This window comes from Quercus lobata, chromosome 5, assembly GCF_001633185.2.
Source record: "Quercus lobata isolate SW786 chromosome 5, ValleyOak3.0 Primary Assembly, whole genome shotgun sequence".
Lineage (NCBI taxonomy): Eukaryota > Viridiplantae > Streptophyta > Magnoliopsida > Fagales > Fagaceae > Quercus > Quercus lobata.
The window spans coordinates 20,692,848-20,837,026 of NC_044908.1; the positions used below are offsets into that span (position 1 = coordinate 20,692,848).

General features: G+C 37.7%; 4 protein-coding genes, 3 long non-coding RNA genes and 4 pseudogenes across 9 annotated transcripts; 6 read left to right on the forward strand and 5 right to left on the reverse strand.

Moving 5' to 3' along the window:
• The first annotated feature begins 12,087 nt into the window (after positions 1 to 12,087).
• Positions 12,088 to 12,576, forward strand: LOC115990142. The gene has a single exon (XM_031113999.1). It carries the CDS (start codon positions 12,088 to 12,090, stop codon positions 12,574 to 12,576), a length of 489 nt encoding a protein of 162 aa, XP_030969859.1.
• Positions 12,577 to 34,876: 22,300 nt separating this feature from the next.
• LOC115990143 lies at positions 34,877 to 52,798 on the reverse strand (annotated as a pseudogene).
• A 1,031-nt stretch (positions 52,799 to 53,829) lies between these two features.
• Positions 53,830 to 55,062, forward strand: LOC115992628. The gene is made up of 2 exons (XR_004092578.1): positions 53,830 to 54,059; positions 54,374 to 55,062. It is a non-coding gene; the product is annotated as an uncharacterized LOC115992628 (long non-coding RNA).
• A 1,046-nt stretch (positions 55,063 to 56,108) lies between these two features.
• LOC115993149 lies at positions 56,109 to 58,863 on the reverse strand (annotated as a pseudogene).
• A 3,993-nt stretch (positions 58,864 to 62,856) lies between these two features.
• On the forward strand, positions 62,857 to 63,336 carry LOC115990144. The gene has a single exon (XM_031114000.1). It carries the CDS (start codon positions 62,857 to 62,859, stop codon positions 63,334 to 63,336), a length of 480 nt encoding a protein of 159 aa, XP_030969860.1.
• Positions 63,337 to 71,913: 8,577 nt separating this feature from the next.
• Positions 71,914 to 76,953, reverse strand: LOC115989503 (ankyrin repeat-containing protein At2g01680-like). 2 transcript variants are annotated; one of them, XM_031113196.1, is made up of 4 exons: positions 76,347 to 76,953; positions 75,543 to 75,958; positions 73,880 to 74,336; positions 71,914 to 73,780 (listed from the first exon to the last, which is right to left on the reverse strand). In XM_031113196.1, exons 1-4 carry the CDS (start codon positions 76,795 to 76,797, stop codon positions 73,281 to 73,283), a joined length of 1,824 nt encoding a protein of 607 aa, XP_030969056.1. In that variant the 5' UTR covers positions 76,798 to 76,953; the 3' UTR covers positions 71,914 to 73,280. The 2 variants fall into 2 exon arrangements, with proteins under 2 accessions (XP_030969056.1, XP_030969055.1); XM_031113195.1 differs by having other exon boundaries at positions 71,914 to 74,336.
• Positions 76,954 to 77,154: 201 nt separating this feature from the next.
• Positions 77,155 to 80,443, forward strand: LOC115988900. Its single transcript, XR_004091696.1, has 3 exons — positions 77,155 to 77,260; positions 77,778 to 79,989; positions 80,158 to 80,443. It is a non-coding gene; the product is annotated as an uncharacterized LOC115988900 (long non-coding RNA).
• Positions 80,444 to 80,651: 208 nt separating this feature from the next.
• On the reverse strand, positions 80,652 to 83,203 carry LOC115990145 (annotated as a pseudogene). The gene is made up of 3 exons (XR_004092147.1): positions 83,177 to 83,203; positions 82,599 to 83,000; positions 80,652 to 82,174 (listed from the first exon to the last, which is right to left on the reverse strand). The product of XR_004092147.1 is annotated as an ankyrin repeat-containing protein ITN1-like (transcript).
• A 4,072-nt stretch (positions 83,204 to 87,275) lies between these two features.
• LOC115990146 lies at positions 87,276 to 88,721 on the forward strand. The gene is made up of 3 exons (XM_031114001.1): positions 87,276 to 87,546; positions 87,607 to 88,030; positions 88,109 to 88,721. Exons 1-3 carry the CDS (start codon positions 87,276 to 87,278, stop codon positions 88,719 to 88,721), a joined length of 1,308 nt encoding a protein of 435 aa, XP_030969861.1.
• Positions 88,722 to 106,951: 18,230 nt separating this feature from the next.
• LOC115992489 lies at positions 106,952 to 109,964 on the forward strand. The gene is made up of 3 exons (XR_004092534.1): positions 106,952 to 106,977; positions 107,148 to 107,356; positions 109,890 to 109,964. It is a non-coding gene; the product is annotated as an uncharacterized LOC115992489 (long non-coding RNA).
• On the reverse strand, positions 107,651 to 110,449 carry LOC115992488 (annotated as a pseudogene).
• Positions 110,450 to 144,179: the final 33,730 nt, after the last annotated feature.

The following is a 144,179-nucleotide window of genomic DNA, read 5'->3' on the forward strand; positions in this document are numbered from 1 at the left end:
AGGAAGCTGTTGGGGATGAGGATTCGGAACAAGGTTGGGCCCCCAATACAAGTTGTGATCCATAATCATTGGGAAACTTCTAAGACTTTTAAGGCATTGTCTTGTCGGTCTTGATATTTTATAGTTTAAGTTGATGATCCATAAGAGTAAGCCCCACGGCTTTCCCAATCCTTTTCAAGCTTCTAGATAAAAGTATGACAGTCGTTTATTGTCAATAAATAGAGTTCCATTTTTGTTGTTCGAGTGTCATGAAGGGGTGTCAAATCATTGATTAAGGGAGTTATTTTTTTTTGGGTGGGGGGACACTTAACCTAAAAGGCTTATACTATACTAATAACCTATTATTTTCATCATTATTCAATGTAAAACTTTACTCATACGTGTACACCCAACGATCTCACCCTCACATGTGAGTTTTTATCTTTCTGTGGGTCATGAACAAGTCCTACTCGCTCCCCCTTATCTTATAGACTTTTTCCTCATCAACATGTCATCCATGGGCCTTTCATATGCCATCCATGAAAATCACATGTCAACCTCGCACACATATCCATGGAAACCCCACACGTCCATCTCCATGGGAATCTCGTGCCACACCATTATTTAGCACCATTATCAACACTCATTTGTTGGGTCTTTTCTAGATTGTTTATGTGGGCTTTATGGGCTTGCCTTGAGCGATATACTGTCCACACCCGGATTGTGAAAGGGACCCGTCCCTCCTCCATTTGTGAAAGGGCTCTAAGTACACATACCCTGTCCCCGCTCCAACGGTGAAAGGGAAATCAATGACCTTAACCTCTTTGCCTGCATACCACCATGAGCTTTGATACTACTTGCTAGGGAGATAACACCTTAGGGAACCTCTTTGAGTATTAATATAACATATAAAGACACACTTAGCCCAAAAATCTTAAGTCGGTTATGAGCTCAACTATATTATATAAACCACTCATTTTTCTCATTATTATTATTATTATTTGCTGAGTTTTTTCTTATTATTATTTAATATAAGATTTCACTCACATATGTACACCTAACATGAGTGCACAACTTGCACAAACAAGTGAAGAGAAAAAGAAAATAATTTTTTTTTATTAATTTTTGGTAGAGAAAGATTATAGATATTGAACTTGTCTCTATCTTGTTGTTAATTGGCCAAATGATGCCGTATTTGAAACTCCATTATAAGTCATCCTCAAAACGACAGCCAATCAAAAGTGTCAAAGTATTTTAATAAACAATTGCTTTTGTACGTGACACCATAAACATCTATCAGAGTGATAATTTTCTCCTATTTACTATACTAAGCATTTTATGTTGTTTTTTTGAGAAAGTTAATTACTTAATTGTTATAGTTCATAAAAATAAAAAAATAAAATAAAAATAAAAATAAAATAACTTAATTAATGTGTGGCTTTTAGGTCTCCTCTTTAGTTAGGCTTATAAATAGCACATCCATTAGAATTCTTCTCATCGGTCCCAAACCTCCTTTGATAATTAGAGATGGAGCGACGGGGTAGAGTAAGACTGGATCATGGGTGCTCAGCTCCTGCCCCACAAGGCCATAAGGCAGTTGCCCTACCTTGCCCCGTCCAGCCTTGCAAGACCCCACTCTATGTTAACCTGCCCAACCATGCCTTGCCCTACATTAATTATAATAATATAAAATTATACTTAAAATTGCAATTAAATTTATCACATAAAATGGTTTGGCCGGTTGTGAAAGTTCAAAAAAAACGTGTACAAAACACCTTTGAACGTTTAGACCCCCAAATTACAACTTAACCAATTCAAGCAATATGTCAAACAACTAGTGTGCGGAAACTTAACATATGCTATAATACGAAATTGGTTAAATCCTATCTAAGCCATAACAAAATAAAACCACAGCAGATAATAAAAAGGCAAAGATAGAGAGGAAGGAAGATGCAAACACAAAGACAACACGCGATGTGTTATCGAAGAGGAAACCGAAGCCCTCGGCGTAAAACCTCTCCGCCGCCCTCCAAGCGGTAAACAATCCACTAGAAAATACAGTTGGGATACAAGGACAGCAATAGACCCTCCAAGCCTAATCTACCCAGTGCACCTAAGCCCTCCAAGTTTCTTGCTCCAACGAGGTTGCGCCGAACCTTTTTCTTTTCTAGCTTCCCGGATTCCGCTACTAGACCGTAGCATCAACCAATGAAGATTGGTTCCTTCCTAACTGCTTCCTAGAAATCCAAACAGCAGTCTCACAATGATGATGATGGTGAGAACCTGGTTTGGTATAATGCCTCTCAAGGATTTGACAATGGAGAGGAAGAGAGTTGAGGAATTTGAAGAGTCTCTAAGGTATAGATTGTGTGTGAATCAATCTTGTTTTTCTTTAGGGTTTCTCTCTCAAAATTCTCTCTGGAAGCTCTCTTTCAATCGTGGGTAATAGGGTATTTATACTGGAGTGGGAGAGGAATGTGAAACGTCAGGTTTTACAAAACAGGGGTGGCTCGCGGCTTGACCTCGCGGCTTGACTAAGTCGCGAGATCCAGTCGCGAGATAACCGTATGGCCAGTTGTCCTGTTTGTCCTGTAGTGCTCCAGCTAGCATGACTGTTCATCTTCCAGCATGCTTGGCACGTGTGCTACTTCTGGCGGCTTGCAGCCGCGAGTCACCCGCGAGTCCTAGCCGCGAGTCACCCGCGAGTCCTAGCCGCGAGTCTCTATTTTTGCACACTCTTGAGCAAACTTCACTCTATCTCACTCACTACCCTTACATCAAACCCACCTAAATACAGGGTTACTAAATGCTGAATTACAAGCAAATTTGGCACGGAATAAAGCCAATTAGATGGTTGAATAAATTCAACCTTACAATCTCCCCCTTTGGCTATTCCGTGACAAAACCCTAAAACAGACTCTAGACTTAACATGTGAGTTGGGAACAGTTGAACAAAACTCACTCACACCTAACTCTAGAAGCTGTGAAGCACTTGAATCATATGAACACAATACTCCTGAAACACAACAATACACCATGATCATTGTAAGCAGAAAATTATAAATGCATATGAAACAGGCAATATGTGATCAAGCAAAGATGGAGTTAAGAAACAAATCATGGCTTGATCAACCAAGTGAACACCACAAGGTAGTGATCACAGTGCTCATTCATACTTGGAATGAACACAAGGACACACAAGTTAACAAGCACAAGGCAAGACACTTGTATGTACAACACTCAACCAATGCATAACACACAAGGTATATGCATCTAGGAACAATCCTACAAGGGCACAAGAGTGACAGTACATAGACCAAAATGCGGAACATTTAGATTAAAGTACTGATAACAACATAGCATAAAGGCTGCACTAAGCAAGGTACAAACCATAAAGCCTACAAACTATGCATAAAACATAAACCCTAAAAGCTTACAAAAGCACATGGGTACAAACACAAAACATCCTGAATAACATCATCAAAATATATTAAAGTTTAAACCAAGAGTATAGGTTAAGAGTTAGAAACAGCTATACACCAAAACACAGTGTATCAAACCCATAAAAACATTAAACAGTACCCAACAAACATAAACCTAAAACCATAAGTTTAGAGGATAAGACTAAAAACAACAGTATGACAAAAGTATGTGTGTACTCCCCCTATCACTATGCACACTTCCCTTTGAACTTTTCTCCCCCTTACTGAATGCTCTCCCCCTTTTTGTCACGAATAGCTAAAGGCTCTCGTCCAACTTTCGTTGAATATCATCTAGCTGATTCTCCATAGTCTCGAGACGCATTTGGACATGGTTGTTTGTGGAGTAGAGAAGTGCCACAAGCTCATCAACGCGTTTCTGAATATGCTCAAGTACACTGCCGACTCTATTAGTATGAGGAGCAGTCTGTGCTTGCGGAATACGAGCCGGTGAAGTTTCAGGAACAGCACGTGATGTAGATGTGGTATGTGCAGGTGTCTCTGAGTCAGGGGCAGATGGAGTAACCGGAGAGATGTGAGCACTCCTTGGTGATTTAGAGGAATGACTTCTGCTAGCTTGAAGAGTGAACAAGGAAATGGGACGTTGACGAGTCAACATTTTTCCATCTGCAGGAGGAATAATGCCTTCACGAAGAATGAGCTTGATGATGAGATTGGAAAATGGAATGACTCCTCGAGCTGCAGATCGACACGCGGTCTTCCTCAAGGTGTAGTAGATGTGAGCACATATATCAATGGGGGCTCCTGTAATAAGGTCACAAAGAAACAGAGCTCTCCCAAGATTGATGAATGTAGTGTTGGACAGTGGGTAGAGATTGGTGAACATGATCAACTTTAGTGTGGTCAGCTCAGGTGCAAACTTTGCGGTGCTGATGGAGGTTCCTGCACTGGATACTTCATGATCGTATCCTAGGATTTGTAAAATTTCTCCAACTTCTGGATTTCGTTCATCGTAAGGAGTTATATTCACATTCTGAGGTCTGGTGATGCCGAGAAGATCTGCGATGGAGTCTGGGGTAACACTAAAATCTGTTCCTCTGACCCAGAAAATGAGTTCAGGTCCAAGATCAGTTGCATTGGAGAAGCATTCTTTGACCAGCTCATCCATTGGATCATCAAAGTTCCCGAACAAGTTTGCCCAATCTCGTTTCTCAAAGATTCGAGGGATGAAAGTGGTCCCTAAGGTGTTGAACTCTACCACCCGTTCCACTATAGTGGTTGACTTGTCAAACACGTTTGAGTAGACGTGTGAGTTAAGCGGAAGTCTGAACCTATCCTCATTGGGATCTTGAGATGCCTGAGATGATAGACGAGTCCTTTTAGCAACTAGTGTTGCTGGTTCGTCAGCAACAATGTCTTTACCCCTGGAAGATCGACGAGACATCTGCAAGAGAACAGGCCCACAGCAAAGAACCAAACAACAATACCACACAAGATAAATGTCAACATGATTCAGTGTAAACAAAATTTCAATATATAAACACAAACTGAAGATAGTGTAGACCCAACCAAACTCCCAACAATACAAAGAAACACAAAATAACAGGTGCATCAAAATGGTGATAGTGCACAAAGACATAGAGAGACAACACACCTGACAAAACTGTCAATGAGACAGGTTATCATGACCATGATATGCAAACAGATACAGCATTCGAACATTTAGAGCAGATAACATAAAACACTCCACCAGAGATATGAGCAAGGGAAAATATTTCAACATGAAGAAACCAATCATTCATACTAGAGCACATGGTTGAGAGACATACATTATGTTATCATAAAAACTCAGTAACCAATACCGAACACCAACATCAATACTCAAGCAAGTGAAATGAGTAAGTCAAATAGACACCAAACCCATTTAAGAAAAGATTTTCAGACTCAATAATAGGCAAATATCAGAACAATGAAAATCACATTGTGACCGCTCAACATGAAAACAAATGAGAACAATATCGAACAAGACACGCCATACCCATTACACAAGATAGAAGTATTTCGAACACAATATCAATCCAAACAGTAGCAAAAATATCCAGGAAAAGGGAAAATGAGATAGAGAAAGCAAAAACCCATACCTTTTCTTGATGATTTGGATAAGAAATGAAGCACCAATGAGGTTTGAAAATGGATTCACAGAGTGTTTGGAAAGGAGAAAGTTTAGAGAGAAGATGAACAGTCACAAAAGTTCGAGGGAAAAACTGAAAAGAGGTTTAAAAACTGCTCCTGTTTCTGCCAAACACGCGATTTTCGCGACTTGATTAAGTTGCCACACAGTCGCCAGCTCAAGCCGCCAAAGCACTCAAGAACAAAAATTTGAAAAATTTTTCTAAGTGTTTTTCGCGACTGGAAGGTCTACCCGCGAGTGAGTCGCGAGCTGAGCCGCGAAAATCTCTAAGTGAACCTCGCGACTGGACCTTCCACTCGCGAACAAGTCGCCAAAAATGACCAGCGAAGATGCGACTGAGGCTCGCGACTTGACATACCCGCGACTGAGCCGCCAAAACAGGGCAAAACTGGATTTTTGAAATTTTCAGATTTTTCAAACAAAATACTTTCCAAAAACACCTAAAATACTCAAAAATCTTTTTGTACTTGAATTAACACAGATTGAGCATGTGAAAACATATTTCATCAAGTACAATCACACAAATGAATATGGCATTTATTGAACATAAACTTGTGTGTTGTGTGTGGATATCAACAATGAGATAGTCCTTCATCTAATGTGAAGCTTCAATGATCAATTCAACCAAGGCATACACAATTAGCCCTAGATCATGTGACCCATCTCAATTATAGAAATATGTATATATGACTTCCCACAAAACTTGATAACATGATTTGGAGCTTTACATTTGACTCCACTTTCAATCATAACATTTGATCTTTTTGATCTTTTGAGTCAATCACCTCTCATTGTGAGAGTGATATTTGATATTTCACTTTAATGAATAAGCCTTTGGCTTTTTGAATAAACATTCACTTTAATATAAGGTCGCTTACCCTTTTTCCTAGTCAAATACTAGAATGTGCGACAGGCTTTTGCAGCTCAATATCTCTTTTCATTTGGAGATTTACATTTGGTGAGCTCTTTTTAGCAAAACAAAAATAAAGAGTGGGAAGATATATAGACATAAGTCTATACAAGTCTCAAGATCAACATAACCATTCACTAATCATTCATGACAAGTTTGAAAATCTATTTACAACAATCACATAGATTTCAAGATTTTTCCCACAGTGATATAAGTGCATGAAAACAAGCAATGCTCGAAAATGCACAAAGCCATTAGCACAAAAGTACAAGGCAAAACAAGTTTTGAGACAAAACTCAACAAAATCAATCAAGCCTTTTGATTTTCTAATTTTTATGTGATTTTTGGATTTTTGACACAAGAGACAAAAAGATTGATAAGACAAAAAAATATTCACAAGTAGACAAGCAAACAACCAACATAAAAAACAGCAAGCAAACCAAACAAACATTGTCACAAAGCATAGGAAGTATTAATGCATGGACATGTTTTAATGCTTATACATGAGTACCCTTATTCACCCACACGTCACTTGCGTTTGGGGTGATTTTCTTATAGGATTGGGTACGGGAGTTAGGGCTTTCAAACCTTCGTGAGAAGCTTTCCAAGCAGTTGGTGAATGCACCAATCATCTTCATCACGTTCATCATTCCGGGATCACCATTCTGATCTCTAGATTTATCTCCAGCCCAAATTCTTCTATCATTTCTAGGTCCTCCTGACCTTTGAGGAGTTGCACTATTCTTTGCTCTCAGCTTTTGGCAATTTGATCGAGTATGCCCTTAAAGTCCGCAATAGTGGCACACATAAGTTCCTCTAGGACCTCTTTGTGGTCGTGGACGTGACTTGGCACGAGATTCAGACCTGCCCACAGACTGATTACGAGGATTTAACATCCGTTGGTTCACCAAATTCTTCTTCTCCTCCACCTCGAGCTTCTCACCAGTAAGGTTAGCTACAACTGGATCTTTGGCCTTTACAAACTTCACTTCTTTAGTGACATTTCCAGATGAACTACCTCCTCCGGTATATCCCAATCCGGATTTGTCTGAAAAGCTCTTTTGAGATGAGATAACATCATCTAGCTTCTTGGTGGTGACCCTCTCTACTTTAGCATTTGCTTGCACAACCTCACTCTCAAGAAATCTTACTTTTGTGTAAGCTTCGGACAACTCACCATTCAGTGTTTCTATCTCACATTTGGCCTCCCTATATCGGATTAGGAGACTTTTGTAGTCCTCCTCAGCTTTCTTCATTTTTCTCACAGCAGCCTTGGCCACCCTTGTGTACTCCCCCGACTTCTCCAAAAGTGAGTTATAATTCTCCTGAAGATTTGCTGTGCTTCCATCTTCTTCAGCATCCGATTCTTCAACAATTCCTAGTGATTCATCATCACTATGTTCTCCAAGGTCTCGTACAAGCAGATTCAACTCATCTGAAGACTCAACATGAGCAATAGTCATAAAAGCCGAATAGTTCCCCTCTCCATCACAGCTCTCTTCAGATTCTGAGTCAGACGAATCCGAGTCACTCAAGGTCGTGGCATACACTTTACCTTTCGATTTCAAATAATTCGGACATTCCTTCTTAAAGTGTCCATGCCCGTTACATTCGAAACAAGTGACACCTTGTGTAGGTTGGGATTCTTTTCCATCTTTCCTTTTGAATTCCCTTTTCTCCCTTCCAGAACTTTGGAATTTTCTTTTATCATCAAATTTGCCATTATTTTTGAATTTCAAAAACTTTTTGAAATTTTTGACAAGGTATGCAACATCTTTGTCAACCACATCTTCTCCCGATGAGTCTTGATCTTCCACCTTCTCATTAATGGTCTTTAGAGTAAGAGATTTACTCTTCCGTTGATTGGGCAGCGACATCTCATAAGTCTGCAGAGAACCAACCAGCTCCTGCACTTTGATGTCATCGAGGTCCTTGCTCTCTTCAATTGCTGTCACTTTAGCTTGAAAACTTTCCGGCAATGATCGAAGGATCTTCCTTACAATCTTTGAGTCCTCCGTTTTCTCCCCCAAGTTGAACTTGCTGACAACCACTTCATTTAACTTCCCATAGAAAGAGTCAAAAGACTCATCCTCACTCATTTTGAGCTCCTCAAACCGAGTGGTCAGCATTTGTAACTTGGTGTCTTTCACTTTCTTCGTGCCTTCATAGGTAGTTTCCAAAATCTCCCATGCTTCTTTGGCCACGGTAATATGAGAAATCCTGTGAAATTCATCTGGAGACACACCACAGAAAATAGCATTGAGTGCTTTACTGTTAGCATTAGATGCAGCAAGTGCTGCCTTATCCCATGTGGATTTAGCTGCCTCTGGTTTGGTCCAACCAATCTCAACAGCATCCCAAACGGATTCATCAATAGAACACAGAAAAGCTCTCATGCGAACCTTCCAAAAAGCATAATTACTACCATCAAAATATGGAGGTGCATTTAGGGATTGAGACCTATCCATCTCAAAAGGGAGTCAAGGATCATACAATGGTAATGAAACCAATAGCAGTGTACCCGCTCTGATACCAATTGAAAGTTCAAAAAAAACGTGTACAAAACACCTTTGAACGTTTAGACCCTCAAATTACAACTTAACCAATTCAAGCAATATGTCAAACAACTAGTGTGCGGAAACTTAACATATGCTATAATACGAAATTGGTTAAATCCTATCTAAGCCATAACAAAATAAAACCACAGCAGATAATAAAAAGGCAAAGATAGAGAGGAAGGAAGATGCAAACACAAAGACAACACGCGATGTGTTATCGAAGAGGAAACCGAAGCCCTCGGCGTAAAACCTCTCCGCCGCCCTCCAAGCGGTAAACAATCCACTAGAAAATACAGTTGGGATACAAGGACAGCAATAGACCCTCCAAGCCTAATCTACTCAGTGCACCTAAGCCCTCCAAGCTTCTTGCTCCAACGAGGTTGCGCCGAACCTTTTTCTTTTCTAGCTTCCCGGATTCCGCTACTAGACCGTAGCATCAACCAATGAAGATTGGTTCCTTCCTAACTGCTTCCCAGAAATCCAAACAGCAGTCTCACAATGATGATGATGGTGAGAACCTGGTTTGGTATAATGCCTCTCAAGGATTTGACAATGGAGAGGAAGAGAGTTGAGGAATTTGAAGAGTCTCTAAGGTATAGATTGTGTGTGAATCAATCTTGTTTTTCTTTAGGGTTTCTCTCTCAAAATTCTCTCTGGAAGCTCTCTTTCAATTGTGGGTAATAGGGGTATTTATACTGAAGTGGGAGAGGAATGTGAAACATTAGGTTTTACAAAACAGGGGTGGCTCGCGGCTTGACCTCGCGGCTTGACTAAGTCGCGAGATCCAGTCGCGAGATAACCGTATGGCCAGTTGTCCTGTTTTGTCCTGTAGTGCTCCAGCTAGCATGACTGTTCATCTTCCAGCATGCTTGGCATGTGTGCTGCTTCTGGCGGCTTGCAGCCGTGAGTCACCCAAGAGTCACCCGCGAGTCCCAGCCGCGAGTCTCTGTTTTCTTGCACACTCTTGAGCAAACTTCACTCTATCTCATTCACTACCCTTACATCAAACCCACCTAAATACAGGGTTACTAAATGCTGAATTACAAGCAAATTTGGCACGGAATAAAGCCAATTAGATGGTTGAATAAATTCAACCTTACAAGTTGTGACTAGCCATTGTAACTCCTTTAAGGACCTATTGTGGAGCTTATTGATGGCGGATCAATAGAAATGAGCTGGTAGCTAAGGTGGTTACATGCACTTGGGCTTTATGGCACAACAGAAATGAGGTTAGACTTGTGGGAGCAAGGAAGACCGGTAAGGTTATGTTGCAGTGGGCATTGCAGTACCTGGAGGAGTATTATGCAGCTATGGAGTTAACCCAATCACCCTCGGTTCCAGTTGTCCAGGGACTAACATGGACTTCTCCACCCAATCCTTCCTTCAAAATCAATGTGGATGGCGCAACATTCTCAGAGCTAGGAGTAGTAGGGATCGGGGTTGTTGTAAGAGATGCTCAGGGTCAGGTTGCAACGATGCTAAGCAGAAAATTCAATGCCCCTTTAAGGGCAATTGAGAAGGAAGTGAAGGCTATAGAGGTTGGGATGCAGTTTGCTAAGGACACTGGTATTCAGGTTTCATTCTGGAAAGCGATTCCTTGTCTTTATTTCATGCTTTAACTAGACTATCTCCATCTCCCTCTTCAATGGATTCTGTGGTGCAGGGATTGCTAGAGTTTTGCAGTGAATTTCGAAAGTTTTCCTTTTCCCATGTACGCTGTCAGGGTAATAGACCATCTCATCTTTTAGCTAAACATGTTGTACGGCACCTAACGCCCAAGTTCATATTGGGCCTTGGACCATGAATCAATGATATGGGCCAAAGATCCAACCTTCACATCAACAAGACCCCTGGCCTAAACCCACGAATAGCTACCAATGTGAACTGAGTGTTATTCGGACACTTAGAAGGCAGATTGCGTACACTCTGCTCACAGGATGCTTGGGAAACCATTTCTGGGCACTATGCACATGCTCGGTCACATTGCCTGGATACATTGCCGTTTAAGTGCCCGGCAGAACCTTAGGAAACTCCGCTGCCGAACACATTAACTGAAGTGGGAACCATTTCCAAAGCCACTCGTACCTAAAAATCCATTTAAGCCCATTGACATTGGACCCTTCTTTGCACTAAGGGGGAAAATAATGATGATCACCCCATTAACAAAGGCTATAAATAGGAGAAATGAATGGATAGTTGGGGGATGCAATTCTGGGGAAAGAAAAAAGTAAGGGAGATAGAGAGGAGATAACATTGAGAAAGAGGGAGAAAAGTGATTGCATTGGGTCCCTTAGCCTAGGACAACCCAAGGTAAGATACCCAGACCCACCATATAAGTAAATTGTGAGCCCAAATAGTGGTTTGGCCCAGCAAGCCCGTCTTTGGAGCTTACAATTGGCGCCTACTGTGGGGCTCTCCTACAACGCTGTAGTTCTAGAGGGACTCAAACTTGGGGACAATGTCTGAAAGGCGTTCGGGAGACCATGCGGGAACCGTGTCTGTAGGGTCCTCTCGGGGGTCAAGTTGGCGAGAGCGCAGATAGAAAGAACGAGAAGATAGGAGGCATGACCAACTAGAAGTGATGTCCGACACGGGAGAGGGGTCGTACCAAACCCAACGGATGGTTTCTGGGGCTACAGGATGAAGGTAGAGGGAGGAACAGGATGAAGAGCTCGAACGGCTCCGCATACTAGTCAGGGGTTTGGAGCTAGAGGTAAGAGGTAGGCGCCGGGGAGGAGACATAAATGACCGACAACAGGGGGACGGGATTGGGGGAAATAGATATGAAAAGGGATCCAATCAGTCTGGACCTCGACTGCGGCGAAGTCGTTTGCATTCTCGGGAATCCCATCGATACCGAGACCGTTCGCACTTGAGAGAGGGTCTCGACAAAATAGGAATCGGTCTCCCTCCCGGGAATCGGGGCAACGCCGAGACCGTTCACATTCTCGAGAAAACCAAGTAAGGGACTCACTCTCCCCGGAAGAGAGGCGACCCCGGAATGCTGCTATGGACGCCATGAGTCGCGCTCTGCGAAAAGCAGCTCGGTCCCCGTTTTTGAATGAAATCGAGCGAGCCGAAATGCCAAACAAGTTTGCCCGCCCACCGTTCAACTACTATGACGGGAAAACTGATCCGGTAGAACATGTCAGTCATTATATTCAAATGATGTCTTTGCATACTCATAATGATGTGCTCATGTGCAAGGTATTTCCCTCGAGTTTGGGACCGACCGCATTGAGGTGGTTTAATGGGTTACGGAAAGAATCCATACGTAGTTTCTCCGAGTTGATTCAAGAGTTCGGAGTCCAGTTTGTGATGTGCAGCCAAGTACCTCAACCAGTAGACGCGCTCCTCCTAATGAAAATGAGGGCGAGAGAAACCCTCCGTAGTTACGCCAGCCGATATTGGGAGTTATACAACAAGATTGGTGGAGATAACGAAAGGGTGGCGATAAGCACATTTAGGATGGGGTTGCCCGAGGATTCAGGGCTATGAGAGTCATTAACCAAAAAGCCGCTCGAAGGCATGCGGCAGCTTATGAGACGCATCGAGGAGTACAAATGATTGGAAGATGACCGGCTACAGAGCAAAGGCAAAGCGCTAATGATGACTCGTCCCCGGCAGGCAGGTTTCCCGTTTAGGCCTCGTGGGGATCTGGCAATTCAAGAACCAGCCACACAAATGGGAGAAGTGAACATGATGTTTAAGGAACCAGTACACAGGATTCTTGACCGGATCAAACACGAGCCGTATTTTCGATGGCCGAACAAGATGGGAGGGGACCCATCCAGAAGGAATCAGAGTCTGTACTACACTTATCACCGAGATAAGGGTCACACCACCGAATAGTGTCGGGTATTAAAGGACCATCTCGAGTAGCTAGTCAAGGCCGGGCACTTAAAGGATTTCGTGCTAGACTCGGGGGACAAAGTCGTAGGGCAAGATACCCGGCAAAGGGGAAACCCTTTCCCACCTCCTGTGGGAGTAATTGAAGTAATCTATGTTGCGTCGAAGAAGCTCATTGTAGGGAGGAGTAAAAGAGTGTTGACAGTAGTACCGGTAGAAGGCAACCCGGGTATACAGTCGCCGGGTAAGAAGATGAAGTTTGCACGGGAGCCAGTATCGTTTGACAATGACGATTTAAAGGGGACGATTCAGCCACATGATGACGCGTTAGTGGTCACGGCCCGAATAAACAGCTTCTTAGTAAAAAGGGTGATGATAGACTAGGGAAGCGAGGCCGAAGTGATGTACCCCGATCTATTCAAGGGACTCGGACTAAGGAAGGAGGACCTCATAAAGCACACTTCACCTTTGGTTGGGTTTGATGGCAAAGTAGTGATTCCTGAGGGGCAAATCTCTCTCCCCGTGATTATGGGAGGGAAAGAGGTATCTGTAACGTTTACAATAGTAAGTTCATTTTCCCCGTATACTGCTATCCTGGGAAGACCATGGATCCACTCAATGAGGGCCATCCCATCAACACTACATGTAAAGATTAAATTTCCAACCGAGCGGGGTGTTATTGTAATAAAAGGAGACCAGCAAGCGACCAGACATTGCCTTACTGCCGTAGTGAACTGGAAGCAGGGGAATTAGGCTAGTCAGGGAGAAATCACCAGGCAACTGGTTGGAGACATGGAGGCTGGGCAGCCCAAACAGGGGCGTGTTGAACAGGAGGATGTGTCCCTATAAGGCCTGTTATAGCAATTAAAGGATCCCTGAGAAGGGATGGAGGCTGGCTGCGCTGAGGAGTTAGTAAAGGTAAAAATACTGCCGGACACTAATAAATATTTTCAAGCTGGAACAAGCATGAGTTGCGAGGAAAGAGTCCAAGTATTTCTATTTCTGGTTCAAAACTTAGATGTTTTCGCTTGGGATCCTTATGAAGTTCCCGGGGTCGATCCCGGGTTTATTGTCCACAAACTTAATGTGGACCCTTCATATCCCCCGAAGAAGCAGAAGCCAAGAAGGTCGGCCAAAGACCACGATGAGGCAGTAAGACAGGAGGTAGAGAAGCTGAAGGAGGCAGGAGCCATAAAGGAGACCTTTTTCCCGAAATGGCTGGCAAATACCGTGGTTGTTCGGAAGAAGAACGGCAAATGGAGGATTTGTGTGGATTTCACAGATCTGAACTGAGCATGCCCAAAGGACCCATTCCCCATGCCAAAGATTGACCAATTAGTGGACGCCACTTACGGGCACCCTAGGATGAGCTTCCTGGATGTCTTCCAAGGGTACCATCAGATTGCCTTAGCTGGTGAAGACCAGGAGAAAACGGCGTTCATATCCCCCGATACTAATTATCATTACACCGTGATGCCTTTTGGGCTAAAGAATGCCAGGGCAACATACCAACGGATGATGACGAGGATGTTTCGGGATAAAATTGGGCATACGGTCGAAGTGTATATCGTCGACATGGTGGTAAAAAGCAATCAAGAGGTCCGGCATGTAGAGGATCTCCGGGGAGTGTTCGAGGTGCTGCGAAAGCACAGATTGCGTCTTAACGCAGAAAAATGCGCCTTTAGAGTGAAGGCTGGCAAATTTTGACGTACTTGATCACCAACAAGGAGATAAAGGTCAATCCCGACCAAATAGAAGTCATGAAGCGTCTCCGATCACCGAGCAACCCGAAAGAAGTACAGGTATTGACCGGGATGCTGGTCGCTCTCAACCGGTTCATCTCAAAATTTTCCAATCACTGCCGTCCTTTTTATCAGCTTTTGAAGAAGTGGAAGGGGTTTCGGTGGGATGATGAATGTGAAAAGGCTTTCTAGGACCTTAAGGAGTACTTAGTGCGAGCACCAATGTTAAGTGCACCAGAACCTAGAGAGGAATTATTCATGTACCTTTCGGTATCCGAACATGCTGTAAGTGCTGTGCTTTTAAGGGACCAAGGAGTACAACAGCCCATGTATTATATCAGCAAGACTCTAGTCGACACCGAGACCAGGTATTTGCCCTTGGAAAAATTGGTGTTGGCCCTAATGCATGCTACCAGGAAATTGCCACAGTACTTCCAGGCTCATACCATATATGTGCTGACTAAACATCCCTTACAGTCATTATTGAAAAGATCTGATCTCACGGGACGAATAGCTAAATGGGGGACACGACTCGGGGCATTCGACGTGAGGTATAAGCCGAGAAGTGCAGTAAAGAGGTAGGTATTAGCAGATTTTGTCGCAGAATTCTCTCCTAAAGGGGAAATGGTCTATCAGGTAGAGCACCGCCCGTGGAAGGTACATGTGGATGGGGCTTCCAGCGCTAAAGGGGCCGAAGCCATGGTAGTCATAATCACCCCGAAGGGAATTCTCTTGGAGCATTCGTTCAGGTTGGGGTTTAATGCCTCTAACAATGAGGCAAAGTATGAAGCTTTGCTTGCCGAACTGAGGGCAGTTTCACGGTTAGAGGCCCAGGATGTGGAGATTTATTTAGATTCAAGACTCATAGTCAACCAGGCATAGGGGAATTTTGAGGCTCGAGATCCTCAGATGAAAGTATACTTAGACTTGATGAAGCAGGTCATGGATGGCTTTTGTACGGTGAAGGTGATTCAAGTGGCCCGAGCACAGAACAGACATGCTGACTCTCTCGCCACTCTGGCATTGTCAATTGCCAAGGATATTCCCCAGCTTATCAGAGTGGAACTCATCCCCAGGCCCAACATTAAGGTGGCAGGAAATGAGGGGGCTGCGAGAGTCGAAGTCACAGCAGTCACAACGCTTGGACCGAGCTAGATGGACCCTATCATAGATTTCTTGGTCGATGACCGGATTCCGGACAATGAGAAGGAGGCCAACAAGGTCCGCAGGGTGGCTGCCCGGTACTGGTTGTCTGGAGACTGGAAACTCTATCGTAGGTCATTCAGAGGGCCATATTTGTCATGCTTACACCCGGAGAAAGTAGGCCAGCTCCTGATCGAGTTGCATGAAGGGGTATGCGGCAGCCATGTAGGGGGACAGTCACTAGCACACCGAGCAATGACTCAGGGATTCTGGTGGCCCCAGATGCAGAAGGACGTTGCAGAATACGTTCGAAAGTGTGAACAGTGTCAGAAGCACGCCCCTCAGATACACCGGCTTGCCGGGCATTTGAACCCGATTAGTAGTCCTTGATTCGTGTTGGTAGCCGTTGATTACTTCACCAAATGGGCGGAGGCAGAGGCTTTAGCCAATATCCGGGACGTAAATGTGAAGAAATTCGTATAGAAGAACATAATCACCAGGTTCAGGGTCCCGGACTCCCTTATATCGGACAACGGATTGCAGTTTGACAATCGAAGTTTTCGCAAATTTTGCAGCAATATCGGCATCAGGAACAAGTACTCTACTCCGGCGTATCCCCAGGGCAATGGCCAGGCGAAGGCCGTGAACAAGGTGATCGTGAACGGCTTGAAGTGAAGGCTGGAAGAAGTGAAAGGCAACTGGGCTGAAGAATTACCAAATGTTTTGTGGGCATACCGGATAACTTCTCGAAGATCCACGGGTGAAACCCCATTCTCTCTCACTTACGGGGCTTAAGCCGTGATATCAATCGAGGTCAACCTATGTAGCGCACGGGTCTCAGAATTAAATACGAAACAGAACGAAGGTCAGCTAACGCGGTGCCTAGATTTACTTGAAGAATACCAAGAAGTAGCAACCATAAGGCTAGCAGAGTATCAACAAAAGCTTGCCCGGCGCTACAATCAAGGTGTAAGGGTGAGAGAATTTAGCACCGGAGACCTGGTACTAAGAAAGGCAGTAGGAAGCATGCGAGATACAAATACCGGGAAGCTTGCCCAAACTTGGGAAGGACCGTACAGAGTTACAGCTATTGCAAGCGTGGGGGCATATTATCTTGAAGACATGAACGAAGTACCATTGCCCCGACCTTGGAATGCTTATAATCTCAAGAAGTTTTATTATTGACCGTCCATGCATGAAAAAATGTGTATTGTACTGACTCATATGATAAAGATGAAACTAGTTTGTTCTTGCTAGGCAAATTCTTGTTGTTCACTATGTCTGGTTGATGGACAAAGGGGAAGCTTAGGAAATTCAAGCAGCTCAAAAATACTTCTAAGGACAGAAGCTTGCTTCTTAGTTCGATTCCTATCATCGAGCAAGTGGAAACCTTACTAAAATATTTTTAAGGATAGAAGCCTGCTTCTCGGTTTGATTCCTAGCACCGAGCAGGTGAAAACCTTACTAAAATACTTCTAAGGACAGAAGCCTGCTTCTCAGTTCGATTCCTATCACCGAGCAGGTGGAAACCTTACTAAAATACTTCTAAGGATAGAAGCCTGCTTCTCGGTTCTATTCCTATCACCGAGCAGGAGGAAAACTTACTAAAATATTTTTAAGGACAGAAGCCAGCTTCTCGGGTCGATTTTATCACCGAGCAGGTGGAAACCTTACTAAAATACTTCTAAGGACAGAAGCCTGCTTCTCGGTTTGATTCCTATCACCGAGCAGGTGGAAACCTTACTAAAATACTTCTAAGGACAAAAGCCTGCTTCTCGATTCAATTCTATCACCGAGCAGGTGGAAACCTTACTAAAACATTTCTAAGATTATAAGCCTGCTTCTCGGTTCAATCCCCATCACCGAGTAGGCAGAAAACTTGCTCGGAATTCCAGAAAACACAATCCAACTTCCCGGTTCAACCCCTATCAACCAACAAGGGAAAGCCATGCATACATTTGCAGAAACTTTGAAATAAACATAAGAAAGGGAAAATATACATGCATCATCACAATTGATCGGTAAATAACGCAAATTTGAAATCAAGCATGATAAATCAATCTTGTCATCACCAAAACCCGGTGATATTGGGATTCAAAGACCGAGCAAACTGTTTAAAACCAGGAAATAATTGTCTAGTCGCCACAGCCCGGCGACTTGGAAAAACCAACGCGAAATTAAATAAAAACTATAAGAATAAAAGTGAATAGAAGAAATGTAAAGCAGGTTCGGCAATTAAGACGAAAGTTCCACGGGCTGCGTCTCGGAGGTCATTTCGACGGAGTGGTGCTCGGGCACGGGGGGCTGGGAATGGGCATCTTCGCCTTGAGGGCCTTCAATGGTAGGGTTACTGGTTACTTCTGCCCCGATCATCTCCACGTGGGCATCAATCTGCTTCACCAGCTCCCTCAAACTATCCGTCTCCTCCTCTTCGTTTGGATCGGCTGGGTTTTGAGCGGTAGGGATAGAGGCTGGAACGGGGATCTAATTAGGGTCCCTAAGAGGGGAGTCCTCGGGCACCCTAGGGCCTGTAGAGCAGCCATCCAGCCCTCCTAGAAAGATAGTTACCGAGCTTGCATAACCACCGGCTCCACGCTCTTCTCGGCAACGACAAACCCCTTATCGTACCACTTACTCTCACAAGTTTCAAGGGCCGCCCGCAGATCAGCAGCCTCTTCAGATAGAGTGGAGTTCAAGCTTACTGTTTTGGCCAGCTTCACTTCTGTCTCATTCTGCCGCGCCACCAGCTCCGCCAATTTCTTCTTTGTCGAATCCCGGGATTTCTCTGCAACAGCTCTCTTCTCGGCAAATTCGGCAATTTTTGTTTTCTCCTTAGCCGCTTTCACAACCTCTTCCTTACCGGCTTTCTCCCGATCAACCTTCTTGGTAAGATCCTTCACCCTTTCATTTAGTATATGGGCTAGTTGGGCGGCCTGTTAAAGACAATGTTATTCATGCACGGCAACTTGAGGTTACAACGAACATAAAAAATATAAGGACATGCACAGAAGGAAAATGACAATAATAAGAGTGCAAAGGAAGAGGACTTACCACGATGGTGTGTCATTGGAGTCTTCTCCCCATGGACTCATCGGTCCCATTAGTAAATGCACTCACATCTTCGGGCAAGAGGAGACCATGGACCAAGCTTTGGGCAACACAGCCCCCTTCACCCTTTTCCCATGCCCGGATGCTTGCGCTAGCCGGGAGGGGCATGCCGTCCAGCTCGTACGTTGGTTGCCATGGCTACACCGGTCTGGAGGATGAGGCCACATATGTTCCAACCTGGGCCGACGGCTCCTGAATTGTGATACCCCAAGAAGGCTGAAGGGGAGTTTGGATTCGACCCTCTCCCGGGCCGGTGGAGGATTGATCGGTAAGCCTTTGCCTCTTTCGTTGCCGACCGAGAGTAAGGGGAGGCGGGGGATGAGCGGGAGGAGATGGGATGCGCCCTTGGGGTGGAGACTACTACTGAATGACCTGGCTTGCCCCAGGGATGAAACGGCTGACAGTCAAGGTCCTTCTGGTCACTATGTCTTCAGAAGCGGAATGGGTCCTGGACGAGTCACTAGACTCCGCAACTTCTTCCGCGGCTACTTAAACTGGATTCGCGGGTTCGGCTGGTACGGCTTCACGCTGAACGGCCTCGTGAGCGCGTTCCTGAAGATGCTTGGATGCTACTTCGGCCGATTCATCCCTTATAGGCGCGAGTTCGTCTGAACAGGTATACCGCGGGCCGAGGTTACGGGCTTCTCCTACAGTGATGCTGGGGGGGAGGAAGTTCACGTGCCGAACATCTATATAAGAAAGGAGTGGGCTATCTACAATGAGGGCTTGGCCGAAAGGTTGCCAAATGGAGTATACCGGGTCTACGCCGAGGATGAGGTGAGAAGCACGAAGTTGCCCGTCCCGGTGAACGAAGATCTCGGACCTTAGCACAAAATTTAGGTCCCGGAAGTGAACTGTTCTGATATCCTGAGTGAACACTGAACCATTTGCAGCAAAAAGAAAACGAATCAAGGTTAGAGTAAATAAAGTATTTACAATTTTAGGAAACATGAGGAATTGAAGGTTAGGACAAACCAACTTCGCGCTATGACAAAGGGGGAGGAATGTCACCGGCAAACCAATTGCCGCGCACCCGAACAAATTCCCCAGCAGAATTCCTATTAGAGTCCGGCAGACAAGAAAACAGTCGTACCCTGTTATCTCTAGTCTTTAAGTAATAGTTTGATTTCTTCTTTCCACAAAGGCTGTACATGTGGTTTATGTCATGATGGTCTAATTGCAAGCCAAATGTTTGGTTCAGCTTACCCACACAACTCATTACTCGGTAAAAGTTGGGGGCAAGTTGGTCGGCACTCAGCCTGTAGTATCTAAGGGTGTTAAGTAGAAGCGGGTCTATGGGAAACCTGACCCCGCCTTTTAGGACGGACATTAATGGGAAAAAGGCCGTGCCTGCCCCTCTATGGAGGGCGATTTCACTTTCGTGACAATAAGCCAACTCCATATCATCAGGGACGCTAAAGGCTTGCCTAAAGGCGGCTAAGGGAGCTCCGGCGTTCAAGAGATAAGCAAAACCCATCCTATGACTAGAAATTAATGAGGCGCTCTAGGGAAGGAAATGAAAATAAAGGAAAGGGGAAGAAAACTTACTTCTAGCTCTAAGGGAGAGGAGGATTCTGGGTTAGTGGACTGGTGCGCAGGAGAATGCTCAGCAGAGAGAAGTTTCGAAGTGACAGAGAGTGAAAAGTGAGAAAATGGATTAAGATGGGTTATTTATAGGAGCCAAGGAAGGCATCAATTGGTGTGCAATGAGTAACATTAGTTAGCATTAATGAAGTAAAAAGGGAGTGACCTTAGAGATGCCCAAAGTAATCCACACGCGCGCCTCGGTTTGGGAACCGCCAGGTAATAATGATGGCAGAGCTGCAGGATCTAAAGCGACGCGTCTTTTAAGAAGCACATTTATGGACCACTGTAACCCCCCAAGCACATCCACTGGACTTCTCGGGCAAAACACTGCCTCTCTGACTCCTTGATTCGTCCCTGGGGGCCGAGGACAAATCAAGGGGGGGCTATTGTACGACACCTAATGCCCAAGTTCATATTGGGCCTTGGACCATGAATCAATGATATGAGCCAAAGATCCAACCTTCACATCAACAAAAACCCCGGCCCAAACCCACGAATAGCTACCAATGTGAACTGAGTGTTATCTGGACACTTAGAAGGCGGATTGCGTACGCTCTGCTCACAGGATGCTCGGGAAACCATTTCCAGGCACTATGCACATGCTCGGTCACATTGCCCGGATACATTGCCGTTTAAGTGCCTGGCAGAACCTTAGGAAACTCCGCTGCCGAACACATTCACTGAAGTGGGAACCATTTCCAAAGCCACTCGTACCTAAAAATCCACTTAAGCCCATTGACATTGGAACCTTCTTTGTACTAAAGGGGAAAATAATGATGATCACCCCATTAACAAAGGCTATAAATAGGAGAAATGAATGGATAGTTGGGGGATGTAATTCTGGGGAAAGAAAAGAGTAAGGGAGATAGAGAGGAGATAACATTGAGAAAGAGGGAGAAAAGTGATTGCATTGGGTCCCTTAGCCTAGGACAACCCAAGGTAGGATACCTAGACCCACCATATAAGTAAATTGTAAGCCCAAATAGTGGTTTGGCCCAGCAAGCCCATCTTTGGAGCTTACACATGCCAAGGGCAAAGTTGATTTCTCTACCTAGATGGAAGAGAATCCTTATTTCTAAGAACAAGTTCTTCTCTATGATGTATAATCTCTTGCTATTGCTTAATAAAAGTTTGTTGTTTTCCCATAAAAAAAAATAAAAAATAAAAAATAAAAACCTTGTTTCTCAAATAAAAAATCACAATAACTTTATAAACAAATTTATGAGACTGAAATTCCCTCTCTCCTACACTTAATAAAATATTCATCTGCTCTCTCTCTCTCTCAACCCAATCCCATTGCTCGACCCTCTAAAATTTCTCTTTCCTACCAGCCGACCCTAGTTTATCAACACTAGGGATGACAAAATTTGACACGACTCACAAACCCAACACGACTAATCTGTTTATAAATAGGTTATGGGTTGAGGCTAAACGAGTTTGGATCATATACGGGTTGACATGGTTAACCCGTTTAATAAACGAGTTGTATTCACATTCAATATGTGAACCCATTTGACCTGTTTGACTCATTTAGCTTATAAAATTATTAATTATTTTGATATTATTGCTTGATTTATGGTTGTTTTATATGTTTATTTCTATATTTATGGCTGTAATTGTATTTTAATTTTAGATATATAGGAATTGATAAAAATTATATAGGTTAGGTATGACCTATTAATCAAATAGATTATTAAACAAGTTATTTGTACTGAATTTTACATGACTTGTTAATTAAACGAGTTAAATGTGTCAAGTCAAGTTGACTTGTTTAGTAAATAAGTTGTGTTCAGGTTGAGGATTTTTGACACGTTTACTAAACAAGTTGGGTTTGGGTCAACCGATACAGTTGAATACTTATGGTTCAACACGAAACGAACCCAACTTGCGAACTTGAATTGCCACCCCTAACCAACACATATAATTAATCAATCAAAACAACTATAACCAAAAATCACACACAATACCCAAATCCGCAAAATCAAGACCCATAATCAAGTGATGATAGTAAAATGGAGAGGGGATTGCATGAAAAAAAAAGAAAAAAAGAAAAAAAAAAAGATCACTAACTATTGTATGTAGATATTGCATTGTGCAACTTATGTTTAACCTCATCAAAAGGCAAAACTGTCATTTCACAATTTACGGTCAAAATTGTAATTTGGACAGTTGGATTTCTTTTTTTCTTTTTTGAGAAGGACAGTTGGATTTCTTAAATTCACATTAAACAAATCTAAAAGTTATAAAGATCAAAGCAATATTTCATGAGTTTCAATCAGACCACTGGATTGAAAGTGTGCATGTCAAAATATGAAGGCTACTTTGTACGATTGATAAAATTCAAAAAATTCTCAATCATGTTCAATAATAATATCCCTAACTTAATTAAATCCAATATCAATAGTTAATTTATTCATGTTTAAATATTTAGAATAACATTTCACAATCTAAGTGCGTGTTTGGTTTCAAATTAAAATTTCAGTTTATTTTATTATTCAACTTATTTTTGTTACTATTCACGGGCTCTACTGTACTTTCTGATGCTATTTATATGTGTCACTGTATTATTTCAGCTAACTTTTACCTTTATCTACAGTACTTTCAGCAAAAAGTTTTCAGTTTCAGTAAAATAAGTGGATTCCAATTAGAGCATAAAGGTCCGTTTGGATACTATTTCAGCTACTATTCATGGGTCTTATTGTACTATTTCAACTAACTTTTACCTTTATCTATAGTACTTTCAGCAAAAAAAAAAATTCAGTTTCAGTAAAATAAGCAAATCCCAATCAGAGCCTAAGTGTGTGTTTGGCAAAAATTATTTTTGTCAACTTATTTTACTATTTATCTTATTTTTTTACTATTCATGGGTCTCACTGCACTTTTTGGTACTATTCAGGAAAAAAAATTTCAGTTTTAGCAAAATAAGTAGATTTCAAACAGACCATTTGTGTGCGTTTGGCTCCAAATTAAAAAAATCATCTTATTTTACTATTCAGCTTATTTTTATTACTATTCAGCTTATTTTTATTACTATTCATGAGCCCTACTGCACTTTTTGGTACTGTTCATAAGTTCCACTCATGGTTTTAAAAATCGGATTGAACCAGCTGGTCCGACCAGTTCAATCAAGAACTAGCCACTAATCCGGTTCGATTATGACTAAAAACCGAAAAACACCAAAAAATCGGAAATAATTGAGAATCAGCCGGTTCAACCATAAAACTGAGAATTAGTATGATTGAACCGGTTATTAACCGATTGTGTTGAAAACTAAAACTACACATTTTTTTCAAAAAGTTGCATTTTTCCCCCATTCAAATCCAACCTAAAACCTATAAGAATGATGATCCAAAATTATGGGAAGAAAGAAAAACTCAATGAAAAGAGAGAGGTAAAGAACTAAGGATTAAAATGTGATTCTTGATTTTTTTTTTTTTTTTTTAAGGTAAATATGAATTACCTTGGCAGCATCAACTTTCTGAAATTTTTTATTTTGCAGCAAAAATACTTTGAGACCGAGAGAGTAAGAGTGTGAGATTGTAAAGTAAGAGAGTTAAAACAAAAGAGAAGAATGACTTTAGCTCTCAGGGGTAGGTGAATCACTTTTTTTTTTTCTATGTCTTATCCGAGTCACACCTCCTAGGGCCACATTACAAGTTCTTAAAAGGAGCAACCTTTTACAAGACAACTCAATAAAGATAAGAGCATCTACATCAGTGGATGCAAAATCTTGCAAAATGCGAAAAACCCTTCATTTTACACATTTTGACCAAAAAAACACCCACATTAGTGGGTGTAAAATTATGCATAAATGCACAATTACTCAAGTAACCATGCATATATGCATGGTTACTGTAGCACTTGCATTTAATATTTTAATAATTTTTTTCTCTCCTTGTCTCTGGTTGCTCTCACTCTCACCTAACTATCACTTTTTCTCATTTGATCAAATCATCAAACCATCTGATCTCTCGTTGATCAAATCATCTCTCACCACTGCCGTCGATTGCCACCGCCCCAATCTCTTGTCGATCACTTAATCAAATCATCACACCACAGCCTCTCGTTGTTTTATCAAATCGCCGATCGCCACATCCTCTCGATGTTTGATTTCTTATCCTTTGTTTCTCGTTGTTTAATTAGTAGGTTTTCTGGTAGAGGGCTTGATCTTGTCACTACTCACGTCAATCGTCGTTGCCTCGCCGATTGCCACTGCTATCTTTTTCTTTGTTTGATGGTTTTAATTAGTGGGTTTGATGATTTTGATTAGTGGGTTTTGATGATTTTGATTGGTGGGTTTTGATTAGTGGGTTTTAATGATTTTGATTAGTGGGTTTTGATGATTTTGATTGGTGGGTTTTGATTAGTGGGTTTTAATGATTTTGATTAGTGGTTTTGGGATTTTGATGGGTGAGTTGATGATGGAGGTTGGTTTGATGATGGTGGTTGTGTGCGTTGATGATGGAGGCTGGGGATGATTGCCGCTGCTTTGATCATTTATGGTGGCTGGGTATTGAGTCATTTGTGTTCCGGGTATTGAGTCAAGAATGAATATTTTATTAAATAAATGTGTAGAATAGATAAACTGATATGGGTGTTTTATAAAAGTGGATGTATAAAATAGAAAAAACATGTTTTTTCTTGCAAAATAGACAGAAATTATGCATCTACTGATGCAGATGCTCTAAGGGAAGGGTTAAAAAAAAAAAACCATGTCATGTCAGTATTGTGTGTGTGTGTGTGTATATATATAAGTATTAAATATATAATAATATAAATATATATCATACATTGTTAATTTGATTCTTCACAATTATAAAATTTTATATATGGACGATGGATTTTGTTATTTTTATTTCCTAAATCTAATACACAAAAAATAAACTCACATTAATTTTTAAATATTATATATATATATATTTATATATATATATATATAACTTGAATATTCTTAGTTAAAAAACTTTATATATATATATATATTTTTAATTATTTATTATGTCATCGGTTCAACCACCAATTGTACCTTAGTCCAACTAGAAAACCAGTAACCAGTCCTTTTTCCGGTTCTTTCACCATACCAGTATTTTCAGCAAAAAAATTTTAATTTCGACCAGATAAACGGATTTTAAACAGACCCTAATATTGCCACGTAGAGGAATGGGATCAAAGCATATAAGACAATTATGCAAAAAGTACAAATCTATATATATCTAAAAGCTGAAGCGTAGCATTTATTGTTGCTACGCTCCAGTTGAGCCACATCATCGTCCACCTCATTATCATTTTCTTTCCAATTTTCCTATAATTGTTTTTAAAAATTACCTTTTTTTTTATTTTAATATTAACACTTTTTCCACACTTTCTCCACCCTTACCTTTTCATCTCCCCACTACCTTCTATATAAGTATTATTCTTTTTATTTTTATCTCCCCACTACCTTCTACATAAATATTATTCTTCTTCTTTTCATCTCCCCACTACCCTCCACATAAATATTTTCTTCTTCTTTCTCTTCATCTTCTTTTATTTTGTCTCTTCTTATTCACATTTTCTTACTATAAATTTGTAACTATCTATTCCATTCTATGCATGGTTTTCTCTCACAAAAAAGAGGTTCTCTCTCTCTCTCTCTCTCTCAATTTTTCGATGAATTTTTTTATACATTCTTCTATTTATGCCAAATTACTAATCTTTGGGAATCCTTTCTTTTCTTTTTCTTTTTTTTTTCTACACTAGAATCATTATGCTCATTTTCTCACTTAATTTAATCAGGTAGTTTGCTAGAATTCAAAAAAAGGTTCTCTCTCTTTCTCTCTCAATTTTTCGATGAATTTTTTATACATTCTTCTATTTATGCCAAATTACTAATCTTTGGGATTTTTTTTTCTACACTAGAATCATTATTCTTATTTTCTCCTTAATTTGATTGGGTAGTTTGCCGGAATTCAAGTAAAACCAGACAATAAGGAATTTTATGGCATTGGAGAACGCCTAAATATATACTAGCCAAAAGTTGAAAGTCAGCAAATTAGTGGAGCTATGATTAAGCTTTAAACAGGATTGATGGTATTGCCAATGTTCATTAATTAGCATCCTTATTTCTATTTCTCTATATATGTTTCCTAGAATTAGTATTAGTCTCATTTTTATTTTCTCTATTATATTCTAGGTAGACCAAGAGTTCATTAAAACTCCACATTGGTTAATGCCATTTAGATTTGTTTTTAAATTTTTTTTTTCTCTTTATTGTTAAATGTTATCCTATTTTTGTTCTTTCTTATAATTCTAATTAATGTTGATGGTTTTTTTTTTTTTTTGGTTAGTTAAGGTTGATGGTTCTTTCTTACAGAGGAAAGAAGAAATTGAAAACAATTGAATTCCATATAAACCTGTACCTAAAGGGGACAAGAGCCTTTGTTTATTTGATTAGAGACAATATATTAAAGGGGCATATCCTTTGGTCATTGCATTGCATTTCTTAGAGGTTAAAAGATAAAGCTTGTCATTATAGGAAAACATTTGGGGTGGATATCATTTTAATATATATTTTTTTTTGTGTATTTCATTAAAATTTTTTAAGGTGAACCATATTCTTCTAACTTTGTTGTAGTGTGTTACATTTGCTTAATATACAACTCATCTCTTATGGAATAAGGAAATTACCATAATAATAAAAAATCATCACAAAATTACAAGGTTAACTTAACCAAAATTAAAATAAAACTAAAGAAATAAAAAATAGATTTTATAATAATTTATTAGTCAAAAAATTGGTAGGCATATTCAAATTCCTATTTCCAAGAACAACTAAGTATTAATCCAAACCAAAATTCAATGAAAATTATAAAAGGGAAAGAAAAGACTTTCTAATGGGAAATTAAAAAAACACAATACTAAAACACATATTAAAAAAACAAAACCATCAATCTTAATTAGAGTTATAAGAAAGAATAAAAATCTTTTATGTGCAATTGTTCTCTTTATTGGTATTTATTGTTATATATTTTATTTTTACTTTTTTTCCTTCTCATCTTATGTTATTCAACAGTTAAATTCAGTCACATCTATATATATATATATATATATATATATAGATATATATATATATATATATATATGTGGGGCCCAATAATTTGTGGCCCTGACCCACTTTTACATTGGGACCCAAGGCTTGAGCCGAGGAGGGATATAGCCGAGGACATATAATAAAAGTCCAAGTAACCTTGAGACATAGCCGAGGATGACTCTGTCCTCGGCATCTCAAAAGCCCTCTTGAAAGAAAGGGCAAGAACGGTATAGGAACAGTTTTGGGAAAAACCTAAAATATCTGCGTTGATAGAAAAAAGGACTCCTGGACAGTATGGCGACAAAGGACAAAGGGAAAACTGCCATTACTGCCATTGAATACTCTGCACCTGACAGAACCATGCTCTTCAGCTTTTACAACCACCCCTAACCACTTTGGGTATGGGCTGATGGGACAAGTATCAGTCCTGGAAAGTCGAACCTACACGTGGACGTAGGATGAGAAGAATAGGCTAATATAAAAGGGGAAGCATGCAATCCGGAAAGGGGGCTAGGAAAAAAGGCCAAGAACCAGAGCCTCCCAGACCGTATCGAGGAGATAGACTTCTCGAGCGAACATGGTTTAGTTCGGTATGAATACTATGACCAACTACCATTCGGTGACCAAGGCCTAGCCTTTCAAACCCACGCTCTACAAATTATATTGTTTGGGCCCTCAACATGCGAACCCAATACTATTTTGGGGCCGTCACGAATTGAGACCTTACAATTGATGCCGTCTATGGGGAGGCTTGGGTGTTGGCACAGGCGATGGGTCGAGAAAGTCCCCCGTCACTTCCAGTAGCCCGTTGTGGTGCTCTAACACAAAGTTCCATTAGGGACTACGCTTCGAAGCGTCAGTAGTGCAGATGGTTCTAGGGGCTTGGCCGAGGGGCTAATCCCCCCAAACCAATGTTGGGGCCGTCAACGTGCGAACCCAATACTATTTTGGGGCCGTCACGAATTGAGACCTTACAATTGACGCCGTCTGTGGGGAGGCTTGGGTGTTGGCACAGGCGGTGGGTCGAGAAAGTCCCCCGTCACTTCCAGTAGCCCGTTGTGGTGCTCTAACACAAAGTTCCATTAGGGGCTACGCTTCGAAGCGTCAGTAGTGCAGATGGTTCTAGGGGCTTGGCCGAGGGGCTAATCCCCCAAAACCAATGTCCCACGGCTTGGCCGAGGGGCTAATCCCCCCCACTTAAAGAAAATATCTAAGTTTTGGACAGAACCAAGGTATTGCATGGTCCTCGGACTCAAACCTATGGGGAAACCAACTACTTAAAAACTAAGTTTTGGACAGAACCAAGGTATTGCATGGTCCTCGAACTCAAATCTATGGGGAAACCAACTACTTAAAAACTAAGTTTTGGACAGAATCAAGGTATTGCATGGTCCTCGGACTCAAACCTGTGGGGAAACCAACTACTTAAAGAAAATATCTAAGTTTTGGACAGAACTAAGGTATTACATGGTCCTCGGACTCAAACCTATGGGGAAACCAACTATTTAAAGAAAATATCTAAGTTTTGGACAGAACCAAGGTATTGCATGGTCCTCGGACTCAAACCTATAGGGAAACTAACTACTTAAAAACTAAGTTTTTGATAGAACCAAGGTATTGCATGGTCCTTGGACTCAAACCTATGGGAAAACCAACTACTTAAAAACTAAGTTTTGGACAGAACCAAGGTATTGCATGGTCCTCGGACTCAAATATATGGAGAAACCAATCACTTAAGGAGAATTCTAGATCGCTCAGACCTACGGGATGATTATATACTAAAAGTTGAATTGAGTCCTGGACGGAATGAAGATCCTAGCCTGTCCTCGGATCCTCAAGTTCTAAGGGAATTGATGCAAACGAGCGTTTAAGTTCAGTACGATCGTACTTCAATCCTCGGACCAGATGCCAAAAATGGTTAAGGCTATGAAGGATATTAAGAAGGTGGCAAAGCATCCTAGTACTTGGCGACCCGCATTGGCAGCTCATTTTGGGTTATCCCTCCTCGGATGATTACCTCCTACACAGTACTGAGCATTCAGCTGTCATCTTAGTTATTCTGGGGTATGTAACCTTTCTCAGGTCGGTATTATTGTGCCGAATAGTTTCAATAAGCTCGGAATAATATCTTTTTCTTAACAAGGGCCTCGGCCCTAAGTATCGTTTTTTCAGGTCGGCATTATTGTGTCAAGTAGTTTCAATAAGCTCAGAATAATATCTTTTTCTTAACAAGAGCCTCGGCCCTAAGTATCGTTTTTTTTCAGGTCGGCATTATTGTGCCGAATAGTTTCAATAAGCTCAGAATAATATCTTTTTCTTAACAAGGGCCTCGGCCCTAAGTATCATTTTTTCAGGTCGGCATTATTGTGCCGAGTAGTTTCAATAAGCTCAGAATAATATCTTTTTCTTAACAAGGGCCTCGGCCCTAAGTATCATTTTTTTTTTCTCAGGTCGGTATTATTGTGCCGAAAAGTTTCAATAAGCTCATAAAGACATCTTTTTCTTAATAGGGATTTCGGCCTTAAGTATCGTTCAGAAAAAAAAAAAAAAAAAAAAGAGTCATATAATAGCACATCCATTCACAGCATAACTATTGCAAAAAAGAAAGAGTACATAGAATAGAATAATGTCAACTTTTATTAATATAAAGAAGTAGTACAGCGTACAATGAGGGGCTTAAACAAGCCTATACAGGAAGCTAATTACAAAAGCAAAAATAAAAAAGATATATACAATCAAACGACAAATCTTTCTAAACTCTGCTCCAGTAGCGATCGTGTATGGGAGGGTGACCCCCTTTGATGGATGAGGAGAAGAAGAGGAAGAAGTAAAAGCACTAGGATGGATTCGGTGATGGAAAAGAAGAAGAAGGGGAGGCAAAAGGAGGCACCAGTAAAGGAAGAGAGGAAGAAGCAGGGATACTTAATCCCTGCGTCAACCCTGACTCCTATTACGCTGGTACCATATTAGGTATGCTCGAAAGAGAGCGGATGGTACTGATGATGAGCAACCCCAGCTCAGTTGCACCAAAAATTTGATGCGATTAAGACCTGCTTCGAATTTTGGCTGAAGGAAGATGAAAAATATCTTGAGTCTCTGCCTACCCTGTCCTGACCGAGCCATCTTAAGCTTCGGAGGGACACGGTGCTTCTGGAGAGGGTGTGGTTCCTTCACCCCCGCTTTTGCCTCAGACATATCACACTCTAGGGTTTGATTGCGCTGATAAGGAAAACTTTGAGCGCAGCTGGAGGTTTAAGACTTTAGAAAGACTAAAGGGTCTCTATTTAAAGGAAGTAACCTCTTGCCTTGCTTCTTATATGGAAGGCAAGTTTAGTGGCATTTAATCCCTTCAGATTTCCATGAAGAGCTGCAAACGAGATAGTGTCCATTCAACTCCCCAATGTTGTCTATAACCGTCAGATTTGATTGGCCTCGTAAAGGGAAGTTATTAAAGACGTGCCTTGTACACGGAAACGGCAGGAGCGCATCGTGAGTAAATCTAAAAGAATGTCTCGTAACCCGGTGCATTTCCTAGGCAGATGAAGAGACACCGACATTAATGAAGGACAAAGTTGGGCAAGCCATGATACAGGTCCGACATCACCAAAACCCTCCTCCCCGACCAAGAGGTCGGGCAGCAGCATTTTGAGGGGCTATTGTGGGGCCTAATAATTTGTGGCCCTGGCCCACTTTTACATTGGGACCCAAGACCCGAGCCGAGGAGGGATATAGCCGAGGACATAGCCTTGAGACATAGCCAAGGATGACTTTGTCCTCGGCATCCCAAAAGCCCTCCTGAAAGAAAGGGCAAGAACGGTATAGGAACAGTTTTGGAAAAAACCTAAAATATCTGCGTTGATAGAAAAAAGGACTCCTGGACAGTATGGCAACAAAGGACAAAGGGAAAGCTGCTATTACTGCCATTGAATACTCTGCACCTGACAGAACCATGCTCTTCAGCTTTTACAACCACCCCCAACTACTTTGGGTATGGGCTGATGGGACAAATATCAGTCTTGGAAAGTCGAACCTACACGTGGACGTAGGATGAGGGGAACAGGCTAATATAAAAGGGGAAGCAAGCAGTCCGGAAAGGGGGCTGGGAATAAAGGCCAAGAACCAGAGCCTCCCAGACCGTATCGAGGAGATAGACTTCTTGAGCGAACATGGTTTAGTTCGGTATGAACACTATGACCAACTACCGTTCGGTGACCAAGGTCTAGTCTTTCAAACCCACGCTCTACAAATTATATTGTTTGGGCCCTCAACGTGCAAACCCAATACTATTTTGGGGTCGTCACGAATTGAGACCTTACAATATATATTTAATAATTAAACATGGAATATTTTATTTAAATTTAAATCAATAAAATTATCCTTAAAAAATTGTACTCTTTTTTTTTTTCATCTACACTTTGTCCAAGCTTTTTCCTTACCTTTATCTTTTCATCTCCCCACTACCTTCTACCTTAATATCACTATTCGTCTCCCCACATCTTCCATATCATTAAATTATTTATATTTTAATTTCTCTCCTATTTTTATTTAAAAAAAATTAAAAATTAAAAATTTTACTTAAATTCAATAAATAAAAGTGTCCTCATAAAGTGGAGTAATACTAGGGACACACTCATTCTCAAACCCAATGCATCAAAGAAAAAATATAATACAAAACAAATGCCAATTGGGAAACACTAAATTAATAATAATAATAATAATAATAATAATGAGGATATCAAACCAAATATAATATAAAGAAACTAATAGTTATGGATATACTAACTTAAGGGTAGCAAAATTAAATGAAAAAAAAAAAAAAAACTACAATGCATATTTAATGCAATAACATAATCATCAAGTTTTGGAAAACAATAAGTTGCCTATGGAGAGAGAGAGAGAGAGAGAGATGGTAAAGAAAAAAAAATCAAATGTCAATTAGTAACTATTAATTGGAAAACAAAGAGGTTGTAAGGAGAAGTAAAAATAAAAAATAAATATGACCAATATGAAGAACATTAAAAACTTTACAGTGCAATTAAATCAACTATTACATTCACTTAAAAAATTGAATCAATAATCAATAATTAAACACAATCATAGCAATATATTTTAACTTAAAACTAATCAAACTCTAATTCATAACTAAAAGGAGATGTGCTCATGTAATAATAGAAATTACATAAGAAATGAAATTATGATAATAGTAAAAAAAGTTATAAATGAAATTATGAAAAAAAGTGATAAAACTAATTAGCTACTATCATTATGAAGTAGTAGTCTATGATTTTTCACATCTAAAGAAGTGGAATATATAGAGTTTACTTAAGGTATATGTAAAGATGGACATTTAAAAAAAGATATGTAAAGGTTAAAAAAATGTATATTCTATAAATAAATAAAAAGGTATATGTAAGGTTTTTATTAACTTAGAAGAAAATGAAAAATCAATTATTAATTATAGCAACAACAACAACAACAACAACAACAATAATAATAATATAGAGGTAATTACATTCCTCTTTCTTGAGATTTGAAGAAATGACACTCTACCTCAAATTTGAAAGGAAAAAATATTTTCACCCTTTACATTTGTTTGACCAAACTTTGTTAAATTAATATTAAAATATTGTGTACTAACTTGCATGTGCTTAAGGTAGGTTCCAAAATTAACCTTAATTTTAAAATTAAATTCTCTTATTTTAAAATTTTAAATTAAAGTGTATTTCAAAATATTAAGTAATGTCTTTTCCTTTCTTTTTTTTTTCCCTTTTCTTTTCCCAATGAGTTATGGAGAGATTTGTCATTTCAAATGTTTTGGTATTTTATAAATTTGTATTTTAATTCTAAAATTATGAGTAATGTCTTTACTAACCATGGTTAAACATTTATAAACAGATTATTAAATAAAGTTAAAATATTTTGTTATTAATATAAACAGAATGTGAGAGTATTATTACTTATTACTCCAAATATATTTAATAAGATCACCCTAAAAAAAATTATCTTGCGCAATACGCGAGTCTGCGTCTAGTAAAGTATAATGACGGAAACAAAAGGTGCGATCTTAATCTCAACTCTCAAGCTTCAAGACCTTGCCTTATCAAGCCTGTCTTGGCATCCACCTCCATGTATGTCATGCCTTCCCTAGGCTTCCCCAAAAAGACTAGCGAAAAAAATTGATTCTTGGCTTGGTCAAATGGTGGTTTTGTTTCTTTGGTGTCCCATGTATGATGTAACAAAAAGAACTAAACATGATTCTTGTCTTTTCATGCTCATCTTCTTACCCCCCTTTTTTTTTTTTTTTTTCCTTTGGGTTGGTTGGGACTTGGGACTTAGATATTAGTATGTTCCTTAAAATTGATATTCAACCCTTTTTTTTAAAAGCTTCAAATTTTCATGAACCAAAACAAGATCTTTTCGTTCTATAAAGTAAACGGGAAATATACATTGACATAATATTTAGAGTTATATATTATTTATTTATTTATTTATTTTTCCCTTTTTACTGTTTTTTAACAATTACACTGGTAGGCATATGGTAGTTTGATTCTCAAAATTTGCTAATAGGATGGTAGCAATTGAGAGAAATAGTTAGTCCAGGAATTTTTTATAATTTATAATTTTTTTATTTTTTATAAAAAAATCTATGAAATATGTTCCAGTTTTTGCACTTTTCATTATCTTGGTTTTAAGCTTTTGCTATGAATTTCAGCAATTTTTGAAATGAGGAAATTCGCTTAAAAATAGGAGTAGCCCCTATTGTTTACACAGCGCTTTTCACTATGCTAATTTTCTGAACAGTTTGATGGTTGGATAAATAGACTAAATGGGATACTTGATTGTATTATAATTTGATTTGGTTAGGGTGCTTTATTAGTCAGTAAGAGAACCAGTATAGTTAATTTTGATTTAGCGGTCGTTAGTACAAGTAATGTGATAGGTTGAACTGGAAGGAAACACCTTATGCTGTCTTAGAGCCTTTGTAGAGTTGGAATCACCCAATTGTTGGGAAATTCTTTGATCAACATACTTAGGAAACATGTTTTCATACTTTTCACACTTTTCTATCATAATAAACGTACAATTACCATGAATTTTCATTTTTCCATACATGTGCAATGATTTTCATTCCTTGGAAAACCAAGTGAATTCATTGGAAAACAAGAAGTAAGCCATTTCCACGGAATGAGAACAAAAAGTACAAACTAGAAAATGATTTTCAAAACAAATGCTTAAGCTACCAACAAGGTTATTGCTGCTTTAAGATCAAATAAGTTGCTCTGTCCACAATTTTGACTGTTCAGTATGCATGATATCCTAGGCCTCTGCAACTACTAACGTCAGAGTTAGTGGAGGAATTGGATTTGGATTCTGATCGGGTTACATCTCTAGTGTTAGAGTTTGTGGAGTGAGACTTGATGTCGAGTTTGATGTCAGGCTTAGCAGATTGTGACTGGGTTTTACCTTCAGTGGGTGCAACAATCCCTTTCTTCTTAGTCTTACCATTGGCTTTCACCCACTTCGACTTCCTCAACCAGTGTCTAGCCAACACAACTCCTAGACAGAAGAATAGAGTTCCCATGGTTGCTGCACTGATAGCAAGTATCCATTCTTTCCAGTCACCGTGTGGTAAAATTATCCATGTGGCTGCAACATTAGATGTAGCCAGGAATGAGACAGCTAACCACATGACTTTGTGAGTAACAACCAGTAGCATCATTTTTGGTTTTCTTTCAAAAGGGATTATACTGACTAGAACTATAACAATAGATAAAGATGTGAACAATGCAAAGTTGTTGCTTATTATAAAGACCTTGAAAGGTGTTGTTCCAGCCACTGTTGAACTTGAATTTCCAATTGATGATTCTTGCCGGTAAACACCACCACCACTGGGAGGGCTTAATCCAGCAGTAAAAGTAACTGTGGCAATCAGAATGGTGACAAGTATAATTGCGATCCTCGCATTTTGCAGCGCCTCCCTGTGTGTCTCTTTTTCTCTACCTCGATGGTCATTATGAAGTTTAGTTAGTTTTACCCTTTGTCTTCTGCTGAGGACCTTATGTAGCTGCAAATTGGTTCAAGGAGCTAGTTTTCTTCTCTAGTGAAGAACCTGGCTTACCTGTGTTGTCATTCTGAATTTTGTTTGTCTCTTCAACTTGATGATGGGGGGAATTTACTTCAGAATTTTCTTGGTTGGGTGGATCACCAAAGTCCTTTGGTATGGGCAACCTGGACACATTATCTAAGCTAATTTGCCTCCAAGCGTCCTCAAATATGTTAGAGGTGTTGGGCTTTTGTGGAGCCTAGTTTTGTTTGATTTGGTTTGACGACCCAACCTGACCCGAATAATGTTGCATGGTTTTTAATGGAAGACTTTTGGCCCGTTTTGTGTAGAAAACGCAATTTGTGATTAGGGTTTTATTGTGTGTTGTCATTGTGTTTTTGAGTGAGAGGAAAAATAGTAGCTGCACCTTGTATTTCTTTTTCCCTGATAATAGTGAAATTCCTACAACTCCGTGGACATAGGTAAATTGTTGAACCACGTAAATATTGTCTTGTGCGTGTGATTATTTTCTTTGGCATGTGTTTTTTCTCTATTTTCTTTGTTTCTCACAGGTTGGGAATTCGGATTAATTCCCTACAAGGGGGAGTAGTTCCTTCAACTTCTTTTGAACGTAAAAGTTTCATGGTTATACCAGCAGCACTCTCCAGCATAGCTTTAATTTAAGGGAATTTATCAAAACTTTCATTTTGGTCTCAGATGCCAAGAGCTGTGAGTCCCTCATCATTCTGGGAGTTGATCTCCACTGTTGCTTTATTGATCACAAACTCCACAATCTGGAACAAACTCGAAAAAGATGAGCCCAATTAAGACATCACACACATTATGGATGCACTATTTTACAATATTTTTACAAACCGTTGACGTGACCAATTTTTACTATTTCTCATTTGGGCTCACTAGGCATCACTTTTTCATATCAATATATTACTAAAAGCTGAAGCGTAGAGTTTAATTCTGTTGCTCTCACGTTGCGCCACATCAGCTGCCACGTCATTTTCTTATTTTAAAAAAAATATTTTTCCTTCAATTTTTAAATGGTTCTTCTAATTTACAGCCCTATAAATCTCATCAATATAAATCCCAACCCACTACTTCTTTATTTACTCCCACTATCACCCTATAATAAATTTGTATGATTAATCTAGCCCACCTTTTATTTATTTATTTCCACTATGAAGCCCAACCCAAAGCCTTTTCAGCTCACCTTAAAGGAAAATAATAATAATAATAATAATAATAATAATGAGGCTTAAAGGGAGGATAATATTACGTTCAGGGTAGGGAGCAACAAGGAAAACAAAAAAACAAAAAAAGAAACATACATTCCAGCCGGCCTTTTCAGCTCACCTTAAAGGAAAAAAAAAATAATAATAATAATGAGGCTTAAAGGGAGGATAATATTACGTTCAGGGTAGGGAGCAACAAGGAAAACAAAAAAACAAAAAAAGAAACATACATTCCAGCCTGCCTTTTCAGCTCACCTTAAAGGAAAGAAAAAAATAATAATAATAATGAGGCTTAAAGGGAGATAATATTACATTCAGGGTAGGGAGCAACAAGGAAAACAAAAAAACAAAAAAAAGAAACATACATTCCAGCCGGCCTTTTCAGCTCACCTTAAAGGAAAATAATAATAATAATAATAATGAGGCTTAAAGGGAGGATAATATTACGTTCAGGGTAGGGAGCAACAAGGAAAACAAAAAAACAAGAAAAGAAACATACATTCCAGCCGGTTTGGAAGAAAGAAAAAAAATAAAAAATAAAAGAAAAGGGAGGCGTGGGTTTTAAATATGCAACGTAGAGGGGAGATTAAAGGGAGCAAAAAGGAAAACAAAAAAACAAAAAAAGAAACGTACATTCAAGCCGTTTTGGAAGAAAGAAAAAAAAAATAAAATAAAAGAAAAGGGAAGCGTTCAGGGTTTTGCTTTCAAGGTTTTGAAATATTGTGTTCAAGGTTTTGAAATATGTAACGTAAAGGGAAGCTTAAAGGGAAAAAGAAAAAGAAAAAGAAAAAATCTCATCAATATAAATCCCAACTCACTACTTCTTTATTTACTCCCACTATCACCCTATAATAAATTTGTATGATTAATCCAGCCCACCTTTTATTTATTTATTTCCACTATGAAGCCCAACCCAAAGCCTTTTCAGCTCACCTTAAAGGAAAATAATAATAATAATAATAATAATGAGGCTTAAAGGGATGATAATATTACGTTCAGGGTAGGGAGCAACAAGGAAAACAAAAAAACAAAAAAAGAAACATACATTCCAGCTGGCCTTTTCAGCTCACCTTAAAGGAAAAAAAATAATAATAATAATGAAGCTTAAAGGGAGGATAATATTACGTTCAGGGTAGGGAGCAACAAGGAAAACAAAAAAACAAAAAAAGAAACATACATTCCAGCCGGCCTTTTCAGCTCACCTTAAAGGAAAGAAAAAAATAATAATAATAATGAGGCTTAAAGGGAGATAATATTACGTTCAGGGTAGGGAGCAACAAGGAAAACAAAAAAACAAAAAAAAGAAACATACATTCCAGCCGGCCTTTTCAGCTCACCTTAAAGGAAAATAATAATAATAATAATAATGAGGCTTAAAGGGAGGATAATATTACGTTCAGGGTAGGGAGCAACAAGGAAAACAAAAAAACAAAAAAAGAAACATACATTCCAGCCGGTTTGGAAGAAAGAAAAAAAATAAAAAATAAAAGAAAAGGGAGGCGTGGGTTTTAAATATGCAACGTAGAGGGGAGATTAAAGGGAACAAAAAGGAAAACAAAAAAACAAAAAAAGAAACGTACATTCAAGCCATTTTGGAAGAAAGAAAAAATAAAATAAAAGAAAAGGGAAGCGTTCAGGGTTTTGCTTTCAGGGTTTTGAAATATTGTGTTCAAGGTTTTGAAATATGTAACGTAAAGGGAAGCTTAAAGGGAAAAAGAAAAAGAAAAAAAAAAAAAACGTTGAAGTCTACAGGTATTGCTTGAGAAAACAGAGAGTTTGAAAGCTACCCACCTTCTTGCTCTATTGTTTCTCAGTAACGGTTGCCTATCTGATTTCCTTCCTCCCTTTATTCCTTTCCACGTGGTTTATAAATGCTGACAGAACTTTCTTGCTTTGGTTGAGGTATTTCTACATCTCAATTCTTTTTTTGGGTGCAAAACTTTTATTCACTGTTTCAATTATTTTTTTTTGGGTGCAAAAATTTTATGCTCTATTTATATTGATATGAGATTCTTTTATTTTATTTTATTACATTTTTTATTTGTTTTTGTGTTTATATTATTTGAGCATCCTTGGCATACCATTGATGTGTTTGTGAGATTGCCTGAATGTCATTTCAATAGTGCTATAATTTTACTGCCCAAAAAAAGTATTTTATTTTACCTTGGTTTATTTGGAAACAGACAGGCTTATTAGCAGTTCATTTGTGGCTGTTGGGAATGGTGTCAGTGTCACACCTATTGGACATGTGGTGCTTTGTTTTGCGAAGGAAGTCAAGATTACTACTCCACCGAGTTATTCTTCTATAGAACGTACAAGGTCTACCTACTACTACAAACTTCTCTTAACAGACAATCTTGCTGAGTGCTGAGGAAGAATCTAGCAGATTTCACTCCATGGCGGCAAAAGTAAATAAACATATTACAACACTAAAATGTTATTATTGTTATATATTTTGAATTAGTATCTTATTGAATTACAATTTTTTTTAATATTTTTAAGGTCTACGTCATAATTTATATTATATTTTTCCTTCAATTTTTAAATGGTTCTTATTGATATTTTTCACTGCACTTTCCATTGAAGAGGTATCGTGATCATCTCTATTAGCTGTATTCTTGGGAACCCACCAAACTTTTATGCTTTTGTCAAGGCTTCCACTATAGAGCAAGAACCCACCACCAATATTACTTGATGATTCTTGCAAGCATTTGACTGGACCTTCATGGCCACTTAATGTTATGATTGTTATATATTTTGAATCAGTATCTTATTGAATTACAATTTTTTTATTATATATTTTTAAGGTCCATGTCAAATTTTGTTCAAATTTTTCTTTAGGTTCAAGGCCACCGTCAACTTTAATGGTGAGAAGTTGTTAGATGCCGAGCTGTTGCCGAGTTGTTGATATCTACAAGGTTTGTATATCAAGTTGAGGCAGGTTGTGTATGTTTACTGTTTTAATTTTCATCATGGATGGTTTTAAATTTACATTTAACTTTGCATTTATGTAATCTTATGCTTTAATTTACATATTTATAACTAAACAATGCAAAATTATGAAGAAAATAATTACAGCAATTCTTTTTCCTACTCTTTAAAAAGTCACAAATTTTATGTTTTTTTTTTTTTTTTTTAAATGATTTCGGTTTGCTTTGCTATTGCATCGACCCATAACAAATATGACTTTAATTCTGTTTAATGACTTGCTGACTCCATACTTGGAAATGAGGCAAAATTTTGGTTGAGTTACTGTGGCGTTATAGCATCTTCAACAGCCAGCCTTGAGGCTCTTCCTCTTCATTTTCTACATACCTCACTTGAGGCTTTGTACAAAATCCAACTGCTACAGCGGCTCTCTAAATCCAGAAAGCCACTGTAGCTCTCCCAGGCATTATATTATATTTTCCTTCAATAATAAACAGCTTTTTGACTCTTAGAGAGCTAAATTTAACCCATGGTATTTTTCTCTGGCTTTCTTATTCATATCTCCAACAAACACATGCCTCTTGGATATACCCAAACCAACAATCTAACCCAACCTAGCTAGCCCTGAGCTCCAATGTTGCTCTATCTCCAGTCCCAACATTATATACTAAAAGTTGATGGCCGGCAGAGCAAAAGCCACCTGAAAATATGCACCAAAAAAAAAAAAAAAAATGACAATTGAACAGTCAAACAAAATTTACAGGATTTAGGACTTATAGAGAAGGGTATATGAAAAGCTTCTATTCAAAGATAAAACCCAAATAATTAATTATAAATAATTGCAAATAATTTCAACAATCACTCATCCATACAACAATCAAAACACTATAAATTACAGAACAAAACAACCAAAAAATACACACCAAAAATAGCATAAAAATACACTCACCACAATCACAAAAATGAGCATGCAACATGAATTACCGACAGATTTATTGCTCGAAATATTTTCCAATGTTGGAAGACAATCACCAAAATTTTTAGGCAACATCAAAATTAGGTACACAACTTTAAATTCAAATCTCATGTTTGTTACTTTCATGAACTCACCACTTCTTCCCTACTAATCACAATCAATCACATCCATAATTGTGCCACAAAATATTGAAATCTTATATTTCCTCTTTTTATTAACTTTTTACTATGACATAGTGCGCAATTCTATAGTCATCGTTATATTTCTAAAACGTAAAATATTTATAGCTTCATCAATCAAATATTGCAATTACAAAATAATTAAAAAAATATACACTCCCTACGGGTTCAATAGATGCAGAGTTTTTCTTTATGACTATGGCCCTTCACATTAAACTTCCCTACGTTACATAGATGGTGTATTCCAAAATCATGACATGAATGATGTTACATATATATATATATATATATATATAGATATATTTTCTTCCTCATTACAATGTATATATCTATATATATATATATACATATATTTCCTTTCTCATAACAATGTTGGTCCGTATATCACAACTTCAAATTTCCTCTTTTTTTTTAACTTTTTATTGTGAAGTACTGCGCAATTCTATAGACATTGTTCTATTTCTAAAAGAAAAAATATTTTTAACTTCAATAAAATATTGCAATTGTGATAATAATAATGTTCAAGTATAATTCTTAGTATATGATTATTGTCATGTTTTGTCACCAGTTCATTTTTTCTAGCACATTAGTTTCTTAATATGTCTTTTCATTATTTTTAAAAACAGCTGCAAGCGATTCAATCGCCTAACCAAAAGGAAAAAAGTTCTTCACCACATCAATCTAACTGGACTACTCCAAAATCCATTATTCCTTCGAAACGATGAAAAAAAACTCATTCATCAATGCTTTAGGGCTGGAAACAAACAAGCACTATTTTGGGTCGGAGCTCACAAATATTTTGTACAAGATCAAACTAAAGTGGGAAAACAAATCCTTCTTCAAGCAAACATAGAAGGAGACAAAATGCAAAGTATGGATTGGCAATTGCGTTGTTATGCGAATCAAATGATGAAGGAATACAATTACTATTATCAATTCTAAACAAACTAGATGGAAAACAATTGCTGCAAAACTATCGACAAATCCTTCGACATACAGTTTTTGGAACAAAATCATTTCGCATCCCAAAAAAACAAGCATGCAAGAAAAATGGAGTGGGTCATTGGGATCGTGAATGCCCTTACCCATATGGAAATGAAGAATTACATGTGACATGCAAAATGTGCTCAATTGACTTGGAAATGTACAAATTAGCCAACCGAGTTTGGTAGAAATTATGTTTCCAAAAACCATAATACAATAAAATTTCCTCATCCTATTTATAATACTAATCTCTATCTTTAAACGAATAGATCTTTTTTTATTATTAAAATTTAATTAAAAACACTTGAAACAACTTAAATTACGGTCCTCTAAAGTTTTCACCTACCATGCCGCTAACTTTGAATTTATAAAATTCTTTCTATCTAATTTTAAGTTAATTAAAATTTCCTAACTTGGGAAGACGGATGATCAACTCTTGATTGACTACAAGGCCAACTATAGTTCTATCCTTTCCACATCTAATTCCAAGACAATACCTTCTATCATGAATCCTATAGTATATTGTTTATACATATATAACACAATCCAGTTCAAAAAAATAACCACGCGCAACGCGCGGGTCCGCGGCTAGTATTAATAACTACTCACCACATCAGTAACTTGTAAAAAATTTCATAAAATAGTTTATAACTCTGACATCTTCCTTTTATTTTTTGGTCATTGGAATTGCTACTTGTATGTTCCTTGATTTTTGACATTTAAAGACTCAAAGTTTGATCATAGTTGGATGAGATGCGGCTATTGGCAGTATGACAATATCCAAATCCCAAAATTCTTAAATTTAAATTTCGAATCACAATCAAATTGTGATACAAAACACAGTCAAAATGCATAAATTATTTGCCTTTTTCCTTAATTGAGATTTTTAAATTTTGTGGGATTTGTTTTTATTTTATTAGTAAAAATTTATGTTACTTTTAATTTTGGTTTCTAACCACAAATATGACTTAGGTTAGTGATCATTTTATTTTTTGAGTTTTTTGGAATAACTTTTAATTTTGGGGTTCATTTTCAACTTTAGAGGGCCATGTATGATTTTTTTTTTTTAAACAAAAAGTTTCAAATATGATAAATCAATATATACTACTTAAATAATAATAATAATAATAATAATAATAATAAATCTATGGCACCATGGTCTCCTGGTCTGGTCGTGGTCACAACCAATAGGGCCATGTATGATTTTTTTTTTTTTTTAATAGCAAAAAGTTTCAAATATGATAAATTAATATAAACTAATTTAAAAAAAAAAAAAAAAAAAATTTCTAAGGCACCATGGTCCCCTGGTCTGGTCGTGGTCACTGCCACCCCACATAGAGGAAGAGACAGCTTCTTAATTGTAAGAGAGTAAAGCTAGCCTCTATTATTGGTGGTGGATCACATGAGGTAATTTCCTGATAACAGTGAATGTGTTTAATTTCCTATTTAATCAGGTTAATAAATGCCAGAATTATTTAAATATATGTGTGCCTTGTACCATCCAATCCATTACCTTATGGCATGTTCATCAGAATTTCGCAACTATAATTACCATATCATATATATGAGTGTGTGACCTTAATTTCCTTACCTTAGAGCATCCTCTAGAGACTGCAAGATGCAAGAGTGTTACCACATTGATCTGGACGGTGGAAGAAATCAGTATTGTGGAAGGCACCCGCCAGCCACACGAAAGCCCCATAGTGCTTGTATTTCACGGTTAAATGAAAAACTGTATCTCCTTGTCTTGGGAGACGATGAAAGGATATGGGAGCCATCTGCTCAAATTCTTCAAAAATTAAGTATTTTCCATTCATGGCTGCCAAGTGCAGTGGCATGTAGCCCGTGTTACTGAACTGCAGCGCGAGGTCTGCGCTAAGCTTTAGGAGCATTCTTGTTATTTCCAGGTGCTCACTGTTACAAGAATGGTGCAATGGAGAATATCCATTCCCATCAACCTTCCAGGGAAAATGTGGGAGCACATTTAATAACTCTCTAACAACACCTGCCCAACCAAGTATGAATTTATAGTATAAATGGAAATAGGTGATAATTATTAAGAGTCTCCCTTCTCCAAAGATATATTTTGGACCAACTCCTTTAACTCAGAAGAAAGGAATTGTAAGTTCTCATCTATATATAGTATCTATTCTATCTGTAGTACATATAATGTAGAAACAAAAACAAGTGGTGGCCTTGGGACTTTATTTGATATTTTCTCGCGTTCCAGTAAATTGAAGTTAATTATCTTTTATTTTCCTTGGTTACCTACTCCTTGATAGTCCTACCTTAATTATACATGCAAATTTAAATAATCTGTGATTAGTTTTAAGTTTTTATTAAGAGTGAATTGGCAAAGATTAGCCAAGATGAGTGTGCTACCAACCTGTGTGCCCTCTTTACGTTGCCACATGAAGACATGTTGGAACGAATCATTCATCTTCTAACCCCGGCAGCCGGGACTGATTCAAAAGCAGCTTCACCAGGTCAATATGGCCATGACAGCATGCAATAAAGAATGCACTCTGGTTACAGCATTAAGCTCAACAGCTGCTCAGGGATTTGTCTCCAGTAGTAACTTTAGGATCTCAGTATGCCCTTGATGACAGGCTTCATGCAATGGAGTCTCCAACTTAATATCTTCTGCACCAACCATGGGGTGCAACTTCAAAATTTCCATTACTAATTCAGTGTGTCCAAATCTAGATGCCAAGTATAACACTGCTCCTGGAACCATCTGTTCTCTGTTCGAGAAAGTATTCATTCTCCTGAACTAATTAAATTGATGAAGCCCTTTCTGTCATTTCCTGCAATTGCCTCATAAAGCCTTGGATCCATTCCTGTAAGTTAAAAGACTCCACCAAGTGGCAAATAATCAGTGGAGAAAGTATGTTCCACAACAAGTGTTTACAAGAAATCTAGTGGATCAAATAACCTTTCCACTTTTTGATGCTTCAAAAGCTGGGAAGAGAAACTCAAACTTTGTTAGAGCCTCAGAAGGAGTATAGATGTACATTTAAGAAAGTCCTTAATTCTACTTATATATATTTTTGCTTATAGTTGTAGAAAATAGCTTCCTACTGTTGAGCACTAGCTTCTTAGCTTCTCTTTGGAATGCATTTATTAAATTCTCACTTCTCTGCAAATAAGTGATGATAGGAGCCCCCCATCTCCAAAGATTTTGGACCAACTCCTTTCAATCAGAAGAATGGAATTGTAAATTCTCATCTTTAGTGTATTGTAAATAGTGGAGGCCTTGGACTTTTTTTGAGATTTGTCTTGTGTTGCCTGTCAGATTTGAAGGGTTGTGGATAATTGAATTCAATTATCTGTTTTTTCCCTTTGTCTACTCCTTTTTTACACATACAGGATAAAATAATTAATTGACATTTTCCCACACATACAGCATGTCTGTGATTAGTTTTAAGTATGTTAAGAGTGGATTTGCAAAGAATAGTTAAGATGAGTTTGCTACCTACCTGTGTGCCCTCTTGATGCAGCCACATGAAGACAAGTTGGATCAAATCCCTCATCTTCTAATCCCACCAACCAAGACTGATTCAACAGGAGCTTCACCAAGTCGACATAATAAGATCCAAGATCTTATATGGATATAGGTGAATTCAAGGACAGTTGGCCTCCAAAAAGGGAAAGGAAATTGAGGGAGAGAAGATCAGAGAGAGAGAGAGAGAGAAAAGAATCAAGAAGTTCTGTGTTATTGCTTATCCCTCTTTTGAGTATACTCGGGTTTATTTGTACAAGCTAGCCTTAACAGAATGCTCAACTAACCAATCCCCTAAGCAATGATTACAACCACTGATTTAGTACAATCAACTAACTAATCAATGATTAACAGTGCAATAACCAACTAACTACCCAAGGACTAACAATAATACTAACTGTCTTAACTAACTCACTCACTCAACACCCTTGGTACAACTCAGTTGCCCTTGGTATAACACAGCAGCATACTCAGTGGCCTTGTATCAATACCCCCCTCCTCAAAGCACCTTGCCCACTAGGTGAGCTGACATAAATCTTCCCAGGTAGCATCCTCTGGAGTGCAACCCTGCCATTGCACCAAAACTTGTGTGACTGTCCTATTCCTGAGCTGGATAGACCTATTGTTCAAGACTACCATAGGTTCTAGAATGAGAGAACCTTCTAATGTAATAGTGGGAAGTTGAGAGATAGGAGTAACCTAGTGGCCCAACTTAGCCTTGAGATAGGAAACATGGAAAACAAGATGAATCTAAGAACCAGGGGGGTAATTCTAGTTTGTATGCCACTGCTCCAACCTTTTGTATGACTTGGAAAGGACCATAAAACTTTGGGGACAACTTAGCAAATGTGTTATGCTTCAGGGACCTCTGCTTATAGGGCTGCAACCTCAGATACACCCAATCCCCCACTGTAAAACTCCTCTCAGATCTGTGCTTGTCTACCTGAGACTTCATCCTTTCCTGAGTGAGCAGCGAATTCTGCTTAAGCAATGACAGAACTTGATTTCAAGTGCTCATCAATAGCTCCCACCAAAGTTGTGCCAGGGATGTAGTCCAACAACCTTGGAGGTGAGTAACCATATAAAGCTTTAAAGGGAGTTAACTTGTTAGAGGTGTGAAAGTTGATGTTAAACCAAAATTCAGCTGAGGGTAACCACTCCACCCAAGCAGAGGGCTTATCTGCTGCAAAAGCCCTCAAATACTGCTCTAAACTCCTGTTTACCACTTTAGTTTGACCATCTGTTTGGGGATGGTAAGTTGAAGACATGGCTAACTCCACACCTTGTAGTCTCATTAATTCACTCCAAAAAACGAGAAGTAAAGATTGGATCCCTGTCACTTACCACAGAAGCAGGCATATCATGTAATTTGAAAATGAATTGCATTTATAAAGATGCAACCTTAGATGCAGTGTAAGGATGGGATAAGGCAATGAAATGGACATACTTAGTAAACCTGTCCGCTACCACCAAGATTACATTCTTCAATTGAGACTTAGGTAGTCTTTCAATAAAGTCCATGATCATAGATAACGAAGGTTTGGAAGGAATAGGTAGAGGTTGAAGCAATCCAGCTGGTTTATAGTTTTCATACTTCACACTTTGACAAATGTCACATTCCTTAATGTACTGTTTCAAATCTTTCTTCAAGCCAGACCAATAAAAATCTTGTTTCACCCTATATAAGGTCTTCAAATAACTTGAGTGCCCCCCCAAAGGTCCATTATGAACATGTTGTAAGATTGAGGACTTGAGAACACTTGTAGGTTCCAAATAAATTCTACCTTTAAAGAACAGTAGTCCATTAACTAAGGGAAATCCTTTAGGAGGTACACCACCAGTCTAAAAGGTAGACAAAATGGATTGAATAGCTGGATCAGTTGCATAACTAGCCTTGAGTTCAGCCACCCAAGTTGGAGTAGGGAAGTTAATGATACATAGAGTTCCCAAGGTAGTAGTAGCTGAAGTGGTCAAATCAGTAACAACATTGTCCAAATCAGTAACAACATTGCCTACTACAGAATCATGACACCCTTGAATTAAAGGTATAGTTGACTCAGACTCTTCCCCCCTCCTTGACAAAGCATCTGCTACCACATTTTCAGAACCTTTCTAGTATTCAACAACAAAGGCATAGCCTAATAGCTTAGACAACCATTTTTGTTGAATTGGTGTGCCTATTTTCTGATGTAACAAATACTTGAGACTTTTTTTTTTCTTTTTTTTGAGAAAGAAATACTTGAGACTTTGCTGGTCTCTGATGATAAATGCATTACCAACCAAATATGGCCTCCACTTCTTCACTATAGTAATTAAGGCAAAGAATTCCTTCTCATAAGTGGATAAGGCAAGGGCTCTACCTTTTAATGCTTGACTGTGAAAAGCAATGGGCCTTTTCTCCTACATCAAAACAACACCTAAGCCATGTCCTGAAGCATCACATTCCACAGTGAATGTCTTAGAGAAATCAGGCAAGGCTAACACAGGAGGGCTGGACATAGCCAATTTAAGTTGCTTGAAGGCTTCCTTAGCGTCATGATTCCAAGAAAAAGAGTTTTTCTTCAGAAGTGTTGTTAAGTGGGCTGCAATGTGACCATACCCTCTGACAAATTTCCTGTAATAGCCAGTGAGGCCTAGGAATCCCCTTAAAGATTTAACATCCTTAGGCACAGGACATTCTTGCATAGCCTGGATTTTTTTAGGGTCAATTTTTACACCTTCCCCAGAAATTATATGTCCAAGATATTCCACTTCCATGCAAGCAAACATGCATTTAGACATCTTAGCATACAATTGATTCTTAGCCAACACTTCCAAAACAACTCTAAGATGTTCCACATGATCAATCATGCTTTTGCTATACACCAGAATGTCATCAAAGAAAACTAGAATAAATCTTCTAAGAAATGGCCTAAACACCTGATTCATTAAGGATTGAAAGGTAGAAGGTGCATTTGTCAACCCAAATGGCATCACTAGAAATTCATAGTGCCCATCATGAGTCCCAAAAAGAAGTCTTAGGAATATCTTGTTCTCTCATTTTGATTTGATGATATCCAGACCTCAAGTCTAATTTGGAAAAAATGCAAGCCTCATGTAGCTCATCCAAAAGTTCATCTATAATAAGGATATGGTATTTGTCTTTTATAGTGGCCTAATTTAATGCCCTATAATCTATACACATACGCCATGAACCATCTGATTTCCTTCCTAAAAGGACAGGGGAAGCAAAAGGACTTTGACAATTTTGTATAAACTCCTTCACTATCTTTTCAATCTCAGTTTTCTGATAGTATGGGTACCTGTATGGTCTTTGGCAAATTGGCTGAGTTCCCTCCTTAAGGTTAATCTAACGCTCATGGCCTCTCATTGGAGGTAAGCCCACTGGTGTAGCAAAAACTCCATGGAACTCTTGCAACAAGGCAGCAATCTCAGTTGGGAGGGAAGATTGCTCTATTGTTGAACAATGAGCTGTTATCTGCAAAATTAATCCCCTCCTAGTAGGTTCTTTGAAGAATTGAACTCCATCTTGAATCTCAGGACCCATTGGTTGAGTTTTAATTCCACATAACACCACCTGCTTGCTTGCATAAGTGAATTCCATAGAAAGGTGTTTGAAATCCCAGTTGATAACCCCTAAGGTACTAAGCCATTGGGTCCCCAAAACCAAGTCACAACCTCCTAATGGCAACACATGCAATTGAATCATGAAAACCTGTCCATGTATGAACATAGGCACATCCTTGCACAATCCTTTTTTCTTGATGGTCTCTCTATTGGCCACTTTCACTTCAAGAATCTGTGATTCATCAACTGGAATTTGAAGACTAGGAATTAAGGATGCATCAATGAAGTTATGAGTGCTTCTAGAATCCACAAGAATCACCAAGGAAACAATTTTGATTCTTCCTTTAATGCTCATTGCTTCTGGAGTAGGACTACCAACCAAGACATATAGAGTAATTTCAGCTTCTACCTACTCTTCTTATACCCTAGCAGTGGTAACCCCATCTTCAATCTCAGTAAGTTGTACCCCACAATCAAAATCTTATACCATCTTTACTCCTTCCAGCAAGAACAGGGTAACATTCTTACATTTTTGCCGAGGTACCCACTTATCATCACAATTATAACAAAGCCCTTTTTCTTTTTCTTTTTTTCCTTTCTTCCATTTGAGCAGGAGAAATCTTCTTAATTGGAATTTTGTTCCTAGTATCAACTGGGGCAGTAATTCTAGGTAAACAAAGCAAGGAAGGCCTAAACTACTTAGGTGAACCCTCGTAACTTTTCTTGCATCCCAACAGGTACTCTTCTTGAATTTTGGCTAACCCAAATGCTGCAATAAGAGTAGGGGGGTTCAACATCCTCACTGGCAGCCTCACCTCATCCTTCAAGCCACTCAAAAAACAGCTTAATTTGTGTTGTGGAGACAACCCCTTAATCCTATAGGGTAAAACCTCAAATTCCCCTTTGCACACTACCACAGTTGATGTCTGCCTCAACCCAGTTAGAGCCTCCATGGGATCATCATAGGCTGTAGACCCAAATCTGATCAACAGAGCTTGTATCAATGCCTCCCAATACCAAATACACTAGCATCTTCACCCTTTTGAAACCAAACCAAGGCTTCACCATCCATGTGAAAGGATGCCATCATCAACTTCTCTTGTTCTGGTATCCTATAGTACTTGAAGTACTGATTGGTTTTATAAATCCAAGAAGTTGGCTCCCCACCACAAAATCTGGGAAAATCTAGCTTCACAGGCCTTGACATGCTTGGAACGAGATTATGGTTGTCAAGCTTTAGGGGTGTGTGAATTCTCATGGTTGGGTTCTGGATTTTCTATACCATTTAGCTTCTGCAATATTGTAGCTAATTGTTGGCTCATTTCATTCAGGGTATGGGTATGAATGCTCGTAATCTTATGAATTTCTTGTAGGTCTTTGGTGTGGTGGTCTGTGGTGAATTTTAGGGAAGCTATGGTTTCATTGAGAATGGTGGTAGCTTGTGTTTCAATCATGGTGGAACATAGGAATCACAGGGAAGACTTGCTCTGATACTAAACGATAAGATCCAAGATCTTATATGGATATAGCTGAATTCAAGGATAGCTAGCCTCCAAGAAGGGAAAGGAAATTGAGGGAGAGAAGATCAAAGAGAGAGAGAAAGAAAAGAATCAAGAAGTTCTATGTTATTGCTTATCCCCCTTGTGAGTATACTCGGGTTTATTTGTACAAGCCTTAACAGAATGCTCAACTAACCAATCCCCTAATCAATGATTACAACCAATGATTTAGTACAATCAACTAACTAATCAATGATTAACAGTGCAATAACCAACTAACTAACAGTACATTAACCAACTAACTACCCAAGGACTAACAATACTAACTATCTTAACTAACTAACTCACTCAACACCCTCGGTACAACTCAGCAGCCCTTGGTATAACACAGCAGCATACTCAGTGGCCTTGTATCACAACATGCCCATGACTGCAAGCCATAAAGAATGCACTTTGGTTATCAGCATTAAGCTTACAAGCCGCCCAAGGATTGTGCTCTAATAGCAACTTGAGAACCTCAGTATGCCCTTGACTACAGGCTTCATGTAATGGAGTCTCCAACTTATTATTCTATGCAACAACCATGGGGCGCAACTTCAAAATTTCCATCACCAATGTAACGTGTCCAAATCTTGATGCCAAGTGTAACACTGTGCTCTTGGAACCATCTGTTCTTTGTTCAAGAAAGTTTTCATTCTCTCGAACTAAATTGATGAAGGTGTTGTTGTTGGTTTTTTTTTTTTTCCTTGCAATTGCCTCTTAAAGCCTTAGATCCAGTTCTATAAGTTACAAGATGCCACCAAGTGGGAAATAATCAGTAGAGAAATTGTGTTTCACAACTAGTGTTTATAAGAAATCCAAGGATGAAATAACTTTTCCACTTTATGTTGCTTCAAAACTGGCAAGAGAAATTGAGACTTTGTAACAAGTGTTGGGAAATTTAGACCCTAGTTGATAGAATTAACTAGTTTTAAACCCAAGTTGTTAATTAGATATTTTATGAATAATCCTTGGTTAGATAAACAAACATCAATATCATGTCAAAATCATACACAGTGAAATAATAAATAAGACAAGAAATGATGACCCAGGAAAACCGATAAAACAAACTAGTTTTATAATAAAAAACTTGGGGGGAAATCTTCCCAAAAAGCAATCCACCATAATGAAGAAAAGTTTCAGATCTAGTACAAAACATTTGTCCCTAAACTCTACAATGCTAGAAGATGAATTTATAGTAGAAACCTTCTATCGCTTCAGAATTTCAGAACTCTTCAATATATGAACGCTCTATCCACAATCACAATTGGAACCTCCAACTGACTTCAAGAACCTCTTGAAGGTTTTCCTCATAGTAGTAAGTCTGTGGTAGTTGCTATGACTTCAACTTCTTCACCAAAGGAATCTTTAGATCTACTTTGAAACTCTTTGGTTTGGTGAAATAGATAAAACATGGTTACAAAACCATAGCCACATAAACGGAGTGTTTCTCTCTTTGAAAAGCCTACTAATAGATGGTTTACGATGTCCTTTAATACCAGTTCAAACGGATCTCAATTTGGGTTTCAAACGAATAAGTTATGAGCTTTTTCGTGTTGCTGAAACTCAATAGATTAAGCTGCTGTCAAGCTTGTGTCAAGAACCAAATCTTGATAGATCGAGCTTGTGTTGAGGAGGTAGTAAGTTTCTGCTTCTATCGATAGGTATCGAGCTGCTATCGAGATACAAGCTGAAAATGTGTTTTTCTTGAGCTTTTCTTGAGCAAACTTTGTGTCTTCAACTTAGTCTTCAATTAACAACTTTAAGACACATCAAAACTCAATAAAAGACACATAATTTGGCATGGTTGACAATATCAAAACACATGACCCTAACAAGAAGGAGTAAAGACATACTTTTTAGATGGTTTTAATTCTACTTATCTATATTTTTACTTATAGTAGCAAATAATTAATCTTTGCAGTGTGGAAAATCATCAGAAATTGTTGAGCACTAGCTTCTTAACTTCTCTGTGTAAAATAGGATTGGATGACAAAGATTTGTTTGAATTATATTTGCTGTGTATAGAACTTTTACATTGGTCTGAATATATAGATGCTGTTACAATGAACCTAGACAAAAATATTGACAGCCTAATCCCATAATTGCAGCTAGACAGAATAGTAACAGCTACCAAATACTACAATTACAGCTGATTGGAAACCCCTTAATTGAGCTAATTGGGAATCCTGTAATTGTCTCTAATACTTTGGAATATTGCATTGACCAAATTCTCAGCAACTTCAGGGAAGCTCATTTTTCTGGGAAATTTTGCAATGACTAGAAAATTCTTCCTTGGCAGGCCCTAAAGGTACACTTTATGGCAAGTGGGGGGAGGGGGGTCTACCCACAGGATGAGGGAACCACGGACATACGTTAATGATTGCCTTCACCATTATGATATGTTAATTTTCTTTAGTCAATATTTTTTATTGAGGTCAATGTGTAAGTTTTACTTATACGTTCCCTATTGTACAAATGTTGTGCATATCAAGACATCAATTTGGGGTGCAAATGATTCTACATGATCACTGCATAAACCACTTAGTGTGAAATATATTGTTTCTCATGAAATAAATTAACAAAATTGGATTTCTTATTTGTCAAATACCTCATAAAAACATCAGTGGATTTTTATTAGGCTCCCCATTCTAGTATAGAAGCAAATCATGTGGAGAAATCGAGTTTCACAACTTCTGCTCATAGACATTTCAGGATAAGAACAAATTCAGATAAACATATTCTGACCTTCAAAAGAATTGCACAACCAGAAAATATATAGAAAATACTAAAGATATGAAGTATGGAGAAGTCGTCTCATTTGTTAGTGTGTTCTTGACACGTATACTTTTGTTGACTAGTCTGTGCAGTGTCTACTCAGGCCTTGCAACTCCTTAAGATTCTTCAAGGAACACGTGTACTAACTTCTTAGCATTTGCAAGGCATTTATTTATTAAGCTTCTTCCTCCTTTCATCCAGCTATAATTAGTAGAAAGAATTATTGATATTCCTGTTCCTTTTTTGTAACATGGATACAGCACGTAGGCCATGAGGTCACATCCAATGCATAAATTTAGATGGTAAGGCCCATTTTGGTTGGAAGCAAATGTTATGCAAATGGGTCAAGACTAGAATACAAAATTTGAAGAAACAACTAAGAAGCCAGTGAGATATTTTTTTCTGATAATGCATTCTTTCAATCTAATCAATGACCCCACCTCATCCTTTTACATGCTACATATGAACCAATATGCTTTAGCAACTTCTTACATGCTTCTTGATAAGCACCTCAAGTTTAAACTTTTGGTTAGCCATAGCTTTTCTAGCATTCTCGTTTCTTTTCACTGTATGAGTACAATTTTTTACAAATTCCAAATTAAATTCCAATTTCACATTTCAGATATACTAATAAATTATGCTTCCACCTCCGTCACCCTTGTGATCTCCCTCTATTGCTTTCAAAAAGGGAAGAATATGTTTCGTGATATCAATTTTGCTTAGCAATTCGGTCACGAAAGGTGAGTGTTTATGCTCACTACTTTTCTTCTTCATCATCTTTAGTCTTTTTTAATGTTCTATAGCCACTTTTCCTCTGGCTACAACTTCATCCCATGTTGACATAGTCAGTTATCCTCAAATGTTGATACAAGTAGCTGCAAAATAATGACTGGCCACTAAGTTGGTGTCTTTTTTCGCAAACAGCTCAAAAAATTTGGTCATAATAGTTTTCAGGGCCTTATAATATACTTGAACATAATACTACACTTGTTTGTTCCTATGTATAAGCTATGCTCAAGCTGTTAGTTTTTTGGGAGTATGCTTTGTTTTGCAGATGAGCGTCTGCAGGAGGGTGTGGTCGCTTAGCAGATTTATGAAATTTATCTGTTCGTGTACTTTCGGGAGAGGTTTTTTCATTCCAATAATTCCTTCAACACAATGATTTACCCTTCTGGATGTGCAGATGATTTGCATTATAACTTGTTATAATTTATGCCTTTAAATTGTAATCATTCCTCTTCAAATGGTGAGCACAAAAAATGTGATGACTATGTAGAGGGAATCTTCAAAAAGTGAGAAAAAGAATTTTGAGGCACCTTTAATTCTCTAGATCATTATTATCTTGCAAATTGAAGTTCATGGGAAGTTGGTGGTTCAGTATAATTAATGACAGCAAATGTCATGCAATTTTTTTGAACTACTAGAGAATGCAATGCATAAAATCAAGATGATTTTCATTATGCTAGGAATTAAATTGACAAATACCATGACAATGTAATCTGGAGTGGGTCTGCATTCCTCAATCATTATGTGAAACAATAAACCTAGGACTTTGGAAGCTAAAAATTCTTGCTCGAGCCACAACAAGCCCGCTCAAGCTAGCCAACAAAATCCAGATTCTTAGAGATAATGAGGGTTTTGGGTCTTCAAGTGTTTTTAGAGAAGCTAGGTGTGGCTTTTCTGTTAAGCTCTTTAGCCATTCTTTGAGAGGCACGCAGATTGAGACTTTCTTTGGCTTCTTAAGCTCTCAAGCAAAAAGGCAATTGTGTGGGAGCATTTTATGATGCTTATTTGTTGAACCAAAAAAATATATATGAGTAGAGAGAGTTTGTGGATATGAACTCCTGGGCAAAACAGCAAAGTAGAATGAGACTGGCTTCGCTTCTCAAACTATCAAGCCGAAAGCAATTGCCTCTCTTTCTCTCCCATTTGGCTCTTGATCTTGTGCTCTTATTTTTGTATCCTATAGGCATAGCCAAGATCAGGAAAGAACCCACGCCAAGTGCTCCATAAAATACCCCTTTTATTGTCCCACTCTTCTTTTAATCCCAGAAGAGATTTTTTTTTTTTTTTTGTTCGGTAAACCATAAGAATACATAAAAACTAAGAATTCACAAGTCTGTTACAATGCATATTAGCCTTATCAAAAGCCAAAATAGCCTTCACCACAGGCGGTGGGTTACAAAAAACAGCAAAACTATACAAAGACTGTGATCTGGTTTAGCCAATACATTAGTACATTGGTTTGCTTCACAAAAGGCATGGATCATGCGCTTGTTTGGGAACTCCTTCAAAAAGTTCCTACAATCAGTTAGGAGTGGTTCCATTATCCTAATGAACAATGAGTTTTTGTGAGTTGAGACCACATAAACATTCCAGCGAGGTTCACTGCAATCAAACCTTGAGGTTCTGGCTTTCTGCAAGCCAGGAGTTCATAGAGGAAATCACCATTGAAGGATTCTAGAGGTTCTGGGACTACTACCTTACTATGGTAGGAAGGCAGGGATGGCATTTGTACTTGTAGAGGTGGTATAGAGTTTAGGCCAACAAAGGTTTGATAAGTCGCTGACTATTGTAATTATTCATAATGGATTTTTTATGGGATTATTTCTGTCTAATGGTTTTTCATTTTGAAAGGTTTTCTCCTTTAGTTGTCCACTTTGTCATCATTCTCATTGTTACTATTTTATTGCCTTAACTACTGATTTGGTTGATATTACATAAAATGTGATGTGTGTGTATACTGAGAAACCTCACACTTCCAAAGAAGCACAAGAAGAAAAAACATAATGAACAAAAACAATATGTAAGAAAATCCTTCATTGTTACCACAACATTAAACGTTCAGTATGAGTGATATCCTTGATGGTATGTGCTCTCAACATCCGAAATTTGACTTTCTATGTCAACACCCTCCCCTCTATCCTTTCTTAGTTTTCTCCACTTCCGTTTCCGCAGCCAGTGATCAACCAGCATCACACCTAGGTCGATAAAACTTGCTCCCAGGGTGCCACTGCTTACTGCTATTAGTGTGACAAACACCCATTCTGTCCCTTGACTGTGAGGAATGATCATCCATGTGGCTGCAGCAAAACCTGTTTGTCATGAATGCCACAGCTACCCACATGACCTTGTGAGCAACCACTATGGATAGAGAGGTAAACAATGCAAGGTTGTTGCTTATTGCAAAGACCTTGAAAGCTGTTGTTCTACCAAGTGTTGACTTCCCTTTCATTTCTCCATCCTGATAAAATCCTCCCCGAGGGCTAATTCCAGCAGCAAAAGTAACTGTAGCAATCAAAATGGAAACAAGTGTTACAGTGTTCCTAGCATTTTGTAAGGCTTCCATATATATTTTTTCATGCTGCTTATTTCGGTAAATGTCACCTATATTTTCCCGGTGCCTTCTGATAAGATGCCTGTGTTGTTGCATACTGGTTGGGGATAAGGACTCTCGTTTATATGTTTCGTTGCTAAATGTCTCTCCAACTCGGTCGCATGGTGATGATGTTCTAGAGTTGGTTCCCTTGCTTAATCTAGGTGAGCACTTGCATTCATAAGAAGCCATTGCACTCATAACGGACACATCCAAATCATCATCTATGCAACCCTGCCATGACGAATTCTTACGTATAATTGGCAGCTGATCATTGGTTCTATCTACTTCTGGTGAACAAGATAACAACTTGATACTGCTTTTACCACCAGCTTTAATGAACTTGGATTCATTTAAGTCGCCAAATTTCTTTATTTTTCTTAGTCTTGTTGAGGATGTGAAGTGCTGTGAGTCCTTGAAAGTTCTGAGAATTAATCTCCACTTTTGTTTCGTTGATCAAGTACTCCACTATCTGGTACAAACGTACAATAAAGAACACAATTAATAGACGTGTTCACATGTAGATTGACAATGATAATGCTTGTACCTTTTAAGTATAGTAGATTAGAGAATATATTAATTTGGCTTTTTGCATATCGATTTAATAGCTTGATATGAAAGAATAAATCAATTCGAGAACATAACACATGAGCAACGTGATAATACCTAGATGATGTTCAACTATGGACACAAATGACCTTTAATTAATCTTTTTCTGAACCAACATGAAATGATGTAGGTGGGAGACAGAACTGTTTACTTCCAAATTTTCCCAACATTTCAGAAAATTAGTCAAAACTATTTGGATTACAAGATGCACGATGAGCCATATAAGTCAGCCATGAGAATTACACCAAGTTCATTTTATATTTCATGCTTGTGCCTTATGCCATCCTCATGTTGTGATTGTAGTCTCATTTTATGTCTCATGCTTATGGTTTCCAAAAAAAAAAAAAAAACATAATTGAAATTAACATCCATTTCTCTCACCTGATGGTGCCCACCAGAAACTGCAGCATGTAAAATGGTGTTACCATTTCGATCTTGACGGTGCATGAGATTTGTACCATTGGAGACATGCACCAAGTACACTAGAGCATGATATTGACCATATCTCACGGCCAGATGAAACACTGTCTCTCCCTCATTTGTGGCATAATGAAAAGATACCGAAGCCATCTTAACAAATTCTTCAAGGACTGAAACTCTGCCATGCATTGATGCCATATGCAGTGGTGTAAAACCATTGTTGTTATAATGCAGAGCAAGACTTGCATCACAGCTTAGGAGCATCCAGGTTATATCCGTGTGTCCACGGATACAAGCATAATGCAATGGCGAGTTTCCATTCTCATCAATCATTTGAGCAAAGTTGGGACGCGCATCTAGTAACTCTCTAACAACATCTGCACCAAGAGTAGCCTAATTTTAATAATTAATAATAATTATATAGAATAAATGACTTGGTAAAAAAATATCACAAGGTGGACTTAAAAATCAATGGAAATGTGTAAATCTTTCATGTGAATAGCTTATGAATGAGTATAATTTAACAAAGAAAAAACTCCTTGCTACTTACCAGTATGTCCTTTATATGCAGCCACATGGATACAAATTTGATCAAACACATTTTCCTCTAAACTTCTCATCCCGGTATTATTTAAGAGGATTTTCACCACGTCATAATGGCCATTACTACAAGCTATGAAAAACGCACTCTTGTTTTCAGAGTTGACCTTTGAGGCTGCCATTGGATTGACCTCTAATAGCAGCTTCAAGACCTCTGCCTTCCCTTGGCGACAAGCTTCATGTATTGGAGTCTCAAGCTTCTTGTTTTCTGCTGCAACCAAGTCCGGACACAACTTAACAATTTCGGATACCATGTCAACGTGTCCTAACATCGAAGCAAGGTGTAATGCAGTGTCCAAGGAACCGGTTGTTCTTTGCTCAAGAATTCCTTCATTTGCTTGAAATAAACTGATCAAAGTGGGTGTGTCTTTTATCCTAATTGCCTCTAGAAGCCTAGAATCCATCTCCTGAAGCTTCAAAGCTATATTATGTTTTCCTACGAGGCTTCAACTTTATACTAAAAAGGAAAAATATGAGTTAAAAAGTTATGTTCCAGTATTTTTAGACACCTATATATAGGAAATTAGCAATGATGTAAACTACTTCGTTTTTAGATGCTTTGAAAATCTGCTTGCAATGGGAAATGATAGAGAAATTGAGTGAGAAAGAATGTGTCTATTAAATTCCTGGACGGTTTATCTAATCTATAATGTCGAATGTCAACTTCTTAGTGTCTTCTAGGAATGTGTCCATTGACTTCCTAAATAATGTTTATAGTCAATAAGAATCTTTATGTTTTGTGGTTTTGACATTATATAAGTGAATACATATTTTTCCACGTTGTATTATTTCCCCGAAACCTTGTTTCCAAGACTTTAGTGTGGGAAACTAAGAATTTTTGGCTAAGAAAGTTTTTCGTTTTGTTTGATTTGCACTTTGTTCTTGCCCGGAAAATGTAACAGAAAAAGGAAGCTGTTGGGGATGAGGATTCGGAACAAGGTTGGGCCCCCAATACAAGTTGTGATCCATAATCATTGGGAAACTTCTAAGACTTTTAAGGCATTGTCTTGTCGGTCTTGATATTTTATAGTTTAAGTTGATGATCCATAAGAGTAAGCCCCACGGCTTTCCCAATCCTTTTCAAGCTTCTAGATAAAAGTATGACAGTCGTTTATTGTCAATAAATAGAGTTCCATTTTTGTTGTTCGAGTGTCATGAAGGGGTGTCAAATCATTGATTAAGGGAGTTATTTTTTTTTGGGTGGGGGGACACTTAACCTAAAAGGCTTATACTATACTAATAACCTATTATTTTCATCATTATTCAATGTAAAACTTTACTCATACGTGTACACCCAACGATCTCACCCTCACATGTGAGTTTTTATCTTTCTGTGGGTCATGAACAAGTCCTACTCGCTCCCCCTTATCTTATAGACTTTTTCCTCATCAACATGTCATCCATGGGCCTTTCATATGCCATCCATGAAAATCACATGTCAACCTCGCACACATATCCATGGAAACCCCACACGTCCATCTCCATGGGAATCTCGTGCCACACCATTATTTAGCACCATTATCAACACTCATTTGTTGGGTCTTTTCTAGATTGTTTATGTGGGCTTTATGGGCTTGCCTTGAGCGATATACTGTCCACACCCGGATTGTGAAAGGGACCCGTCCCTCCTCCATTTGTGAAAGGGCTCTAAGTACACATACCCTGTCCCCGCTCCAACGGTGAAAGGGAAATCAATGACCTTAACCTCTTTGCCTGCATACCACCATGAGCTTTGATACTACTTGCTAGGGAGATAACACCTTAGGGAACCTCTTTGAGTATTAATATAACATATAAAGACACACTTAGCCCAAAAATCTTAAGTCGGTTATGAGCTCAACTATATTATATAAACCACTCATTTTTCTCATTATTATTATTATTATTTGCTGAGTTTTTTCTTATTATTATTTAATATAAGATTTTACTCACATATGTACACCTAACATGAGTGCACAACTTGCACAAACAAGTGAAGAGAAAAAGAAAATAATTTTTTTTTATTAATTTTTGGTAGAGAAAGATTATAGATATTGAACTTGTCTCTATCTTGTTGTTAATTGGCCAAATGATGCCGTATTTGAAACTCCATTATAAGTCATCCTCAAAACGACAGCCAATCAAAAGTGTCAAAGTATTTTAATAAACAATTGCTTTTGTACGTGACACCATAAACATCTATCAGAGTGATAATTTTCTCCTATTTACTATACTAAGCATTTTATGTTGTTTTTTTGAGAAAGTTAATTACTTAATTGTTATAGTTCATAAAAATAAAAAAATAAAATAAAAATAAAAATAAAATAACTTAATTAATGTGTGGCTTTTAGGTCTCCTCTTTAGTTAGGCTTATAAATAGCACATCCATTAGAATTCTTCTCATCGGTCCCAAACCTCCTTTGATAATTAGAGATGGAGCGACGGGGTAGAGTAAGACTGGATCATGGGTGCTCAGCTCCTGCCCCACAAGGCCATAAGGCAGTTGCCCTACCTTGCCCCGTCCAGCCTTGCAAGACCCCACTCTATGTTAACCTGCCCAACCATGCCTTGCCCTACATTAATTATAATAATATAAAATTATACTTAAAATTGCAATTAAATTTATCACATAAAATGGTTTGGCCGGTTGTGACTAGCCATTGTAACTCCTTTAAGGACCTATTGTGGAGCTTATTGATGGTGAATCAATAGAAATGAGCTGGTAGCTAAGGTGGTTACATGCGCTTGGGCTTTATGGCACAACAGAAATGAGGTTAGACTTGCGGGAGCAAGGAAGACCAGTAAGGTTATGTTGCAGTGGGCATTGCAGTACCTGGAGGAGTATTATGCAGCTATGGAGTTAACCCAATCACCCTCGGTTCCAGTTGTCCAGGGACTAACATGGACTTCTCCACCCAATCCTTCCTTCAAAATCAATGTGGATGGCGCAACATTCTCAGTAGTAGGGATCGGGGTTGTTGTAAGAGATGCTCAGGGTCAGGTTGCAACAATGCTAAGCAGAAAATTCAATGCCCCTCTAAGGGCAATTGAGAAGGAAGTGAAGGCTATGGAGGTTGGGATGCAGTTTGCTAAGGACACTGGTATTCAGGTTTCATTCTGGAAAGCGATTCCTTGTCTTTATTTCATGCTTTAACTAGACTATCTCCATCTCCCTCTTCAATGGATTCTTTGGTGCAGGGACTGCTAGAGTTTTGTAGTGAATTTCGAAAGTTTTCCTTTTCCCATGTACGCTGTCAGGGTAATAGACCATCTCATCTTTTAGCTAAACATGCTGTACGGCACCTAACGCCCAAGTTCATATTGGGCCTTGGACCATGAATCAATGATATGGGCCAAAGATCCAACCTTCACATCAACAAGAACCCTGGCCCAAACCCACGAATAGCTAACAATGTGAACTGAGTGTTATTCGGACACTTAGAAGGCAGATTGCATACGCTCTGCTCACAGGATGCTTGGGAAACCATTTCTGGGCACTATGCACATTCTCGGTCACATTGCCTGGATACATTGCCGTTTAAGTGCCCGGCAGAACCTTAGGAAACTACGCTGCCGAACACATTAACTGAAGTGGGAACCATTTCCAAAGCCACTCGTACCTAAAAATCCATTTAAGCCCATTGACATTGGACCCTTCTTTGCACTAAGGGGGAAAATAATGATGATCACCCCATTAACAAAGGCTATAAATAGGAGAAATGAATGGATAGTTGGGGGATGCAATTCTGGGGAAAGAAAAAAGTAAGGGAGATAGAGAGGAGATAACATTGAGAAAGAGGGAGAAAAGTGATTGCATTGGGTCCCTTAGCCTAGGACAACCCAAAGTAGGATACCCAGACCCACCATATAAGTAAATTGTGAGCCCAAATAGTGGTTTGGCCTAGTAAGCCCGTCTTTGGAGCTTACAATTGGCGCCTACTGTGGGGCTCTCCTACGACGCTGTAGTTCTAGAGGGACTCAAACTTGGGGACAATGTCTGAAAGGCGTTCGGGGGACCATGCGGGAATCGTGTCTGTAGGGTCCTCTCGGGGGTCAAGTTGGCGAGAGCGCAGACAGAAAGAATGAGAAGATAGGAGGCATGACCAACTAGAAGTGATGTCCGGCACGGGAGAGGGGTCGTACCAAACCCAACAGACGGTTTCTGGTGCTACGGGACTAAGGTAGAGGGAGGAACAGGATGAAGAGCTCGAACGGCTCCGCAAACTAGTCAGGGGTTTGGAGCTAGAGGTGAGAGGTAGGCGCCGGGGAGGAGACATAAATAACTGACAACAGGGGGACGGGATTGGGGGAAATAGATATGAAAAGGGATCTAATCAGTCTGGACCTCGACTGCGGCGAAGTCGTTCTCATTCTCGGGAATCCCATCGATACCGAGACCGTTCGCACTCGAGAGAGGGTCTCGACAAAATAGGAACCGGTCTCCCTCCCAGGAATCGGGGCAACGCCGAGACCGTTCACATTCTCGAGAAAACCAAGTAAGGGACTCACTCTCCCCGGAAGAGAGGCGGCCTCGGAATGTTGCTATGGACGCAATGAGTCGCGCTTTGCGAAAAGCAGCTCAGTCCCCGTTTTTGAACGAAATCGAGCGAGCCGAAATGCCGGACAGGTATGCCCGCCCACCGTTCAACTACTATGACAGGAAAACTGATCCGGTAGAACATGTCAGCCATTATATTCAAATGATGTCTTTGCATACTCATAACGATGCGCTCATGTGTAAGGTATTTCCCTCGAGTTTGGGATCGACCGCATTGAGGTGGTTTAATGGGTTACGGAAAGGATCCATACGTGGTTTCTCCGAGCTGATTCAAGAGTTCGGAGTCCGGTTTATGACGTGTAGCCAAGTACCTCAACCAATAGACGCGCTCCTCTCAATGAAAATGAGGGCGAGAGAGACCCTCCGTAGTTACGCTAGCCGATATTGGGAGCTATACAACAAGATTGGCGGAGATAACGAAAAGGTGGCGGCAAGCACATTTAGGATGGGGTTGCCCGAGGATTCAGGGCTATGAGAGTCATTAACCAAAAAGCCGCCCGAAGGCATGCGGCAGCTTATGAGACGCATCGAGGAGTACAAATGATTGGAAGATGATCGGCTGTAGAGTAAAGGCAAAGCGCTGATGATGACTCATCCCCGGCAGGCAGGTTTCCCGTTTAGGCCTCATGGGGGTCTGGCAATTCAAGAACCAACCACACAAATAGGAGAAGTGAACATGATGTTTAAGGAACCGGTACACAGGATTCTTGACCGAATCAAACACAAGCCGTATTTTCGATGGCCGAACAAGATGGGAGGGGACCCATCCAGAAGGAATCAGAGTCTGTACTACACTTATCACCGAGATAAGGGTCACACTACCGAACAGTGTCGGGTATTAAAGGACCACCTCGGGCAACTAGTCAAGGCCGGGCACTTAAAGGATTTCGTGCTAGACTCGGGGGACAGAGTCGTAGGGCAAGATACCCGGCAAAGGGGAAACCCTCTCCCACCCCCTGTGGGGGTAATTGAAGTAATCCATGTTGCGTCGGAGAAGCTCATTGTAGGGAGGAGGAAATGAGTGTTGACAATAGTACCGGTAGAAGGCAACCCGGGTATACAGTCGCCGGGTAAGAAGATGAAGTTTTGCACGAGAGCCAGTATCGTTTGACGATGACGATTTAGAGGGGATGATTCAGCCACATGATGACGCGTTAGTGGTCACGGCCCAGATAAACGGCTTCTTAGTAAAAAGGGTGATGATAGACTAGGGAAGCGGGGCCGACGTGATGTACCCCGATCTATTCAAACAAGAACCCTAGCCCAAACCCACGAATAGCTACCAATGTGAACTGAGTGTTATCCAGACACTTAGAAGGCGGATTGCCTACGCTCTGCTCACAAGATGCTCGGGAAACCATTTCCGGGCACTATGCACATGCTCGGTCACATTGCCCGGATACATTGCCATTTAAGTGCCTGGCAGAACCTTAGGAAACTCCGCTGCCGAACACATTAACTGAAGTGGGAACCATTTCCAAAACCACTCGTACCTAAAAATCCACTTAAGCCCATTGACATTGGAACCTTCTTTGCACTAAGGGGGAAAATAATGATGATCACCCCATTAACAAAGGCTATAAATAGGAGAAATGAATGGATAGTTGGGGGATGCAATTCTGGGGAAAGAAAAGAGTAAGGGAGATAGAGAGGAGATAACATTGAGAAAGAGGGAGAAAAGTGATTGCATTGGGTCCCTTAGCCTAGGACAACCCAAGATAGGATACCCAAACCCACCATATAAGTAAATTGTAAGCCCAAATAGTGGTTTGGCCCAGCAAGCCCATCTTTGGAGCTTACACATGCCAAGGGAAAAGTTGATTTCTCTACCTAGATGGAAGAGAATCCTTATTTCTAAGAACAGGTTCTTCTCTATGATGTATAATCTCTTGCTATTGCTTAATAAAAGTTTGTTGTTTTCCCAAAAAAAAAAAAAAAAAAAAAAAACCTTGTTTCTCAAATAAAAAATCACAATAACTCTATAAACAAATTTATGAGACTGAAATTCCCTCTCTCCTACACTTAATAAAATATTCATCTGCTCTCTCTCTCTCTCAACCCAATCCCATTGCTCGACCCTCTAAAATTTCTCTTTCCTACCAGCCGACCCTAGTTTATCAACACTAGGGATGACAAAATTTGACACGACTCACAAACCCAACACGACTAATCTGTTTATAAATAGGTTATGGGTTGAGGCTAAACGAGTTTGGATCATATACGGGTTGACATGGTTAACCCGTTTCATAAACGAGTTGTATTCACATTCAATATGTGAACCCATTTGACCTGTTTGACTCATTTAGCTTATAAAATTATTAATTATTTTGATATTATTGCTTGATTTATGGTTGTTTTATATGTTTATTTCTATATTTATGGCTGTAATTGTATTTTAATTTTAGATATATAGGAATTGGTAAAAATTATATAGGTTAGGTATGACCTATTAATCAAATAGATTATTAAATGCGTTATTTGTACTGAATTTTACATAACTTGTTAATTAAACGAGTTAAATGTGTCAAGTCAAGCTGACTTGTTTAATAAATAAGTTGTGTTCGGGTTGAGGATTTTTGACACGTTTACTAAACAAGTTGGGTTTGGGTCAACCGATACAGTTGAATACTTATGGTTTGACACGAAACGAACCCAACTTGCGAACTTGAATTGCCACCCCTAACCAACACATATAATTGATCAATCAAAACAACTATAACCAAAAATCACACACAATACCCAAATCCGCAAAATCAAGACCCATAATCAAGTGATGATAGTAAAATGGAGAGGGGATTGCATGAAAAAAAAAAAAAAAAAAAAAGAAGATCACTAACTATTGTATGTAGATATTGCATTGTGCAACTTATGTTTAACCTCATCAAAAGGCAAAACTGTCATTTCACAATTTGCGGTCAAAATTGTAATTTGGACAGTTGGATTTCTTTTTTTCTTTTTTGAGGACAGTTGGATTTCTTAAATTCACATTAAACAAATCTAAAAGTTATAAAGATCAAAACAATATTTCATGAGTTTCAATCAGACCACTGGATTGAAAGTGTGCATGTCAAAATATGAAGGCTACTTTGTACGATTGATAAAATTCAAAAAATTCTAAATCATGTTCAATAATAATATCCCTAACTTAATTAAATCCAATATCAATAGTTAATTTATTCATGTTTAAATATTTAGAATAACATTTCACAATCTAAGTGCGTGTTTAGTTTCAAATTAAAATTTCAGTTTATTTTATTATTCAACTTATTTTTGCTACTATTCACGGGCTCTACTGTACTTTTTGATGCTATTTATATGTGTCACTGTATTTTTTCAGCTAACTTTTACCTTTATCTACAGTATTTTCAGCAAAAAGTTTTCAGTTTCAGTAAAATAAGCGGATTCCAATTAGAGCATAAAGGTCCGTTTGGATACTATTTCAGCTACTATTCATGGGTCTTATTGTACTATTTCAGCTAACTTTTACCTTTATCTATAGTACTTTCAGCAAAAAAAAATTTCAGTTTCAGTAAAATAAGCAAATCCCAATCAGAGCCTAAGTGTGTGTTTGGCAAAAATTATTTTTGTCAACTTATTTTACTATTTAGCTTATTTTTTTAATATTCATGGGTCTCACTGCACTTTTTGGTACTATTCAGGAAAAAAAATTTCAGTTTTAGCAAAATAAGCAGATTTCAAACAGACCATTTGTGTGCGTTTGGCTCCAAATTAAAAAAAATCATCTTATTTTACTATTCAGCTTATTTTTACTACTATTCATGAGCCTTACTGCACTTTTTGGTATTGCTCATAAGTTCCACTCATGGTTTTAAAAATCGGACCGAACCGGCTGGTCTGACCAATTCAATCAAGAACTAGCCATTAATCCGGTTCAATTATGACTAAAAACCGAAAAACACCAAAAAACCAGAAATAATTGAGAATCGGCCGGTTCAACCATAAAACCGAGAATCAGTATGATTGAACCGGTTATTGACCGATTGTGTTGAAAACTAAAACTACACATTTTTTTCAAAAAGTTGCATTTTTCCCCCATTCAAATCCAGCCTAAAACCTATAAGAATGATGATCCAAAATTATGGGAAAAAAGAAAAACTCAATGAAAAGAGAGAGGTAAAGAACTAAGGATTAAAATGTGATTCTTGATTTTTTTTTTTTTTTTTTAAGGTAAATATGAATTACCTTGGCAGCATCAACTTTCTGAAATTTTTTATTTTGCAGCAAAAATACTTTGAGACCGAGAGAGTAAGAGTGTGAGATTGTAATGTAAGAGAGTTAAAACAAAAGAGAAGAATGACTTTAGCTCTCAGATGGGACTAAAGAGTGAGTTTGGTTCAGCTTTTTGAAAATGGGCTTATTTAAAAAGTAGGGTTTTCAAAAAGTGCAGTATGAAACTAGACTTTATGAAAAAGCTGAGTGCTTGGCTAGCACTTATAAAAGTGGTGGTTTCAGTGGTAAATTAACAAAAAGAACAATATATATATAAGAGAGTTTATTTCATTTTTAAATCAACTACTTCATAATACTTATTTTAAAAAAAAATGTGAAGTATTAATGAAGAGAAGGGGTAGGTGAATCACAATTTTTTTTTTCTATGTCTTATCCGAGTCACACCTCCTAGGGCCACATTACAAGTTCTTAAAAGGAGCAAACTTTTACAAGACAACTCAATAAAGATAAGAGCATCTACATCAGTGGATGTAAAATCTTGCAAAATGCGAAAAACCCTTCATTTTACACATTTTGACCAAAAAAACACCCACATTAGTGGGTGTAAAATTATGCATAAATGCATAATTACTCAAGTAACCATGCATATATGCATGGTTACTGTAGCACTTGCATTTAATATTTTAGTAATTTTTTTCTCTCCTTGTCTCTAGTTGCTCTCACTCTCACCTAACTATCACTTTTTCTCATTTGATCAAATCATCAAACCATCTGATCTCTTGCTGATCAAATCATCTCTCACCACCGTCGTCGATTGCCACCGCCCCAATCTCTTGTCGATCACTTAATCAAATCATCAGACCACAGCCTCTCGTTGTTTTATCAAATCGCCGATCGCCACATCCTCTCGATGTTTGATTTCTTATCCTTTGTTTTTCGTTGTTTGATTAGTGGGTTTTCTGGTAGAGGGCTTGATCTCGTCACTACTCACGTCAATCATCGTTGCCTCGCCGATTGCCACTGCTATCTTTTCTCTTTGTTTGATGGTTTTAATTAGTGGGTTTTGATGATTTTGATTGGTGGGTTTTGATTAGTGGTTTTGGGATTTTGATGGGTGAGTTGATGATGGAGGTTGGTTTGATGATGGTGGTTGTGTGCATTGATGATGGAGGCTGGGGATGATCGCCGCTGCTCTGATCATTTATGGTGGCTGGGTATTGAGTCATTTGTGTTCCGGGTATTGAGTCAAGAATGAATATTTTATTAAATAAATGTGTAGAATAGACAAACTGATATGGGTGTTTTATAAAAGTGGATGTATAAAATAGAAAAAACATGTTTTTTCTTGCAAAATGGACAGAAATTATGCATCTACTGATGCGGATGCTCTAAGGGAAGGGTTAAAAAAAAAAAAAAAAAAAAGACCATGTCATGTCAGTATTGTGTGTGTGTGTATATATATAAGTATTAAATATATAATAATAATAAATATATATCATACATTGTTAATTTGATTCTTCACAATTATAAAATTTTATATATGGACAGTGGATTTTGTTATTTTTATTTCCTAAATCTAATACACGAAAAATAAACTCACGTTAATTTTTAAATATTATATATATATATATATATATATATATATATAACTTGAATATTCTTAGTTGAAAAACTTTATATATATATATATATATATTTTAAATTATTTATTATGTCATTAGTTCAACCACCAATTGGACCTTGGTCCAACTAGAAAATCAGTAACCAGTCCCTTTTCCGGTTCTTTCACTATACCAGTATTTTCAGCAAAAAATTTTTAATTTCGACCAAATAAACGGATTTTAAAAAGACCCTAATACTGCCACGTAGAGGAATGGGATCAAAGCATATAAGACAATTAAGAAGAAAGTACAAATCTATATATATCTAAAAGCTGAAGCGTAGCATTTATTGTTGCTACGCTTTAGTTGAGCCACATCATCGTCCACCTCATTATCATTTTCTTTCCAATTTTCCTATAATTGTTTTTAAAAATTACCTTTTTTTTATTTTAATATTAACACTTTTTCCACACTTTCTCCACCCTTACCTTTTCAATAATTTATGGCCCTGGCCCACTTTTACATTGGGACCCAAAGCCCGAGCCGAGGAAGGATATAGCCGATGACATATAATAAAAGTCCAAGTAACCTTGAGACATAGCTGAGGATGACTCTGTCCTCGGCATCCTAAAAGCCCTCCTGAAAGAAAGGGTAAGAACGGTATAGGAACAGTTTTGGGAAAAATCTAAAATATCTGCGTTGATAGAAAAAATGACTCCTTGACAGTATGGCGACAAAGGACAAAGGGAAAGCTGCCATTACTGCCATTGAATACTTTGCACCTGACAGAACCATGCTCTTCAGCTTTTACAACCACCCCCAACCACTTTGGGTATGGGCTGATGGAACAAATATCAGTCCTGAAAAGTCAAACCTACACGTGGACGTAGGATGAGGGGAACAGGCTAATATAAAAGGGGAAGCATGCAATCCGGAAAGGGGGCTAGGAAAAAAGGCCAAGAACCAGAGCCTCCCAGACCGTATTGAGGAGATAGACTTCTCGAGCGAACATGGTTTAGTTCGGTATGAACACTATGACCAACTACCGTTCGATGACCAAGGCCTAGCCTTTCAAACCCACACTCTACAAATTATATTGTTTGGGCCCTCAACGTGCGAACCCAATACTATTTTGGGGCCATCACGAATTGAGACATTACAATTAACGTCGTCTGTAGGGAGGCTTGTGTGTTGGCACAAGTGGTGGGTCGAGAAAGTCCCCCGTCACTTCCAGTAGCCCGTTGTGGTGCTCTAACACAAAGTTCCATTAGGGGCTACACTTCGAAGCGTCAGTAGCGCGGATGGTTCTAGGGGCTTGGCCGAGGGGCTAATCCCCCCCACTTAAAGAAAATATCTAAGTTTTGGATAGAACCAAGGTATTGCATGGTCCTCGGACTCAAACCTATGGGGAAACCAACTACTTAAAAACTAAGTTTTGGACAGAACAAAGGTATTGTATGGTCCTCGGACTTAAACCTATGGGAAAACCAACTACTTAAAAACTAAGTTTTGGACAGAACCAAGGTATTGCATGGTCCTCGGACTCAAACCTATAGGGAAACCAACTACTTAAAAACTAAGTTTTGGACAGAACCAAGGTATTGCATGGTCCTCAGACTCAAACCTGTGGGGAAACCAACTACTTAAAGAAAATATCTAAGTTTTGGACAGAACCATGTGGAGAAATCGAGTTTCGCAACTTCTGCTCATAGACATTTCAGGATAAGAACAAATTCAGATAAACATATTCTGACCTTCAAAAGTATTGCACAACCAGAAAATATATAGAAAATACTAAAGATATGAAGTATGGAGAAGTCGTCTCCTTTGTAAGTGTGTTCTTGACACGTATACTTTTGTTGACTAGTCTGTGCAGTGTCTACTCAGGCCTTGCAACTCCTTAAGATTCTTCAAGGAACTCGTGTACTAACTTCTTAGCATTTGCAAGGCATTTATTTATTAAGCTTCTTCCTCCTTTCATCCAGCAATAATTAGTAGAAAGAATTATTGATATTCCTGTTCCTTTTTTGTAACATGGATACAGCACGTAGGCCATGAGATCACATCCAATGCATAAATTTAGATGGTAAGGCCCATTTTGGTTGGAAGCAAATGTTATGCAAATGGGTCAAGACTAGAATACAAAATTTGAAGAAACAACTAAGAAGCCAGTGAGATATTTTTTTCTGATAATGCATTCTTTCAATCTAATCAATGACCCCACCTCATCCTTTTACATGCTACATATGAACCAATATGCTTTAGCAACTTCTTACATGCTTCTTGATAAGCACCTCAAGTTTAAACTTTTGGTTAGCCATAGCTTTTCTAGCATTCTCGTTTCTTTTCACTGTATGAGTACAATTTTTTACAAATTCCAAATTAAATTCCAATTTCACATTTCAGATATACTAATAAATTATGCTTCCACCTCCGTCACCCTTGTGATCTCCCTCTATTGCTTTCAAAAAGGGAAGAATATGTTTCGTGATATCAATTTTGCTTAGCAATTTGGTCACGAAAGGTGAGTGTTTATGCTCACTACTTTTCTTCTTCATCATCTTTAGTCTATTTTAATGTTCTATAGCCACTTTTCCTCTGGCTACAACTTCATCCCATGTTGACATAGTCAGTTATCCTCAAATGTTGATACAAGTAGCTGTAAAATAATGACTGGCCACTAAGTTGGTGTCTTTTTTCGCAAACTGCTCAAAAAATTTGGTCATAATAGTTTTCAGGGCCTTTATAATATACTTGAACATAATACTACACTTGTTTGTTCCTATGTATAAGCTATGCTCAAGCTGTTAGTTTTTTGGGAGTATGCTTTGTTTTGCAGATGAGCGTCTGCAGGAGGGTGTGGTCGCTTAGCAGATTTATGAAATTTATCTGTTCGTGTACTTGCGGGAGAGGTTTTTTCATTCCAATAATTCCTTCAACACAATGATTTACCCTTCTGGATGTGCAGATGATTTGCATTATAACTTGTTATAATTCATGCCTTTAAATTGTAATCATTCCTCTTCAAATGGTGAGCACAAAAAATGTGATGACTATGTAGAGGGAATCTTCAAAAAGTGAAAAAGAATTTTGAGGCACCTTTAATTCTCTAGATCATTATTATCTTGCAAATTGAAGTTCATGGGAATTTGGTGGTTCAGTATAATTAATGACAGCAAATGTCATGCAATTTTTTTGAACTACTAGAGAATGCAATGCATAAAATCAAGATGATTTTCATCATGCTAGGAATTAAATTGACAAATACCATGACAATGTAATCTGGAGTGGGTCTGCATTCCTCAATCATTATGTGAAACAATAAACCTAGGACTTTGGAAGCTAAAAATTCTTGCTCGAGCCACAACAAGCCCGCTCAAGCTAGCCAACAAAATCCAGATTCTTAGAGATAATGAGGGTTTTGGGTCTTCAAGTTTTTTTAGAGAAGCTAGGTGTGGCTTTTCTGTTAAGCTCTTTAGCCATTCTTTGAGAGGCACGCAGATTGAGACTTTCTTTGGCTTCTTAAGCTCTCAAGCAAAAAGGCAATTGTGTGGGAGCATTTTATGATGCTTATTTGTTGAACCAAAAAAATATATATGAGTAGAGAGAGTTTGTGGATATGACCTCCTGGGCAAAACAGCAAAGTAGAATGAGACTGGCTTCGCTTCTCAAACTATCAAGCCGAAAGCAATTGCCTCTCTTTCTCTCCCATTTGGCTCTTGATCTTGTGCTCTTATTTTTGTATCCTATAGGCATAGCCAAGATCACAAAAGAACCCTCGCCAAGTGCTCCATAAAATACCCCTTTTATTGTCCCACTCTTCTTTTAATCCCAGAAGAGATTTTTTTTTTTTTTTTTGTTCGGTAAACCATAAGAATACATAAAAACTAAGAATTCACAAGTCTGTTACAATGCATATTAGCCTTATCAAAAGCCAAAATAGCCTCCACCACAGGCGGTGGGTTACAAAAAACAGCAAAACTATACAAAGACTGTGATCTGGTTTAGCCAATGCATCAGTGCATTGGTTTGCTTCACAAAAGGCATGGATCATGCGCTTGTTTGGGAACTCCTTCAAAAAGTTCCTACAATCAGTTAGGAGTGGTTCCATTATCCTAATGAACAATGAGTTTTTGTGAGTTGAGACCACATAAACATTCCAGCGAGGTTCACTGCAATCAAACCTTGAGGTTCTGGCTTTCTGCAAGCCAGGAGTTCATAGAGGAAATCACCATTGAAGGATTCTAGAGGTTCTGGGACTACTACCTTACTATGGTAGGAAGGCAGGGATGGCATTTATACTTGTAGAGGTGGTATAGAGTTTAGGCCAACAAAGGTTTGATAAGTCGCTGACTATTGTAATTATTCATAATGGATTTTTTATGGGATTATTTCTGTCTAATGGTTTTTCATTTTGAAAGGTTTTCTCCTTTAGTTGTCCACTTTGTCATCATTCTCATTGTTACTATTTTATTGCCTTAACTATTGATTTGGTTGATATTACTTAAAATGTGATGTGTGTGTATACTGAGAAACCTCACACTTCCAAAGAAGCACAAGAAGAAAAAACATAATGAACAAAAACAATATGTAAGAAAATCCTTCATGTTACCACAACATTAAACGTTCAGTATGAGTGATATCCTTGATGGTATGTGCTCTCAACATCCGAAATTTGACTTTCTATGTCAACACCCTCCCCTCTATCCATTCTTTGTTTTCTCCACTTCCGTTTCCGCTGCCAGTGCTTAACCAGCATCACACCTAGGCCGATAAAACTTGCTCCCAGGGTGCCACTGCTTACTGCTATTAGTGTGACAAACACCCATTCTATCCCTTGACTGTGAGGAATGATCATCCATGTGGCTGCAGCAAAACCTGTTGTCATGAATGCCACAGCTACCCACATGACCTTGTGAGCAACCACCAAGAGTCTCATCTGTGGCTTCCTCTGATAGGGGATGATGCTGACAAGAACAACCACTATGGATAGAGAGCTAAACAGTGCAAGGTTGTTGCTTATTGCAAAGACCTTGAAAGCTGTTGTTCTACCAAGTATTGACTTCCCTTTCATTTCTCCATCCTGATAAAATCCACCGGGAGGGCTAATTCCAGCAGCAAAAGTAACTGTAGCAATCAAAATGGCAACAAGTGTTACAGTGTTCCTAGCATTTTGTAAGGCTTCCATATATATTTTTTCATGCTGCTTATTTCGGTAAACGTCACCTATATTTTCCCGGTGCCTTCTGATAAGATGCTTGTGTTGTCGCATATTGGTTGGGGATAAGGAATCTTGTTTATATGTTTCATTGCTAAATGTCTCTCCAACTCGGTCGCATGGTGATGATGTTCTAGAGTTGGTTCCCTTGCTTACTCTAGGTGAGCATTTGCATTCATAAGAAACCATTTCACTCATAACGGACACATCCAAATCATCATCTATGCAACCCTGCCATGAAGAATTCTTACGTATAATAGGCAGCTGATCATTGGTTCTATCTACTTCTGGTGAACAAGATAACAACTTGATACTGCTTTTACCTCCAGCTTTAATGAACTTGGACTTAAGTCGCCGAATTTCTTTATTTTTCTTAGCCTTGTTGAGGATGTCAGGTGCTGTGAGTCCTTGAAAGTTCAGAGAATTAATCTCCACTTTTGTTTCGTTGATCAAGTACTCCACTATCTGTTACAAACGTACAATAAAGAGCACAATTAATAGACGTGTTCACATGTAGATTGACAATGATAATGCTTGTACCTTGACTTTTTAAGTTAAGCAGATTAGAGAATATATTTTTCTTTTTGCTTATCGATTTAATTGCTTGGTATGAAAGAATAAATCAATTCGAGAACATAACACAGGAGCAAAGTAATAATACCTAGATGATATTCAACTATGGATACAAATGACCTTTAATTAATCTTTTTTGTGAAGAAAGGATTCAGACAATGACACAGGAAACCAACATGAAATGATGTAGCTGGGAGATAGAACTATTTACTCTTTCTGTTTTAATATATATATATATATATATATATATATATATAAATGAATGATCTAGTAAGTTTATTCATGAAAAACACTAATTTAGCAAAAACTTGTGGCATCATAATTATTAATACCTACAATTTTCCAAATTTTCCAAACATTTCAGAAAATTAGTCAATACTATTTAGATTACAAGATGCACGTGATGAGCCATATATTAGAGTGTAGTACACCAGAAGGAGAATAAAACTGGAATCCACCAGAAGAAAATTTGACAAAATGTCTGTGTTTATTGATAATAGTCTAATTCGCCTCTGACAGTTACAAAACATATAAATACTAAGGAAAACGTCTAAAACCCTAATTCGCACTAATTACGCGATTAGGTGACAAAAATACTGAATTTTACCAAAAATGGCAAAATTGAGTTAAATGCAGAATCATAAATTACTGACTTTAAGGGTCGTCCCAAAACAGATGTGACCTTATCCTGATTTTTAAACTAAAAGTTATTAAGGAAAAACAAATTTTACTATAAATAGCAAAAACACTATTTTCGGGGCCTTAATGAAGGAATTTGCCTAAATTTTGACGATGTTCATGAATCTGGATCAGATCGTCGTTTCCCTTCAACCTGCCAAATTTTATGCAATTCCGACACTGTTACCCCAATAACCCCCTATTAGCACCCCCGTTTGCCCTTGCATTGTGACTTCCTGCGCCCCTGCTGCTCTAGGAAGGCATGTGCTATTTGTTCTACATTAGTTAATAAATGCCAGAATATATGTGTGCCTTGTACCATCCAATCCATTATCATATTGCATGTTCATCAAAATTTCGCCACTATAATTATTGTATCAAATATATATATATATGAGTGTGTGACCTTAATTTTCTTACCTTAGAGCATCCTCTAGAGACTGCAAGATGCAAGAGAGTGTTACCACATTGATCTGGACGGTGGAAGAAATCAGTATTGTGGAAGGCACTCACCAACCACATGAAAGCCCCATAGTGCTTGTATTTCACAGTTAAATGAAAAACTGTATCTCCTTGTCTTGTGAGATGATGAAAGGATATGGGAGCCATCTGCTCAAATTCTTCAAAAATTAAAGTATTTCCATTCATGGCTGCCAAGTGCAGTGGCATGTAGCCCGTGTTACTGAATTGCAGCGCAAGGTCTGCACTATGCTTTAGGAGCATTCTTGTTATTTCCAGGTGCCCACTGTTACAAGAATGGTGCAATGGAGAATATCCATTCCCATCAACCTTCCAGGCAAAACGTGGGAGCACATTTAATAACTCTCTAACAACACCTGCCAAACCAAGTATGAATTTATAGTATAAATGGAAATAGGTGATGATAATTAAGAGTCTCCCATCTCCAAAGATATATATTGGACCAACTCCTTTCACTCAGAACTCAGAAGAAAGGAGTTGTAAATTCTCATCTATATATTGTATCTATTCTATCTGTAGTACATATAATGTAAAAACAAAAACAAGTGGAGGCCTTGGGACTTTTTTTGATATTTTCTCGTGTTGCAGTAAATTAAAGTTAATTATATTTTCTTTTCCTTGGTTACCTACTCCTTGATAGTCCTACCTTAATTATACATGCAAATTTAAATAATCTGTGATTAGTTCTAAGTTTTTATTAAGAGTGAATTTGCATAGTTCAGCCAAGATGAGTGTGCTACCAACCTGTGTGCCCTCTTAATGTAGCCACATGAAGACATGTTGGAACAAATCGTTCATCTTCTAACCCTGGCAGCCAGGACTGATTCGAAAGCAGCTTCACCTGGTCAACATGGCCATGACAGCATGCAATAAAGAATGCACTCCGATTATCAGCATTAAGCTTAACAGCAGCCCAGGGATTTGTCTCCAGTAGCAACTTTAGGATCTCAGTATGCCCCTGATGACAGGCTTCATGCAATGGAGTCTCCAGCTTAATATCTTCTGCACCAACCATGGGGTGCAACTTCAAAATTTCCATTACTAATTCAATGTGTCCAAATCTAGATGCCAAGTGTAACACTGTACTCCTGGAACTAACTGTTCTCTGTTCGAGAAAGTTTTCATTCTCTTGAACTAAATTGATGAAGCCGTTTTTGTCATTTCCTGCAATTGCCTCAAAAAGCCTTGGATCCATATCTGTAAGTTAAAAGACTCCACCAAGTGGCAAATAATTAGTGGAGAAAGTATGTTCCACAACAAGTGTTTACAAGAAATCTAGTGGATGAAATAACCTTTCCACTTTCTGACGCTTCAAAAGCTGGGAAGAGAAACTCAAACTTTGTTAGAGGGAGTATAGATGAAGTACATTTAAGAAAGTCCTTAATTCTACTTATATATATATATATATTTTTACTTATAGTTGTAGCAAATAGCTTCTTAGCTTCTCTTTGGAATGCATCTATTAAATTCTCACTTCTCAGCAACTTCAGGGAAGCTCATTTTCTGGGAAAATCTGCAATACCTAGAAAATTCTTCCTTGGCAGGCCCTAAAGGTGCACTTTTGTAGTATAATGAACATTTTCTTTTTGGCAGGTTGTACATCTACCCTACTGGTTTGAATTCTGAGAATAGAAATTTGCCAATCTTGATGCAAGTAGGTAATTTCACATCATGGTCCTTTTGCTCTAACTTTTGCATATTGATGGAGGAAAAACAATTACAGTGCTAATATGTTAATTAAAAGCAAACTAGAAAGGAAGGACAAATGAACCGTGCACATATGCTAATATTTGTGTTGGATATACACATGTGAGTGAAGTCTCACACTAAATAATAATAAGAAGAGTGAGTGATTATTATGACATAATATGCCCAAACTCATAAGTTTAAGCTTTTGGGTTAAGTTGTGTCTCTATATGTTATATTAACTACTCAATTGCAGGTAATGGATAAGCGCCTGCAAGTGGTTAATATAACATTTTCAGGATAAGAACAAATTCAGATTAATAAAATTATATTCTAACCTTCAAAAGTGGTACAACCACCACTTTTGAAGGATGTGGAAATATATAGAAAATAAAATAAATACTATGGAATATGAAGGATGTGGATGAGGAGTCTCCTTTGCGTGTGTGTATTCTTGACACGTATACTTTTGTTGACTTGTCTGTGCAGTGACTACTCAGGCCTTGCAACTTCGTAAGATTTTTCAAGGAACACACTTTTGTTGACTGGTCTGTGCAGTGACTACTCAGGCCTTGACTACTCAGGCCTTGCAACTTCGTAAGATTTTTCAAGGAACACACTTTTGTTGACTGGTCTGTGCAGTGACTACTCAGGACTTGCAACTTCTTAAGATTTTCCAAGGAACACATGTACTAACTTCTCAGCATTTGCAAGGCATTTATTTATTAAGCTTCTTTCTCCTTTAATCCAGCTGTAATTAGTAGAAAGAATTATTGATATTCCTGTTCCTTTTTTGTGCTTTGGATACAACAAGTAAGCCATGAGGTCACATCAAATTTATAAATTTAGTTGGTAAGGCCCATTTTGGTTGGAATTAAATGTTTATGCAATTGGGTCAAGAATTAAGTGCAAAACTTGAAGAAACAACTAAGCAGCTAGTGAAATGTGTTTTCTGATAAAGCACTTTCAATCTAACCAGTGACCCTACCTCATCCTTTACATGCTACATATGAACCAATATGCTTATAGCAACTTCACTTTCTTACATACTTCTTCATAACCACCTCAAGTCTAAACTTTAGTTAACTACAGCTTTCAAAGAATTGTTGTTTCTTTTAACAGTATGAGAACAAATATTTACCAATTCCAAATTAAGTTCCTCTTTCACATATCAGATTTACTTACAGATTATGTTTCTACCTCCATCAACCTTGTGATCTCCATCTTTTGCCTTCAAACAGTGAAAAAAATGTCTTGTGATATTGATTTTGCTTAACGATTTGGTCACGAAAGGTGAGTTTTTATGTTCTCTACTTTTCTTCTTTATCACCTTCAGTCTTTTTTAATGATCTATAGCCGCTTTTCCCCTGGCTACAACTTCAACCCATGTTGACATGGTTTGATATCCTCAAATGCTGATACGATTAGCAGCAAAGTAATGGCTGGCCACTAAGTTGGTGTCTTTCCTCGCAAACTGCTTGAGAAGTTTGGTCATTATAGTTTCTAGGGCCACTATAATATATTTGAACATAAATACATAATGCTACACTTGTTCCTATGCATCAGCCATGCGTATGCGAATTTGATTTGTTTTGCAGATGAGCAAGTCTGCAGGGAGGCATGGTTGCTTGACAGATTAATGGCACTTGTCTGTGTGCATACTTGTGATAGAGTTCTTCTTTCTTTTTTTTCTTTTTTTTTTTTTCTTTTTTTTTTTTTCAATCCAATAATACCTTCAACACAATGACACGCCATGTGACTAATGATTTACCCTTCTAGATGTGCAGATGCTTTGCATTCTAACTTGTTATAATTCATGCTTTACGCCGTAGCAGTGCATGTCCTGTGTTACTTGTGCTTTTAATCACTTTCAAATCGTGTGCACAAAAAAAAAAATGTGATGACTATATAGAGGGAATCTTCAAAGGGTGTGCAAAGAATTTTGAGGCACCTTTTACAATAATTCTATATACACAAAAAATAAATAAATAAAACACAAAATATTTTACAACTATTGAGATGACAAATTGTTAATAGTAGGTAAGGAGAATTTGAAGTAACAGTTCCCACAACTGAGTTCAAAGAAGTAGCAGAATCTTCAGGAACACTGGTTCCAGTTCACAAAGTTGCATGTTGAAAACAGAGAATAATTTGCAAATTGAAGTTCATGGGATTGGGAAGTTGGTGGTCCAATATAATAAATGACAGCAAATGGCACCAATTTTATGGAGCTACCAGAGAATGCATAAATAAAATTAAGATGATTTACATTATGTTAAGATTTAAATTGTCAAATACCATGACAATGTAATCTTAAATGGGTCTGCATTCCTTGATCATTCTGTTAAACAAAAACCCTAGGAATTTTGAAACTGAAAATTCTCGCTCGAGCCATAACATGCCTGCTCAAGCTAGCTAAGGTTTTGGGTCTCTTTAAGTGTTTTTTGAGAAGCTAGGAGTGGCTTTTCTGGTTAGCCCTCTAGCCATTCTTTGAGAGCTAAGCAGATTGGGACTTTATTTCTTTGGCTTCTTAAGCACTCAAGCAAAATGGCAATTGTGTGGGAGATGCTCATGTATTGAGCATAAGTTAAGAGTAGAGAGAGTTTGTGGATTTGAGCTCCTACGCAAAACAACAAAGCAGATTGAGGTTGGCTTTTGCTTTTCAAGCTATCAAGTATCAAGCCAAAAGCAATCACTAGAGGTACAATTTTTATGCTTAGCCCAGTACCCTCTCTCTCTCCCATTTGGCTCTTAATCTTGTGCCCTTATTTTTGTATCCACTTGCCATAGCCTAGATCACGAAAGAACGGACACCATATGCTTGATAAAATACCCCTTTTTGTCATCCCTCTCTTTTTTCAATTTCCAGAGAGTGTTCGTAGCCATTCCAATGAGGTTTACTACAGTCAAACCTTTAGGGAGTTGTCTTGGAGTGCTAAAGGTTCTGGCTTTTTGCAAGCAAGGAGTTGGTGGAAAATATCACTATTGAAGAATTCTAGAGATTTTGGAACTATTGCGGTAGGAAGCCAAGCAGGACATTTGCAAAGGCTGCAAAGAGTCTAGGCTAACAAAGGTTTGGTAAGTCACTGACTATTGAAACTATTCCTTACATAATTGATTTTATATGGGACTGTTTGTGCCCTTTAGTAGTTCTCTCCACGCCCGCCCCTAACACCCCCCCCCCCCCCCCCACACACACACACACACACACACACACACACATTTGGTGAAGCACTCAAGTGGAACTCATCTAACCCCCTTGATGCTCTACGTAGCTTTGACGATGTGATTGACAGTTTCACCAGCCAGTGGTTGCACTAAATGGAACATCCCCCAATCTTTGTGATCAGGTGAATAATAAAATGCAGTTTTGAATTCATGACCTGTGTCACTATTTTTATTACTTTGACTCTTGATTTGGTTGATATATTACAAAAACTGTGGTATAAATATTCTGCTGGGTATATAACTTTTATTTTGTTTGTTTAATGGTTAAAATCATTATGTCTGCATATTAAACAAATAGGGGTCTCAAACAATATTTTTTTCACTTTATACATGTACAGAAACAACATCACTGGGAACCTCACACTTCCAAAGAAGCACAAGAGGAAAAAAAAAAATACTGAACAAAAACAATTTGTAAGAAAATCCTACATTGTTACCGCTACATTAAACTAAGAAGCCCAGCCTCTCTGGAACCTGCCAGTGTATAGAAAGAAAAAAACTAAAATCTATCAAATTCTTTTATAAAAGTAACAACCAAGTAAAATTCACTTGCTAATCAGTAACTAGATCTTCTTATTAATACCTTGGGAGAAAACGTTCAGTACGAGTGATATCCTTGTTGCTATGTGCTCTCAACATCTGAAATTTGACTTTCTATGTCAACAGCTTCCCCTCTATCCTTTCTTTGTTTTCTCCACTTCAATTTCCGCAGCCAGTGCTCAACCAGCAGCACCCCTAGAGCAATAAAAACCACACCCAGGGTGCCACTTCTTACTGCTATTACTGTGACAAACACCCGTTCTGTCCCTTAACTGTGAGTACTGATCACCCATGTGGCTGCAACATATCCTGTTGCCATGAATGCCACAGCTACCCACATGACCTTGTGAGCAGCAACCAATAGTCTCATCTGTGGCTTCCTCTGATAGGGGATGATGCTGACAAGAACAACAACTATGGATAGAGAGGTAAACAATGCAACATTGTTGCTTATTGCAAAGACCTTGAAAGCTGTTGTTCTACCAAGTATTGACTTCCCTTTCATTTCTCCATCCTGATAAAAACCACCAGGAGGGCTAATTCCAGCAGCAAATGTAACTGTAGCAATCAAAATGGCAACTAGTGTTACAGTGTTCCTAGCATTTTGTAAGGCTTCCATATGTATTTCATGCTGCTTATTTCGGTGAGTAGTGTGATGGTCACCTACATTTTCCCAGTGCCTTCTGTTAAAATGCTTTTGTTGTCGCATATTGGTTGGGAATAAGGACTTTTTTATATGTTTCATTGTTAAATGTCTCCCCAACTTGACGGAATGGTGATGGCATTCTGGAGTTGCTTCCCTTGCTGAATCTTGGTGACCACTTGCATTCACAAGAAACCATTTCATTTAAAACGGACATATCCAAATCATCATCTATGCAACCCTGCCCTGAAGAATTCTCACTTATGATAGGCAGCTGACCATTGGTTCTTTCTACTTCTGGTGAATCAGATAACAATTCAATACTGCTTTTACCGCCAGCTTTAATAAACTTGGCTTTAAGACGGTGACATTCTTTACTGTTCTTGGCCTGGTCAAGGATGTCAAGTGCTGTGAGTCCTTGAAAGTTCTGAGAATTAATCTCCACTTTTGTTTTGTTGATCAAGTACTCCACTATCTGGAACAAACATGAAATAAAGAGTACAATTAAAAGATGACAATGTTTGGCTTTAATGCATGTTCTTGTTAGTATAGCAGATTAGAGAATATATTTTTCTTTTTGAATATCAATTTCATAGCTTGATAAGAGAGATTTAGTTTATTTATGAGTCATGACAAACACAATTCCACCAGAACCCTATTGTTTTAACTTGTGACATCATATTTATTGATACCTACCATTTTCCAAATTTGCAATAACATTTCAGAAAATGAATCAAAATATTTGGATCACAAAATGCACTTAATGAATCATATTAGTCATTCATGAGAATCACATATATTGCATACTTGCGCCTCATGTATCATGTTGTCTCATTTTATCTCTCAAGCTCATGGTTTCACAAAATATAACATAATTGAATTTCACATTCAGTTCTCACCTGTTGACGCCCACTAAAAACTACAAGATGTAAAATGGTGTTGCCATTTTGATCTTGACGGTGAATGAGATTTGTACCATTAGAGACATGCACTAAATACACTAGAGCTTGATATTGACCATATCTCACAGCCAGATGAAAAACTGTCTCTCCCTCATATGTGGCATAGTGAAAAGATACCGGAGCCATCTTACCAAATTCATCAAGGACTGAAACTCTGCCATTCATTGATGCCATGTGCAGTGGTGTAAAACCATTGTTGTTATAGTGCAGAGCGAGGCTTGAATCACACCTTAGGAGCATCCAGGTTATATCCCTATGTCCATGGATACAAGCACAGTGCAATGGCAAGTTTCCATTCGCATGAATCATTTGAGCAAAGTTAGGACACGCATCTAGTAACTAACAACATCTGCATCAGAAACTCTAATTTTAATACAAAATCATATAGGACAAACGACTAGGTAAAAACCATCACAAGCTGGACTTAAAGAAAATGTGTAAATCTTTCATTTGAATAGTTTATGGCTGTAGTTTAGGAATGAGTATAATTTAGCTAAGAAAACTCTGCTACTTACCAGTATGTCCTTTGGATGCAGCCACATGGATACAGGTATGATCAAACAAATTTTCCTCTAAACTTATCATCTCGGTATTATTTAAGAGGAGATTCACATGACTACAAGCCAAGAAAAAAGCACTCTTGCTTTGGGAGTTTAGCTTAGAAGCTGCCATTGGTTTGGCCTTTAATAGCAGCTTCAAGACCTCGGCCTTCCCTTGGCGACAAGCTTCATGTATTGGAGTCTCCAGGTTCTTATTTTCAGCAGCAACCAAGTCCGGACACAACTTAACGATTTCGGACACCATGTCAACGTGTCCTAACTTTGAAGCATGGTGTAATGCAGTGTCCAAGGAGTCAGTTGTTCTTTGCTCAAGAATTCCTTCATTTGCTTGAAATAAACTGATCAATGTGGGTGTGTCATTTATCCTAGTAGCCTCTAGAAGCCTAGAATCCAATCTCCTTAAGCTTCCAATCTATGTTATGCTTTCCTACTAGGCTTCAACTTTATGCTAAAAAGGAAAAATATGAGTTAAAAAGTCATGCTCTAGTCGTTTTAGACACATATATAGGAAATTAGCAATGATGTCAACTTGGAAAATTTGGTTGCAATTGGAAATGATAGAGAAATTGAGTAAGAAATAATGTGTCTATTAAATTCCTAGACGGTTTGATTACTCCACGATGTCAACTTCTTAGTGTCTTCTAGGAATGTGTCTATTGACTTAGATCGATCCTCAAGGAGGTCAAAATCTTTATAATCGATATGAATCTTCATGGTTTGTGGTTTAGACATAAAATATGTGAATAAATAATTTTCCACATTTTTATATTTTCTCTGAAACCTGGTTGCCTTGACTTCAGTATAAAAAATTAAGAATTTTTTTGGCTAAAAATTTTTTTCGATTTTGTTTAATTTGCACTTTCTTCTCGCCAAAAAAAAAAAAAAATGTCAGAAAAAACAAAGCGGTTGGAAATGGGTATTAAACTAAGTTTGGGACCCCAATACTTGTGATCCATAAATATGGGAAAATTCTTTTAAGACTTTTAAGTCATTGTTGGTCTTAATTTATTAGTTAAAATGTAAATTGCACATTTTAAGTTTGACTGATTTCAATTCTCTAACTTTATTTTCTTTAAATCGAGTTTTCTAAATTTCAAATTTATTCAATTCAGTCATTTCGTCCAACTTTGTAAATAAATAAAAAAATTGCTATTAAATATGCATTTAATTAACGAAAAAACCTGTTAAAAAAAAAACAATGAAAAAACACTGGTTCTTGCCGTAGCTCAATGGCTTGAATACTTATAACAAGTTTCAACTCGTAGAGAGAGAGAGATTATTTTTAATAATTTTATAGAATTTTTTTCATGTGTGAAAAATATTTTTTTTTTAATGAAATTGGATAGAATGTCCGAATTGAATAAATTTGAAATCTGGAAGACTAAAATTGAATGAAAGTAAAATGAGAAGACTAAAATGAATTTTAATCAAAATAAAGTGTGCAATTTGCATTTTAACCTAATTTATTTGTGGTTTAATTTTATGATAAGAGTTAGCCCCCACTACTTTTGATATTTTTGCCTTAAAAGTATAAAGTTATCCAATCCTTTTAAGTTACTAGATAAAAGTCTAAAGTAATCCAATCCAAAGATTTTGTTAACTCTCAATCTTAAACATTACATTGCTTAAAGTAAATCTTTTCCTATAATAAACATAAACATATACTTAAGCGTAAAAATGCATTTAAACATACAAAAGAAATAATCAATGTTATGTTCACTCAACATATTATAATTTATTATTTATTTATATGTCTTACATATATATAAGTAATATTTTAGTTTTTTAATTTTTGAATTGATAGAATATTTTATATAAATAAATATATATATATATATATATTGCGTATTTAATCAAAATAAATTTGAGGAATTGGTCAACAACTAAATGAAGGCTTGTACAAAATCTATTAAATACTTACTGAGTTTAAAGCATTTGATTTCCTATCAAATTATTAAACATGCAAGAAGTATTTTTTATGTATTTGTTGACCTAAGAATTATACATGAAAGTATGCCGCTTATAGTTTGTGTATGTGGTGAAATTTACAAATTTTTTAAATGTGATTGGTAAGCAACATCAACGTAATACATACATAATACATTTCCCAAGAAGATATGCTTTTTCTAAAAATACTCTCTAATAAGTAATATGTTTTTATTACTAATGAATTACTGGCTTTAACTACTTAGTGTGAAAATAAAAATAAAAATATCCATACATGAAATAGGAGAAATTGAATTCATTAACGAATATTATTACTTGAATTCAGGAGAATAGTGTCATTGTATTCATTAATATTTCGTAATACTTCACTGTTATGCAAGGAAGAAGAAAGGTATTGATAACTCTGTATATTTGTATAGTGGTTAGAAACCCTGTTGAATAATGAAACAATTAAATTTGTTATTAGTAAGATAGAGTTAATCGAGTTTAAAATAAAACTTTAAATTTGTTTATACCTTTTGTTGTATAATATAGCAAAAATGAAAAATGTGCATAGCATAGTTAAAAAAAAAAATCCTAATTTTGGTAGGGAAAGAAGATAATTAAAAGATTTTATTAAAATTATTAAAAGAGTTTATTCTATGTGAAACTCTATAACCAAAGTTTCCAGAAATTTGAAATACTATCCAATTAAAACTTAACTACCAAAAACTTTTAGGAAACATAAAAGGAGTTTTATAATTTGATTAACGTTCGCAACAATAATGAAATTAAATTTTAAGGCAAGGATGTATGGTGGTATATATTATGACTTTTAGTTTTGATAAAATTTTATCTTAAACATTATATGGCTAAAAATTTTAATGTAAATATTATCTTTATCTTGATTTTTTTTTTTCTATTGTAAACATAAACATGTACGTAAATGTAAACATATATTTAGACATATAGAAAAATAATCAATATTATATTTACTACAGATATATGTTTTATTTTTTTGATGTCCCAAAGTAATTTTTTTTAAATTGTATTTGTGAGGGCCAGTTAGCCAGAAGGTACCATTAAAACTGTACGAATTGGGCCTATGGCCCAATCCGAGGATATTTACTAGTCCGAGGATGATCAAATAAGGTTATTATGGAAACGGTAGAAGAAGAAGAAATAAGGATTGTATATGATAGTCCAAAATATGTCCGAGGAGAAAAGTCATCTCGGAAATAGAGATCCGAGGTCAGTAGGAATGTCCTATCATCCTGAACATCCTTCAAGGTTGCATCACGGTTAGAAGTCAAACATCGGATAAGAGAGGAGTAGAGGGAAGCAACAAATATCTACAAAGGCTGCTATCTCCATATTAAATCCGTCCCAGCTAACTCTCTGGCCGCATTAATGTGGTGGTGATACCTGAACAGTAGTGAAGCAGCCTTACAGCTGCTAATTGAAGGTTCTGGGAGGTGTTAGAAGGGACAAGAGGAGTTCCTAGAACTTAACCTACACATGTGTGGTGGGGATGATACCAAAATTATAATATATAGCATGAAAAGGTGGCCTAAAGAGGCAAAGAGAGAAAAACCAAGAAATTTTTGTAATAATCCTTTGAACTCTTGTAACCTTGATCATCAACTTGACATTATAACATAACTCCTTAGACTTTGCCGATGACAGATTTTCTTACCTTACTTGCGTTTGATTCTCTTAAATAAACAATTGTTATTGTATTTCTTACTGAATAGAACTAGTTCTTTTACCCACACTCTATAAATTCATTGTTTGGGCTTGTTGGGCTAAAACCTAATCCTATATTGGGTCCAATCCAAATTCAGCCCTTACAATTGACGCCGTCTGTAAGGAGTACTTGGTCTATTCTGAAAGTATTTCGGGTGCAACATTTAAGATGGAAGAAGCAGGTCCACACTTGGCAGCAACAGGTCCACACCAAGTGGATACGAATCTACACCAAGCAGAATCAAAGGGGTCTCAACATAGCAATCCGTGTAAGAGCCTCGAACGGAGAGGAGATTGTGAGGGAAGTATGCACGCAGCGCATACTAGTAAAAGCCAGTCTTGAGGGAAGAGCCATGTTTCCCATACAAAGAACAATAGAGACATGCAACGTGAGATTGATGAGTTGAAAAGGGAATTGCACCACACATGGCGAAAACGTTTATCGCCCAACTCCGAGCTATCCTCCGAGGAGACAAATGGTGCTAGTTATAGACAGAGGTCCAAAACTCTGCCCAACGAGTCTTTCTCCTACGACAAGGAGTACCACCATAGACGTAGATATAAAAGCCCACTTTGTAAAGGCCTGGGGAACGAAGCCATGAGCAAGGCGTTGAGTCAAATCTTTAAACCACCCTTCACACAAAACATAGAAGGTGCGAGGCTTCCTCGACGATTCCATCAGCCCACGTTCACCATTTATAATGGTTGAACAGATCCGGAGGAACATGTCAGTCACTTCAATCAAAGGATGGCAGTTCATTCCAAGGATGAGGCTTTGATGTGTAAGGTCTTTCCATCTAGTTTGGGCCTCATGGTGATGAGGTGGTTCGATGGTTTGAGGGCGAATTCCATTGACTCCTTTAAGAAGCTCACCCGGGCCTTTAGCGCTCGCTTTATTACTTGTAGTAGGGTTTCTCGGCCTTTGGGTTCCTTATTGTCTATGTTCATGGGGAAGGGGGAGACTTTGAAGACATACTCGGATAAATATTGGGAAATGTTTAATGAAATAGACAGAGACTATGATGATGTGGCCATTAGTACTTTTAAGGCTGGCCTCCCAACCGAGCATGATTTGAGGAAATCTCTGGCTGGTAAGCCTGTTACCAGTGTGCGCCAACTTATGGATCGAATTGACAAGTACAAAAGGATAGAAGAAGACCAACTGTAGGGGAAAGGAAAGGCTAAGATGATCCCTCAAGAGAGGAGGGATTTCAGGTCGGACCGGTACAATAATAACCGACCTCGGAAAGACTTTGTCGGGCAGCCAGGATCTACCAACACCCAGGTGGTTAATGTTGTGTTCCGAGAACCAGTACAACAGGTTCTGGAGAAGATTAAAAACGAGTCGTTCTTCAAATGGCCGAACAAGATGGCGGGAGATCCTATGAGGTGTAATCAAAGCCTTTATTGCCAATATCATCAGGACCATGGACACACTATCGACGATTGTAGAAACTTGTGGGACCATTTAGACCAACTGGTTCAAGAAGGGAAATTAAAGCAACTCTTGCATCATTCCAGTGGCCAGGGGAGCCAAACGAGTTTGGAGTTTCGAGGAGATGATTCTTCAAGACTCCCTTTAGGCACGATAAATGTCATATTTGTCGCCCCAGGGAGGACCGAATCTTGCCCCTCCAGAGTAATGTCAGTATCTCGTTACCCAGTTGAGGAATCCAGTTCAATGCCGAAGAGAGTCAAGATAGACATCCCACTGGTGTCAGGTTTTTCAGATGAGGACAAACTTGGAACCATACAGCCTCACGATGATGCTTTGGTAGTTACACTTAGAATTGGTGGGTACGATGTGAAAAGGGTGATGATCGACTAAGGCAGTAGAGCTAAGATTATGTATCCTGACCTATGTAAGGGGCTAAATTTGAAACCTGAGAATTTAACAGCCTACAGTTCTCCTCTAGTGAGTTTTGAAGGTAAAATGGTCATTCCGAAGGGTCAGATCAGATTACCCATACAGACTGGCTCAAATGTGGTGAAGGTAGACTTCATTGTGGTAGATGCTTTCTCTCCATATACGGCCATTATGGGCAGACCCTAGCTTCATACCCTAGGAGTTGTCTCCTCCACCCTTTACCAAAAGGTGAAATATCCCTCTAGAGGCCAGGTTTTGGAAATATTAGGAAGTCAGTCTACGGCCAGACAATGCCTAGTAGCGGCCATCCAACATCGGCCTGAGGCTGAAATCTCGGGCACTATTGAGAATGGTTTATAGCAATCAAAAACTTTGGCGTTACTCTTCAATAGACCATCCGACGAAGCGAAATGTGAAGATCTAAAAAAGGTAATTGTTGGTGATCTGGAGAAGTTCTTTTAGGTTGGGGCTCAATTGCCTCTACAAGAGAGGGAGCAATTAGTTGAATTTCTTAAAAAAAATGTTGATGTGTTTGTGTGGAGAACGTATAAAGCCCCGAGTGCAGATCTAAGTTTCATTTGTTATCATTTGAATGTTAACCCTTCCATCACTCTGAAGAGACAGCCACTTCGGCATTCGTCCAAAGAGCATACCGAGGCTGTCAGAAATGAGGTAACAAAGCTTAAACAGGCAGGGGCTATCAAGGAAGTTTTCTATCCTCAGTGGCTGGCTAACACGATGGTGGTGAAAAAGAAAAATGGGAAATGGCATGTGTGTGTGGACTTCACAAATCTCAATAAGGCTTGTCCAAAAGACCCTTTCCCTATGCCTCAGATAGATCAGTTGGTGGATGCGACGGTAGGCCATCCTTGATTGAGTTTCCTGGATGCCTTTCACGGATATCACCAGATACCACTAGCACTGGATGATCAGGAAAAGACAGCTTTTGTCACTCCCACTGGAAACTATCATTACAAAGTGATGCCCTTTGACTTGAAAAATACAGGGTCTACTTATCAACGGATGATGACTAAAATGTTCGAACCACAGTTGGGCAGGAGCATTGAAGTCTATATTGATGATATGGTGGTAAAGAGCAAGGTGGTGTCCGAGCATGTAGGAGATCTCACGAACATTTTTGAAATTCTGAGGAAGCATAAGTTGCATCTGAATGCTTCCAAGTGTTTGTTTGGTGTAGGCTCGGGAAAGTTTTTGGGTTACATGGTGACTCATAGGGGAATTGAGGTGAACCCTGATCAGATTAAGGCCATTAACAGCCTACAACCACCTTGGAATCCCAAGGAAGTCCAAAAATTGACCGGGATGACTGCTGCTTTGAATCGATTTATATCTAGGTCAACAAATAGGTGCAGACCCTTCTTCCTTTTGCTGCATAAATGGAAAGGATTTGAATGGTTTGAGGAGTGTGCTGTAGCATTTCAACAGCTTAAAGAGTACCTATCTCGGCCACCCATCATGTCCAGCCCGGAGGTGGATGAGGTTCTGTTTGCCTACTTAGCGGTAGCCTCTCATGCGGTAAGTTTTGTTTTGATATAAGTAGACAGTGGCATACAACAGCTAGTCTATTACGTGAGCAAGTCACTTCATGAAGCCGAGGTGCGTTATTTACCACTGGAGAAGGCCATCTTGGCGGTAGTGCATGCTACACGAAAACTTCCCCATTACTTCTAGGCACACACCGTGGTTGTCCTAACTCAGTTTCTGCTCAAGTCAATACTTCGGAGTGCGGATTATACCGGGAGGATTACCAAATGGGGCACGATTCTAGGAGCTTTTGATATCAAGTATATGCCTCATACCTCTGTAAAAGGCCACGTCCTCGCCAACCTACTAGCCGAGTTTGCTAAACTTCCTAAAGAAGTAGATGTAAAGCAGCATGGCATGGATGAAAAATCAGTTGGCCTGATCTCCACACAAGACCCCTCACCCTGGAAAGTATATGTGGATGGAGCAGCAAACTAGCAGGGATCAGGAATGGGGCTGGTTTTGGTATCCCCTAAGAAGATCACCATTGAAAAATCATTAAGGTTGGGGTTCTCGGTTACAAACAATGAAGAAGAATATGAAGTTTTGTTGATGGGAATGGCGATGGTCCAGAAAATGGGTGGAAAGGCAGTGAAAATTTTTTCAAATTCAAGATTGGTCGTAGGCTAGGTAAAGGGGGAATTGGAAGCCCGCGATGTAAGAATGCAGGAATATTTAGGTCAAGTTAGGCGCATACAAACAGAATTTGAATTTTTCGACTTATCGCATATCCCTAGAAGTGGGAATACCCACGCAGATTCCTTGGCTACCCTTGCCACTTCCTCGACACAGGATTTTCCCTGAGTAATACTTGTCGAAGACCTATGCACCCCTACCCCAATAAAGAGAGACTAGCTCCAAGTCCATCAAATCAGGGTAGGGCCGAGCTGGATGGATCTTATACTTCTATTCCTTGAAAAGGACATATTGCCTGAGGAGAAGTTAGAAGCTGAGAAAGTATGAAGGAAAGCTCCTCAGTTTTGGCTGTCCAAGGACAGAAAGTTGTATAAACGCTCTTTTTCTGGACTATATCTGCTTTGTGTACATCCTGAGGCATTAAAATTACTCCTGGAAGAACTACATGAAGAAATTTGTGGAAGTCACACAGGAGGAAGATATTTATCCCACCGAGCCATTACTCAAGGATATTGGTGGCCGAGCATGCAAAAGGAAGCACAACAGTATGTTAAAAAATGTGATCAGTGTCAGAGATTCGCGCCAAACATTCATCAATCCGGAGGAGTTCTTAATCCTCTTTCTAGCCCTTGGCCTTTTGCTTAGTGAGGCTTGGATATTGTAGGTCATTTCCTTAAGGCAGTAGGAAATAAAAAGTATCTGCTGGTCGGCACAGACTATTTCACCAAATGGGTCGAAGCTGAACCTTTGGCAAATATCAGAGATGTGGATGTCAAGAGGTTTATCTAGAAGAATATCATTACTCGATTCGGGGTTCCCCATACTTTCATCTCAGACAATGGCTTTCAATTTGATAGCCAAGCTTTCAAGAAGTACTGTTGTGATCTGGGGATAAAGAATAGATATTCCACTCCAGCCTATCCACAAGGAAATAAGCAAGCTAAAACTGTCAATAAGGTTATAGTGAATGGACTTAAAAAGAGGTTGGATGTTGCAAAGGGAAGATGGGTGGAGGAATTACCACATGTCCTTTGGACGTATCGAATAACACCTCGTCGGTCAACAAGAGAAACCCTCTTTTCAATGACGTATGGGGTCGAGGCTGTAATTCCTCTGGAAACTAGTTTCCCAACGCTGAGAACAAATGCATTCACTTCGGATGGCAATGATGAGCTGCTAGAAAAGAGTCTAGATTTGATTGAAGAATAAAGAGAGAATGCAATAGTCCAACTGGCCTACTACCAGCACAAGCTTAAGAAAGGTTATGATACCAATGTAAAGCTAAGGCCGTTGGCCCCAGGAGATTTGGTATTAAGAAAAGTTTTGGGTACTGCCAGGAATCCAGCCTGGGGAAAGTTAGAGCCTAATTGGGAAGGACCGTATCGCATCACTTCGGTGGCAAGAAGATGCGTACTAAACAGCCTTGTTTAGTTCCTTTTTAATTCATTCCAATCATGTATCATGTGTTTCCCTATCTATTGAAGTATTAAACAAAAACTAAGTCATTTTAGGTTCCTTGAACCACAGACTTAGTGGAAATTAATACCCTTTGACATCTATTGAAGTGTTAAACAGAAACTAAGTCACGTCAGGTTCCTCGGATCACAGCCTTAGTGGAAATTAATACCCTTTGACATCTATTGAAGTATTAAACAGAAACTAAGTCATGTCAGGTTCCTTGGACCACAGACTTAGTGGAAATTAATACCCTTTGACATCTATTGAAGTATTAAACAGAAACTAAGTTATGTCAGGTTCCTTGGACCACAGACTTAGTGGAAATTCATACCCTTTGACATCTATTGAAGTATTAAACAGAAACTAAGTCATGATAGGTTCCTCGGACCACAGACTTAGTGGAAATTAATACCCTTTGACATCCACTGAAGTATTAAACAGAAACTAAGTCATGATAGGTTCCTCGGACCACAGACTTAGTGGAAATTAATACCCTTTGATATCTATTAAAGTATTAAACAGAAACTGAGTCATGTTAGGTTCCTCGGACCATAAATTCATTGGAAATTAATACACTATGGCACCTATTGAAGTGCTAGTCAAACATTAACCCAAGCATTTAAAAGAAGCAAACTCCTGATTTCCTCTCTTGGATCACAAGGTTTGTTGTCACCCAGCAAAGATGTAAACCGAAGTAAGCCTATGAGCATCACTTAAGGCATTTTAGGGTGCCCTGGACTTGGCTGTTGTTTGGTCAAACGTTTGAATATTTTCTCAAAGTTAGAAAACTTGTTAGAGTTGATAGATTCAAAGTATGTCTTAATAGTACTGTGGATTTAATAGTTTTGATCCACTCCAATTATCAATTAAAAATATGTAAAAATTTTATTTTCCCTTGTGTAAGCAATTTTGCACTTTTATGGCATATGATTATGTTCAAACAAAGAACAGTCAAAATGAAGATTGCATGAATGAAGAAAATAACCCATGCAAACTTGAGAAAGTAAAGTGCATATTTCATTTAAACATGTCTTAAAAAAAAGGAAATTTCATTATAGAAATTGTAACTACATTACAAAAATAATGATTCATGGTTTCAATTTTATCTGAAGCCTATCCTTGGAGGTCTTGCTAGCTTGTTTAGCTGCTTCAGTAGGAATCACCTTCTCTTTCTCCTTAGGGGCTTCCTCGGCAGGCATGGTAACTGAAGCTAAGGCCTGTTCAAAACCTTGGGAAGCTGTCCCATCTCGTGGAACCTCTGCAGCCTTATCCGAGGAGATTTACTTAGGAGCTTCAAATTCTTTTGCTTGCTTCTGCTGACTGGGAGGAAGAGGATCCTGAGGCTGTGTTTCTTCAATAGGGTCAGCAACTGTAGAGGCTACTTCACCTTGAATGGAAGGAAGGTCCGAGGCTCGTATGGTTAGTGGGTAGTAGATGTTTTCTGGTCTTCTTAGCTTAGAAGAAGCCTCAACCCCAACTCGGTTGAGGGCTTCATCCCAAGTCTGAGCACAGTAGGTTCGACACACGGTAGAGACCTCTGCCCTAAGGGTTTCCTCGGTCTCGGCTACGCCGACATCGTAACCATGCTGCTCAGCCTCATCCCGAGCCTTCTCGGCCTCAATTTTTGCCTTCTCAGCCTCATCTTTCAACCTCTCGACTTGATCTTTAAGTTTTTGGGCTTCTTCTAATTTCTTCTGGAGGGTCGCTATTTGCTCTTTTGAAGAAGCCAACTGTTCCTTAGCATCACGCAGGAGCTGCCTCTGATCCTCGGCCTACTTCTGAGCGCCCTCCAGAGCCGATTCAACACTTTTTCTAGCCCTTTCCTCCTTAGTCAGCTTATTCCTTAAATCTTTATTGGACTGATCGGCAATGTTGAACGACTCCACAACTGCTACGCGCCTATTCCTCTCGTCGTCCAATTGCCGATAGCAGGAATTGGTTATCTCCTCAACCCTGAAAGTATCTTGGACAGCCTAAAAGAAAAAGGTTAGTAACCGCAACTCGGCCATATCAGTGGGGAGTAATAAAGCCTCCTCCAAAACCGAGGCCATATGGCATCCAGCACCTCTATGGAAATCCCTGATGGATGCATTATCCCTCAAGGGGGAAGTAATAAAGCCTCCTCCAAAGCCGAGGCCACATGGCATCCAGCACCTCCATGGAAATCCTTGATGGATGCATTATCCCTCAAGGGTTCACCATTAAGCATTGGAGCTAGAAGCCAAGCCTGAGGCTCAGGTGGTTGATTATCTCCCCTCTCCAAGCCTCTCTACCATGTTTGGCCAGTCTTTTGCTACTTTGCAGCTTGTTGGGTCTTGTCTTCATGCACAGGGCTAGATCTCCCTGCCTCCACTACCTCCTTGCCTTTTTGCTCTCTCTTTCTTTTCAGGTTAGCAGGTTCAGGTTTGGATTTCAAAGACGGCTGAGGAGGAGGAAGAGGAGATTTGGGAGGAGGAGGGGGAAGTTTGGGCTGAGTGGATTTCCCCGGTGCATCTTTTTCGGGCTGAGACTCTATTAAGTCTAGGAAACTTCTTTGGGATTTCCTTTGGATACCCATTTCGTCCAAAGTGATGATGTTTACTTGTTGCTGGTAGTCAAGGTCAGCCGATGTACTCTTGGGAGATAAAGGTCGGTTGAACACCTCAAATTCGTCCGAGGAGTCTGACAAATCTACAATACCCTCTAGGAGTTCTTCTTCTTCTTTTTCTTTTTCTTCCTCATCTTCCTTAAGAACGGGTTGGGATGATGATGGTCCTACTGAAGGGATGCCCACAAAGAGTGTTTGAGTAAAAGGTGTACCCTCAGGAATTGGAATACCCTCAAGAACAATGAATCCTTCGTAGGCTACACTAATACGGGGTAGACGAAGATCGTTGGCTTTTATCACACACTTGGGGGCTTGAAATGCAAAGGAAATGGGTGTGTATCCAAGGATTACGTGCGCTACTCGTAATTGACCGTCGGCTTCATTTACGAACACCTTAGACCGTAGAATTCTATCTAGGCTCTCTCTGTTGACTAAGTTGAGCTGAGGTTTGGTAGAACGTCTGTCTGCAAAATCATTAAAATGGAAGGAAATTTTGTCAGAAATAGAGATAGTGTGAAACAAAAGGGAAATATAAGCCAAGGTGCATAAATTTACGACTATAATCCCACCTGGTGTTCCCTCCTTAGTCAGATAGGGTAGGCCATCATGCCATTCCCCATAAAAGATTAAAAAATCCTCCTTGAGCCCTTTGTTTGATGTAGGGAGGCATTGGATTAACCTTACTTCGGGATACCTTGGCTTAAGGTAATATCCCTGCCCCGTCAAATGGTGTAGGTTGTATACCCAGTTCACATCATGGTGGGTTAGATTCAAGTTCATTATCTCATTTAGGGCTTCTATACTCCCTAATACCCTGAACATATTTGGGGCGCATTGTGTGGGAGATAGTCTAAAGAACCTAAGATAGTTCCTCGTGATATTACCCATAGGGATGGTCATCCCTCCCTTTATGAAGACGATCATTGGGATGACCACCTCTCCTTCTTTCCTAGCGTCTACCCATTCCCCTTGGGCAGCGTATTTCATGCCCACTGTTGGTGGGATCTTGTACTTAGCCCTAAACTGTTGTTGGGATCCTGTATAGAATTACGGGATCCGGAAAGCTAGTGAAGACAAGACTCCGAGAAGTCTGTTGGTAGCAGGAGCTTGGAGAGCTCAAGTACATGGGGTAGACTAGGCTTGGAAGGTCTTTTCTTATTCGTGTACTCCAACTATATTCACTAGTGGATTGATTTCGACTTGGAGGGTCGCGGAGAAGTTTTTCACCAAGTTCTTTGGTTTCCTCTTTGATAACACGTCTTAGTATTATCTTGTGTTTGCATCTCTTTTCCCTACTCTTTGAGCTTATTATTTATTGTTCATTGTGGTTGGATATGGCTTAAAGTAGCGTTATCAGTATATTGCGCTTATTTACTCTTATTCCGCACTTTGATTAGTTAGGGTAAAAGCAATATAATCGTAATTTTTAATTTGGGGTCTAAATAAGCATCAATGTTTCACACTAATTTGAGCTATCAACACCAATGTATAAATTGTGTAGAGATAACTGCCATGTTCATATAGTTTAGAGTGTGTCGCCTATTTACAGTCATAGCATTGGTATAACTTGCCAGTCGGCCGAAATTCGATTCTCATCTAATAATGAATTATAATCAAATTTGGCTGAGTGTTCAATTGGAAACGAGTGAGAAAGCTTCCCATCCAATATGATTGAAGGGTAAACTTTAGTTTGAACTTTGATCTTCTCCTAATCATCCCTATTTTTAAATATCACACATCTAATTTTTGTCTAAAATTTTTGTGAATCGTTAAATAAAAATATGATGGATTATTTATTGTAAAAATTATAAGGGAGAGTCGAAGAGTCCAATATGTGGCAAAGCAATTCCTACCACTTGTTTCAAAGTGCTACACTATTTGTCTGAGTTCGTAATTTTATTGGAGCTCTTCTTTTAAAAGAAAGAATGCCCATGATTTTAATCTCTCTTCCTCGTTGTAATGATTGAATCATTAAAAAAAAAAATGACATCATAGGGATTGCATATTTTCAAATTACAAGTGATATACTTTTAAAAAATAAAAGTGATACCCATAGTCTCAATCGACGTATTTGTAGTGAAATTCTTGAGAATTGGAGGTGATGGGGCCTTCCGCCTTAACGGTTTACACGCCGGCCCAAGGAAATGAGGCCCACAAGCAGTCCAAATCCAACCTTACGCTCCTCTATCATGTTATCAAAGCCATGTCCATGTGCTTAGGAATTTATAATAATCTACTTTAAAATGGTTTGGGGTTATGGCATTAGGTTTTCTAAAATTAAATTCAATGTAAAATTCTGAACCCACTTCAAAGATTCAAGCAAAGAAATTAGCATTCAACCTTTCATTGCAAAATCAAACCCAAAACATGAAAGCAGTACCCAATTCAGCAGGGATAACACAACTTTTGTATCTAAAACTCTATGCATCACAAACAACTTGGCCATAGTCACTAAACTAAAGACATTTTGAAAACCATTTATCATGTCAAAGAGATTGCCAAAGCCCAATGCCATTCATCATACCAAAGGAGATTTTGCATTTATCATGGTAATTTTTTGAGTCTTTCTTTTCATGGACAAATACAGCTCATGATATTAATGCCTTTATATCTCTTATTGGAAAGAGAGCTCATTAGTAATTTGGTCCAAAGATCATACACTAACGAGTGTTTATTTGCTTCTAATTAAGAGGTACCAACATAACTAAGACTTAACGGCCTAGTATAACTTCAACTGCATCACTTCTTCATGGAGACATAAGCAATTCATTTCTTAGATGTTTTTTTCTCATTTTAACTAGCAGAAAAAAGGTATATGAAATTTGTTACTATGCATGCATGAGCATGCTCCTGTGGTTCTTTTACAAATTAGCTCGTGAGGCTTCTTATGAAAAAATAGGAACCTTTAGTCACTGGAGGGTTTTTTTTTTTTTTTTTTCAGATAATAGAATTTAATTACACACACAAACCTTGGCCTCAAAGCAAAAGAACACCCATAGAACAACAACTCAAAGCAAATGCTTCACTTTCACTAGATACAACTAGACCAATTTGAAATAGCTGCACTGATCAGACCAGATTGACAAGACTCGGCTCTTGTGCTAAAAGAATTAGGTGCAACAACAATGGCTAATGTCTGGTAACTTGCCATGTCTGGTAACTATTCCTAATGTTGCCAACTTGCCACAAAATTCATTACTTTCAATTAATTTTGTTAAAAAATTGTTGTTAAGAATGCAATTAACTAATGAAAAAAAAAAATTCTCACATAAAAAAAATCTATAAATTTTTTATTAATTTTATAATTTTTTTTTTCATATGGGAAAAATATTTTTTTAATGTCAATTTTTTAACTAAATTGAACGGAATGCCTAAATTGAATAAATTTAAAACCTAGAAGACTCAATTGAACAAAATTAAAATTAGTGGATTGAAATGAATTTCAGTTATACTTAGAGGGTGCAATTTACATTTTAGGCTAATTTATTTGTGGTTGAAGTTGATGATAAGAGTTAGCCCCACAGCTTTTGATATTTTTGCCTTAAAAGTACAATGTAATCCAATCCAAAGATTTTGATATTTTTGCCCACTTTTGAGTTTTGACAGTCATTTCTTGGCAATTATAGTTCCATTTTTATTGTTTGAGTGTTCTGAAGGGGTGTTAAATCATTGATTAAGCAAGTGAACAAATTGCACAGTCAAGTGAAGAGAAAAAAAAATTCTAATATTGGCAGGGAAAAAAAATTAATATAGTTAGTGAACTTGTCTCTTGCTCATTGTTAATTGACCTATGATCAAGTACATTAAAATTATTAAAAAAGTTTATTCTAAGTGAAATTATATTACCAAAAGTTTCCAAAAATGTGAAATACTACCCAATTAAAACTCAACTACCCAAAATTTTTAAAAAAATTAAAAGGAGTTTTAGAATAATAATATATTGGTAATTGGTTTTGATAAATCTCTATCTTAAACATTAGATGGCTCAAAGTAATTTTTTTCCTATGGTAAACAATAACATATACATAACTGTAACATATATCTTAAACATACAAAAAAAAAATCAATTTTATGTTCACTCCACATATATAATTTTTTTTTTATGTCCCCCATTTATAAGTAATATTATTTTTGTTCAAATATGCATAGACAAAGATATGGTAATATATATTACATATCAATCGTAATATATTTGAGAAATTGTCACAAAAGTAAATGACGGCTTGTACAAAAGCTTTTAAATACTTACTGAGTATAAAGCATTTGATTTTCAATCAAATTATTAAATGCTATTAAGAAGTTTATTTTATGTCTTTGATGACAAAAGAATCATACATGAAACTATGTTGCTTAAAGTTTATATACATGGAGAAATTTTACAAATTTTTAGAAGGTAATTTGTAAGCAACACCAATGCAATATATACATTTCTTGTGAAAATGTGTTATTTTCTTGAAATACATACTCTATAGTAATTATATTTTTATTTCCAATAAATTACTAGCTTTTACTAATTCTTGTAAAAATAAAATGAAAATATCCATGATTTTAAAGAGGATTGATTGGATTCATTAAATAATATTATTACTTGAAGGTGGGAGAATGACTTCCTCTTTTTAAAATTATCTCAACTCGGCATTTATGAAAGGATGTTCGTTTAATTCTTCGTGGATGGAAGAAAAGGTAATGAAACACAATGACACTAGAACATCGATGTTCGTTTAATGCTTGTCGAATACGCTAGAATAAAAAAAAATTAAAATAGTAAGATAGATTTAATCGAGGTTTTATATATATATATATATATATATATATATATATATAAACTTTATGTTGTACAATATTCTATTATGGAGATCACTTTGTGAATATGTAACTTTTCTTATACCTTTATGTTGTACAATATAGAGAAAATGAAATATGTGCATGACATAATATAAAATAAATAAATAAGTAAAGCATGATTTTGAAAATCGGACTAGACTAACTGGTTCACTTGGTTCAACTAGGAACCGGACTCTAATTTGGTCTGGTAAGAACCTCCAAAACTAAGGAAAACTCAGTGAAAATTGGTAACCAAACCTGTTTCTAATTCATTGACCATTTCAATTTCTAAAACCATAAAATAAAAAAAATAAAATAAAAAGCTCATTCATATTAACAAAAAAAACAATTATTAATTTTTTTTACATGTTTAAAATAAAGTACATGTTTGTGTTTAGAAAAGGTTTGTTAAATTGAATCAAGATTAACAAATGTCAAGTGAAAGTTAATGCTTTTATGATTTAAATATATGAATAGTTTATGGTAAGCACAGTTCAAGAGAAAAAAGTTTCTTCAAGAGTCTTGAGAGAAACTTTGATAAACAACAACCCCCTTCAGCTTCTTTCACTTCCTCACTTTCCTCCCCCCTTTGTTTAGATCATGTCAATGTTTAAATTGTGTTGTGCTCACTGTCATGTTCATATTATCTAGAGTGTTTCGCCTATCTACTATTGCAGTTACAATCAAATTTAGATAAGTGTTTAATTGGAAATGGGTGAGAAATACTCCCACCCAATATGATTGGAGGGTAAACTTTAGTTTGAACTATGCTCTTCTCCTAACCATACCTATTGTTAAATATTGCATATCTTATTTTTGACAAAAACTTTATGAATCGTGAAATAGAAATACTATGGATTATTTATCGTGGAGATTGTAAGGGAGAGAACGATATATGGAAAAAACAATTCCTACCACTTGTTTTAAAGTGTTCTACTATCTGGCGAGTTTGTAAACTTTTGAATGTGCCTAATTGCAATTTCGTTAGGGCGCTTCATCAAAAAGGAATAATGTTCATCTGGTTGCTTGGCAGAAGGTAACTAGACCCAAGCTTGAGGGAGGTTTGTGGTTGCATGTGTTGGGAGCTGTGTCTAAAATCCAATTGTATGACATGCTTTAAATAGTTAACGTGAACTAGTTGTACATTATCATATAGTCTTTGAGATGCATTGTATATGATTTATGTGATCTATTTACATAAAATATAAATCACAAATTCTTTATAAACTCAAAATCCTAGTTCACAGCTAGTGATGAAATTGGTATGATCTCATATGCGAAGTCTATAACGTGCCAACTAAGATGGTTTGTCTTGATCATGGAAGTGGAGACTTTACTTGATACATTGATGTGTTTGAAGTGTGTAAGATACATTGAATTGGGCCGTGTGAGATTAATTATTCTAATAACGATTGTCAACTGAATAATAAATCTCACAACTCTCATTAAAATAAACTCTCAATCTTGAGGGAATTGTGAATTGAATATGAAATGATGTTATTTATTTATGTTTTAAGAGTGAAATATATTTTAAATATCAAAACCTCAATACATTAGGCAATCACACATAGTTCAAGAAGGAATCCATAGTCTCTTTTTATATATAAAAAATATTCCTTTGAAATATATTTGTATTGGTTTAGTAATTTTTAAAGTGACAGTATTTATTATGATTTTGTGCTACTATGAATATTTTCATGGTGGGGTTAATTTATTAGAAAATAAAGTCTTGGGATGCAATTTTATTAATAAAGCCTACATTGAAATTATATTTATATAATGGTATTATATATAATTAATGGTAATTTTAGAAATGTCAAGAGTTAAAAGATAAGTGTGAAGCCTATTAGAGTTAGAGGTTTATTTGTTCCTTTCGTCCCATCCCAAGCCACACACTAAAGCCCAAATGGATTAACCTAAAAGGCTAACCCAATTAGTTAATTAGTTGTTTATTTAATAAGAGTTAAGAAATAAAATAACTGCCCTTTGGCAGTTAAAATGTACTTATGAATAAAAAAAGGGTTTTTCCTGTAAGAAAACTTTTCATCAAAAAAGAAAAACAACATTTGGAAAACTGATTGAGATAACACACAACTCGAACACAAAGTGGAATTGGGGTGAAGATTGAAAGTTTCCTAAGATCGATCTTCTTCTTTGTTTTTAAGAATCATTACAACAAGATATATTTTCTAATCTTTTGTTATATATTTTGAATTGTGTAGATCAATTTATTTTATGATGCTTGTGTTGTAAGAGATACAAAACCATGTTTTCCAACAACATGCTTCCAACTTGGTAATCTAATTGATATGACCAAGTTGGTTTTATAGGCTTATTTTTTCTTTTAAATCTCTTCTAAAAATTTTAATTGTACCTATGCATATGCACAGGGTTACACACTAGTTATTATTAATAGACATATCCCAATCTTTGCTCATAATATTGCTAAATGAACTCTTTTGTCAAACTTAAATGAATTGATTTAGATCTTCTCTATCCTCAACATTTTTTTTCTCTATCCTCGAATTTTGTTTTTTGATGGTAAGCAGAAGATGCTAAAAATACTCTATCGTGTATTTTAGTATGTTCTCTTCTTTGTTTAATGTAATTCTTATTCAGGAAAAAATAATCTGAGGTAAATGTGACTAAAATTTTAAGACGGCACATAATTAACATTTTAGGAATCAAGAGTTTTATATCTCAATTGACATCACCTAATATTTATAATGAAAATGCCAATGATTCACCTAATATTTATAATGAAAATGCGAATGATTCAAATCCTCTTTTTCCTCATTGTAGATATTGAATCATTAAAAAAAAAAAAAAAATGGCACTATAAGGATTTCATATTTTTAAATTACAAGTTATATACATAATTTTTAAACAAAAGAAAGTGATACTTATAGATTTATTGGCCCAATCGACGTATTTTTAGTTGAAATTTTGTAGAATTGTTTTTGTAGGCAATGGGGCTATTCGCCTTAACGCTCTGCACGCCGGCCCAAGGAAATGAGGCCCAAAAGCAGTCCAAATATAACACAACGCTTCTCCCTGTAAACAATGCCATGTCCATGTACTTTAAAATGGTTTGTGGTTATGGCATTAGGTTTTCTAAAATTAAATTCAATGTGAAATTCTGAACCCACTTCAAAGATTCAAGCAAAGAATTTAATAATGAACCTGTCATTACAAAATCACTCCTAAAACATGAAAGCAATACCCAATTCAGGAATAACAAAACTGTATAACTCATTTGGTAAAAGAGTTTGAGTAATGTTATTAGGATATTTTTGATATAGGTGTAGGTAAAAAAGTGTGAAAATATGTGTAATATTGTTTAAAATGTGAAAATGTGTATTATAACTTACTTGACAAACAAACCCTTAATATCTAAAATTCAGAAAATTTGTAGGTAGTCTTAAAACTCAATTGAATTTTTTCTTTTAAAGTCACAACATGCCTGCTCGAGCTAGCTAAGGTTTTGGGTCTCTTTAGTGTTTTTTGAGAAGCTAGGAAGGAGTGGCTTTTCTGGTAAGCCCTCTAGCCATTCTTTGAGAGCTAAGCAGATTGTGACTTTCTTTCTTTGGCTTCTTAAGCTCTCAAGCAAAATGGCAATTGTGTGGGAGCATTTTATGATGCTCATGTATTGAGCATAAGTTAAGAGTAGAGAGAGTTTGTGGATCTGAGCTCCTGGGCAAAACAACAAAGCAGATTGAGGTTAGCTTTTGCTTTTCAAACTATTAAGAGCCCGCTTGGTAAATGTGATTAAACAACAGATTTTAATTTTTTTTTTTTAAATACTTATAAATGAAAAAATATGTAAAAATACATGTAATCAATATATATCTAAAAGCTGAAGCGTAGCATTTATTGCTGCTGAGCCCCTATTGCGCCACCTCATTGCCACGTCATTGATCATATAATTATTATTTTACTTTTTTATTTTTTATTTTTATTTTTTTTGCAAAAAATATATATATAAATAGATTATTGACTTTACGTATTCATCTTAAGCGGTTTTAACGTTACTTATAATTTTGTCTTTACATATTCATCAACTTTAATTTATAATTTATTTTTTATTCCTTTTTTTTTTTTGAAAAAAAAAAGGATTATTGACTTTAAACAATAAATTAATTATTATTTAAAAAAAAAAAATCGCTTGCATTTGAAGCCCCCGTAATCGTTGCATAAAATCCTTAAAAAAATATTTTGAAACAAATATTATCTATAATCTATATCTATATATATATATATATATATATATATATCTAAAAGCTGAAGTGTAGTAATTATTGTTACTACGCTCCTATTGAGCCACATCATCGGCCACGTCACTATTTTTTTTTTTTTGGTTTATCAACTCTATTAATTTTCTATTGCAAAATTAATTCTTTGTGGCCAACATGACGCGCTACACTTTACCATAAACTCTATTGTCTATATTCAAAACTCCTTTCAACATTGAGTGTTAGTTTTAATGTAAATAGCATGGGGTACAAGGTGGTCTTTTGCACTACCACCATAAGTTAACTATAATTTCTTTTTCTTTATTTTTTAAGAAAAGAAAATACTACTATAATCACTTCTAGCTACTATGACACATACCATTTCTTCTTAAAGAGAAAATGATTATAATCACTATTCATCTATCACTATTTTTTCATTTTCATGGAGCTGTTAATTCCGTATTAATGTAAAAATGGTCTTTCGACAGATTTTGTCTTTTGTGTCCCATTATTGCTCAATTCAACGAGCATAAAATGCTCAGACGGTTTATAACTTTATGGCCATACATTTCTGTCCTTTGGTCTAACGTTTTAATATATGGATCTTATCTTTTTACAGCTCATGTAATTAAGTTCTAAAATTTATTTTGATATCAGGTATCAAATGAAAAGGCTGTCCGTGAACTTTTTATATAACTGGTGTAAGTAATGTGATGAGATACGGATTTTTCGATCGCCAAGCCATTTACATAGTTTACACTTTGACAATCAACTTTCAGCTTTTATAAACGTGTGATCGTTTCTTCTTCTTCAATCATTTCCTTAGTAATTTAATATTATACCAAAATGTTTTCTTTGCTATATGTAAACAAACAACACCAATCTGGTGTGGTGCCATTGCAAATGATGCCTTCAAGTGCGAGAGATCGAGCAACAATGTTTGGTGGCTTCAAAGGTGACAATACCAACTTGGAGAAAGATGCCCCAAGTATTGAAGAGAGCCTTGCTATAGGTAGGATGCCGACGTCAAGGGTGATGAGATTTCCTTTTATATTAACATATTTTTTTCTTTACGTAAATTTCTTGCTTGATGAGAGCTATACACTGGCTAGGTTCTTCATTCCCACTGGCGGCAATGGTTTCCAAAAAAAGGTAAAACCTCTAATTTGTATAATACATCTATTATATTTTGTTGGTAGTATTCGAATTAGGACCATGTTTGACATTAGTATTAATTTACGTCTTTTTTTTGTTTTTTTAATTTGTTACCATAAGTTGAACAGTTTTTTTTTTTTTTTCCTCGTATTGCAATAAGAAATTAGAAATATAAGAAAGAAAAATTTTATTTTTCAGCATATGTTTTTTCATATTTTAGGGCACTTTTTTCTATGATATGTCCAAATAATAAAACAAAGTAAAACTCAATCGTCTTCCTTCTTTCTTTACAATTTCTTCTTTCTTGGCCATCATGCTTTTTACCCTTTTTCCTATTTCGTATATTGTAACTTTTGTAACGCTTGGTGCTTCCAAAATTTTCATGTTGGGTTTGATATGTCGTCATATGTGATGTGCACGACATGTAAATCAACTTGAGATAATCCAAGATACATACTACCTGGCTACAACTAATAATTTGCACATAGGTAGCAATTATTGTTATACGCTCCTATTGAGCTACATCATCGGCCACGTCACAATTTTTTTTTTTTTTTTTGGCTGACTTGATTTGGAGAAAAATCATATTATAATATGTCCTATTTTGTGTTGTTGTCAACTTTTAGTTTATTTGGAAAAGAACGAGATAGTCTGGACAATATAATGAAAAATAGTTTGTACAGTTGAAGAAGATGGTCTTTGTGTAGTTTCCTTTCACTGTTTGTAAATATTTTGTTTAACAAATCAGCAGTGAATTATTATTTCTTTGTTATATGATGTTCCTAGATATTAGAGTAATTGTTTTAAGCGTTGACAAATATCTAATATTACGCTCCATCCTCCTATCTCATTGGTGTATTTTTAAAGATTTTTATGAAAAAAATTCAATTTTGTATTTAAAATTATTTATTTATCTATTTATTATTCACATATTGGATTAGATTATGACAATATTTACACAACACTTCTTCTTTTTGTCAAAAATTTTTCTCTACTTTTTCCTACGTTGGAAATGTAGTCTTTGTTTATTGATTTATTTTTACATTTTTATTTATTTATTTTAATATTATTAACGAAAGAAATTTTAAAATCATTACATATAAAGCTACAATCAGCACTTTTGCTTAGAATCAACCACCTATTTCTATTGTGTAACTTCAAAACCTTATTAAAAATTTTAAATTTGATTGTGCATTTGATATTTGGCTTGATTACATCACATTTGATATGTTTTGCATATTGGGAAGGAGTTTGATTATGATGTGAGTTTTATTTTTCCCTTTATCTTTTATTTTAAATTGTAGTTTTGGTGTTTTTGGTGTGTAGGGTAGAAGAAATTGGGTTTGAAAATTTTCTTTTTAAACCTAAAAGAATAATTTCTAAATTTTATATACTTTTTAATGATACACAGAATGTTATAAATAAGTTTTATAAAAAAATGAATATTTTCGCTAACTTACCTTTTGAATTTTTGGGAAAAATTGTATTGTTTTCATTTTGATACAACAAAAATTATATATTACGTTTGTGATTTTTCCTATATCAAATGAAAATATGATTATAAAATATGTTATTCTTAATTAAATTAGTCCAATTTTCAAAAAAAAAAAAAAAAAAAAAAAAAAAAAAAAAAAAAAAAAAACTTAATGAGACCACCCTCAAAGGATTATCACGCGCAACGCGCGGGATCGCGACTAGTATTGTTTAAAAACTAAAAACATGTGTTTAAACGCATGTATCAGACACCTCCTTAGTATCAAGCCAAAAGCAATCACTAGAGGTACAATTTTTATGCTTAGCCCAGTACCCTCTCTTTCTCTCCCATTTGGCTCTTAATCTTGTGCTCTTATTTTTGTATCCACTTGCCATAGCCTAGATCACGAAAGAACCGACGCCATATGCTTGATAAAATACCCCTTTTTGTCATCCCACTCTTTTTTCAATTTCCAGAGAGTGTTCGTAGCCATTCCAATGAGGTTTACTACAGTCAAACCTTTAGGGAGTTGTCTTGGAGTGCTAATGGTTCTGGCTTTTTGCAAGCAAGGAGTTGGTGGAAAATATCACTATTGAAGAATTCTAGAGATTTTGGAACTATTGCGGTAGGAAGGCAAGCAGGACATTTGCAAAGGCTGCAAAGAGTCTAGGCTAACAAAGGTTTGGTAAGTCACTGACTATTGCAACTATTCCCTACATAATTGATTTTCTATGGGACTGTTTGTGCCCTGTGTCACTATTTTTATTACTTTGACTGTTGATTTGGTTGATATATCACATAAACTGCGGTATATATATTCTTCTGGGTATATAACTTTTATTTTGTTTGTTTAATGGTTAAAATCATTATGTCTGCTTATTAAACAAATAGGGGTCTCAAACAATATTTTTTTTCACTTTATACATGTACAGAAACAACATCACTGGGAACCTCACACTTCCAAAGAAGCCCAGCCTATCTGGAACCTGCCAGTTTAGAGAAAGAAAGAAAATAAAATCTATCAAATTCTTTTATAAAAGTAACAACAAAGTAAAATTCACTTGCTAATCAGTAACTAGATATTCTTATTAATCCCTTGGGAGAAACAAACGTTCAGTACGAGTGATATCCTTGTTGGTATGTGCTCTCAACATCTGAAATTTGACTTTCTATGTCAACAGCTTCCCCTCTATCCTTTCTTTGTTTTCTCCACTTCAATTTCCGCAGCCAGTGCTCAACCAGCAGCACCCCTAGAGCAATAAAAACCACACCCAGGGTGCCACTGCTTACTGCTATTACTGTGACAAACACCCATTCTGTCCCTTGACTGTGAAAACTGATCACCCATGTGGCTGCAACATATCCTGTTGCCATGAATGCCACAGCTACCCACATGACCTTGTGAGCAGCAACCAATAGTCTCATCTGTGGCTTCCTCTGATAGGGGATGATGCTGACAAGAACAACAACTATGGTTAGAGAGGTAAACAATGCAACATTGTTGCTTATTGCAAAGACCTTGAAAGCTGTTGTTCTACCAAGTATTGACTTCCCTTTCATTTCTCCAGCCTGATAAAAACCACCAGGAGGGCTAATTCCAGCAGCAAATGTAACTGTAGCGATCAAAATGGCAACTAGTGTTACAGTGTTCCTAGCATTTTGTAATGCTTCCATATATATTTCATGCTGCTTATTTCGGTGAGTAGTGTGATGGTCACCTACATTTTCCCAGTGCCTTCTGTTAAGATGCTTTTGTTGTCGCATATTGGTTGGGAATAAGGACTCTTTTTTATATGTTTCATTGTTAAATGTCTCCCCAACTTGACGGAATGGTGATGGCGTTCTGGAGTTGCTTCCCTTGCTGAATCTTGGTGACCACTTGCATTCACAAGAAACCATTTCATTTAAAATGGACATATCCAAATCATCATCTATGCAACCCTGCCCTGAAGAATTCTTGCTTATGATAGGCAGCTGACCATTGGCTCTTTCTACTTCTGGTGAATCAGATAACAATTCAATACTGCTTTTACCGCCAGCTTTAATAAACTTGGCTTTAAGGCGGCGACTTTCTTTACTGTTCTTGGCCTGGTCAAGGATGTCAAGTGCTGTGAGTCCTTGAAAATTCTGAGAATTAATCTCCACTTTTGTTTTGTTGATCAAGTACTCCACTATCTGGAACAAACATGAAATAAAGAGTACAATTAAAAGATGACAATGTTTGGCTTTAATGCATGTTCTTGTTAGTATAGCAGATTAGAGAATATATTTTTCTTTTTGAATATCAATTTCAAGCTTGATAAGAGAGAGTTAGTTTATTTATGAGTCATGACAAACACAATTCCACCAGAAATCTATTGTTTTAACTTGTGACATCATATTTATTGATACCTACCATTTTCCAAATTTGCGATAACATTTCAGAAAATGAATCAAAATATTTGGATCACAAAATGCACATAATGAATCATATTAGTCATTCATGAGAATCACACCATGTACATTTTATATTGCATACTTGCGCCTCATGTATCATGTTGTCTCATTTTATCTCTCAAGCTCATGGTTTCACAAAATATAACACAATTGAATTTCACATTCAGCTTTCACCTGTTGACGCCCACTAAAAACTGCAAGATGTAAAATGGTGTCGCCATTTCGATCTTGACGGTGAATGAGATTTGTACCATTAGAGACATGCACTAAATACACTAGAGCTTGATATTGACCATATCTCACAGCCAGATGAAAAACTCTCTCCCTCATATGTGGCATAGTGAAAAGATACTGGAGCCATCTTAACAAATTCATCAAGGACTGAAACTCTGCCATTCATTGATGCCATGTGCAGTGGTGTAAAGCCATTGTTGTTATAGTGCAGAGCGAGACTTGAATCACACCTTAGGAGCATCCAGGTTATATCACTATGTCCATGGATACAAGCACAGTGCAATGGCAAGTTTCCATTCGCATCAATCATTTGAGCAAAGTTAGGACACGCATCTAGTAACTCTCTAACAACATCTGCACCAGAAATTCTAATTTTAATACAGAATCATATAGGACAAACGACTTGGTAAAAACCATCACAAGCTGGACTTAAAAATCAAAGAAAATGTGTAAATCTTTCATTTGAATAGTTTATGACTGTAGTTTAGGAACGAGTATAATTTAGCTAAGAAAACTCTGCTACTTACCAGTATGTCCTTTGGATGCAGCCACATGGATACAGGTATGATCAAACAAATTTTCCTCTAAACTTATCATCCCGGAATAATTTAAGAGGAGATTCACCACATCATAACGGCCATGACTACAAGCCAAGAAAAAAGCACTCTTGCTTTCGGAGTTAAGCTTAGAAGCTGCCATTGGATTGGCCTCTAATAGCAGCTTCAAGACCTCGGCCTTCCCTTGGCGACAAGCTTCATGTATTGGAGTCTCCAGGTTCTTATTTTCAGCAGCAACCAAGTCCGGACACAACTTAACAATTTCGGACACCATGTCAACGTGTCCTAACTTTGAAGCAAGGTGTAATGCAGTGTCCAAGGAGTCAGTTGTTCTTTGCTCAAGAATTCCTTCACTTGCTTGAAATAAACTGATCAATGTGGGTGTGTCATTTATCCTAATAGCCTCTAGAAGCCTAGAATCCATCTCCTTAAGCTTCCAATCTATGTTATGCTTTCCTACTAGGCTTCAACTTTATGCTAAAAAGGAAAAATATGAGTTAAAAAGTTATGTTCTAGTCGTTTTAGACACATATATAGGAAATTAGCAATGATGTCAATTGGAAAATTTGGTTGCAATTGGAAATGATAGAGAAATTGAGTAAGAAATAATGTGTCTAAGATTGTGACCTCCTAGAAATAATAGAGAAATTCGAGCAGCAAATATTGATAGAGAAATTCCTAGACAGTTTGATTACTCCACGATGTCAACTTCTTAGTGTCTTCTAGGAATGTGTCTATTGACTTCCATAGGTTGATCCTCAAGGAGGTCACAATCTTTATAATCGATGAGAATCTTCATGGCTTGTGGTTTAGACATAAAATATGTGAATAAATAATTTTCCACATTTTTATTCTTTCTCTGAAACCTAGTTGCCATGACTTCAAAATAACAAATTAAGAATTTTTTGGCTAAAAATGTTTTTCGATTTTGTTTAATTTGCACTTTCTTCTCGCCAAAAAAAATGTCAGAAAAATGAAGACGTTGGAAATGGGTATTAAACTAAGTTTGGGACCCCAAACTTGGGATCCATAATTATAGGAAAATTCTTTTAAGACTTTTAAGTCATTGTTGGTCTTAATTTATTAGTTAAAATGTAAATTTCACATTTTAAATTTAACTGATTTCAGTTTTCTAACTTTATTTTCTTTAAATCGAGTTTTCTAAATTTCAAATTTATTCAATTCTGTCATACATTTTAAATTTAACTGATTTCAGTTTTCTAACTTTATTTTCTTTAAATCGAGTTTTCTAAATTTCAAATTTATTCAATTTAGTCATTTCTTCCAATTTTGTAAAATAAAAAATTGCTATTAAGTATGCATTTAACTAATGAAAAAACCTGATAAAAAAAATAATAATTAAAAAACACTGGTTCTTGCCGTAGCTCAATGGCTTGAATACTTATAACAAGTATCAACTCATAGGTTTGAGAGAGAGAGAGAGAGAGAGAGAGAGAGAGAGATTATTTTTAATAATTTTATAGATTTTTTTTCATATGAGAAATATTTTTTTTAACGAAATTGCACAAAATGTCCAAATTGAATAAATTTCAAATCTAGAAGACTCAATTGAATGATAGTAAAGTGAGAAGACTGGAATGAATTTTAATCAAAATAAAGTGTGCAATTTGCATTTTAACCTAATTTATTTGTGATTTAATTTTATGGTAAGAGTTGGCCCCCACTACTTTTGAGTACGAAATAATGTGTCTAGTGAATTCCTAGACGGTTTGATTACTCCATGATGTCAACTTCTTAGTGTCTTCTAGGAATGTGTCTATTGACCTCCTTAGGTCAATCCTCTAGGAGGTCACAATCTTTATTATCGATGAGAATCTTCATGGTTTGTGGTTTAGACATAAAATATGTGAATAAATAATTTTCCACATTTTTATTCTTTCTCCGAACTTGGTTGCCATGACTTCAGTATAACAAATTAAGAATTTTTTGGCTAAAAATGTTTTTCAATTTTATTTAATTTGCACTTTCTTCTCGCCAAAAAAAAATGTCAGAAAAATGAAGCCGTTGGAAATGGGTATTGAACTAAGTTTGGGACCCCAATACTTGTGATCCATAATTATGGGAAAATTCTTTTAAGACTTTTAAGTCATTGTTGGTCTTAATTTATTAGTTAAAATGTAAATTGCACATTTTAAATTGGACTAATTTCAGTTCTCTAGCTTTATTTTCTTTAAATCGAGTTTTCTAAATTTCAAATTTATTCAATTCAGTCATTTCATCCAATTTCATAAAATAAAAAATTGCTATCAAGTATGCATTTAACTAATGAAAAAACCTGAAAAAAAAAAAAAAAAAAAAAAAAAAAAAACTATTTGAAAAATACTGGTTCTTGCCGTAGCTCAATGGCTTGAATACTTATAACAAGTATCAACTCATAGGTTTGAGGATTATTTTTAATAATTTTATAGATTTTTTTTCATGTGAGAAATATTTTTTTTAACGAAATTGTACAAAATGTCCGAATTGAATAAATTTGAAATCTGGAAGACTCAATTAAATGAAAGTAAAGTGAGAATACTGAAATGAATTTTAATCAAAATAAAGGGTACAATTTGCATTTTAACCTAATTTATTTGTGGTTTAATTTTATGATAAGAATTAGCCCCCACTACTTTTGAGTAAGAAATAATGTGTCTATTAAATTCCTAGACGGTTTGATTACTCCACAATGTCAACTTCTTAGTGTCTTCTAGGAATGTGTCTATTGACTTCCTTAGGTCAATCCTCAAGGAGGTCACAATCTTTATAATCGATGAGAATCTTCATGATTTGTGGTTTAGACATAAAATATGTGAATAAATAATTTTCCACATTTTTATTCTTTCTCTGAAACCTGGTTGCCATGACTTCAGTATAACAAATTAAGAATATTTTGGCTAAAAATGTTTTTCAATTTTATTTAATTTGCACTTTCTTCTTGCCAAAAAAAAAAAAAAAAAAGTCAAAAAAACGAAGCCGTTGGAAATGGGTATTAAACTAAGTTCTGGACCCCAATACTTGTGATCCATAATTATGGGAAAATTCTTTTAAGACTTTTAAGCCATTGTTGGTCTTAATTTATTAGTTAAAATGTAAATTGCACATTTTAAATTTGACTGATTTCAGTTCTCTAACTTTATTTTCTTTAAATCAAGTTTTCTAAATTTCAAATTTATTCAATTCAGTCATTTCGTCCAATTTTATAAAATAAAAAATAAAAAAATAAAATGTAAATTGTAAATTGTCCATTTTTTTTAATTATTGTGAATTACTTTTTTTTTATGATTCATTTATACTAAACTCATTAGTTTTTGTACTTAATAACTCACTTGGATAAATATTTATGATGTGGTTCCACATTTGATTCTAAAATTAAGAAATAAAAATATTTAATAATAAATAATATAATTCTTATATATATATAATTTATATACTATTAATAGTCATTTTTATATTTTGTTAACTCTTTAAAAAAATTTGTAAGGATATTATTAGGTATAAAATGTAAATTGTCCATTTTTTTTTATATATAATTATTGTGAAACACTCTTTTTTATGATTCATTTATTCTATACTCATTGGTTTTTGTATTTAATAACTCACTTGGATGAATATTTATGATGTTGTCCCACATTTGATTCTAAAATTAAGAAATAAAAATCTTTAAAAATAAATAATTTAGGATACATAGCGCAAAATTTGAACTCTAATTTGAAATTCTAATATGAGTTTCTCTGAGTTTCACATATTATATATATATATATATGACATCATAGGTGTAAGGACACAATTCTCTAGCGGCCCAATAAGGATGTTGGGCTCGCGCATGAAAGATCCCTCACAATATGATTTGTAGAGAGTGGGCTTGAAAAGCTAGCCGTTGGTCGCGGGGCGGTGCCCGGTCCTGGTTTTAGAGGAATTCGTGTAGAAAAAGGATTTGGGCTTGAACGTTTAAGCCCTACGGCATCGCATCCTATAGGATGGGCCTCCTCGGACTTCATCCGAGGACCATTGGGGTCTTACCCCGGTTACCCGACGATGGGTTTTTTCTGTAATCTCAGGAGTTGTTGAGATGTTCTCACCCAGATCGTCTCCCTTTTTTGGAGGTGGGATCGAGCGTCCCCTTTGGCGTTACTTACTTTCTTCTTTTATACTCGTTTGCGTTAACTGTCCTTCGTCCACGTGTAGGGTCAATCTTTACAAGACTGATATTTGTCCCATCAGTCTAATCCCAAAATGGTTAGGGATGGTTGATAAGACTGCAGAGTACGGCCCTGTCATGTGTTGGGTCTTATCTGGAAGGGTAGTAAGGATAACTTCCCCAAGATATTTTGGATCTCCTTACAAATTCGTCCCTATACCAGTTTTACCCCTTTATTCCGGTGGGATTCAGGATCTGCTGAGGACTGAACTGTCCTCAGCTGCCTTCCAAAATTGTTTTGTGCTCTGTATTGTAGAGCTTGGGCCACAGTTCTCCTCTGCTCGGGCCTTTGGACTCTCTAAGGGCAAATGGGCCTGGTCCATGAATTATTGGGCCCCACAATAGCCCCTCAAAACCCTTCTATCCGACTTCCGGGTTGGGAAGGAGGGTTTTGGTAAACCCGGGCCCTTAATGTGGCTTATTTAGTTCAAACCCCGCATTTATGTGAGCGGTTTTCCACCTGTCCAGGAAGTTAGCCGGTTTTCAAGGGATTCCGTTTAATCTGCTCGTGATCTACTCCTGCCGCTTGGCTGTCCCAGACGCGCCCTTAATGAATCCCCTTTACGAGGCTCATTTATGTCCGGCGGCTCATCTGATAAGGTGGGGAAATGGAACGGACGCCTCTTTTTTCTTCAGATTCTTTAGGAAACTAGAATGCATTTAATACCCTCCGTTTTTCCCTTCCTATAAGAAGGCAAGCAGGAGGCCATCACTTTCGTGCAGACCCCTTTCCTTCCTTCTGAGATCTGAAACTCGTAGCCTCCTTTAGCGTCTGCTTAGCCCGTTTGTTATACGCCATATTAGTATACGCCTACCATAACGAATGATGAAGGAACCATGCCCCTCCTCAAAACACCATGTTCTGATAAAGCTTGAAATGGCTCGCTCAGGGCAAGGATGGCGCAGACTTAAGATCTGTCTCGCCTCTCTTTCAGCCAAAATCCGAAGCAGGGGCTCGTCACGTCGAATTCTTGGCGTGACTGAGTCGAGAACACCTAATATCAGCACCACCCGGCTCCTCACGAGCGTACCTAACATGGCACCAGTGTGTTAGGAGTCAGGGCTGAGGCAGGGGCGAAGTGCTTCTGCCTCTCCCTCTCTTTGCTCACTGGTGCCCTCCTCCGCCTTCCTCTTATAGTCTTCCCAGCACCGGTTCCGCCCTGGTGCTGTCCTTCTCCCTCTTTTGCTCCTCTCTTTGTCTCTTCATCTCTCCCCCTCTTCTTCTCCTCCTTCTCTTACTCATGTCCTCCATCTTCTTCATTCATCTCCTCCGTCTTCTTCGTTGATTTCTTCCTTACTATTTCCTTCTTCTTCATTCTTTTTTTTTTGAAGCGAGTTCTTCTCTTAGTATGAGCAACAATGAGGCAGAGATTGGAGAGACTTTGAAGACAAGTTTAAAAGGCGCTTGACCGTTTGCTTATCTGTACTGTGGATGTTAGTGCTGCTTCGGCAGCCCTTCTTTTGTATAGGCTTGTTGAAGCCCCTTTTTGTACATTGTAATAATTTTTCATATTAATAAAAGTTGTTTCTATCTCATTTTGCATGTTTTGTCTCTGTTTTATAAATTTGCAAGCGCCGCTCGGCACAATAATATAGCATCTAAATCAATGACGACTAAGACCAAAATACTTAATAATAAAAAGATGTTGTCATAACTTTAATGGAAGTGCTTGGCATAATAAGGCAGACCAATAAAAAGTAATACTTACCCCCTCGGCTTGGGTCCGAGGACCATGCCAGGCCTTGGTTATGTCCAGAACTCGTAATAATAATAATTTTTTTGTACTTGGTTTCCCCATAGGCTTGAGTCCGAGGACCGTGCAAAGCCTTGGTTCTGTCCAAAACTTGTAATAATAATAATTTTTTTGTACTTGGTTTCCCCATAGGCTTGAGTCCGAGGACCGTACAAGGCCTTGGTTCTGTCCAAAACTTGTAATAATAATAATTTTTTGTACTTGGTTTCCCCATAGGCTTGAGTCCGAGGACCGTGCAAGGCCTTGGTTCTGTCCAAAACTTGTAATAATAATAATTTTTTGTACTTGGTTTCCCCATAGGCTTGAGTCCGAGGACCGTACAAGGCCTTGGTTCTGTCCAAAACTTGTAATAATAATAATTTTTTGTACTTGGTTTCCCCATAGGCTTGAGTCCGAGGACCATACAAGGCCTTGGTTCTGTCCCTGGGCCCATATGCTGAGCGGGCTTGGGCCGCGAATTTACTGGGCCCACAAATTAAGAGGTATTTCCGTAGTCTTTGATCACGCGGTACTTTTTGGCGTCCCAGTGTTCGAGGTGCGCCTTCTCGAGACTCCTTTAACCTCAGGGTTGCAGACGACGTTGGAAATCGAGCCAGAGACATTTTGTCTGTAGCGTTCCTTGGGACGCTGGGTGAATTAAATGCCACCACCTCATCTTTTTAAATAAATAAGGGAGGAAGTTGTTTTACCTACGCACAAATCCTTCAGTCTCCTCCCTTAGCACATCATGTTTGAGGCGAGGGTTGGGGAAAAGGAACTTTCTCCACCACAGAGGCGCCGTGTCCTCCTGAGACTCAAAAGAGTGATGTACGGGCAAAGAAGGCATAAATTCAAGAGAATATTCCAGTTCGACAGAGGGGAAAGGGCGTTTCTCCCTCTTTTAGTCAAAATCCGAAGCAGGTTCTGGTCATGCCAGATTTTTGGTATGTCAGAAGAAGGAATTTCCGCCATCAGCGCCGTCTGCCTTGTAGCAGGCAAATTTTTGCGGGGGCTCCCCAACTTCTGGCTCCCTGCACCTTTTCTGTAGATGGTGTTAGCCTGAGGTCAGGTTCCCTGCACCTTTTCTTCACCGGTGCAGGCCCCAAGTTGGGTTCTTTGGCTGCCTGAGTTATGGGCATGTAGAAGCGTCGAGAAATAGTTTCCTTAGACAACATCTTGGAACAGTAGCCAACCTCTCATCTGCGCCTTTTTTCTTCGGCTTTTCTTCATTCTATTGCATTTTTTCTCTTTTCACTTGCATAGTTAGTTGTAATGTAAGCTTGTTTTAGCTTTTCACTGTACACTGTATTGCTCTTTTGTCTTAATAAAAGATAAGTTTATTTCCTTTATACATGCTTTTCTTCTCTGCAACAACTACTTTGCGCATGAATATTAAATGTAAGCTTGCCCTTAATGATATTCCTACCAGTTTAAACTCACAAATATTATCAAGTATAACAAGGGTAAGCCTCAATAATTTAAATTCTTGGAACTAACCGGGATAACCGCTGAGTGCTGCGCGATGCAGGCTAGACCAACGTCTGAGAACGATAAACTCGAAATAATTCGTCCGAGAGGGCGGCCGAGTAGCGAGGGACCTTGATTGTGTTTTTGGGTAATATACTGCACTATATCGCATCGATCCCTTTGGTGTTGGGGATCCGAGGGTAGACTGGGGGATCCATGCAGTTTTAGGGATCAACCCTACTGTTAACGGGGAGTTCTCTTCGGATGGATCTTGAGGTTTACGTGCCATAGTACTTGGTTTCCCCATAGGCTTGAGTCCGTGGACCATGCAAGGCCTTGGTTCTGTCCAAAACTTATAAGATTTTCTTTTTTGTACTTGGTTTCCCCATAGGCTTGAGTCCGAGGACCATGCAAGGCCTTGGTTCTGTCCAAAACTTATGAGATTTTCTTTTGTACTTGGTTTCCCCATAGGCTTGAGTCCGAGGACCATGCAAGGCCTTGGTTCTGTCCAAAACTTATAAGATTTTCTTTTTTGTACTTGGTTTCCCCATAGGCTTGAGTCCGAGGACCATGCAAGGCCTTGGTTCTGTCCAAAACTTATGAGATTTTCTTTTTTGTACTTGGTTTCCCCATAGGCTTGAGTCCGAGGACCATGCAAGGCCTTGGTTCTGTCCAAAACTTATAAGATTTTCTTTTTTGTACTTGGTTTCCCCATAGGCTTGAGTCCGAGGACCATGCAAGGCCTTGGTTCTGTCCAAAACTTATGAGATTTTCTTTTTTGTACTTGGTTTCCCCATAGGCTTGAGTCCGAGGACCATGCAAGGCCTTGGTTCTGTCCAAAACTTATGAGATTTTCTTTTTTGTACTTGGTTTCCCCATAGGCTTGAGTCCGAGGACCATGCAAGGCCTTGGTTCTGTCCAAAACTTATGAGATTTTCTTTTTTGTACTTGGTTTCCCCATAGGCTTGAGTCCGAGGACCATGCAAGGCCTTGGTTCTGTCCAAAACTTATGAGATTTTCTTTTTTGTACTTGGTTTCCCCATAGGCTTGAGTCCGAGGACCATGCAAGGCCTTGGTTCTGTCCAAAACTTATGAGATTTTCTTTTTTGTACTTGGTTTCCCCATAGGCTTGAGTCCGAGGACCATGCAAGGCCTTGGTTCTGTCCAAAACTTATGAGATTTTCTTTTTTGTACTTGGTTTCCCCATAGGCTTGAGTCCGAGGACCATGCAAGGCCTTGGTTCTGTCCAAAACTTATGAGATTTTCTTTTTTGTACTTGGTTTCCCCATAGGCTTGAGTCCGAGGACCATGCAAGGCCTTGGTTCTGTCCAAAACTTATGAGATTTTCTTTTTTGTACTTGGTTTCCCCATAGGCTTGAGTCCGAGGACCATGCAAGGCCTTGGTTCTGTCCAAAACTTATGAGATTTTCTTTTTTGTACTTGGTTTCCCCATAGGCTTGAGTCCGAGGACCATGCAAGGCCTTGGTTCTGTCCAAAACTTATAAGATTTTCTTTTTTGTACTTGGTTTCCCCATAGGCTTGAGTCCGAGGACCATGCAATCTGTCCAAAACTTCTTTTTTGTACTTGGTTTCCCCATAGGCTTGAGTCCGAGGACCATGCAAGGCCTTGGTTCTGTCCAAAACTTATGAGATTTTCTTTTTTGTACTTGGTTTCCCCATAGGCTTGAGTTCGAGGACCATGCAAGGCCTTGGTTCTGTCCAAAACTTATGAGATTTTCTTTTTTGTACTTGGTTTCCCCATAGGCTTGAGTCCGAGGACCATGCAAGGCCTTAGTTCTGTCCAAAACTTATGAATCTTTCTTTTATTCGGTTTACTTTTCGACCATAAGCCCCTATACCAGGGCGGGGAAAGTTGGCTTGAGGCCGGAAGCCCCTAGAGATGCCCGCGCCCTTGGCACTGCAAGGCGTAGCCCCTAGCAGAAGCTTATGCCGGAGCAACAACTAGATGCCCGCGCCCTTGGCACTGCAAGGCGTAGCCCCTAGCAGAAGCTTATGCCGGAGCAACAACTGTATGTCGCCGGAGTCGGAGGAAGCCCTAGGAATTTCTGCTTGCTAGAGAGCTGACTCCACCGCCACCCGCGCCAACGCGCAAGCTTCCCCACAGACGGCGCCAATTGTAAGGACACAATTCTCTAGCAGCCCAATAAGGATGTTGGGCTCGTGCATGAAAGATCCCTCACAATATGATTTGTAGAGAGTGGGCTTGAAAAGCTAGCCGTTGGTCGCGGGGCGGTACCCGGTCCTGGTTTTAGAGGAATTCGTGTAGAAAAAGGATTTGGGCTTGAACGTTTAAGCCCTACGGCATCGCATCCTATGGGATGGGCCTCCTCGGACTTCATCCGAGGACCATTGGGGTCTTACCCCGGTTACCCGACGATGGGTTTTTTCTGTAATCTCAGGAGTTGTTGAGATGTTCTCACCCAGATCGTCTCCCTTTTTTGGAGGTGGGATCGAGCGTCCCCTTTGGCGTTACTTACTTTCTTCTTTTATACTCGTCTGCGTTAACTGTCCTTCGTCCACGTGTAGGGTCAATCTTTACAAGACTGATATTTGTCCCATCAGTCTAATCCCAGAATTGTTAGGGATGGTTGATAAGGCTGCAGAGTACGGCCCTGTCATGTGTTGGGTCTTATCTGGAAGGGTAGTAAGGATAACTTCCCCAAGATATTTTGGATCTCCTTACAAATTCGTCCCTATACCAGTTTTACCCCTTTATTCCGGTGGGATTCAGGATCTGCTGAGGACTGAACTGTCCTCGGCTGCCTTCCAAAATTGTTTTGTGCTCTGTATTGTAGAGCTTGGGCCACAGTTCTCCTCGGCTCGGGCCTTTGGACTCTCTAAGGGCAAATGGGCCTGGTCCATGAATTATTGGGCCCCACAATAGGGATTGCATATTTTCAAATTACAAGTGATATGCTTTAAAAAAAAAAAAAAAAAAAAAAAAAAAAAAAAAAAAAAAAAAAAAACAAAAAAACAAAAGTGATACTCATAGTCTCAATCGTCGTATTTGTAGCGAAATTCTTGAGAATTGTAGGTGATGGGGCTTTCCGCCTTAACGGTTTACACGCCAGCCCAAGGAAATGAGGCCCACAAGCAGTCCAAAGCCATGTCCATGTGCTTAGGAATTTATAATAATCTACTCTAAAATGGCTTGGGGTTATGGCATTAGGTTTTCTAAAATTAAATTCAATGTAAAATTCTGAACCCACTTCAAAGATTCAAGCAAAGAAATTAGCATTCAACCATTCATTGCAAAATCAAACCCAAAACATGAAAGCAGTACCCAATTCAGCAGGGACAACACAACTTTGGTATCTAAAACTAGATATGCATCACAAACAACTTGGCCATAGTCACTAAACTAAAGGCATTTTGAAAACCATTTATCATGTCAAAGAGATTGCCAAAGCCCAATGCCATTCATCATACCAAAGGAGATTTTGCATTTATCATGGTAATTTTTTTGAGTCTTTCTTTTCAAGGACAAATACATAGCTCATGATATTAATACCTTTATATCTCTTATTGGAAAGAGAGCTCATTAGTAATTTGGTCCAAAGAACATATACTTATGCGTTTTTATTTGCTTCTAATTAAGAGGTACCAACATAACTAAGACTAACGGCCTAGTATAACTTCAACTGCACCACTTCTTCATGGAGACATAGGCAATTCATTTCTTAGATGTATTTTTCTCATTTTAACTGGCAGAAAAAAGGTATATGAAATTTGTTACTATGCATGCATGAGCATGCTCCTGGTGGTTCTTTTACAAATTAGCTCGTGAGGCTTCTTATGAAACAATAGGACCTTTTAGTCATTGTATTTTTTTTTTTTTTCCAGATAATAGAATTTAAGTACACACACAAAAGTAAAACAAACCTTGGCCTCAAAGCAAAAGAACACCCACAGAACAACAACTCAAAGCAAAATGTTTCACTTTCACTAGATATAACTAGACCAATTTGAAATAGCTGCACTAATCAGGTCAGATTGACAAGACTCAGATCTTGTGCTAAAAGAATTAGGTGCAACAACAATGGCTATGGGACCAGGAGTCAATCAGATCTTTACCATAAATTTCTGTTTAAATGTTGCCAACTTGCCATGTCTGGTAAGTGGTAACTATTCCTAATGTTGCCAACTTACCACACAATTTATTACTTTCATTCAATTTTGTTTAAAATTTGTTGTTAAGAATGCAATATTGCAATTAACTAATGAAAAAAAAAATGACATTAAAAAAATATTTTTCTCAAATAAAAAAAAAATCTATAAATTTTTTATTAATTTTATAGATTTTTTTTTTTTTGTGTGAGAAAAATATTTTTTTGATGTCAATTTTTTAACTAAATTGGACAGAATGTCTAAATTGAATAAATTTAAAACTTAGAAGACTCAATTGAATAAAATTAAAGTTAGAAAATTGAAATGAATTTCAATTATACTTAAAGGGAGCAATTTACATTTTAGACTAATTTATTTGTAGTTGAAGTTGACGATAAGAGTTAGCCCCATGGCTTTTGATTTTTTGCCTTAAAAGTAAAACGTAATCCAATCCAAAGATTTTGATAATTTTGCCCACTTTTGGGTTGTGACTGGAGTCATTTTTCGACAATTATAGTTCCATTTTTATTGTTTGGGTGTCTTGAAGGGGTGTTAAATCATTGATTAACAAGTGAACATACAAGTTGCACAATCAAGTTAAGACTTAAGAGGGGAAAAAAAATTCTAAATTTGGCAGGGAAAAAAATGGTTATAGTTAGTGAACTTGTCTCTAGCTCATTGTTAATTGACCAATGATCAATAAGTACATTAAAATTATTAAAAGAGTTTATTAGTGAAATTATATAACCAAAGTTTCCAAAAATGTGAAATACTACCCAATTAAAACTCAAATACAAATTTTTATAAGAAACTTAAAAAGAGTTTTAGAATTTGATTAACGTTATTATAGTAATAACATATTGGTAATTGGTTTTGATAAATCTCTTTCTTAAACATTACATGGCTCAAAGTGATTTTTTTCCAATTGCAAACAATAACATATACATAACTATAAACATATAATTAAACATAAAAAAAAAAAAAAAAAAAAAAAAAAAAAAAAAAAAAAATCAGTTTTATGGTCATTCCAATTTGTTTTAGTGGAGCTCTCACTCTCATATAAGCACGAGCTTTCCCTCCCTTGGCTTCAAGCGAAGGGTATTTCTTTAGTTTTCTTGACACAAAAATGGCGGATGATGTGGCAGATAGTTTGGAGAAGATGAAGTTAACAATTGAAGAGGAAGAAACTATTTCCATTTTAGATGATGGTGTTGGGGTTGTTAGAGGTATAGTTGAAGTTGTTAAAAGTTCATTCAGTTAATAAATCCTATTATTTAGGACATGTAGGTAGAATTTGACCATTTCCTTAACCATTTACCACGTTATTAGCCATTTACCAAGCGGATTGTTTAACGTGAGTTGTTTGTTTCCGATTTTATCTCTTTGTAAGGCTTATATAAGCCAACAGCTTATTTTGAATTCAATAACATTTATTCAGATATTTTTCTGAATTGGTTTGTGCTTAGATTTTACAACAATCTGGTATCAGAGCTCCATCACGAGGCCTGATTGTGAGAGAAAAGAAACCGCAGTTTCTTAAGAAGAGAAAGAGTGAGAAGAGAGAGAATCAAAGTATGGCAGCTAAAAATAATTTCGTTCAACCTGCAATTCCTAAGTTTGATGGCCATTACAATCATTGGTCCATGCTTATGGAAAATTTTCTTCGTTTAAAGGAGTATTGGAATTTGGTGGAGACTGGAATCCCTGCTACAACAGAAGGAGTGGAGCTTATTGAAGCACAACGAAAATCAATTGCATACCAGAAGCTGAAAGACTTGAAGGTCAAGAATTATCTATTCCAAGCCATTGATCGAACTATTATGGAGACGATTCTCAACAGAGACACTGCCTAGCACATCTGGGACTTTATGAAGCAGAAGTACCAGGGTTCCACAAGAGTTAAAAGAGTACAGCTCCAAGCTCTTCAGAAGGAGTTTAAGGTTCTACAGATGAAAGAGGGTGAGAGTGTTGATGCGTACTTCGCTCGGACACTCATCATAGCAAACAAGATGAAGATTCATGGTGAAAACATGCAGCAAGTGGCGATCATTGAAAAGATCTTGAGATCAATGACCTCAAAGTTCGACTATGTTGTGTGTTCGGTTGAAGAGTCTAATAACTTAGACACCTTAACCATTGATGAATTGCAGAGCAGCTTACTGGTACATGAGCAGAGGATGAACGGGTATGGAGGAGATGAAAAGGCATTAAAGGTGGCCTACGATGATAGAATTGGTGGAAGAGGAGGCAGTCAAGCTCATGGAGTTTTTCGAGGAAGAGGGAGACAAGCATTCAACAAAGCTATAGTTGAGTGTTATAAGTGTCATCAATTAGGGCACTTTCTACGTGATAGAGAGCACCTAGAGAAATTTGATGCTAAGAGTGATAAAGGATATTTTCTAGGGTACTCCTCTACTAGTAGGGCATATAGGGTGTACAATCTGAGAACCAAAACTGTCATGGAATCTTCAAATGTTGTGATCAATGATGAAGTATGTCCAAAAGCACAGCCAGAAAGTACTACTCAGGTTCAAGATAAACCAATGGAGGTTAATGACTCTCTCCCTGATGATTATGTTGTGAAACATAGTGATGAGGAGCTAATGGTGTTGAATGATGCAATATCTGTGCCATCAAGTCTTGAACCATCCACTCCAATTCATGAGACTCAACAGGTTCAATATGAGTTTAGTTCTTCATCAGAACGGAGAGGTACATCCAGATCTCTGGTTAAAGGTCCTTCCTCTAGTGCAAGGCTAAATCATCCTTCCTCAAATATATTGGGAAGTCTGAATGACAATATGAGATTAAGGTCAAAAGCCTTAAGTGTAATTACACACTCATGCTATCTGTCCCAATTTGAACCGAAGAAGGTAGATGAAGCACTTCAAGATGCTGATTGGGTGAACTCTATGCATGAAGAACTTCATCAATTTGTTTGGAATGATGTGTGGGAATTAGTTCCTAGACCAAAGGGTGTGAATGTTATTGGAACTAAGTGGATCTTCAAGAACAAGTCAGATGAACATGGCACTGTCATCAGAAATAAATCAAGACTTGTTGCTCAAGGCTACACACAAGTGGAAGGGATTGACTTTGATGAGACCTTTGCTCCAGTAGCAAGATTGGAATCCATTAGGATATTGCTGGCTATAGCTAGTCATCTAAACTTCAAGTTATATCAAATGGATGTCAAAAGTGCTTTCTTGAATGGAATGCTGCAAGAAGAAGTTTATGTTGAACAACCTAAAGGATTTGTTGACCCTCACAGACCGGATGATGTGTACAAATTGAAGAGAGCACTGTATGGTTTGAAACAAGCTCCACGGGCTTGGTATGATAGATTGACTGCATATCTTACTGAGCACGGCTTCAAAAGGGGATTTGCAGACACTACTCTCTTCATAAGAAAGGATAAGAATAGTTTTGTTGTAGCTCAAATTTATGTAGATGACATTGTTTTTGGTGCTACTAATGACTCTCTTGCTCATTCTTTTGCAGATGAAATGAAGGCAATGTTTGAAATGAGTATGGTTGGTGAACTAACATATTTCTTGGGATTACAGGTGAAGCAAACGGATTCAGGGATCTACATCAACCAAGCCAAATATGCAAAGAATCTAGTCAAGAGATTTGGACTGGACCATGCTGCCCATGCTAGAACACCAATGGCCGCCAATGCAAAACTAACAAATGATCCATCAGGTGAGTCTGTTGATGTTACACTATACAGAAGTATGATTGGATGTTTGTTATATTTGACTGCTAGTCGGCCTGATATTGCTTTTAGTGTTGGTGTTTGTTCTAGATTTCAGTCTAATCCTAAGGTTTCACACTTAAATGCTGTAAAAAGAATAATTAAATATGTTGCTGGAACTTGTGACTATGGATTATTTTATAGCAAAGAGTCTAATCTGTCTCTTGCTGGTTTTTCTGATTCTGATTGGGCTGGTAATGCTGATGATAGAAAAAGCACCACTGGTGGATGTTTTTATGTTGGTGCTAACCTTGTTGCCTGGATGAGCAAAAAGCAAAATTCTGTGTCCTTGTCTACTGCCGAGGCAGAATATATTGCTGCTGGAAGTTGTTGCTCACAACTTCTTTGGATGAAAAAGGTTTTAACAGATTATGGGATATCCCAAGATACTATGGTGGTTTACTGTGATAACTCTAGTGCTATTGACATATCTAAGAACCCTGTTCAGCATTCTAAGACTAAGCACATAGAGATTAGGTATCACTTCATTAGGGATCTTGTTGAAAGAAAAATTGTGTGTCTTGAGTATATTCCTACAGAGCGTCAGAATGCTGATATTTTTACCAAACCTCTTGATAGAAGTAAGTTTGAGACTCTTCATCAAGTGATTGGTGTGACTCTGTGTCCCTAATCTGTCTTTGGCTTTATGGTCCTTGTGCTTCATTGCTCTACCCTTTGTGACCATTGTTCTTTGGTTTTTTTTTTTGTCTCTAGGATTTGCATTGCATAACATTCATGCATTTCATTCTAGGTGTTTTTATTTTTATTAAAATAAAAAATAAAAAAAAATAAAAAAAAGGGGAAAAGGAATCACATTTTGTTTTTGCACTATTCTTCCTGGTTTTTGAGAACAAGGTTGGTCAATTTATTTTCACATAACATGTCTTTTGTACCTTGTTTAGCTTTGATGAGCTTATTTATTGCACTCTACTAGTTGAAGATTTGTAGTGCATGTTGTGTGGGAAAGATGTGTATGGTTTTTGATTACTATGTCTTAATCTTGAAGTCACATGTTTTTAAATGTTGGACTTGAACTTTTAGAGAAAGGCATAAATAACCATCTCACCACTGTTCACTAGCCAATCATGAACACCTTAGTGCATATCATAAGATTTTGTGCTCGAGAAAGTGTAGCACATGCACAAAAAGAACATAAGGTGAAGCCTCGGTAAAAGTGCTTAATTCTTAAAATCTAATTTGTGTGTACTATTAGGCTTGATGCCAAACTCACATAAACTTAAAATTGGAATGTATATTATGAGGCATAAATACAAGAAACTTACATGATTGCAAGCTTATGATCTAGGAGATGTGAGAGTTATATGATGTAACTCTTTAGGTGATAGTCTCTTTTAAATTCTTTGTGATGAATTTTGTAGACTCTGTGATTGATTGCTATTCACATATCACCTCACATGTATCTCATGTCTTTGCTATTCGCACACACTACACGAGTTACTCGTTGCTAAACATTGTACATATTATTGTGTGTATTTATGGTCTGACCAACCAAGTTTTTGCAATCACTTTGAATTATGTGCAAACTAAATTTGTTACTTGAAAATTTGTGGAGAATGCAAAATTTTTTTGGGATTATTGGGCTTAAAATTCTTATTTGGAAAATCATATCCTCATACTCATGCATTTTTGTTTTCAAATTTCAATGCTTTGAGTTAAATCAATTTGTTTTTCAAAAATTGTGTTTTTCCTGAAAAATATGGTGAGCCTCTGCCTGATTCGATCGGTCCATTCTGTATTTCGACCAATCGAAATTTTTTAAAATTTTAAATTTTTTGAGAGAGGGAGTCTCTGTCTGTTTCGACCGGTCGAGACTGATTTTCGACCGATCGAAACTCGTGTATCATGTTTTTTAAAAAGCAGAATAGGACTTTTTCAAAGTCACTATTCAAACTTTTTCAAGCTTCTCTCTCTCTCCGCATTGGCTCTTGGCTCCACCATCAAATTTTTGTCGTTTTCCTTCAAGATTTTTGTAAGGTTTTTGTCCTTAGAAGCCGGTAAGACCCTTTTGCCCTTCTTTTTCAAGTTTCTTTCTTGTTTTCATGCATTTTTCATGCATTCTCATGGGTATTTTCGGCATCTTCAAAATTATTGGGGTTTTTGATGATTCAAGCCAATTCTTGTGTAATTGATCAATGGGTTTTTGTGCCATAATGTTATATTGATGTTCCCTATAGTTGAATTTGATCAATTTTGTGGTTTTTGAATAATTGAAAATTCTAGGGTTTTGAATTTGATCCGAATTGGGGATTTTGTCAAATTAGCTTAAATTGATGAAATTGGTTTCTCCAATTGATGTAATTGGTCATTATTGTTGTTATTATATCATGTGCAATGATCAAATTCATCAATTTTTTAAAATTGATCAAGTGGTTTCTTTATTTTGGGGTTTTTGTGTTAAAAACCTTTATGTGTAAGCCAATTTTGTAATTTGAACCTTTTTGACTTAATTCACTGCATTAGCACATGCATCATGACATTTAAACTTGTTCATGCATCATATAGATTTTGTTTCTATTTTTTTGTTTTTGTGCTAACTTGCAGTCTGCCTTTGGTTTTGGTTTTGTGGTTTTTGTTCTTTCGCTCTGTGTTTTGATCCTTATCTTAGCACCATGCCTAGGAAAACTAGAGCTCATAGGACCACTTCCACTTTCTCTGAGTCTCCACCTAGAGTAGAGCTGTTTAAGAATAATAAGTGTAGAGAAGCCTATGACACCTTGAACTGTAGGCGTAAGATCTAGTCTGAGCGAGCTGTTGTGTTAGATGCGCTTGATCCGGCCATTAGGGCCAATTTTGAGTCTAGGGGTTTGTTGCCTCTCGTAGAGATAGATCATCCACCTCCGACCGCCCTGATTAGAGAGTTCTACTTGAATCTCTCTTACCATGTCTATGATTCCAACACCCTTGTTAGGAGTTGGATACGAGGTGTAGAGTTCACCATTACCCCTCGGGTGGTGGCTGAAACTCTTGGGGTGCCGGTTGTTCGGGATGCTGACTATCCCTATGATGAGTCACCCTCTTTAGATGTTGTCATGTCTTACATCACTGGGTCATCTATCCAGTGGGGTTCTGATCCTCGGATCACGTCCGCTGAGCTTACAGAGACTGTCTATCTCTTCTTTAAGATTGCATGTCATTCCTTGTGGCCTATCTCTCACTTCCACACCATCCATTTAGAGCGATGTGTGTTTTTGTACGCCTTTGCTTCTGGAGCATCCATCAGTTTTCCTCACTTGTTCCTTCGTTCTTTGAACGAGGTTCATAGGAGTTTTGTCGTAGGGCATACGCTGATTCATCCTATTTTCATTCATAGGATCCTGCTCTATTTAGGTCTAGATGGTTTTCCGTCAGGTGAGCCTGTTCATGTGATAGCTCCCATAGGTGCCACCTTTCTTCGTCAGAGGGCTGTTCAGTTGAGGGTCCCTCCTTCTCGTCCTAGAGGTACGTCATCTAGTAATGTTCCCCCTCCTCCCTCTTCTACAGGTACAGCTACTGCTGAGACTTCAGGTGCTGCTGCTGATGCTGATGCTGCTGTTCCTCCACCAACTGCTACGGATGATTCAGACATTCGTCGCACGTTGGATCATGTCTTGACCGCTCAGGCGGCTCAAGGACAGATTTTGGTGGACGTGCTTGATGAGATCCGTGCCTTGCGTGCGGAGTTGGTGCAGTTTAGACCACCTCCTTTTTGATGATGGATATCTTGTTTGCCCTTTGGCATTCCGTCACAAAAAGGGGGAGTACTTGTAGAGTTTTTGCTTTCAGGGGGAGACTTTTTGATTTTGGTTGGAGCTTGTGGAGTTTTAGATTGTATCTAGGTGCTTCACTGTGTACTTAACATTTTTAGCTCTTACCTTGTTTTTGATGGGATATTCATGTTAGGGGGAGTTTTATGTTTTTGTTGGTACTTTATTTGTTTCTTATTTCAAACTGCTTATTGATTTATATTTATGAGTTATTCATTGATATATGTCTTTATTTGTATGTTGTTTGAAATCAAGAAATTATTTTGTTTACTTGTATTATTTCCACACATGCGGTTATGCATTTTGTTTAGTGTTTCAGGAAATATACAGGTTGATTCAATTGAGCTGCTGTCTACACTTGCAACTGATGGATAGTAGTTAGGATTGAATTTTGTTTATGAGCATTATTTTGTAAAGGGCTTTTCATTTTGTAAACTTTGAGCTTCTAAGTTGTGTTTTGTCACGGATTGCCAAAGGGGGAGTTTGTTAGTTTCTAAAGTTTAGGACTTTGTGTATTTAGAACTCTAATTTGTATTTTTGGCAAACCATGATTAAAACAATGTGTTTAGAAGTGTTTAAAGCTAGCTCAAAGTTGTAAGTCAATGTAAAGTTGGAATCGAGTGTAAAGCAGAAAGCACTGTGGCTTTCGACCTGGCTCAATCGATCGAAGCTTAGGCTCGATCGATCAAAGCTCGGGCAGATTGCTTTTGTGCAGAATTTTCCAACTCAGCCCTAGTTGTTTTAAAACGTTTTTAGGGTTTCTTATTTGTCCTAAGTATAAAAGGCAAACCCTAGCCACGTTTTAGTGTTGCTCATATTGCGGTTTGTGTAAATCTCTTGTGAGATCTAGAGGAGCTTTCCTTTACACAAACTTAGGGTTTTCAAGGAGGAGATATTCTTTACACCTTGATGATCAAAACAGTTGCTGCCATTAAAGCTTAAAGAATACACAAGCGGGGGTGCTTGTAATTGGTGGGAATCCAAGAAATAAGGAGTCTGTGGATTCGAAGCTTGCACGTGGTCGTGTCAGTAAGTTCTACTGGTTGGTAGCATTAGGAAGTCGAGCGGGGGTGCTTGTAAGTCCTTTTGTATGAACTTCGATTCTTTCAGATAGTGGATTCAAGTTTACCTTGAGGATAGCTAGGTCAAATCCTCCCCAAGTTTTTACCAGTTTGGTTTCCTAGGTGATCATATCGTGTGTTATTTATTTTCCGCTGCTTTGCATGATTTGATCTTTATTATTGTGATAACCTAGACTTGTTTAATTGGACTAAGTAACAACTTGGCTAATTACCTAGGTTTAATCAATTGTTTAAGGGGTCTAAAAACTGTCATACGGGATTCGTCCTTCTAATGTTTTCCTTCATCTCGCCCATGGTCTTCCTCATTTGATCCATCTCCCTCTCCAAGTGTGGCACTCTTTGTGAAGTGGTACCCCTTATTTGATCCATTTCCCAAGTGTTGGAAGATCGTCTAGGCGCTTTTCTCCTGGACGACCCTTACGTCCACAGACGACCTTCCGCTTATGGATGATCTCCTTGAATGGTTGGTCTTAGGCTTTTGGACGACTCTCATGGACGAGCTAGAGATGGTTCAATTTTTTAGTTCCCCATCACTATCTTTAACTACCTCATTTAAAAGTAAAAATGTAAATATCCATGCTTTAAAGAGGAGAAATTGGATTCATTGAAGAATTTATTACTTGAATATGGTAGAATGACAACCTCCTTTTTAAGTTATCTCAACACGACATTTAAAAATAAATTTATCTACATTTCATATAGCTATGGAAGAAAGAACAATGGTGTCGATTTTTATGCTTTGTATAGTGATTGGAATGCTTGTTGGATGGAAGAACATCGTTGCCAACTTTGAATAGCAATTAGAATTCTTGCCGAATACCCTGAAATACAACCAAAAAAAAATGTTATTAGTAAAATAGAGTTAAAAAGGTTGAAAATAAATAAATTTTGAGTAAGACTTTTTCCAAAGAATACCTTATTAAGGAGGCCAGGTTGTGAAAGGGTAAAGTTTCTTATACCTTTATGTTATACAAAATAGCAACAACAACAAAAAATGTGCATAGCATAGTATGTTAAAAAATAAATAAAAGGCATGGTTTTAAAAACTGGACTAGATTGGCCAATTCAATTGGAAAACGAACTCTGACTCGGTCTAGTAAAAACCTCCAAAACAAGGAACTTGACCTACTTCCGATTCCTTGATTGTTTATGTTTTTAAAACCATGAAAAAAAAAGTGCACATCTATATTAACCAAAGAAATTATAAATTTCTATTAGATGTTTATAATAAAGTCTATGTTTAAGTACATGTTTATGGTTAAAAAGGGTTTGTTAAATTGAATCAAGATTAACCAATGTCAAGGTCAAGTTAATGCTTTTATGATTAATTTGATGTTTGTACATAAAAGTTTAAATGTTTTAGATTATAAGTTAAAATTTAGTGGGCAATACTAGACACAGTCTTTGTGTGTTTTGTATGAGATGCATTGATAGTATAAATCACTTATTCTTTGAGTATTTTTTTTCTCTAAAAAATTTGGGATTTTGTTATGAGGCTTTCTCTTGATAAAGATAATATTATAGAAAATTTTAGGCAAATATTTTCTTATTAGTCAAATATTTTTAATAAATTTATACACCATGAAAACATCTCCAAAAGTTGAATATATTAATATAATTAAAGAAAACTGATATTTAAAGTTTAAATATATGAATAGTCTATGGCAATCACATGAATTCAAGGGGAAAAAAAAAAAGTTCCTTCAAAAGTCATGTGAGAGAAACTCAGACAAACAACAGCAACCCCCTTTAGTTTCTTTCACTTCCTTACTTTCCTTCCCCACTTTGTTTAGATCACGTCGTGTCACTAACATTTAAATTGTGTTGTGCTCATTGTAATGTATATCATGCCATGTTCATATCATCTAGAGTGCGTTGCCAATATACAGTACAGTTTCAATCAAATTCAACCAAGTGTTCAATTGGAAACTAGTGAGAAAGCTTCCCACCCAACATGATTGGATGGCAAACTTTAATTTGAACTTTGATCTTCTCCTGACCATCCCTATTGTTAAATATCACATATCTAATTTTTGACAAAAATGTTAAGACATATGTGATTCACTTGTTAGGAACATATGTCACTATTATATGTAATTGGCTAATCCTTTAACAAAACGCACTTCACTTGTATTTTGGTAGATCTAGGATGTGTTTAATACTTCAAGAAACTTTATTTCAAGATAAAGTATTGAAACCATGCTAGTCTGTCCAAGATTCAAGTCTGAAAAGTGTCTGTCATTAAAACTCGACAGCTAGCCATCTATCGAGCTTGAAGAGCTGTTCTAGCCCTATGGCTCGACAGCAGCTCAACAAATAGCCATCTGTCGAGGTTTATGAAAAACAGAGTTTCAGTTCTATTTTGACTCCAATCCGTGATTATGTGTTTGGGCTTTCTTTTCTCACAACCTTAGACATATAAAAGGATTATTTTAAGGGCCATTAAAGTGGACACAAGTTGCACAAGTGTTGAGCAAAATTTGTTCAAGCAAATTGTTACCGGAGACAGAGTTTGCCTTAGTTCATCGTTCTTGTGAAGAAGTTGCTGTGTTTGTACACCATAGGGTTTTGTGACCAAGCATCTTCTTGATCTTCATCGTCTGGATGAACTGAAGAACTTTGCAGCCAACAACCTTCTCTAGTTGATGATTGAAGTCGCGTACTGGGATCTGCGCAATTGGTTAGTCATGTCCTGGGAGCCGTGCATTACAAGGAGAGATTGTCACTATAGAATAAGTCCAATTAGGTATTGGGGTAAATGTTCAACTATAGGTTGGTATAAGGTACTGGGATTCCTTTACTTGTAACCGCTTGTTGTGATAATAGTGGATTCTCGAGAGTGGTGACCTTAAAATCATCCGGTGGGGTTTTTGATGTACTGGTTTTCTCCATTTATAAACAAATCACCGTGTCAATTTATTTTCCGCTATATGTAGTTTAATTGGTGATTTGTTTGTGCTACCACGCATTTGCAAGTTAATTTGATTAATTAATAAACTTGACTAATTAATCAATTAATTCATCACAAGGAGTCAATTCGTTTTTGGCCTATCAAAAAACTTTGTGAATTGTGAAATAAAAATATGATGGATTATTTATTGTGAAGATTGTAAGGGAGAGTCGGAGAGTCCAATATGTGGCAAAAGCAATTCCTACCACTTGTTTCAAAGTGTGGCACTATAGTTTGTAACCTTTGAATGTGGCTAATCATAATTTCATTGGGGCCCTGCATCTTAAGGGAAGAATGTTCATCTAGTTGCTTGGCACAAAGTAACCAGACCCAAGTTTTAGGGAGATTAACGAGTTCTTTCAACATTTGTGTGTAGGAGATTAGTGAGTTCTACACTTCAAAACTAAGAAGAATAAATAGTCATTGCCACTTCCAATGAAAATATATTTCTTTAACTAGTTTTTCTTTGATAAAAATTATAAATAAAAAATTAAAAAAAAAAACTACTTTTTTATTTATTGGTGAATATTCTGAGCTTAAGCTCCAAATACTTCTATTTGTAAAAATTTGAGGCCTTTTTTCATTGGGGTCTTAAGCACATGGTTGCCTATTTACCTCACCCATTGAGCGGGTTAAGACTTCAACTCCACCACTTCTTCATGGAGATAGGCAATTCATTTCTTAGATGTAGTTTTCTCATTTTAACTGGCGGAAAAAGGTATATGAAATTTGTTACTATGCATCCATGATCATGCTCCTGGTGGTTCATTTAAGTATTATCAAGCAATTGAACCTCTAGTCACTGCTTGATTTTTATATAAATAAATAAAAACAAATTCCAGATGAGAGAATTAAATTACACACCAAAGTAAAACAAACCTTAGTAAAGTAGCTCAAAGCAAAAAAGAACACGCATAGAACAACAACTCGAAGCAAAGTTGCTTAACTCTCATGAGATATAACAAAGCCAATTTGAAATATTTGTACCAATCACAATCAGATCAGATTGACAAAGCACAGCTCTTGTTCTAAATTATAGAGTAATTGTCTAAAATACATGTATCAATACCAATAAAACTAATGTAATTATTAGCGATCCCTGAGCATAATGAAAAGCTCCTTTCATGTACACCAAACTTATTACATGACTTTCCTAAAATAATAATAATAATATAAAAATAATAATAATAATAATAATAAAAAATAAAAAATAAAAAAACCTTATTACATGACTTGGAACTTTTGAACATTATAATAACGTATTTTCTGAATTTAATACTTAAAGAATCTTCCCACAAATTCTGTTCATAAATCTTTTTTATTTTTTATTTATTTGTTGGACGGTGTTGTGCTTAACTTATATGCTGAATATTTAATAATTATATTTAGTATTATCTTTTAATTAATCATAAATCCACTGAAGGCTTACAACTAAAATAAAAAATGTAATTGTCGATAGCAAGTCTTTTGAACTTTTATATGGCTAGATCTCCCCTATCATGAAAGTATGTGTAAATTACATGTCAGTATTTATAAATACCTACATACAGCCCAACATGACATAGTTAGGAACTAGAAGAACGGAAAACCAAACACATGACAGGGTTTTTATTTTATTTTTTATTTTAAATCATTTTACTTGCTGTATCTCATGCAAGGAATGATAATATTCTTATTTACATCATAGATATATGATATGGAAGCGAAAGAAAAATAAAAGGGTAAAACTTAAGGACAAAATTTAGGAATAGTATCTTAGGTGTTGTTCCTTAGATTTCCCTCTTAAGATTTAGTCATGTAGCTATTTAACTTAAAACTACACTTCTATCTCATGAGAAAAAATCCACATGACAGAATCTTAAAAGGAGAATCTAAGGAATAGCACCTAAGCATTGTACCTAAATCTTGCTCAAAACTTAAATATAGTTTTTTAGGTGCAATGCATTAAATTTTCTTATTAAATTTAAATATAAAATTGTAAGTACTCAGAAAATAAAGGCCTAAGCCCACTAAAAATAGTGGTAACTTGTCCTTCAAACCAAGCCCAAACAATAGAATTTCTTTAGAGATTGGGAAAATATTTCAAGTGCAATTCTAAACGAGGTTTAAGTCTAAGACCGAAGAGCCCAGAATAATAGAGAGGTATTACACAAGTAGAGAATGAGAAAAAAAGCTCTCCTCGGGCAGGTTCGAGGATTAGTTTCTTCTTTATATATAGTTTAAGTTCTACACCAGATAATGCACTGCTCACCTTCTCATTTTTCTATTTCTTAGAAAAATGTCCCCCCCATTTCTGGGAGACTCCCTTCATTTTATATCCCCCTTCTTTACATCATATCCTTCCACCTGTATGCTCCAGAAATTTTGAAGGATAATTGTCCCATCAAAACTCTGCTGAAGGTGGTGGAAAGGGCTACTAGCTGTGAAGTTATTGTTCAGGGGTTATTTCCTCATTAATGCAACTGATAAGGTTGGTGCAGGGCATTCAATACGGAGGAGGAAAGTGTTCCTTCCAGGAAACTTCCTCCTATCATCCTTGCCTCCATTGCTATCCCTTCTCCTTACCCTGGAACATCACAAAATGCCAATTGTCTTGATTTTGCTTCCATCCTTGGGTGGATGAAATCCTTAGTGCACATTTATCTCTTCGGACTTGGACTAAGCAAAGTATTCTCTAATCCAATCCTCCTCGATCCTCAGACCCCTCACAATAGCCCCCTAAAACCTTGCTATCAGTAGCTACTCTGAAAGTAAGGTTTTAGTAGTAAGGGGGAGGTTGGTATGTGCTCAGCGTGTTCCCACGTGGAGACGTCACCTCATATGTCTTCTAAACATTCCTGACGCTTCGGTATCCACGTTCCTACAATTATTACATTAGGTGGCTGCTTGTCCCCCCACGTTCTACCGTGCGGTGGCAATCCTATAGTCCCATTTTTATGGGATTTATGAGCGGGAAATTTACCGCTCTTTTTCAACTCCTATATAAAGAGAGACTGGGGGTAATTTTTTCCATTTACGCACTTTCTACAAATTTTCTTTGAAGCAGCAGTCCAAGGAAAACTTCTTCTAGTGCTCGTAAGTGCCTTTGGCCCTTCATCCAACATTTTAAAGAAAACTTTTCTCTTTCTTCCTTATTTTTTTCCCCTAATAGGAAAATATGGGTAGATTTGCCAAATTAGTTGATACCCTCAAGGGCATGGCTGCTTTTAGGGCTAAGTATAGAATCCCAGAGAATGTTTAACTTCAACATTGTGAACTCGGGGTGTGGTTGGTTAAAAATAAGCCACCTGGGACAGTAATCATTCCTATGATCGCCTTTATAGAAGGAATGGAGATTCCTATAGGTAGGGTAACTAGGGATTTTCTTATTCACTTTAGGTTATCCCCAACCCAATGTTATCCCACCCTTTTTAGGGTCCTCGACAGTGTAGATATGCTAAACAGAAAAGTGTGAACCAACCTTACATGTCATGACGTGAACTGGGTACATAATTGCCAAAAGGGGAAAGACACGAGCTACTATTTTAGGTGTAGAGTACCCTCTGTTAGGTTGATTTCTTGTATTCCTGAGTCAATAAAGGTATGGATGACGACTTCCTCATCGTCTCGGGTGAATGGCATGATGGTTTGCACTACCTTACCTAAGATGGGGAACTAGATGGGATACTCGAGAACCTAGAATAACTTAAATTGCCCTCTTTCCCTATCTCACTACTTTTACTTATAAAGAGAACTTTATTTATTTTTTTTTATATTTTTTTAAAACTAACTCCTTTCCTATTCGTTTCCTCAGCAGACAAATTTCACACTGCCCAGAACAAAAATCTGGTGAACTTTGCAGATCTCAACCGAATTCTTCAATCAGAGATCTTCCTCCACTGAGAGACGGACAACTTCAGGTGGTGCATGTAATTCTAAGGTTCAAGCCTATCTCCACTCGCTTTCAATTTCCCAAGTACATAATTAAAGCAAAGGACCTGAGGCTAGCCTTGATCAACGTAGCTATCCTCAAATTCCTGAACAAACCTCCACCCTCTGGTATAGAAGGCGCTCAATTTCCCGCCCCACTTACAGTCATGCTCCTTTACTCCCATGAGCAACCTCTTCCCTCCGACGAAGAACGAGAAGAGCCAAGTAGTGAACCAACTCTAAAGGTACAAGATAAAGACTTTGAAGTCTTTTATTAGGAAGATCCCAAGGACTCTCCAACACCCGCTTATCGCCACCTTGTTGCCGCTCAAGTCAGTACTAGCCAGGAAGCAACAGACATTCCTGAAGCCTTGGTGCTGGAGGAGAAAACGCCTGACCTACTCGCATTACTCACCACCCATGCGGGGGGGAGATGCCCTCATGGTACCTATTGTACTGTAACCACCTACTCCTACTCCATCCCATATTCCAACTACTAATGCCCCCGAGAAAAAGAGAAAAATGGGGAAATAGAGTGAGGATTCTAAAGAAGAGGAGATACTCCAGCCCACACAACAGCCATCTACCAAGGAGCTCAAAGTCATAAGGGCTCAACAAAAGAAAGGCACTTTTGTTGACGCTACCAAGGGCATCGAAAGTGAGCAGTGGTCAAAGGCCACTATATGGAACCCTGCCTTCATGCTCAGCTTAAAGGACCCTGTCACCTCTGAGGCATCCCTCAAGAATGCTTAGAAAGATAGATCCGGGTTGGTGTTTGAGTGCCTGGAAAAAGTACTGCTCCTTCCTGATGACATGCAGGAGTTAAAGGGGCTAAGAAAACGTGAAGTGTTCCTCTCGCTGAAGAGGGATCTTGCAAAGGTTAGTTGGGCACCTCTACTTTTCTACAATTCTATCATATTACTTAACAAGACTATAACTTGTGTAAGTAATTTCTTTGAAAATAGGCAATGCAAACAACCTTTATAGCCAAGGAGTGGGTTGACCACACTCTATCCAAGTCTCGGGAGGCATAGGGTAAACTAGTACAATCGGACAATACCTTAGCTGATCCTAAGAAAAAGTATAAGGACTTATTTTTTCACTTGGCTGAGGCCGAGAAAGGGAATAAAAACGTTGAGGCTACCCTGGTAGGGCTTGAAAGGCAACTTAAAGAGCTACAGGCTTCTCTGAAGAAGAGCAAAACGTAGCTAGCCCTGGCCAACAAGTAGATTAAACGATAGCAGAAGCAGCTTGAGGGCAAAGATGCTGAAATAGCGAAAGCCGAGCAAGCAACATATGACGCTGGCATAACTAAGACTACCCAAAGTCTTACTACCCATCTCAAAGATGTAGCTCGACCTTTTTGCCTCGAAGTCAAGGGTAAAGCCCTCAATGCTTTGGAGTTAATGCTGATGCTGATCTAAAGGGAACCGATAATGTTAATACCCTCCAACTCTTCGCATTGCTCCAAGCTCTACCCTTCCTCCTCTCGATTCAAGCTCTGCCTCCTCAGCACTAAAGTCCACAATAGCCCTGACTTCTACACTTTCTGCCAAAAAATAAAAAGAACAACAATCTTCATCCCTGGTGGTAGAGTTAAAGCCAGAAGATGTTGTAGAAGTTGAGCAGCTAAAAAGGAAAAATAAAAAAAAAGAGAAGGAGGTTGCCGCCTAGTTATTCCTTGCTTAGATTAGGCTGATTTTGTAATGGGCTAGGTTTAGATAACGCCCCCCTCTTTTTTTTTTTTCTTTGTTCTTTAGTTCCCTTGTAATTCAACCCTTGAATGAATATATGCAAGTTTATTTGCATTCCTGCTTTGCATGAACTCCAAATTCTTTACTTTGCCAGTTATAACACATGTTCTATTGACTAAAACATATAACCAAAAGTATGTTAAACCCTCTTAAACTTAACTTAATTCCAACAACATGGTCCATGAGTTCGGACAGACTTTTAATCACACTTTTGATCTGAACATTATGTATTAAGACTTTGCCAAACACTTAAGTATTTTCACATACGAGTTAATTTACCTGAGGCTTGTGACCCAAGGAGTCGAATAAGGCCAAGGTTTTGTTTAACACTTAAACAACTTCACACAAAGGTTAATTTACCCAAGGCTTGTGACTTGAGGAGTCGAACAAGACCGAGGTTCTGTTTAACACTTAGTCAATTTTACATAAGGGTTAATTTACCCAAGGCCTGTAAACCGAAGATCAATCAACGAATAGATGATATCTGAATAGAATCCACTGTATTATTAATAATAATACCTACGTAGGTTATTTACATTCCATGGACGCGGAACAACATTTTCATCTAAATCTTCTAAGAAATAAGCCCCAATTCCTACTATTGAAGTTATTCTGTATATGCCTTCTCAATTAGGACCTAACTTTCCTCATGATGGGTTCTTCACTGTTCCCACTACTTTCCTTAAGACCAGATCTCCAGGAGCCAATGGCCTTATCTTAACTCCCTTGTCATACCCTAGTCTGAGTTGCTGCTGATAATGTGCCATTTTAACCATGACTACTTCTCTTCTTTCGTCAACTAACTCTAAGCTCACTGAAAGCAAACGGTTGTTCTCTTCTACATTGAACTGATTAGTTTTCAAGGTCGGGAACCCTGTCTTAAGGGGTATGACCGCTTCGGACCCATAAGTCATCGAGAATGGGGTCTCCCTAGTTGATCTTTGGGGAGCAGTGTGATATGTCCATAATACATGGAGTAACTTGTCTACCCATTTTCCTTTCACTTCATCTAGCCTTTTCTTCAACCTAGATACTATAACCTTATTGATTTCTTTTGCCTGCCCATTTTCTTGTGGATAGGCTGAAGTGGAATACCTATTTCTGATACCTAGCTCCCCATAATACCTTCCAAAGGCCTTACTATCAAATTGGAGTCCATTATCCAAGATTATTGTATGGGGAATCCCAAATCTGGTAACAATGTTCCTTCAAATGAACCTCTTTGCATCCACGTCTCTAATGTTAGAAAGGGGCTCGACCTTCACCCACTTTGTGAAGTAATCAGTTTCGACGAAAAGCCACCTTCGATTTCCAGCAGCCCTTAGGAATGGCCCAACTATGTCCAAGCCCCACTGAGCAAACGGCCAAGAATTAGAGAGTGGATTCATGACCCCTCCAGGCTGATGAATATTTTGGGCATATCTTTGACACTGATCACACTTCTTAACATAATTTTGGGTAGCCCTGGGTGAGAGCTCTATGTAATAAAGATCTCCCCCCAGTGTGACTCCTAAAAACCCCTTCATGTAGCCCTTCCAATAAAGGTTCCACAGCTTCTGGGTGAACACACAGTAGATACGGACCCAAGTGAGAGCTTTTATACAATTTCTGCTACTCGAAAAGCCAATACCGTGGGAGTTTTCTACGTAACTTTTCCACTTCACCTTTGTGCTTGGGCAACAACCCTCCCTTTAAGAATGAAACTAAAGGGTCCATTTAGCTTAGCCTGACTTGTATGCTATGCACTCTAACGGGTAGCTAGTCATTATGGCTAAAAGCTACCAAATCTTCTACAATTATGACTCGAGGTAGGCCTGGTCCCGAAGAGGTGGCTAACATAGCCAACGAATCTGCATGGGAGTTCTATCCTCTCAGGATTTGCCTTAGAGAGAAAATTTTAAAGCAAGATTGGGCATGCTTAACTTTAATGAGATACCCCTGCATTCGTTGATCTCTAGCCTCAAATTCTCCATTGACTTGCCCAACCACTAACCGTGAATCCGAATAAACTTCTACAACTTCCTTTTTAAGCCTACCAACCATTGCCATCCCAGCCAATAAAGCTTCATACTCTGCTTCATTGTTTATGGCCAGGAAACCCAACCACAAAGACTTTTCCATAACTATCTTCTGAAGGGATACTAGGACAATCCCCACTCTAAAGCCCTTTGGTTCTCCGCTCCATCCGTATATACTTCCCAAGCTGTGGGAGAAGAAGTAGAAACCATCAGGACACTCGGTCCTAGCTTCTCGTCCCTCGCAGCATCTTCAGTAAACTATGCAACCAAATCTGCCAAAACTTGCTCATTTACAGTAGTACAAGGCATGTACTTAATATCAAAGGCCCCGAGCATTGTCCCCCACTTAGCAATCCTTCCTGTATAGTCAAACTTTCGTAGCAGCACTTACAATGGGAGTTGTGTGAGCACCACAACAGTATATGCATGGAAATAATGAGGAAGTTTCCTTGTAGCATGTATAATGGCCCAAACTGCTTTTTCCAAGGGTAAATAACGAGTTTCTACCGTTTACAGGGATTTACTGAGATAATAGACAAGCTTTTGCACTCCATTCTCTGTTCTAACCAAAACCAAACTTACTGTATGATCGATGACTACTATATAAGCATATGGTACCTCCTCCCTCTCGGGTCGGGAGAGAACGGGAGGATGTAACAAGTATTGCTTCAATTCTTCAAAAGCTGCCACACATTCCTCAATTTATTTGAAATTTTTCCAATTATGAAGGAGCTAGAAAAATGGCCGACACCAATCTGCCGACCGAGAAATAAACCTATTTAAAGCAGTCGTCATTCTTGTCAGCTTTTGTACTTCCTTGGGATTCCAAAGTGGATGCAAATCACTAAGAGCCTTGATCTAGTCAAGATTAACCTCTATTCTCTGGTGTGTTATCATTCACCCCAACAACTTTCCCGAGCTGACGCCAAAAGAGCACTTAGATGCATTAAGACAAAATCTATGTTTCCTTAGCACTAAAAATACATCTTCTAGGTCCATCAAATGCTTCGAAATCTATTTACTTTTCACCATGTCATCAATGTATGCCTCAACAATCCACCTGATCTGCAATTCGAACATCTAGGTCACCATTCTCTAATACGTAGACCCAGCATTCTTTAGGCCAAAAGGCATCACTCGGTAATGGTAATTCCCTTAGGAGTTCTGAAGGCTATCTTCTCCTAGTTAGACAGTGCTAGAGGTATTTGATGGTATCCTTGAAAAGCATCCAAGAAACTTATCTGAGGATGTCCAACTGTCATATCCATTAGCTGATCAATCCATGGAAAGGGGAAAGGATCTTTCAGGCACACCTTGTTCAGATTCGTGAAATCAACACACACGTGCCATTTACTATTCTTCTTTTTCACCACCATAGTATTTGCCAACCATTAAGGATAAAAAGCTCTTTTGATTGCCCCCACCTACTTAAGTATGTTCACCTCTTCTTTCACTACCTCGGCATGCTCCTTTGAGGAGCGTCGAGGTGGTTGCCTTCTTGGTACAGCACCAGAACTTACATTCAGCTGATAACATATAAACTCAAAGTCAATCCTCGATGCCTCGTAAGCACTCCATGCAAAGACATCCACATTACTCTTCAAAAAATCCAAAAGCTCTACCTTTTCAACAGGGGCAACCAAGCCCCAACTTGAAAATACTTATCTTCATCTAAACCGATCATAACTCTTTCCAATTCTTTAGAGAGCAATCCCCGTGACTCAACTCTAAGTCCATCCTCGGGGCCAGTTAATTGCTATGGGGCCTCCTTCCCCCTTGCTTAATAGTAGCCACCAAACATTATCTAGCCACTACCTGACTTCCAACCAATTCCCTAACCTGTCCTTGCGTGGAATACTTGACTTTCAAATGCAGGGTAGATGAAACTGCCCCCATAGCATAAAGCCAGGGCCACGCCAAAATAGTTGTATAAGGGGAATAGGCTTCAACCACAATAAAGTTAACTTGCACCACCTCATCCCCAACTTGCACGAGTAGCCTAATCATTCCTCGAGGGATTACAGTCCTTCCATCAAATCCAACCAAAGGTGAATCATACTTCTCTAAATCATTGGGCTTGAGATTTAACCCCTTGTACAAATCTGGATACATAATCTCAACTTCACTTCCCTGATCCACAAGGACCCTTTTCACATCATATCCCCTGATCTAAAGGGCCACCACTAAGGCATCATCATGGGGTTGGAAAGTCCCCACTTTGTCCTCCTCAGAGAAACCTAAGGTTGGTGATGATTCCAGCCTAGCTCTCTTAGATTTTTGGGCTTAATCCCCTAGTTCTGGCCTTGATGCTACAAACATGACCCAGAGCACGAGCTAGTATCACCCCTAGGCATGGCAAAAATTACATTGATCGTACCCAAGGTCGGCCGAGAAGTAACATCCCTCTGATACCCAGCCCCAACTTGGCCTATCTGCCCGGCAAACTGGTGCAAAAACTGCTTCAACCTTCCAGCCTTCACCAATTAACCCAAATGGTCACGTAAGGTTCTACAATCCTCTATAATATGTCCCCTATCTTGATGGTAGTGACAATAAAGACTGATTATGCTTGGTTAGGTCTCCCCCTATCTTATTGGGCCATTTGAAGTAGGGCTCATTTTTTACCTTCTCAAGGATTTGGTAAACTAGCTCCTTAAATAGCGAGTTTACCATTTGTGTGCTGGCCCTCGATGACTAGTTATTGAACTCTCTTCGAGGTCGATTGTGATTATAGCCTCCTAACCGAGGATCCATCTTTTCAAGGGGAAACATCTTAGCCTTAACCTTCCCTTGGGTTTGATCCTCCTCCACCCATTTATGCTCGTCTATATGGTCCATAAGCTGACGCATACTCGAGCGGGTTTCATCGTCAAATATTTCCTCAAGTCATGCTCAATTGGTAGCCCAACCTTAAAGGTTCTAATAGCTACATCCTCGAAATCACCATCAATCTCATTAAACGTTTCGCAATATCTATCAGAGTAGGTCTTCGAAGTCTCCCCTTCCTTCATTACCATGGATAACAGGGAATCCAAGGGTCTAGGAACTCTACTGCACGTCACAAACCTCACTCCAAAAGCCCTAGTTAGCTCTTCAAAAGATCTTATTGAACCCTCCTCAAATCCGACAAACCATCTCATAGCCATAGGCCCAAGGCTAAAGGGAAATACCTTGCACATAAGAGCCTCATTCCTCAAATGAATAGCCATCCTCTAATTGAAGTGGCTTACATGTTCCACAGCGTCGGTTCTCTGTTGACACCCCATTTTGCAACTCACATTTAACCTCACATGGAGGGTAAAAGGGTAATTTCATCTTGAAAATATGCATCTTGATTCTGGTCATTAGATCCTTAATCTCATTTCACCAAAATGATCTTGATGTTGTAACGATCAAATCAACTAGTTATAAGCCCTAATAAGACTACCAGATCCTTAATCTCATTTCACCAAAATGATCTTGATGTTGTAACGATCAAATCGACTGGTTATAAGCCCTAATCAGACCACAAAATTGAA

Excerpts from the sequence above, each read along its gene's own strand:
- LOC115990142 (XM_031113999.1), top strand. The coding sequence starts at position 12,088 with ATGGACGCCATGAGTCGCGCTCTGCGAAAAGCAGCTCGGTCCCCGTTT.
- LOC115990144 (XM_031114000.1), top strand. The coding sequence starts at position 62,857 with ATGAGTCGCGCTTTGCGAAAAGCAGCTCAGTCCCCGTTTTTGAACGAA.
- LOC115989503 (XM_031113195.1), bottom strand. The coding sequence starts at position 76,797 with ATGGATCCAAGGCTTTTTGAGGCAATTGCAGGAAATGACAAAAACGGC. Across the intron at positions 75,959-76,346 it reads TACATTAAGAGGGCACACAG|GTGTTGTTAGAGAGTTATTA; the intron begins GTTGGTAGCACA and ends TTGGTTTGGCAG. Across the intron at positions 74,337-75,542 it reads TCTCTAGAGGATGCTCTAAG|ATAGTGGAGTACTTGATCAA; the intron begins GTAAGAAAATTA and ends CGTTTGTAACAG.
- LOC115990146 (XM_031114001.1), top strand. The coding sequence starts at position 87,276 with ATGCAACGTGAGATTGATGAGTTGAAAAGGGAATTGCACCACACATGG. Across the intron at positions 87,547-87,606 it reads CTTCACACAAAACATAGAAG|ATCCGGAGGAACATGTCAGT; the intron begins GTGCGAGGCTTC and ends ATGGTTGAACAG. Across the intron at positions 88,031-88,108 it reads CTTATGGATCGAATTGACAA|GTCGGACCGGTACAATAATA; the intron begins GTACAAAAGGAT and ends GAGGGATTTCAG.